The sequence below is a fragment of the Mobula hypostoma genome, chromosome 12 (genome assembly GCF_963921235.1).
Source record: "Mobula hypostoma chromosome 12, sMobHyp1.1, whole genome shotgun sequence".
Taxonomy (NCBI): Eukaryota; Metazoa; Chordata; class Chondrichthyes; order Myliobatiformes; family Myliobatidae; genus Mobula; species Mobula hypostoma.
In genome coordinates, this window is record NC_086108.1 from 2,090,763 (window position 1) to 2,224,320 (window position 133,558).

Consider the following 133,558-nt stretch of genomic DNA (forward strand, 5'->3'; position numbering starts at 1 on the left):
GGGATTTGGTCACGGATAGAGACGAGGGGTGTTGGTCACGGGTAGAGATGACGGAGAGTTGGTCACGCGTAGAGACGAGGGGAGTTGGTCACGGGTAGAGACGAGAGGGAGTTGGTCACGGGTAGAGACGAGGGGGAGTTGGTCACGGGTAGAGACGAGGGGAGTTGGTCACGGATAGAGACGAGGGGAGTTGTTCTCGGGTAGAGTCGAGGGGAGTTGTTCACGGGTAGAGATGAGGGGAGTTGTTAACGGGTAGAGACGAGGGGAGTTGGTCACGGGTAGAGACGAGGGGAGTTGGTCACGGGTAGAGATGAGGGGAGTTGGTCACGGGGAGAGACGACGGGGAGTTGGTCACGGGGAGAGACGAGGGGAGTTGGTCACAGGTAGAGACGAGGGGGACTTGGTCACGGGTAGAGAGGAGGGGGATTTGGTCACGGGTAGAGAGGAGGGGTGTTGGTCATGGGTAGAGAGGAGGGGTGTTGGTCACGGGCAGAGACAGGGGTAGTTGGTCACGGGCAGAGACGGGGGGAGTTGGTCACGGATAGAGACAGGGGGATTTGGTCACGGATAGAGACGAGGGGTGTTGGTCACGGGTAGAGACGACGGAGAGTTGGTCACGGGTAGAGACGAGGGGAGTTGGTCATGGGTAGAGATGATGGAGAGCTGGTCACGGGTAGAGACGAGGAGAGTTGGTCACGGTTAGAGACGAAGGGAGTTGGTCACGGGTAGAGACGAGGGGGAGTTGGTCACGGGTAGAGACGAGGGGAGTTGGTCACGGGTAGAGAGGAGGGGTGTTGGTCACGGGTAGAGAGGAAGGGTGTTGGTCACGGGTATAGACGGGGGGAGTTGGTCACGGGTGGAGACGGGGGGAGTTGGTCACGGGTAGAGATGGGGGGAGTTGGTCACGGATAGAGACGGTGGGTGTTGGTCACGGGTAGAGACGAGGGGAGCTGGTCACGGGTAGAGACGAGGGGAGTTGGTCACGGGTAGAGACGAGGGAGATTTGGTCACGCGTAGAGACGAGGGGAGTTGGTCCCGAGTCGAGACGATGGGAGTTGGTCACGGGTAGAGACGAGGGGAGAGTTGGTCAGTGGTAGAGACGAGGAGAGTTGGTCACGGGTAGAGACGAGGGGAGTTGGTCACAGGTAGAGACGAGGGGAGTTGGTCACGGGTAGAGACGAGGGGGAGTTGGTCATGGGTAGAGACGAGCGGGAGTTGGTCATGGGTAGAGATGATGGAGAGTTGGTCACGGGTAGAGACGAGGAGAGTTGGTCACGGGTAGAGACGAGGCGAGTTGGTCACGGGAAGAGACGAGGGGAGTTGGTCACGGGTAGAGACGAGGGGGAGTTGGTCATGGGTAGAGACGAGCGGGAGTTGGTCACGGGAAGAGACGAGGGGGACTTGGTCACGGGTAGAGAGGAGGGGGATTTGGTCACGGGTACAGAGGAGGTGTGTTGGTCACGGGTAGAGAGGAGGGGTGTTGGTCACGGGTACAGGCAGGGGGAGTTGGTCACGGGTAGAGACAGGGGGAGTTGGTCACGGATAGAGACGGGGGGATTTGGTCACGGATAGAGACGAGGGGTGTTGGTCACGGGTAGAGACGACGGAGAGTTGGTCACGGTTAGAGACGAAGGGAGTTGGTCACGGGTAGAGACGAGGGGGAGTTGGTCACGGGTAGAGACGAGGGGGAGTTGGTCACGGGTAGAGACGAGGGGAGTTGGTCACGGGTAGAGAGGAGGGGTGTTGGTCACGGGTAGAGAGGAAGGGTGTTGGTCACGGGTATAGACGGGGGAGTTGGTCACGGGTGGAGATGGGGGGAGTTGGTCACGGGTAGAGATTGGGGGAGTTGGTCACGGATAGAGACGGGGGGTGTTGGTCACGGGTAGAGACGAGGGAGAGTTGGTCACGGGTAGAGATGAGGGGAGTTGGTCACGGGCAGAAACGAGGGGAGCTGGTCACGGGTAGAGACGAGGGGAGCTGGTCACGGGTAGAGACGAGGGGAGTTGGTCACGGGTAGAGACGCGGGAGAGTTGGTCACGGATAGAGACGAGGGGAGTTGTTCTCGGGTAGAGTCGAGGGGAGTTGTTCACGGGTAAAGATGAGGGGAGTTGTTAACGGGTAGAGACGAGGGGAGCTGGTCACGGGTAGAGACGACGGGGAGTTGGTCACGGGTAGAGACGAGGGGGAGTTGGTCACGGGTAGAGACGAGGGGAGTTGGTCACGGGTAGAGAGGAGGGGTGTTGGTCACGGGTAGAGAGGAAGGGTGTTGGTCACGGGTATAGACGGGGGGAGTTGGTCACGGGTGGAGACGGGGGGAGTTGGTCACGGGTAGAGACGAGGGAGATTTGGTCACGCGTAGAGACGAGGGGAGTTGGTCACGGGTAGAGACGAGGGGGAGTTGGTCATGGGTAGAGACGAGGGGAGTTGGTCACGGGTAGAGACGAGGGGAGAGTTGGTCAGTGGTAGAGACGAGGAGAGTTGGTCACGGGTAGAGACGAGGGGAGTTGGTCACAGGTAGAGACGAGGGGAGTTGGTCACGGGTAGAGACGAGGGGGAGTTGGTCATGGGTAGAGACGAGCGGGAGTTGGTCATGGGTAGAGATGATGGAGAGTTGGTCACGGGTAGAGACGAGGAGAGTTGGTCACGGGTAGAGACGAGGCGAGTTGGTCACGGGTAGAGACGAGGGGAGTTGGTCACGGGTAGAGACGACGGGGAGTTGGTCATGGGTAGAGACGAGCGGGAGTTGGTCATGGGGAGAGATGATGGAGAGTTGGTCACGTGTAGAGACGAGGAGAGTTGGTCATGGGTAGAGACGAAGGGAGTTGGTCACGGATAGGGACGAGGGGGAGTTGGTCACGGATAGAGACGAGGAGAGTTGGTCACGGGTAAAGATGAGAGGGAGTTGGTCACGGGTAGAGACGAGGGGAGTTGGTCACGGGTAGAGACGAGGGGAGTTGGTCATGGGTAGAGATGACGGAGAGTTGGTCATGGGTAGAGACGAGGGGAGTTAGTCATGGATAGAGATGACGGAGAGTTGGTCACGGGTAGAGACGAGGGGCGTTGGTCACGGGTAGAGACGAGGGAGAGTTGGTCATTGGTAGAGACGAGGGGTGTTGGTCACGCGTAGAGACGAGGGGAGTTGGTCACGGGTAGAGACGAGTGGAGTTGGTCACGGGTAGAGACGAGTGGAGTTGGTCACGGGTAGAGACGCGGGAGAGTTGGTCACGGGTAGAGACGAGTGGCGTTCGTTACGCGTAGAGACGAGGGGAGTTGGTCACGGATAGAGACGAGGGGAGTTGTTCTCGGGTAGAGTCGAGGGGAGTTGTTCACGGGTAGAGACGAGGGGAGTTGTTAACGGGTAGAGACGAGGGGAGTTGGTCACGGGTAGAGACGAGGGGAGTTGGTCACGGGTAGAGACGAGGGGAGTTGGTCACGGGGAGAGACGACGGGGAGTTGGTCACGGGGAGAGACGAGGGGAGTTGGTCACGGGTAGAGACGAGGGGGACTTGGTCACGGGTAGAGAGGAGGGGGATTTGGTCACGGGTAGAGAGGAGGTGTGTTGGTCACGGGTAGAGAGGAGGGGTGTTGGTCACGGGTAGAGACAGGGGGAGTTGGTCACGGGTAGAGACAGGGGGAGTTGGTCACGGATAGAGACAGGGGGATTTGGTCACGGATAGAGACGAGGGGTGTTGGTCACGGGTAGAGACGATGGAGAGTTGGTTACGGGTAGAGACGAGGGGAGTTGGTCATGGGTAGAGATGATGGAGAGTTGGTCACGGGTAGAGACAAGGAGAGTTGGTCACGGTTAGAGACGAAGGGAGTTGGTCACGGGTAGAGACGAGGGGGAGTTGGTCACGGGTAGAGACGAGGGGGAGTTGGTCACGGGTAGAGAGGAGGGGTGTTGGTCACGGGTAGAGAGGAAGGGTGTTGGTCACGGGTATAGACGGGGGAGTTGGTCACGGGTGGAGACGGGGGGAGTTGGTCACGGGTAGAGATTGGGGGAGTTGGTCACGGATAGAGACGGGGGGTGTTGGTCACGGGTAGAGACGAGGGAGAGTTGGTCACGGGTAGAGATGAGGGGAGTTGGTCACGGGCAGAAACGAGGGGAGCTGGTCACGGGTAGAGACGAGGGGAGCTGGTCACGGGTAGAGACGAGGGGAGTTGGTCACGGGTAGAGACGAGGGGAGTTGGTCACGGGTAGAGACGAGGGGAGTTGGTCACGGGTAGAGACGAGGGGAGTTGGTCACGGGTAGAGACGAGGGGAGTTGGTCACGGGTAGAGACGAGGGGAGTTGGTCATGGGTAGAGACGATGGGGAGTTGGTCACGGGTAGAGAGGTGGGGTGTTGGTCACGGGTAGAGAGGAGGGGAGTTGGTCACGGGTAGAGACGAGGGGAGTTGGTCACGGGTAGAGACGGGGGGAGTTGGTCACGGATAGAGACGGGGGGATTTGGTCATGGATAGAGACGAGGGGTGTTGGTCACAGGTAGAGACGACGGAGAGTTGGTCACGGGTAGAGACGAGGGGATTTGGTCATGGGTAGAGATGATGGAGAGTTGGTCACGGGTAGAGACGAGGAGAGTTGGTCATTGGTAGAGACGAGAGGTGTTGGTCACGCGTAGAGACGAGGGGAGTTGGTCACGGGCAGATGCGAGTGCGGTTGGTCACGGGTAGAGACGAGTGGAGTTGGTCATGGGTAGAGACGCGGGAGAGTTGGTCACGGGTAGAGACGAGTGGCGTTCGTTACGCTTAGAGACGAGGGGAGTTGGTCACGGATAGAGACGAGGGGAGTTGTTCTCGGGTAGAGTCGAGGGGAGTTGTTCACGGGTAGAGATGAGGGGAGTTGTTAACGGGTAGAGACGAGGGGAGTTGGTCACGGGTAGAGACGAGGGGAGTTGGTCACGGGTAGAGACGAGGGGAGTTGGTCACGGGGAGAGACGACGGGGAGTTGGTCACGGGGAGAGACGAGGGGAGTTGGTCACGGGTAGAGACGAGGGGAGTTGGTCACGGGTAGAGACGAGGGGGAGTTGGTCACGGGTCGAGAGGAGGGGTGTTGGTCACGGGTCGAGAGGAGGGGTGTTGGTCACGGGTAGAGACGAGGGGAGTTGGTCACGGGTAGAGACGGGGGGAGTTGGTCACGGGTAGAGACGAGGGGAGTTGGTCACGGGTAGAGACGAGGGGTGTTGGTCACGGGTAGAGACGAGGGGAGTTGGTCACGGGTAGAGACGAGGGGAGTTGGTCACGGGTAGAGATGATGGAGAGTTGGTCACGGGTAGAGACGAGGAGAGTTGGTCACGGTTAGAGACGAAGGGAGTTGGTCACGGGTAGAGACGAGGGGGAGTTGGTCACGGGTAGAGACGAGGGGGAGTTGGTCACGGGTAGAGACGAGGGGAGTTGGTCACGGGTAGAGAGGAGGGGTGTTGGTCACGGGTAGAGAGGAAGGGTGTTGGTCACGGGTAGAGACGGGGGGAGTTGGTCACGGGTGGAGACGGGGGGAGTTGGTCACGGGTAGAGATGGGGGGAGTTGGTCACGGATAGAGACGGGGGGTGTTGGTCACGGGTAGAGACGAGGGAGAGTTGGTCACGGGTAGAGACGAGGGGAGTTGGTCCCGAGTCGAGACGTTGGGAGTTGGTCACGGGTAGAGACGAGGGGAGAGTTGGTCAGTGGTAGAGACGAGGAGAGTTGGTCACGGGTAGAGACGAGGGGAGTTGGTCACGGGTAGAGACGAGGGGAGTTGGTCACGGGTAGAGACGAGGGGGAGTTGGTCACGGGTAGAGACGAGGGGAGTTGGTCATGGGTAGAGATGATGGAGAGTTGGTCACGGGTAGAGACGAGGAGAGTTGGTCATGGGTAGAGACGAAGGGAGTTGGTCACGGGTAGGGACGAGGGGGAGTTGGTCACGGGTAGAGACGAGGGGAGTTGGTCACGGGTAAAGATGAGAGGGAGTTGGTCACGGGTAGAGACGAGGGGAGTTGGTCACGGGTAGAGACGAGGGGAGTTGGTCATGGGTAGAGATGACGGAGAGTTGGTCATGGGTAGAGACGAGGGGAGTTGGTCATGGGTAGAGATGACGGAGAGTTGGTCACGGGTAGAGACGAGGGGCGTTGGTCACGGGTAGAGACGAGGGAGAGTTGGTCATTGGTAGAGACGAGGGGTGTTGGTCACGCGTAGAGACGAGGGGAGTTGGTCACGGGTCGATACGAGTGTAGTTGGTCACGGGTAGAGACGAGTGGAGTTGGTCACGGGTAGAGACGCGGGAGAGTTGGTCACGGGTAGAGACGAGTGACGTTCATTACGCGTAGAGACGAGGGGAGTTGGTCACGGATAGAGACGAGGGGAGTTGTTCTCGGGTAGAGTCGAGGGGAGTTGTTCACGGGTAGAGATGAGGGGAGTTGTTAACGGGTAGAGACGAGGGGAGTTGGTCACGTGTAGAGACGAGGGGAGTTGGTCACGGGTAGAGATGAGGGGAGTTGGTCAAGGGGAGAGACGACGGTGAGTTGGTCACGGGGAGAGACGAGGGGAGTTGGTCACGGGTAGAGACGAGGGGGACTTGGTCACGGGTAGAGAGGAGGGGGATTTGGTCACGGGTAGAGAGGAGGGGTGTTGGTCACGGGTAGAGAGGAGGGGTGTTGGTCACGGGTAGAGACAGGGGGAGTTGGTCACGGGTAGAGACGAGGGAGAGTTGGTCACGGGTGGAGACGAGGGGAGTTGGTCACGGGTAGAGACGAGGGAGAGTTGGTGACGGGTAGAGACGAGGGGAGTTGGTCACGGGAAGAGAAGAGGGGAGCTGGTCACGGGTAGCGACGAGGGGAGCTGGTCACGGGTAGAGACGAGGGGAGTTGATCTCCGGTAGGGACGAGGGCAGTTGGTCACGGGTAGGGACGTGGGGAGTTGGTCACGGGTAGAGACGAGGGGAGTTGGTCACGGGGAGAGACGAGGGGAGTTGGTCCGGGTAGAGACGCGGGGGAGTTGGTCACGGGTAGAGACGAGGGAGAGTTGGTCACGGGTAGAGACGAGGGGAGTTGGTTACGCGTAGAGACGAGGGGAGTTGGTCCCGGGTAGAGACGAGGGGAGTTGGTCACGGGTAGAGACGAGGGGAGCTGGTCACGGGTAGAGACGAGCGGAGCTGGTCAAGGGTAGAGACGAGGGAGATTTGATCATTGGTCGAGACGAGGGGAGTTGGTCACGCGTAGAGACGAGGGGAGTTGGTCACGGGTAGAGACGAGGGAGAGTTGGTCACGGGTAGAGACGGGGGGAGTTGGTCACGGGTAGAGACGGGGGGAGTTGGTCACGGATAGAGACGGGGGGTGTTGGTCACGGGTAGAGACGAGGGAGAGTTGGTCACAGGTAGAGACGAGGGGAGTTGGTCACGGGTAGAGACGAGGGGAGCTGGTCACGGGTAGAGACGAGGGGAGTTGGTCACGGGTAGAGACGAGGGGAGTTGGTCACGGGTAGAGACGAGGGGAGTTGGTCACGGGTCGAGACGAGGGGGAGTTGGTCACGGGTAGAGACGAGGGGGAGTTGGTCACGGGTAGAGACGAAGGGAATTGGTCACGGGTAGAGACGAAGGGAATTGGTCACGGGTAGAGACGAGGGGGAGTTGGTCACGGGTAGAGACGAGGGGAGTTGGTCACGGGTAAAGATGAGAGGGAGTTGGTCACGGGTAGAGACGAGGGGAGTTGGTCACTGGTAGAGACGAGGGGAGTTGGTCATGGGTAGAGCTGACAGAGAGTTTTTCATGGGTAGAGACAAGGAGAGTTGGTCACGGGTAGAGATGACGGAGAGTTGGTCACGGGTAGAGACGAGGGGAGTTGGTCACGGGTAGAGTCGAGGGCAGTTGGTCACGGGTCGAGACGAGGGAGAGTTGGTCATAGGTAGAGACGAGGGGTGTTGGTCACGCGTAGAGACGAGGGGAGTTGGTCACGGGTAGAGCCGAGTGGAGTTGGTCACGGGTAGAGACGAGTGGAGTTGGTCACGGGTAGAGACGAGGGAGAGTTCGTCACGGGTAGAGACGAGTGGCGTTCGTCACGCGTAGCGACGAGGGGAGTTGGTCACGGATAGAGACGAGGGGAGTTGTTCTCGGGTAGAGTCGAGGGGAGTTGGTCACGGGGAGAGACGAGGGGAGTTGGTCACGGGTAGAGACGAGGGGAGTTGGTCACGGGTAGAGAAGAGGGGAGTTGGTCACGGGTAGAGACGAGGAGAGTTGGTCATGGGTAGAGACGAAGGGAGTTGGTCACGGGTAGGGACGAGGGGGAGTTGGTCACGGGTAGAGACGAGGGGAGTTGGTCACGGGTAAAGATGAGAGGGAGTTGGTCACGGGTAGAGACGAGGGGAGTTGGTCACGGGTAGAGACGAGGGGAGTTGGTCATGGGTAGAGATGACGGAGAGTTGGTCATGGGTAGAGACGAGGGGAGTTGGTCATGGGTAGAGATGACGGAGAGTTGGTCACGGGTAGAGACGAGGGGCGTTGGTCACGGGTAGAGACGAGGGAGAGTTGGTCATTGGTAGAGACGAGGGGTGTTGGTCACGCGTAGAGACGAGGGGAGTTGGTCACGGGTAGATACGAGTGGAGTTGGTCACGGGTAGAGACGAGTGGAGTTGGTCACGGGTAGAGACGCGGGAGAGTTGGTCACGGGTAGAGACGAGTGACGTTCATTACGCGTAGAGACGAGGGGAGTTGGTCACGGATAGAGACGAGGGGAGTTGTTCTCGGGTAGAGTCGAGGGGAGTTGTTCACGGGTAGAGATGAGGGGAGTTGTTAACGGGTAGAGACGAGGGGAGTTGGTCACGGGTAGAGACGAGGGGAGTTGGTCACGGGTAGAGACGAGGGGAGTTGGTCACGGGGAGAGACGACGGGGAGTTGGTCACGGGGAGAGACGAGGGGAGTTGGTCCGGGTAGAGACGAGGGGGAGTTGGTCACGGGTAGAGAGGAGGGGGAGTTGGTCACGGGTAGAGACGAGGGAGAGTTGGTCACGGGTAGAGAGGAGGGGTGTTGGTCACGGGTAGAGACGAGGGGGAGTTGGTCACGGGTAGAGACGAGGGGGAGTTGGTCACGGGTAGAGACGCGGGGGAGTTGGTCACGGGTAGAGACGAGGGAGAGTTGGTCACGGGTAGAGACGAGGGGAGTTGGTCACGGGTAGAGACGAGGGGAGTTGGTCACGGGTAGAGACGAGGGGAGTTGGTCACGGGTAGAGACGAGGGGGAGTGGTCACGGGTAGAGACGAGGGGAGTTGGTCACGGGTAGAGACGAGGGAGATTTGATCATTGGTCGAGACGAGGGGAGTTGGTCACGCGTAGAGACGAGGGGAGTTTGTCACGGGTAGAGACGAGGGAGAGTTGGTCACGGGTAGAGACGAGTGAAGTTAGTCACACGTGAAGATGAGGGGAGTTGGTCACGGGTAGAGACGACCGAGAGTTGGTCACGGGTAGAGACGGGGGGAGTTGGTCACGGGTAGAGACGAGGGGAGTTGGTCACGGGTAGAGACGAGGGGAGTTGGTCACGGGTAGAGACGAGGGAGAGTTGGTCACGGGTAGAGACGAGGGGGAGTTGGTCACGGGTAGAGACGAGGGGAGTTGGTCACGGGTAAAGATGAGGGGAGTTGGTCACGGGTAGAGACGAGGGGAGTTGGTCACGGGTAGAGACGAGGGGAGTTGGTCATGGGTAGAGATGACGGAGAGTTGGTCATGGGTAGAGACGAGGGGAGTTGGTCATGGGTAGAGATGACGGAGAGTTGGTCACGGGTAGAGACGAGGGGCGTTGGTCACGGGTAGAGACGAGGGAGAGTTGGTCATTGGTAGAGACGAGGGGTGTTGGTCACGCGTAGAGACGAGGGGAGTTGGTCACGGGTAGATACGAGTGGAGTTGGTCACGGGTAGAGACGAGTGGAGTTGGTCACGGGTAGAGACGCGGGAGAGTTGGTCACGGGTAGAGACGAGTGGCGTTCGTTACGCGTAGAGACGAGGGGAGTTGGTCACGGATAGAGACGAGGGGAGTTGTTCTCGGGTAGAGTCGAGGGGAGTTGTTCACGGGTAGAGACGAGGGGAGTTGTTAACGGGTAGAGACGAGGGGAGTTGGTCACGGGTAGAGACGAGGGAAAGTTCGTCACGGGTAGAGACGAGGGGAGTTGGTCACGGGTGGAGACGAGGGGAGTTGGTCACGGGTAGAGACGAGGGGAGTTGGTCACGGGTAGAGACGAGGGGGAATTGGTCACGGGTAGAGAGGCGGGGGAGTTGGTCAGGGTTTAGAGACGAGGGGAGTTATCACGGGTAGAGACGGGGGGGTGTTGGTCACGGGTAGAGACGAGGGGAGTTGGTCACGGATAGAGACGAGGGGTGTTGGTTACGGGTAGAGACGAGTGAGAGTTGGTCACGGGTAGAGACGAGGGGAGTTGGTCACGGGTAGAGATGATGGAGAGTTGGTCACGGGTAGAGACGAGGAGAGTTGGTCACGGTTAGAGACGAAGGGAGTTGGTCACGGGTAGAGACGGGGGGGAGTTGGTCACGGGTAGAGACGAGGGGGAGTTGGTCACGGGTAGAGACGAGGGGAGTTGGTCACGGGTAGAAAGGAGGGGTGTTGGTCACGGGTAGAGAGGAGGGGTGTTGGTCACGGGTAGAGACGGGGGGAGTTGGTCATGGGTGGAGACGAGGGAAGCTGGTCACGGGTAGAGACGAGGGGAGTTGGTCACGGGTAGAGACGAGGGGAGTTCGTCACGGGTAGAGACGAGGGAGATTTGGTTACGGGTAGAGACGAGGGGAGTTGGTCACGGGTAGAGACGAGGGGAGTTGGTCACTGTTAGAGACGAGGGGAGTTGGTCACTGGTAGAGAAGAGGGGGAGTTGGTCACTGGTAGAGACGAGGGGAGTTGTTCACGGGTAGAGACGAGGGGAGTTGTTAACGGGTAGAGATCAGGGGAGTTGGTCACGGGTAGAGACGAGGGAAAGTTCGTCACGGGTAGAGACGAGGGGAGTTGGTCACGGGGAGAGACGAGGGGTAGTTGGTCACGGGGAGAGACGAGGGGAGTTGGTCACGGGTAGAGACGAGGGAGAGTTGGTCACGGGTAGAGACGAGGGAGAGTTGGTCACGGGTAGAGACGAGGCGAGTTGGTCACGGGTAGAGACGACGGGGAGTTGGTCACAGGTAGAGACGAGGGAGAGTTGGTCACGGGTAGAGACGAGGGAGAGTTGGTCACGGGTGGAGACGAGGGGAGTTGGTCACGGGTAGAGACGAGGGAGAGTTGGTCACGGGTAGAGACGAGGGAGAGTTGGTCACGGGTAGAGACGAGGGGAGCTGGTCACGGGTAGAGACGAGGGGAGCTGGTCACGGGTAGCGACGAGGGGAGCTGGTCACGGGTAGCGACGAGGGGAGCTGGTCACGGGTAGAGACGAGGGGAGCTGGTCACGGGTAGAGACGAGGGGAGTTGATCTCGGGTAGGGACGAGGGGAGTTGGTCACGGGTAGGGACGTGGGGAGTTGGTCACGGGTAGAGACGAGGGGAGTTGGTCACGGTGAGAGACGAGGGGAGTTGGTCCGGGTAGAGACGAGGGGGAATTGGTCACGGGTAGAGAGGAGGGAGAGTTGGTCACGGGTAGAGACGAGGGGAGTTAGTCACGGGTAGAGACGGGGGGGTGTTGGTCACGGGTAGAGACGAGGGGAGTTGGTCACGGATAGAGACGAGGGGTGTTGTTCTCGGGTAGAGTCGAGGGGAGTTGTTCACGGGTAGAGACGAGGGGAGTTGTTAACGGGTAGAGACGAGGGGAGTTGGTCACGGGTAGAGACGAGGGAAAGTTGGTCAGGGGTAGAGACGAGGGGAGTTGGTCACGGGGAGAGACGAGGGGGAGTTGGTCACGGGGAGAGACGAGGGGAGTTGGTCACGGGTAGAGACGAGGGGAGTTGGTCACGGGTAGAGACGAGGGGAGTTGGTCACGGGTAGAGACGAGGGAGAGTTGGTCACGGGTAGAGACGAGGGAGAGTTGGTCACGGGTAGAGACGAGGCGAGTTGGTCACGGGTAGAGACGACGGGGAGTTGGTCACGGGTAGAGACGAGGGAGAGTTGGTCACGGGTAGAGACGAGGTAGAGTTGGTCACGGGTGGAGACGAGGGGAGTTGGACACGGGTAGAGACGAGGGAGAGTTGGTCACGGGTAGAGACGAGGGAGAGTTGGTCACGGGTAGAGACGAGGGGAGCTGGTCACGGGTAGAGACGAGGGGAGCTGGTCACGGGTAGAGACGAGGGGAGTTGATCTCGGGTAGGGACGAGGGGAGTTGGTCACGGGTAGGGACGTGGGGAGTTGGTCACGGGTAGAGACGAGGGGAGTTGGTCACGGTGAGAGTCGAGGGGAGTTGGTCCGGGTAGAGACGAGGGGGAATTGGTCACGGGTAGAGAGGAGGGGGAGTTGGTCACGGGTAGAGACGAGGGGAGTTGGTCACGGGTAGAGACGGGGGGGTGTTGGTCACGGGTAGAGACGAGGGGAGTTGGTCACGGATAGAAACGAGGGGTGTTGGTTACGGGTAGAGACGAGTGAGAGTTGGTCACGGGTAGAGACGAGGGGAGTTGGTCACGGGTAGAGATGATGGAGAGTTGGTCACGGGTAGAGACGAGGAGAGTTGGTCACGGTTAGAGACGAAGGGAGTTGGTCACGGGTAGAGACGAGGGGGAGTTGGTCACGGGTAGAGACGAGGGGGAGTTGGTCACGGGTAGAGACGAGGGGAGTTGGTCACGGGTAGAAAGGAGGGGTGTTGGTCACGGGTAGAGAGGAGGGGTGTTGGTCACGGGTAGAGACGGGGGGAGTTGGTCATGGGTGGAGACGAGGGAAGCTGGTCACGGGTAGAGACGAGGGGAGCTGGTCACGGGTAGAGACGAGGGGAGTTGGTCACGGGTAGAGACGAGGGAGATTTGGTTACGGGTAGAGACGAGGGGAGTTGGTCACGGGTAGAGACGAGGGGAGTTGGTCACTGTTAGAGACGAGGGGAGTTGGTCACTGTTAGAGACGAGGGGAGTTGGTCACTGGTAGAGAAGAGGGGGAGTTGGTCACTGGTAGAGACGAGGGGAGTTGGTCACGGGTAGAGACGAGGGGAGTTGGTCACGGGTAGAGACGAGGGGGAGTTGGTCATGGGTAGAGACGAGGGGGAGTTGGTCATGGGTAGAGATGATGGAGAGTTGGTCACGGGTAGAGACGAGGAGAGTTGGTCACGGGTAGAGACGAAGGGAGTTGGTCACGGGTAGAGACGAGGGGGAGTTGGTCACGGGTAGAGACGAGGGGAGTTGGTCACGGGTAAAGATGAAAGGGAGTTGGTCACGGGTAGAGACGAGGGGAGTTGGTCACGGGTAGAGACGAGGGGAGTTGGTCATGGGTAGAGATGACGGAGAGTTGGTCATGGGTAGAGACGAGGGGAGTTGGTCATGGGTAGAGATGACGGAGAGTTGGTTACGGGTAGAGACGAGGGGCGTTGGTCACGGGTAGAGACAAGGGAGAGTTGGTCATTGGTAGAGACGAGGGGTGTTGGTCATGCGTAGAGACGAGGGGAGTTATTCACGGGTAGATACGAGTGGAGTTAGTCACGGGTAGAGACGAGTGGAGTTGGTCACGGGTAGAGATGCGGGAGTGTTGGTCACGGGTAGAGACGAGTGGCGTTCGTTACGCGTAGATACGAGGGGAGTTGGTCACGGATAGAGTCGAGGGGAGTTGTTCTCGGGTAGAGTCGAGGGGAGTTGTTCACGGGTAGAGACGAGGGGAGTTGTTAACGGGTAGAGATGAAGGGAGTTGGTCACGGGTAGAGACGAGGGGAAGTTCGTCACGGGTAGAGACGAGGGGAGTTGGTCACGGGGAGAGACGAGGGGTAGTTGGTCACGGGGAGAGACGAGGGGAGTTGGTCACGGGTAGAGACGAGGGGAGTTGGTCACGGGTAGAGACGAGGGAGAGTTGGTCACGGGTAGAGACGAGGGAGAGTTGGTTACGGGTAGAGACGAGGGGAGTTGGTCACGGGTAGAGACGAGGGGGAGTTGGTCACGGGTAGAGACGAGGGGGATTTGGTCACGGGTAGAGAGGAGGGAGAGTTGGTCACGGGTAGAGATGATGGAGTGTTGGTCACGGGTATAGACGAGGGGAGTTGGTCATGGGTAGAGACGAAGGGAGTTGGTCACGGGTAGAGATGAGGGGGAGTTGGTCATGGGTAGAGATGAGGGGGAGTTGGTTACGGGTAGAGACGAGGGGAGTTGGTGACGGGTAGAGACTAGGGGAGTTGGTCACTGTTAGAGACGAGGGGAGTTGGTCACTGTTAGAGACGAGGGGAGTTGGTCACTGGTAGAGAAGAGGGGGAGTTGGTCACTGGTGGAGACGAGGGGAGTTGGTCACGGGTAGAGACGAGGGGAGTTGGTCATGGGTAGAGACGAGGGGGAGTTGGACATGGGTAGAGATGATGGAGAGTTGGTCACGGGTAGAGACGAGGAGAGTTGGTCACGGGTAGAGACGAAGGGAGTTGGTCACGGGTAGAGACGAGGGGGAGTTGGTCACGGGTAGAGACGAGGGGAGTTGGTCACGGGTAAAGATGAAAGGGAGTTGGTCACGGGTAGAGACGAGGGGAGTTGGTCACGGGTAGAGACGAGGGGAGTTGGTCATGGGTAGAGATGACGGAGAGTTGGTCATGGGTAGAGACGAGGGGAGTTGGTCATGGGTAGAGATGACGGAGAGTTGGTCACGGGTAGAGATGAGGGGCGTTGGTCACGGGTAGAGACGAGGGAGAGTTGGTCATTGGTAGAGACGAGGGGTGTTGGTCATGCGTAGAGACGAGGGGAGTTAGTCACGGGTAGATACGAGTGGAGTTAGTCACGGGTAGAGACGAGTGGAGTTGGTCACGGGTAGAGACGCGGGAGAGTTGGTCACGGGTAGAAACGAGTGGCGTTCGTTACGCGTAGAGACGAGGGGAGTTGGTCACGGATAGAGTCGAGGGGAGTTGTTCTCGGGTAGAGTCGAGGGGAGTTGTTCACGGGTAGAGACGAGGGGAGTTGTTAACGGGTAGAGACGAGGGGAGTTGGTCACGGGTAGAGACGAGGGAAAGTTCGTCACGGGTAGAGACGAGGGGAGTTGGTCACGGGGAGAGACGAGGGGTAGTTGGTCACGGGGAGAGACGAGGGGAGTTGGTCACGGGTAGAGACGAGGGGAGTTGGTCACGGGTAGAGACGAGGGAGAGTTGATCACGGGTAGAGACGAGAGAGAGTTGGTTACGGGTAGAGACGAGGGGAGTTGGTAACGGGTAGAGACGAGGGGGAGTTGGTCACGGGTAGAGACGAGGGAGAGTTGGTCACGGGTAGAGACGGGGGAGAGTTGGTCACGGGTAGAGAGGAGGGGGAGTTGGTCACGGGTAGAGAGGAGGGAGAGTTGGTCACGGGTGGAGATGATGGAGTGTTGGTCACGGGTAGAGACGAGGGGAGTTGGTCATGGGTAGAGACGAAGGGAGTTGGTCACGGGTAGAGATGAGGGGGAGTTGGTCATGGGTAGAGATGAGGGGGAGTTGGTTACGGGTAGAGACGAGGGGAGTTGCTCACGTGTAAAGATGAGAGGTAGTTGGTCACGGGTAGAGACGAGGGGAGTTGGTCACGGGTAGAGATGAGGGAGAGTTGGTCATTGGTAGAGATGAGGAGAGTTGGTCATGCGTAGAGTTGAGGGGAGTTTGTCACTGGTAGAGACAAGGGGAGTTGGTCACGGGTAGAGAAGAGGGAGAGTTGGTCACGGGTAGAGACGAGGGAGAGTTGGTCACGGGTAGAGACGGGGGGAGTTGGTCATGGGGAGAGATGACGGAGAGTTGGTCATGGGTAGAGACGAGGGGAGTGGGTCATGGGTAGAGATGAGGGAGAGTTGTTCATGGGTAGAGATGAGGGAGAGTTGGTCACTTGGTAGAGACGAGGGAGAGTTGGTCACGGGTAGAGACGAAGGGAGTTGGTCACGGGTAGAGACGAGGGGGAGTTGGTCACAGGTAGAGACGAGGGGAGTTGGTCACGGGTAAAGATGAGAGGGAGTTGGTCACGGGTAGAGATGGGTGGAGTTGTTCACGGGTAGAGACGAGGGGAATTGGTCATGGGTAGAGATCACGGAGAGTTGGTCATGGGTAGAGACAAGGGGAGTTGGTCATGGGTAGAGATGACGGAGAGTTGGTCACGGGTAGAGACTAGGGGCGTTGGTCACGGGTAGAGACGAGGGAGAGTTGGTCATTGGTAGAGACGAGGGGTGTTGGTCACGCGTAGAGACGAGGGGAGTTGGTCACGGGTAGATACGAGTGGAGTTGGTCACGGGTAGAGACGAGTGGAGTTGGTCACGGGTAGAGACGAGGGAGAGTTGGTCACGGGTAGAGACGGGGGGAGTTGCTCATGGGTAGAGATGACGGAGTGTTGGTCATGGGTAGAGATGACGGAGAGTTGGTCATGGGTAGAGACGAGGGGAGTTGGTCATGGGTAGAGATGAGGGAGAGTGGTTCATGGGTAGAGACGAGGGAGAGTTGGTCACTGGTAGAGACGAGGCAGAGTTGGTCACGGGAAGAGACGAGGGAGAGTTGGTAACGGGTAGAGACCAGGGAGAGTTGGTCATGGGTAGAGACGAGGGGTGTTGGTCACGGGTAGAGACGAGGGAGATATGTTCACGGGTTGAGGCGAGGGAGAGTTGGTCACGGGTAGAGACGAGGGAGAGTGGGTCACGGGTAGAGACGAGGGTGAGTTGTTCACGGGTAGAGACGAGGGGAGTTGGTCATGGGTAGAGACGAAGGGAGTTGGTCACGGGTAGAGATGAGGGGGAGTTGGTTACGGGTAGAGACGAGGGGAGTTGGTCACGTGTAAAGATGAGAGGTAGTTGGTCACGGGTAGAGACGAGGGGAGTTGGTCACGGGTAGAGATGAGGGGGAGTTGGTTACGGGTAGAGACGAGGGGAGTTGGTCACGTGTAAAGATGAGAGGTAGTTGGTCACGGGTAGAGACGAGGGGAGTTGGTCACGGGTAGAGAGGAGGGGAGTTGGTCCCGGGTAGAGGTGAGGGAGAGTTGGTCATTGGTAGAGATGAGGGGAGTTGGTCATGCGTAGAGATGAGGGGAGTTTGTCACGGGTAGAGACAAGGGGAGTTGGTCACGGGTAGAGAAGAGGGAGAGTTGGTCACGGGTAGAGATCAGGGAGAGTTGGTCACGGGTAGAGACGGGGGGAGTTGGTCATGGGTAGAGATGACGGAGTGTTGGTCATGGGTAGAGATGACGGAGAGTTGGTCATGGGTAGAGACGAGGGGAGTTGGTCATGGGTAGAGATGAGGGAGAGTTGTTCATGGGTAGAGACGAGGGAGAGTTGGTCACTGGTAGAGACGAGGGAGAGTTGGTCACGGGTAGAGACGAGGGAGAGTTGGTAACGGGTTGAGACGAGGGGAGTTGTTCATGGGTAGAGACGAGTGAGAGTTGTTCATGGGTAGAGACGAGGGGAGTTGTTCAAGTGTAGAGACGAGGGGAGTTGGTCACGGGTAGAGACGAGGGGAGTTGGTCACGGGTATAGACGAGGGGGAGTTGGTCATGGGTAGAGACGAGGGGGAGTTGGTCATGGGTAGCGATGATGGAGAGTTGGTCACGGGTAGAGACGAGAAGAGTTGGTCATGGGTAGAGACGAAGGGAGTTGGTCACGGGTAGAGACGAGGGGGAGTTGGTCACGGGTAGAGACGAGGGGAGTTGGTCACGGGTAAAGATGAGAGGGAGTTGGTCACGGGTAGAGACGAGGGGAGTTGGTCACGGGTAGAGACGAGGGGAGTTGGTCATGGGTAGAGATGACGGAGAGTTGGTCATGGGTAGAGACGAAGGGAGTTGGTCATGGGTAGAGATGACGGAGAGTTGGTCACGGGTAGAGACGAGGGGCGTTGGTCACGGGTAGAGACGAGGGAGAGTTGGTCATTGGTAGAGACGAGGGGTGTTGGTCACGCGTAGAGACGAGGGGAGTTGGTCACGGGTAGATACGAGTGGAGTTGGTCACGGGTAGAGACGAGTGGAGTTGGTCACGGGTAGAGACGCGGGAGTGTTGGTCACGGGTAGAGACGAGTGGCATTCGTTACGCGTAGAGACGAGGGGAGTTGGTCACGGATAGAGACGAGGGGAGTTGTTCTCGGGTAGAGTCGAGGGGAGTTGTTCACGGGTAGAGACGAGGGGAGTTGTTAACGGGTAGAGACGAGGGGAGTTGGTCACGGGTAGAGATGAGGGGAGTTGGTCACGGGGAGAGACGACGGGGAGTTGGTCACGGGGAGAGACGAGGGGAGTTGGTCACGGGTAGAGAGGAGGGGGAGTTGGTCACGGGTAGAGAGGAGGGGTGTTGGTCACGGGTAAAGAAGAGGGGTGTTGGTCACGGGTAGAGACGGGGGGAGTTGGTCACGTGTAGAGACGGGGGGAGTTGGTCACGGATAGAGACGGGGGGAGTTGGTCACGGATAGAGACGAGGGGTGTTGGTCACGGGTAGAGATGAGGAGAGTTGGTCACGGTTAGAGACGAAGGGAGTTGGTCACGGGTAGAGACGGGGGGAGTTGGTCACGGGTAGAGACGGGGGGGAGTTGGTCACGGGTAGAGACGAGGGGAGTTGGTCACGGGTAGAGAGGAGGGGTGTTGGTCACGGGTATAGAGGAGGGGTGTTGGTCACGGGTAGAGACGGGGGGAGTTGGTCACGGGTGGAGGCGGGGGGAGCTGGTCACAGGTAGAGACGGGGGGAGTTGGTCACGGATAGAGACTGGGGGTATTGGTCACGGGTAGAGACGAGGGAGAGTTGGTCACGGGTAGAGACGAGGGGAGTTGGTCACGGGCAGAGACGAGGGGAGCTGGTCACGGGTAGAGACGAGGGGAGCTGGTCACGGGTAGAGACGAGGGGAGTTGGTCACGGGTAGAGACGAGGGGAGTTGGTCACTGTTAGAGACGAGGGGAGTTGGTCACTGGTAGAGAAGACGGGGAGTTGGTCACTGGTAGAGACGAGGGGAGTTGGTCACGGGTAGAGACGAGGGGAGTTGGTCACGGGTAGAGACGAGGGGGAGTTGGTCAAGGGTAGAGACGAGGGGGAGTTGGTCACGGGTAGAGATGATGGAAAGTTGGTCACGGGTAGAGACGGGGAGAGTTGGTCATGGGTAGAGACGAAGGGAGTTTGTCACGGGTAGAGACGAGAGGGAGTTGGTCACGGGTAGAGACGAGGGGAGTTGGTCACGGGCAGAGACGAGGGGAGCTGGTCACGGGTAGAGACGAGGGGAGCTGGTCACGGGTAGAGACGAGGGGAGTTGGTCACGGGTAGAGACGAGGGAGATTTGGTCACGGGTAGAGACGAGGGGAGTTGGTCACGGGTAGAGACGAGGGGAGTTGGTCACTGTTAGAGACGAGGGGAGTTGGTCACTGGTAGAGAAGACGGGGAGTTGGTCACTGGTAGAGACGAGGGGAGTTGGTCACGGGTAGAGACGAGGGGAGTTGGTCACGGGTAGAGACGAGGGGGAGTTGGTCAAGGGTAGAGACGAGGGGGAGTTGGTCACGGGTAGAGATGATGGAGAGTTGGTCACGGGTAGAGACGGGGAGAGTTGGTCATGGGTAGAGACGAAGGGAGTTTGTCACGGGTAGAGACGAGAGGGAGTTGGTCACGGGTAGAGACGAGGGGAGTTGGTCACGGGTAAAGATGAGAGGGAGTTGGTCACGGGTAGAGACGAGGGGAGTTGGTCACGGGTAGAGACGAGGGGAGTTGGTCATGGGTAGAGATGACGGAGAGTTGGTCATGGGTAGAGACGAGGGGAGTTGGTCATGGGTAGAGATGACGGAGAGTTGGTCACGGGTAGAGACGAGGGGCGTTGGTCACGGGTAGAGACGAGGGAGAGTTGGTCATTGGTAGAGACTAGGGGTGTTGGTCACGCGTAGAGACGAGGGGAGTTGGTCACGGGTAGATACGAGTGGAGTTGGTCACGGGTAGAGACGAGTTGAGTTGGTCACGGGTAGAGACGCGGGAGAGTTGGTGACGGGTAGGGACGAGTGGCGTTCGTTACGCGTAGAGACGAGGGGAGTTGGTCACGGATAGAGACGAGGGGAGTTGTTCTCGGGTAGGGTCGAGGGGAGTTGTTCACGGGTAGAGACGAGGGGAGTTGTTAACGGGTAGAGACGAGGGGAGTTGGTCACGGGTAGAGACGAGGGAAAGTTGGTCACGGGTAGAGACGAGGGGAGTTCGTCACGGGGAGAGACGAGGGGGAGTTGGTCACGGGGAGAGACGAGGGGAGTTGGTCACGGGTAGAGACGAGGGGAGTTGGTTACGGGTAGAGACGAGGGAGAGTTGGTCACGGGTAGAGACGAGGGAGAGTTGGTCACGGGTAGAGACGAGGGGAGTTGGTCACGGGTAGAGACGAGGGGGAGTTGGTCACGGGTAGAGGCGAGGGGGAGTTGGTCACGGGTAGAGAGGAGGGAGAGTTGGTCACGGGTAGAGATGATGGAGTGTTGGTCACGGGTAGAGACGAGGGGAGTTGGTCATGGGTAGAGACGAAGGGAGTTGGTCACGGGTAGAGATGAGGGGGAGTTGGTCATGAGTAGAGATGAGATGGAGTTGGTTACGGGTAGAGACGAGGGGAGTTTGTCACGTGTAAAGATGAGAGGTAGTTGGTCACGGGTAGAGAAGAGGGGAGTTGGTCACGGGTAGAGACGAGGGGAGTTGGTCACGGGTAGAGATGAGGGAGAGTTGGTCATTGGTGGAGATGAGGGGAGTTGGTCATGCGTAGAGATGAGGGGAGTTTGTCACGGGTAGAGACAAGGGGAGTTGGTCACGGGTAGAGAAGAGGGAGAGTTGGTCACGGGTAGAGATCAGGGAGAGTTGGTCACGGGTAGAGACGCGGGGAGTGGTCATGGGTGGAGATGACGGAGTGTTGGTCATGGGTAGAGATGACGGAGAGTTGGTCATGGGTAGAGACGAGGGGAGTTGGTCATGGGTAGAGATGAGGGAGAGTTGTTCATGCGTAGAGACGAGGGAGAGTTGGTCACTGGTAGAGACGAGGGAGAGTTGGTCACGGGTAGAGACGAGGGAGAGTTGGTAACGGGTTGAGACGAGGGGAGTTGTTCATGGGTAGAGACGAGTGAGAGTTGTTCATGGGTAGAGACGAGTGAGAGTTGTTCATGGGTAGAGACGAGGGAAGTTGTTCAAGTGTAGAGACGAGGGGAGTTGGTCACGGGTAGAGACGAGGGGAGTTGGTCACGGGTATAGACGAGGGGGAGTTGGTCATGGGTAGAGACGAGGGGGAGTTGGTCATGGGTAGCGATGATGGAGAGCTGGTCACGGGTAGAGACGAGGAGAGTTGGTCATGGGTAGAGACGAAGGGAGTTGGTCATGGGTAGAGACGAGGGGGAGTTGGTCACGGGTAGAGACGAGGGGAGTTGGTCACGGGTAAAGATGAGAGGGAGTTGGTCACGGGTAGAGACGAGGGGAGTTGGTCACGGGTAGAGACGAGGGGAGTTGGTCATGGGTAGAGATGACGGAGAGTTGGTCATGGGTAGAGACGAGGGGAGTTGGTCATGGGTAGAGATGACAGAGAGTTGGTCACGGGTAGAGACGATGGGCGTTGGTCACGGGTAGAGACGAGGGAGAGTTGGTCATTGGTAGAGACGAGGGGTGTTGGTCACGCGTAGAGACGAGGGGAGTTGGTCACGGGTAGGTACGAGTGGAGTTGGTCACGGGTAGAGACGAGTGGAGTTGGTCACGGGTAGAGACGCGGGAGTGTTGGTCACGGGTAGAGACGAGTGGCATTCGTTACGCGTAGAGACGAGGGGAGTTGGTCACGGATAGAGACGAGGGGAGTTGTTCTCGGGTAGAGTTGAGGGGAGTTGTTCACGGGTAGAGACGAGGGGAGTTGTTAACGGGTAGAGACGAGGGGAGTTGGTCACGGGTAGAGATGAGGGGATTTGGTCACGGGGAGAGACGACGGGGAGTTGGTCACGGGGAGAGACGAGGGGAGTTGGTCACGGGTAGAGAGGAGGGGGAGTTGGTCACGGGTAGAGAGGAGGGGTGTTGGTCACGGGTAGAGAGGAGGGGTGTTGGTCACGGGTAGAGACGGGGGGAGTTGGTCATGTGTAGAGACGGGGGGAGTTGGTCACGGATAGAGACGGGGGGAGTTGGTCACGGATAGAGACGAGGGGTGTTGGTCACGGGTCGAGACGAGGGAGAGTTGGTCACGGGTAGAGACGAGGGGAGTTGGTCATGGGTAGAGATGATGGATAGTTGGTCACGGGTAGAGATGAGGAGAGTTGGTCACGGTTAGAGACGAAGGGAGTTGGTCACGGGTAGAGACGGGGGGAGTTGGTCACGGGTAGAGACGAGGGGGAGTTGGTCACGGGTAGAGACGAGGGGAGTTGGTCACGGGTAGAGAGGAGGGGTGTTGGTCACGGGTAGAGAGGAGGGGCGTTGGTCACGGGTAGAGACGGGGGGAGTTGGTCACGGGTGGAGGCGGGGGGAGCTGGTCACAGGTAGAGACGGGGGGAGTTGGTCACGGATAGAGACGGGGGGTATTGGTTACGGGTAGAGACGAGGGAGAGTTGGTCACCGGTAGAGACGAGGGGAGTTGGTCACGGGCAGAGACGAGGGGAGCTGGTCACGGGTAGAGACGAGGGGAGCTGGTCACGGGTAGAGACGAGGGGAGTTGGTCACGGGTAGAGACGAGGGGAGTTGGTCACTGTTAGAGACGAGGGGAGTTGGTCACTGGTAGAGAAGACGGGGAGTTGGTCACTGGTAGAGACGAGGGGAGTTGGTCACGGGTAGAGACGATGGGAGTTGGTCACGGGTAGAGACGAGGGGGAGTTGGTCATGGGTAGAGATGATGGAGAGTTGGTCACGGGTAGAGACGAGGAGAGTTGGTCACGGGTAGAGACAAAGGGAGTTGGTCACGGGTAGAGACGATAGGGAGTTGGTCACGGGTAGAGACGAGGGGAGTTGGTCACGGGTAAAGATGAGAGGGAGTTGGTCACGGGTAGAGACGAGGGGAGTTGGTCAGGGGTAGAGACGAGGGGAGTTGGTCATGGGTAGAGATGACGGAGAGTTGGTCATGGGTAGAGACGAGGGGAGTTGGTCATGGGTGGAGATGACGGAGAGTTGGTCACGGGTAGAGACGAGGGGCGTTGGTCACGGGTAGAGACGAGGGAGAGTTGGTCATTGGTAGAGACGAGGGGTGTTGGTCACGCGTAGAGACGAGGGGAGTTGGTCACGGGTAGATACGAGTGGAGTTGGTCACGGGTAGAGACGAGTGGAGTTGGTCACGGGTAGAGACGCGGGAGAGTTGGTGACGGGTAGAGACGAGTGGCGTTCGTTACGCGTAGAGACGAGGGGAGTTGGTCACGGATAGAGACGAGGGGAGTTGTTCTCGGGTAGGGTCGAGGGGAGTTGTTCATGGGTAGAGACGAGGGGAGTTGTTAACGGGTAGAGACGAGGGGAGTTGATCACGGGTAGAGACGAGGGAAAGTTGGTCACGGGTAGAGACGAGGGGAGTTGGTCACGGGGAGAGACGAGGGGGAGTTGGTCACGGGGAGAGACGAGGGGAGTTGGTCACGGGTAGAGACGAGGGGAGTTGGTTACGGGTAGAGACGAGGGAGAGTTGGTCACGGGTAGAGACGAGGGAGAGTTGGTCACGGGTAGAGACGAGGGGAGTTGGTCACGGGTAGAGACGAGGGGGAGTTGGTCACGGGTAGAGACGAGGGGGAGTTGGTCACGGGTAGAGGCGAGGGGGAGTTGGTCACGGGTAGAGATGATGGAGTGTTGGTCACGGGTAGAGACGAGGGGAGTTGGTCATGGGTAGAGATGAGGGGGAGTTGGTCATGGGTAGAGATGAGATGGAGTTGGTTACGGGTAGAGACGAGGGGAGTTTGTCACGTGTAAAGATGAGAGGTAGTTGGTCACGGGTAGAGACGAGGGGAGTTGGTCACGGGTAGAGACGAGGGGAGTTGGTCACGGGTAGAGATGAGGGAGAGTTGGTCATTGGTAGAGATGAGGGGAGTTGGTAATGCGTAGAGATGAGGGGAGTTTGTCACGGGTAGAGACAAGGGGATTTGGTCACGGGTAGAGAAGAGGGAGAGTTGGTCACGGGTAGAGACGAGGGAGAGTTGGTCACAGGTAGAGACGGGGGGAGTTGGTCATGGGTAGAGATGACGGAGTGTTGGTCATGGGTAGAGATGAAGGAGAGTTGGTCATGGGTAGAGACGAGGGGAGTTGGTCATGGGTAGAGATGAGGGAGGGTTGTTCATGGGTAGAGACGAGGGAGAGTTGGTCACTGGTAGAGACGAGGGTGAGTTGGTCACGGGTAGAGACGAGGGAGAGTTGGTAACGGGTAGAGACGAGGGAGAGTTGGTCATGGGTAGAGACGAGGGGTGTTGGTCACGGGTAGAGACGAGAGAGATGTGTTCACGGGTAGAGACGAGGGGAGCTGGTCACGGGTAGAGACGAGGGGAGTTGGTCACGGGTAGAGACGAGGGGAGTTGGTCACTGTTAGAGACGAGGGGAGTTGGTCACTGGTAGAGAAGACGGGGAATTGGTCACTGGTAGAGACGAGGGGAGTTGGTCACGGGTAGAGACGAGGGGAGTTGGTCATGGGTAGAGATGATGGAGAGTTGGTCACGGGTAGAGACGAGGAGAGTTGGTCACGGGTAGAGACGAAGGGAGTTGGTCACGGGTAGAGACGATAGGGAGTTGGTCACGGGTAGAGACGAGGGGAGTTGGTCACTGGTAGAGAAGACGGGGAGTTGGTCACTGGTAGAGACGAGGGGAGTTGGTCACGGGTAGAGACGATGGGAGTTGGTCACGGGTAGAGACGAGGGGGAGTTGGTCATGGGTAGAGATGATGGAGAGTTGGTCACGGGTAGAGACGAGGAGAGTTGGTCACGGGTAGAGACGAAGGGAGTTGGTCACGGGTAGACACGATAGGGAGTTGGTCACGGGTAGAGACGAGGGGAGTTGGTCACGGGTAAAGATGAGAGGGAGTTGGTCACGGGTAGAGACGAGGGGAGTTGGTCAGGGGTAGAGACGAGGGGAGTTGGTCATGGGTAGAGATGACGGAGAGTTGGTCATGGGTAGAGACGAGGGGAGTTGGTCATGGGTGGAGATGACGGAGAGTTGGTCACGGGTAGAGACGAGGGGCGTTGGTCACGGGTAGAGACGAGGGAGAGTTGGTCATTGGTAGAGACGAGGGGTGTTGGTCACGCGTAGAGACGAGGGGAGTTGGTCACGGGTAGATACGAGTGGAGTTGGTCACGGGTAGAGACGAGTGGAGTTGGTCACGGGTAGAGACGCGGGAGAGTTGGTGACGGGTAGAGACGAGTGGCGTTCGTTACGCGTAGAGACGAGGGGAGTTGGTCACGGATAGAGACGAGGGGAGTTGTTCTCGGGTAGGGTCGAGGGGAGTTGTTCACGGGTAGAGACGAGGGGAGTTGTTAACGGGTAGAGACGAGGGGAGTTGATCACGGGTAGAGACGAGGGAAAGTTGGTCACGGGTAGAGACGAGGGGAGTTGGTCACGGGGAGAGACGAGGGGGAGTTGGTCACGGGGAGAGACGAGGGGAGTTGGTCACGGGTAGAGACGAGGGGAGTTGGTTACGGGTAGAGACGAGGGAGAGTTGGTCACGGGTAGAGACGAGGGAGAGTTGGTCACGGGTAGAGACGAGGGGAGTTGGTCACGGGTAGAGACGAGGGGGAGTTGGTCACGGGTAGAGACGAGGGGGAGTTGGTCACGGGTAGAGGCGAGGGGGAGTTGCTCACGGGTAGAGATGATGGAGTGTTGGTCACGGGTAGAGACGAGGGGAGTTGGTCATGGGTAGAGATGAGGGGGAGTTGGTCATGGGTAGAGATGAGATGGAGTTGGTTACGGGTAGAGACGAGGGGAGTTTGTCACGTGTAAAGATGAGAGGTAGTTGGTCACGGGTAGAGACGAGGGGAGTTGGTCACGGGTAGAGACGAGGGGAGTTGGTCACGGGTAGAGATGAGGGAGAGTTGGTCATTGGTAGAGATGAGGGGAGTTGGTCATGCGTAGAGATGAGGGGAGTTTGTCACGGGTAGAGACAAGGGGATTTGGTCACGGGTAGAGAAGAGGGAGAGTTGGTCACGGGTAGAGACGAGGGAGAGTTGGTCACAGGTAGAGACGGGGGGAGTTGGTCATGGGTAGAGATGACGGAGTGTTGGTCATGGGTAGAGATGAAGGAGAGTTGGTCATGGGTAGAGACGAGGGGAGTTGGTCATGGGTAGAGATGAGGGAGGGTTGTTCATGGGTAGAGACGAGGGAGAGTTGGTCACTGGTAGAGACGAGGGTGAGTTGGTCACGGGTAGAGACGAGGGAGAGTTGGTAACGGGTAGAGACGAGGGAGAGTTGGTCATGGGTAGAGACGAGGGGTGTTGGTCACGGGTAGAGACGAGAGAGATGTGTTCACGGGTAGAGACGAGGGGAGCTGGTCACGGGTAGAGACGAGGGGAGTTGGTCACGGGTAGAGACGAGGGGAGTTGGTCACTGTTAGAGACGAGGGGAGTTGGTCACTGGTAGAGAAGACGGGGAATTGGTCACTGGTAGAGACGAGGGGAGTTGGTCACGGGTAGAGACGAGGGGAGTTGGTCATGGGTAGAGATGATGGAGAGTTGGTCACGGGTAGAGACGAGGAGAGTTGGTCACGGGTAGAGACGAAGGGAGTTGGTCACGGGTAGAGACGATAGGGAGTTGGTCACGGGTAGAGACGAGGGGAGTTGGTCACGGGTAAAGATGAGAGGGAGTTGGTCACGGGTAGAGACGAGGGGAGTTGGTCACGGGTAGAGACGAGGGGAGTTGGTCATGGGTAGAGATGACGGAGAGTTGGTCATGGGTAGAGACGAGGGGAGTTGGTCATGGGTGGAGATGACGGAGAGTTGGTCACGGGTAGAGACGAGGGGCGTTGGTCACGGGTAGAGACGAGGGAGAGTTGGTCATTGGTAGAGACGAGGGGTGTTGGTCACGCGTAGAGACGAGGGGAGTTGGTCACGGGTAGATACGAGTGGAGTTGGTCACGGGTAGAGACGAGTGGAGTTGGTCACGGGTAGAGACGCGGGAGAGTTGGTGACGGGTAGAGACGAGTGGCGTTCGTTACGCGTAGAGACGAGGGGAGTTGGTCACGGATAGAGACGAGGGGAGTTGTTCTCGGGTAGGGTCGAGGGGAGTTGTTCACGGGTAGAGACGAGGGGAGTTGTTAACGGGTAGAGACGAGGGGAGTTGGTCACGGGTAGAGACGAGGGAAAGTTGGTCACGGGTAGAGACGAGCGGAGTTGGTCACGGGGAGAGACGAGGGGAGTTGGTCACGGGTAGAGACGAGGGGAGTTGGTTACGGGTAGAGACGAGGGAGAGTTGGTCACGGGTAGAGACGAGGGAGAGTTGGTCACGGGTAGAGACGAGGGGAGTTGGTCACGGGTAGAGACGAGGGGGAGTTGGTCACGGGTAGAGGCGAGGGGGAGTTGGTCATGGGTAGAGACGAGGGGGAGTTGGTCATGGGTAGCGATGATGGAGAGTTGGTCACGGGTAGAGACGAGGAGAGTTGGTCATGGGTAGAGACGAAGGGAGTTGGTCATGGGTAGAGACGAGGGGGAGTTGGTCACGGGTAGAGACGAGGGGAGTTGGTCACGGGTAAAGATGAGAGGGAGTTGGTCACGGGTAGAGACGAGGGGAGTTGGTCACGGGTAGAGACGAGGGGAGTTGGTCATGGGTAGAGATGATGGAGAGTTGGTCACGGGTAGAGACGAGGGGAGTTGGTCACGGGTAGAGACGAGGGGGAGTTGGTCATGGGTAGCGATGATGGAGAGTTGGTCACGGGTAGAGACGAGGAGAGTTGGTCATGGGTAGAGACGAAGGGAGTTGGTCACGGGTAGAGACGAGGGGGAGTTGGTCACGGGTAGAGGCGAGGGGGAGTTGGTCATGGGTAGAGACGAGGGGGAGTTGGTCATGGGTAGCGATGATGGAGAGTTGGTCACGGGTAGAGACGAGGAGAGTTGGTCATGGGTAGAGACGAAGGGAGTTGGTCATGGGTAGAGACGAGGGGGAGTTGGTCACGGGTAGAGACGAGGGGAGTTGGTCACGGGTAAAGATGAGAGGGAGTTGGTCACGGGTAGAGACGAGGGGAGTTGGTCACGGGTAGAGACGAGGGGAGTTGGTCATGGGTAGAGATGATGGAGAGTTGGTCACGGGTAGAGACGAGGGGAGTTGGTCACGGGTAGAGACGAGGGGGAGTTGGTCATGGGTAGCGATGATGGAGAGTTGGTCACGGGTAGAGACGAGGAGAGTTGGTCATGGGTAGAGACGAAGGGAGTTGGTCATGGGTAGAGACGAGGGGGAGTTGGTCACGGGTAGAGACGAGGGGAGTTGGTCACGGGTAAAGATGAGAGGGAGTTGGTCACGGGTAGAGACGAGGGGAGTTGGTCACGGGTAGAGACGAGGGGAGTTGGTCATGGGTAGAGATGACGGAGAGTTGGTCACGGGTAGAGACGATGGGCGTTGGTCACGGGTAGAGACGAGGGAGAGTTGGTCATTGGTAGAGACGAGGGGTGTTGGTCACGCGTAGAGACGAGGGGAGTTGGTCACGGGTAGGTACGAGTGGAGTTGGTCACGGGTAGAGACGAGTGGAGTTGGTCACGGGTAGAGACGCGGGAGTGTTGGTCACGGGTAGAGACGAGTGGCATTCGTTACGCGTAGAGACGAGGGGAGTTGGTCACGGATAGAGACGAGGGGAGTTGTTCTCGGGTAGAGTCGAGGGGAGTTGTTCACGGGTAGAGACGAGGGGAGTTGTTAACGGGTAGAGACGAGGGGAGTTGGTCACGGGTAGAGATGAGGGGAGTTGGTCACGGGGAGAGACGACGGGGAGTTGGTCACGGGGAGAGACGAGGGGAGTTGGTCACGGGTAGAGAGGAGGGGGAGTTGGTCACGGGTAGAGAGGAGGGGTGTTGGTCACGGGTAAAGAGGAGGGGTGTTGGTCACGGGTAGAGACGGGGGGAGTTGGTCATGTGTAGAGACGGGGGGAGTTGGTCACGGATAGAGACGGGGGGAGTTGGTCACGGATAGAGACGAGGGGTGTTGGTCACGGGTCGAGACGAGGGAGAGTTGGTCACGGGTAGAGACGAGGGGAGTTGGTCATGGGTAGAGATGATGGATAGTTGGTCAGAGTTGGTCACGGTTAGAGACGAAGGGAGTTGGTCACGGGTAGAGACGGGGGGAGTTGGTCACGGGTAGAGACGAGGGGGAGTTGGTCACGGGTAGAGACGAGGGGAGTTGGTCACGGGTAGAGAGGAGGGGTGTTGGTCACGGGTAGAGAGGAGGGGTGTTGGTCACGGGTAGAGACGGGGGGAGTTGGTCACGGGTGGAGGCGGGGGGAGCTGGTCACAGGTAGAGACGGGGGGAGTTGGTCACGGATAGAGACGGGGGGTATTGGTTACGGGTAGAGACGAGGGAGAGTTGGTCACCGGTAGAGACGAGGGGAGTTGGTCACGGGCAGAGACGAGGGGAGCTGGTCACGGGTAGAGACGAGGGGAGCTGGTCACGGGTAGAGACGAGGGGAGTTGGTCACGGGTAGAGACGAGGGGAGTTGGTCACTGTTAGAGACGAGGGGAGTTGGTCACCTGGTAGAGAAGACGGGGAGTTGGTCACTGGTAGAGACGAGGGGAGTTGGTCACGGGTAGAGACGATGGGAGTTGGTCACGGGTAGAGACGAGGGGGAGTTGGTCATGGGTAGAGATGATGGAGAGTTGGTCACGGGTAGAGACGAGGAGAGTTGGTCATGGGTAGAGACGAAGGGAGTTGGTCACGGGTAGAGACGATAGGGAGTTGGTCACGGGTAGAGACGAGGGGAGTTGGTCACGGGTAAAGATGAGAGGGAGTTGGTCACGGGTAGAGACGAGGGGAGTTGGTCACGGGTAGAGACGAGGGGAGTTGGTCATGGGTAGAGATGACGGAGAGTTGGTCATGGGTAGAGACGAGGGGAGTTGGTCATGGGTGGAGATGACGGAGAGTTGGTCACGGGTAGAGACGAGGGGCGTTGGTCACGGGTAGAGACGAGGGAGAGTTGGTCATTGGTAGAGACGAGGGGTGTTGGTCACGCGTAGAGACGAGGGGAGTTGGTCACGGGTAGATACGAGTGGAGTTGGTCACGGGTAGAGACGAGTGGAGTTGGTCACGGGTAGAGACGCGGGAGAGTTGGTGACGGGTAGAGACGAGTGGCGTTCGTTACGCGTAGAGACGAGGGGAGTTGGTCACGGATAGAGACGAGGGGAGTTGTTCTCGGGTAGGGTCGAGGGGAGTTGTTCACGGGTAGAGACGAGGGGAGTTGTTAACGGGTAGAGACGAGGGGAGTTGATCACGGGTAGAGACGAGGGAAAGTTGGTCACGGGTAGAGACGAGGGGAGTTGGTCACGGGGAGAGACGAGGGGGAGTTGGTCACGGGGAGAGACGAGGGGAGTTGGTCACGGGTAGAGACGAGGGGAGTTGGTTACGGGTAGAGACGAGGGAGAGTTGGTCACGGGTAGAGACGAGGGAGAGTTGGTCACGGGTAGAGACGAGGGGAGTTGGTCACGGGTAGAGACGAGGGGGAGTTGGTCACGGGTAGAGGCGAGGGGGAGTTGGTCACGGGTAGAGATGATGGAGTGTTGGTCACGGGTAGAGACGAGGGGAGTTGGTCATGGGTAGAGATGAGGGGGAGTTGGTCATGGGTAGAGATGAGATGGAGTTGGTTACGGGTAGAGACGAGGGGAGTTTGTCACGTGTAAAGATGAGAGGTAGTTGGTCACGGGTAGAGACGAGGGGAGTTGGTCACGGGTAGAGACGAGGGGAGTTGGTCACGGGTAGAGATGAGGGAGAGTTGGTCATTGGTAGAGATGAGGGGAGTTGGTAATGCGTAGAGATGAGGGGAGTTTGTCACGGGTAGAGACAAGGGGATTTGGTCACGGGTAGAGAAGAGGGAGAGTTGGTCACGGGTAGAGACGAGGGAGAGTTGGTCACAGGTAGAGACGGGGGGAGTTGGTCATGGGTAGAGATGACGGAGTGTTGGTCATGGGTAGAGATGAAGGAGAGTTGGTCATGGGTAGAGACGAGGGGAGTTGGTCATGGGTAGAGATGAGGGAGGGTTGTTCATGGGTAGAGACGAGGGAGAGTTGGTCACTGGTAGAGACGAGGGTGAGTTGGTCACGGGTAGAGACGAGGGAGAGTTGGTAACGGGTAGAGACGAGGGAGAGTTGGTCATGGGTAGAGACGAGGGGTGTTGGTCACGGGTAGAGACGAGAGAGATGTGTTCACGGGTAGAGACGAGGGGAGCTGGTCACGGGTAGAGACGAGGGGAGTTGGTCACGGGTAGAGACGAGGGGAGTTGGTCACTGTTAGAGACGAGGAGAGTTGGTCACTGGTAGAGAAGACGGGGAGTTGGTCACTGGTAGAGACGAGGGGAGTTGGTCACGGGTAGAGACGAGGGGAGTTGGTCATGGGTAGAGATGATGGAGAGTTGGTCACGGGTAGAGACGAGGAGAGTTGGTCATGGGTAGAGACGAAGGGAGTTGGTCACGGGTAGAGACGATAGGGAGTTGGTCACGGGTAGAGACGAGGGGAGTTGGTCACGGGTAAAGATGAGAGGGAGTTGGTCACGGGTAGAGACGAGGGGAGTTGGTCACGGGTAGAGACGAGGGGAGTTGGTCATGGGTAGAGATGACGGAGAGTTGGTCATGGGTAGAGACGAGGGGAGTTGGTCATGGGTGGAGATGACGGAGAGTTGGTCACGGGTAGAGACTAGGGGCGTTGGTCACGGGTAGAGACGAGGGAGAGTTGGTCATTGGTAGAGACGAGGGGTGTTGGTCACGCGTAGAGACGAGGGGAGTTGGTCACGGGTAGATACGAGTGGAGTTGGTCACGGGTAGAGACGAGTGGAGTTGGTCACGGGTAGAGACGCGGGAGAGTTGGTGACGGGTAGAGACGAGTGGCGTTCGTTACGCGTAGAGACGAGGGGAGTTGGTCACGGATAGAGACGAGGGGAGTTGTTCTCGGGTAGGGTCGAGGGGAGTTGTTCACGGGTAGAGACGAGGGGAGTTGTTAACGGGTAGAGACGAGGGGAGTTGGTCACGGGTAGAGACGAGGGAAAGTTGGTCACGGGTAGAGACGAGCGGAGTTGGTCACGGGGAGAGACGAGGGGGAGTTGGTCACGGGGAGAGACGAGGGGAGTTGGTCACGGGTAGAGACGAGGGGAGTTGGTTACGGGTAGAGACGAGGGAGAGTTGGTCACGGGTAGAGACGAGGGAGAGTTGGTCACGGGTAGAGACGAGGGGAGTTGGTCACGGGTAGAGACGAGGGGGAGTTGGTCACGGGTAGAGGCGAGGGGGAGTTGGTCACGGGTAGAGAGGAGGGAGAGTTGGTCACGGGTAGAGATGATGGAGTGTTGGTCACGGGTAGAGACGAGGGGAGTTGGTCATGGGTAGAGATGAGGGGGAGTTGGTCATGGGTAGAGATGAGATGGAGTTGGTTACGGGTAGAGACGAGGGGAGTTTGTCACGTGTAAAGATGAGAGGTAGTTGGTCACGGGTAGAGACGAGGGGAGTTGGTCACGGGTAGAGACGAGGGGAGTTGGTCACGGGTAGAGATGAGGGAGAGTTGGTCATTGGTAGAGATGAGGGGAGTTGGTAATGCGTAGAGATGAGGGGAGTTTGTCACGGGTAGAGACAAGGGGATTTGGTCACGGGTAGAGAAGAGGGAGAGTTGGTCACGGGTAGAGACGAGGGAGAGTTGGTCACAGGTAGAGACGGGGGGAGTTGGTCATGGGTAGAGATGACGGAGTGTTGGTCATGGGTAGAGATGAAGGAGAGTTGGTCATGGGTAGAGACGAGGGGAGTTGGTCATGGGTAGAGATGAGGGAGGGTTGTTCATGGGTAGAGACGAGGGAGAGTTGGTCACTGGTAGAGACGAGGGTGAGTTGGTCACGGGTAGAGACGAGGGAGAGTTGGTAACGGGTAGAGACGAGGGAGAGTTGGTCATGGGTAGAGACGAGGGGTGTTGGTCACGGGTAGAGACGAGAGAGATGTGTTCACGGGTAGAGGCGAGGGAGAGTTGGTCACGGGTAGAGACGAGGGAGAGTGGGTCATGGGTAGAGACGAGGGTGAGTTGTTAACGGGTAGAGACGAGGGGAGTTGGTCACCGGTAGAGACGAGGGAAAGTTGGTCACGGGTAGAGACGAGGGGAGTTGGTCACGGGGAGAGACGAGGGGGAGTTGGTCACGGGGAGAGACGAGGGGAGTTGGTTACGGGTAGAGACGAGGGAGAGTTGGTCACGGGTAGAGACGAGGGAGAGTTGGTCACGGGTAGAGACGAGGGGAGTTGGTCACGGGTAGAGACGAGGGGGAGTTGGTGACGTGTAGAGGCGAGGTGGAGTTGGTCACGGGTAGAGAGGAGGGAGAGTTGGTCACGGGTAGAGATGATGGAGTGTTGGTCACGGGTAGAGACGAAGGGATTTGGTCATGGGTAGAGACGAAGGGAGTTGGTTACGGGTAGAGATGAGGGGGAGTTGGTCATGGGTAGAGATGAGGGGGAGTTGGTTACGGGTAGAGACGAGGGGAGTTGGTCACGGGTAGAGACGAGGGGAGTTGGTCACGGGTAGAGATGAGGGAGAGTTGGTCATTGGTAGAGATGAGGGGAGTTGGTCATGCGTAGAGATGAGGGGAGTTTGTCACGGGTAGAGACAAGGGGATTTGGTCACGGGTAGAGAAGAGGGAGAGTTGGTCACGGGTAGAGACGAGGGAGAGTTGGTCACAGGTAGAGACGGGGGGAGTTGGTCATGGGTAGAGATGACGGAGTGTTGGTCATGGGTAGAGATGACGGAGAGTTGGTCATGGGTAGAGACGAGGGGAGTTGGTCATGGGTAGAGATGAGGGAGAGTTGTTCATGGGTAGAGACGAGGGAGAGTTGGTCACTGGTAGAGACGAGGGTGAGTTGGTCACGGGTAGAGACGAGGGAGAGTTGGTAACGGGTAGAGACGAGGGAGAGTTGGTCATGGGTAGAGACGAGGGGTGTTGGTCACGGGTAGAGACGAGAGAGATTTGTTCACGGGTAGAGGCGAGGGAGAGTTGGTCACGGGTAGAGACGAGGGAGAGTGGGTCATGGGTAGAGACGAGGGTGAGTTGTTCACGGGTAGAGACGAGGGGAGTTGGTCATGGGTAGAGACGAAGGGAGTTGGTCATGGGTAGAGATGAGGGGAGTTTGTCACGGGTAGAGACAAGGGGAGTTGGTCACGGGTAGAGAAGAGGGAGAGTTGGTCACGGGTAGAGACGAGGGAGAGTTGGTCACGGGTAGAGACGGGGGGAGTTGGTCACGGGTAGAAACGGGGGGAGTTGGTCACGGGTAAAGACGGGGGGTGTTGGTCACGGGTAGAGACAAGGGAGAGTTGGTCACGGGTAGAGGCGAGGGAGAGTTGGTCACGGGTAGAGACAAGGGAGAGTGGGTCACGGGTAGAGACGAGGGTGAGTTTTTCACGGGTAGAGACGAGGGGAGTTGGTCACGGGTAGAGACGAGGGGAGCTGGTCACGGGCAGAGACAAGGGGGATTTGTTCACGGGTAGAGACGAGGGGTGCTGGTCACGGGTAGAGACGAGGGGAGTTGGTCACGGGTAGAGACGAGGGAGAGTTGGTCATGGGTAGAGACGAGGAGAGTTGGTTATGGGTCTGGACAAAGGGAGCTGGTCATGGGTAGAGACGAGGGAGAGTTGTAATGGGTAGAGACGAGGGAGAGTTGTTCATGTGGCTTTACAGTCGGGTGATGTTCATGGATCCTTGTGGATAGTTTTCTCCCAGTTTGGCAGATCAGAATCAGGTTTATAATCACCGGCATGTGACATGAAATTTGTTAACTTAGCAGCAGTTCAATGCAATACATAATCTGGCAGTGAGAGCAAAAAAATTGTAACAAATAAAATAAAAGATAATAATAAACAAGTGAATCAATTACATATATTGAACAGACTTTTTTTAATGTGGAAAAAGAGCAATATTGTATATTAAAAAAGTGAGGTAGTGTCCAAAGCTTCAATGTCCATTTAGGAATCGGAAGGCAGTGGGGAAGAAGCTGTTCCTGAATCACTGAGTGTGTGCCTTCAGGCTTCTGTACCTCCCACCTGATTTTGACAGTGAGAAAAGGGCATGTCCCTGGGGGTTGGAGGTCTTTAATAATGGACGCTGCCTTTCTGAGACAGTGCTCTCTAAAGATGTCCTGGGTAGTTTGTAGGCTGGTGCCCAAGATGGAGCTGACTAGAATTACAACCTTCTGCAGCTTCTTTCAGTCCTGTGCAGTAGCCCCTCCATACCAGACAGTGAAGCAGCCTGTCAGAATGCTCTCCACAGTACAACTATAGAAGTTTCTGAGTGTATTTGTCGACATGCCGAATCTCTTCAAACTCCTAATAAAGTACAGCCACTGTCTTGCCTTCTTTATGACTACATCAATATGTTGAGACCAGGTTAGATCCTCAGAGATCTTGACACCCAGGAACTTGAATCTGCTCACTCTCTCCACTTCTGATCCCTCTATGAGGATTGGTATGTGCTCCTTCATCTTACCCTTCCTGAAGTCCACAATCAGCTCTTTCGTCTTACTGACGTTGAGTGCCAGGTTGTTGCTACGACACCACTCCACTAGTTGGCATATCTCACTCCTGTACGCCCTCTCGTCACCACCTGAGATTCTACCAACAATGGTTATATCCTCAACAAATTTGTGGATGGTGTTTGAGCTATGCCTAGCCACACAGTCATGTGTATACAGAGAGTAGAGCAGTGGGCTAAGCACACACCCCTGAGGTGCACCAGTGTTGATCGTCAGCGAGGAGGATATGTTATCACCAATCCACACAGATTGTGGTCTTCCGGTTAGAAAGTCTGGGATCCAATTGCCGAGGGAGGTACAGAGGCCCAGGTTCTGCAGCTTCTCAATCAGGATTGTGGGAATGATGGTATTAAATGCTGAGCTGTAGTCGATGAACAGCATCCTGACGTAGGTGTTGTGTTGTCCAGGTGGTCTGAAGCCGTGTGGAGAGCCATTGCGATCAATAAATATTTGCTACAGTCCCCACACTCGATTTTGTAATTCTTTATTTTTTCCAGTAAAGGCTGACAAGAAAATGTATTTCAAAGTAGTATATGGTACTGTATACATCCTTTACCAGTTTGGGTCCCCTCTGCCATGAGATATCTGAACGCACATTGAACCCATGAACAATACTTTATTATTTTTTAATTTCCTATTTCGCACTGCTTATTTAATGTAAGTACTGCATATATTACATAATTCATGTTTTTTTCTTATTATATATTGCATCGCTTTGCTGCCCGTAAAGACATCAAATTTCACCATCATATGCTGGTGAGATTAAACCTGAGCAACATACATCAAAGTTGCTGGTGAACGCAGCAGGCCAGGCAGCATCTATAGGAAGAGGCGCAGTCGACGTTTCAGGCCGAGACCCTTCGTCAGGACTAACTGAAGGAAGAGTGAGTAAGGGATTTGAAAGCTGGAAGGGGAGGGGGAGATGCAAAATGATAGGAGAAGACAGGAGGGGGAGGGATGGAGCCGAGAGCTGGACAGGTGATAGGCAAAAGGGGATACGAGAGGATCATGGGACAGGAGGTCCGGGAAGAAAGACAGGGGGGGGGGTGACCCAGAGGATGGGCAAGAGGTATATTCAGAGGGACAGAGGGAGAAAAAGGAGAGTGAGAGAAAGAATGTGTGCATAAAAATGAGTAACAGATGGGGTACGAGGGGGAGGTGGGGCCTAGCGGAAGTTAGAGAAGTCAATGTTCATGCCATCAGGTTGGAGGCTACCCAGACGGAATATAAGGTGTTGTTCCTCCAACCTGAGTGTGGCTTCATCTTTACAGTAGAGGAGGCCGTGGATAGATATGTCAGAATGGGAATGGGATGTGGAATTAAAATGTGTGGCCACTGGGAGATCCTGCTTTCTCTGGCGGACAGAGCGTAGATGTTCAGCAAAGCGGTCTCCCAGTCTGCGTCGGGTCTCACCAATATATAAAAGGCCACATCGGGAGCACCGGACGCAGTATATCACCCCAGTCGACTCACAGGTGAAGTGATGCCTCACCTGGAAGGACTGTTTGGGGCCCTGAATGGTGGTAAGGGAGGAAGTGTAAGGGCATGTGTAGCACTTGTTCCGCTTACACGGATAAGTGCCAGGAGGGAGATCAGTGGGGAGGGATGGGGGGGACGAATGGACAAGGGAGTTGTGTAGGGAGCGATCCCTGCGGAATGCAGAGAGAGGGGGGGAGGGAAAGATGTGCTTAGTGGTGGGATCCCATTGGAGGTGGCGGAAGTTACGGAGAATAATATGTTGGACCCGGAGGCTGGTGGGGTGGTAGGTGAGGACCAGGGGAACCCTATTCCTAGTGGGGTGGCGGGAGGATAGAGTGAGAGCAGATGTACGTGAAATGGGGGAGATGCGTTTAAGAGCAGAGTTGATAGTGGAGGAAGGGAAGCCCCTTTCTTTAAAAAATGAAGACATCTCCCTCGTCCTAGAATGAAAAGCCTCATCCTGAGAGCAGATGCGGCGGAGACGGAGGAATTGCGAGAAGGGGATGGCGTTTTTGCAAGAGACAGGGTGAGAAGAGGAATAGTCCAGATAGCTGTGAGAGTCAGTAGGCTTATAGTAGATTAAACCTGATTCTGGATGGACATTTTGTGGACTACAATAACCATAAGGCACTACGCAGACTCATGCGCAGCAGGAGCATCCCGCAGACCGAGGAGCACGCCGTAGCAAGCCGCACGTTGATTGGTCGGGGCCTGACTGAGGGGGATTCCCGTCGGCCAGGAGGGTAAACAAGGCGCCGGCCATCTTCATTTGAGGGGCTGAGTCGGGGGGAGGAGGCGCCGCCGCTTTCTTCGCCCTTTCCTGGCGAAACGGAGGAAATAATGGGTGCTCCACCTCACCGATCCGGTTAGATGAGTTGGAAAAGCGGTGCTGGTCCGACTGTCGAAGCCGACATGGAGATGCTGGTCAACGAGGAGCCGCGGCGGCCGAAGCCGGACCCGGGCAAAACGGCTGTGGCTCCGTGGGGCGGCGAGGCCGAGGCCGACGACTGCTACGACAGCGGCATTAGCTCGCTGAGCGAGATGCCGAGCCGCCACTTCGACCCGTTGGACGAGGCCAAGGCGGCAGGCGAACCCGAGTCGCAGCCCGACGTGTGGCCGAGCAGCGAGCGGAGGCTGGAGGGCGGCGTCGGCCACATCATCCGCGGCCTGGAGCGGGTGGAGCTCCAGGATAGCGAGAAGAGCAGCGTAATCTGGATGCTGGGCTATTGCAACGAGGACCTGGACTCGTGAGTATGCACGTTCGTGCTCGGGGGACACGCTCACGCGTGTGCCGGGGGGGTGCTCGGTCACACGTATGCGCGTTCGTTCTCGGGCTCCCGCTAGTGCCCCGGTACGCGTGCGCTCTTGGGCACACTCACTCATGCACGTTTACCAACCTGTGCTCACAAACGCGTGCACAGCTGAGCTCTGGCTCATGCACAAGCACACCAGTGCTCGAGCGCCTGCTCACACGCACTTGCACACGTATAACTTCAATGTGTGCAATTACATGCATTGCACACAAATGTGTATGCTTGTACATCTGTACACATGCATTTGTTCGCTTGCACCTGAGTAAACCTGTAGCTACACACATTTGCTAGCTTGTGTGCACACTGTAAATACTGTTTTCCCCGGATATCCTGGATCTGTGTTCCAATAATTTGGAATGCTTTAGCATCTCTCGGCCATTGGCATCCGCGCCTTCAGCTGACTTGGCCACATTCCCTTCATAAAGCTCAACCTCTTTCCTCAAAGATTGCTCAAAATACCGACTTCAAGGGTTTCTTGGCCAGGGTTTCATATTTCCTTGTGAGTGCCTTGGTAAAGTACCCCTCTGTAGTGTTGGAGTTGTTTTGTCAAAATGTCCGTTTTTTGAATTGTGGATGTTTCTGCACAGTGCATAAGTTGAGACACACAGAATGCTAGAGGTTCAAGTGTGTGAGTTTGCGCTCTCTTTCCCCATAGATGCTGTCTTTTCCACAATTTTGATAAAGAAAATGTTTAGTTTATTGTTGCAGTTGTAAACTTGGTACTTACAACAGAGTTGTGTTTACACGTATGTTGACTTGAACTTTAATGCTAGTGTCACTAGAGTGGGTTTTGAAGGCTTTGAAGAGGTATGACTTGCATAAAAGTGAGTATTGGTGTTGTTGACTGAACAAGCAGACATTTCTGATGGCGCACCTGTTATCAGAGGAAGCAGGGGTTTTGCAGTTTTAACAGGCTAAGGGAAGATTTTAATTGAGATATTTGTGTCTTGGCAGAGAAATAGAAGGAAAGATCTATTTGCTGTAGAAACAAATTTACAACTAATGGACATAGGCTTGCTGTAACCTATAACAGAAGTTCCCAACCTGGAGTGCACAGATCTCTTGCTCAGTGGTCGAGGTCCATGGCATTTAAGAGTTTGGGAATCCCTGACCTAGGGGAGTACGGGGAGTTCAGGGTTTTTTCCACTTAACAATATAGTGTTTGATCTGGAACTCTATGGATTTATTACACAATAGAAGGAAACCATTCGGCCCATCTGAGCAATCCCTTCCTACCTGCAACCTCCATCCCTACCCCTTTCAGGAAGGTCTTGAAGCCCTGTGTTTTTTTTCCAACATTGACGATCCAGTCACTGCTCACCTGTCATTTTGCACCCCTCATCAGTACCCCAGTTTGTCTCAACCTCCTTTCTCACCACTCCCCCATCTCTTTATGCTAGATTTCTCGACACTTTCTTTCCGTCCATGTGTGCTTCTCCATCTGAGAAATCCTATCAGTTCCAGTACCCCTTTAGCCCTGCTCTTTATTCACACACTTTTATCCTTTGCCTTTGCCAGAGAATAACACTGGACAACAACTTTTTTTGAACATGCTGCTGCCTCAGAAAAGTTTTGTTGTTTACAATAGACCCCTTGAGGCTGAATATGAATATCATTTCAGACTACTTGTATCACATGGGAATGTGGTGAAACAAGAAATTTATGTTTATTGAATAAAATCTGTTTAATTGCATGACAGTGCTGATGCTTTACAATAGTTGAACTCAATGTTTCATTGATGATTTTCATTTATACTCAGTATCAGAGGCTTTTCATTTAAGTGTCCAACAATAATCAGCCGGCATTGATGGATTCCAGTTGCCCTGATACCGTTTCTCCATGACTGTAATGTACTGGTGAAACCTCTCACCGTGCTCGTCACTGACAGCGCCAAGATTTGCAGGGAAGAAGTCTAAATGGGAATGCAGAAAATAAGTCTTTTGTGACATGGTTTTGTATGATTGAAGCATGTTGTCAACCAGCTGCATGTAGGTTGATGCTCTGTAGATGCCAAGAAAACTTTCAACAACATCCCTGAATGCCTTCAATTCAGCTTTTTCCAGTCCCACGAGAAGTTGTTGGGATTGCCTGTCGTTGATGACCTGTTTGATTTGCGGACCGACAAGTGTGCCTTCCTTAACCTGAGCATCAGTTATTCTGACTTGAATTAAGAGATATAGACGATTTAAAAAGACGCATGATAGGGAAATTTTATGTAATTGTCATGATCAGCAGACCAAAATGCTTGGCGTATTGTCCCAGAAGCATTCAGGAAGCAGAATCTTTGTTGTTCAGTGAACACAGTGACATTTCTTTGGGATATTGGAGGAAATCGGGGGACCCACCAGGTCATAAGGAGAATATGTGAACTTTACACAGAGATCGCTGGAGGCTAGGACTGGACCAAGTTCCCTGAAACACTGAAGGGGTGCCACTAACTGCTGCATGATTCTCTGTCTCCCCTTCCCCCCCTTAACAAATTTATCAAAAACATAGAAGAGTACAGCACAGGAGCAGGCCCTTCGGCCCATAATGTTGTGCCAAACCAGCTAGAAAATAAATCAAAAACCGCCCAAAAAGCTAATCCCTCCTACCTACACCATGTCCGTATCCCTCCATCTTCCTCACGTTCTTGTGCCTATCCAAGCATATCTTAAAAGCCTCTAATGTATTTGCCTCTACCACCAGACCAGGCAACACATTCCAGGCATCCATCACTGAGTAAACAAACTTGCTCCACTCATCCCCTTTGAACCTTTAATGCATGCCCGCTGAGGATGTTCTACGAGTCTGTGGGGGCCAGTGCTATCATGTTGCTGTTGTGTGCTGGGGCAGCAGGCTGAGGGGAGCAGACACCAACAAAATCAACAAACTCATTCGTAAGGCCAGTGATGTTGTGGGGATGGAACTGGACTCTCTGACGGTGGTGTCTGAAAAGAGGATGCTGTCTAAGTTGCATGCCATCTTGGACAATGTCTCCCATCCACTACATAATGTACTGGGTGGGCACAGGAGTACATTCAGCCAGAGACTCATTCCTCCGAGATGCAGCACGGAGCGTCATAGGAAGTCAGTCCTGCCTGTGGCCATCAAACTTTACAACTCCTCCCTTGGAGGGTCAGACACCCTGTGCCGATAGGCTGGTCCTGGACTTATTTCATAATTTACTGGCATAACCTACATATTACTATTTAACTATTTATAGTTCTATTACTATTTATTATTTATGGTGCAACTGTAATGAAAACCAATTTCCCCCTGGGATCAATAAAGTATGACTATGACTATTAGTCATTTCTCTTTAAAATCCACGTTGACTCTGCCGATCCAATTATTGTTACTTCTTCCTTAACAATAAGTTGCAGCATTTTCCCTAGTACTGATGTCAAGATAACTGATCTTTAGCTCCCTGTTTCCCCCCTTCTTTCTGGAATGGTGGGGTCACATTTACCATATTGGAGTCTCAAATCTTTAGAGAATAATAATGAATGCGTCTATTGCCACCTCCTTCAAAGCTGCTTGCTAGGTCCAGGGAAAGTGGTATTAATCAGTTCTTCTGATTCTATTAATTTTTCATTACTGATTTCTTTGTGTCTTGTCATTTATTCTAGACCTTCACTGCTTCAAAAAGATCTGCTTAATGTTGTAACCTCTTGGGCTTTATGGTTCCTTTTGATGTTTGCACTTGTAAGCAGCTGTCTGGTTCATTTTTACATTAAACAAAGTATTATGCTATACAACAATCTCAATTATAGGGTACATTGATAGGTATATATGTATCTACTTCCTACCCCTAATCACACATCTTTGGAATGTGGGAGGACAGCCATGCGATCATGGGGAGAATGTACTAACTCCTTGCAGACCACGATGGGGATCAAACCCAGGTCATCGATTCTTGCCGCTGTATAGTAATTGCGTAAACTGCAATGCCATGATTCTACCAGTTAAACTTCATGCCACTCAGCATTCACTCCAACTTTACCCGGGTGTAATCATGGGACAATTTACAATGACCAATTAACCTACCCACCAACCAGTACATCTTTGGACTGTGGGAGGAAACCCACAGGGTCATGGGGAGAATGTACAAACTCCTTACAGACGGTGGTTGAATTTGAACCCAGGTCACAGCTATGTAAAGTGTTATGCCTCTACGCCACCCCACAGTTTTATTAACATGATTATTACCAGTACAAGAATAGGCTTTTGGCCTGTCGTGTCAGATAATAATTCTTTGGAAGATCTAGTCTAGCTATTTCCTCAAAACTGTTGGGAAGAAACAAAATCCTGTAATTCTGCCATTTTAATATAAGACCTTAAGACATATGAGCAGAATTAGGCCATCTGGCCATCAAGTCTGTTCTGCCATTCAATCATGGCTGAGCCTTTTGCTTAAATCTCCTCAACCCCAGTTCCCGGCTTTCTCCCTGTAATCTTGATACCATGTGCAGTCAAGAACCTATCAATCTCTGTCTTAAATACAGCCAACGATCTGGCCTCCATGGCTGCATGTGACAACAAATTCCACAAATTCACCACCCTTTGGCTAAAGAAATTTCTCTGCATCTCTGTTTTGAAAGGGTGCCACTCTATCCTGAGGCTGTACCCTCTTGTCCTGGACTCCCCCACCATGGGAAGCATCCTTGCCATATCTACTCTGTCTAGGCCTTTCAACATTTGAAAGGTTTCAATGAGATCCCCCTCTCCCCCACCATCCTTCTGAATTCTAGAGAGACAGACTCAGAGAAATCAAATGTTCCTTGTATGATAACCCTTTCATTCCTGGAATCATCCTTGTGAACCTCCTCTGGACCGTCTCCAATGACAGCACATCTTTTCTAAGATGAGGGGCCCAAAACTGTTCACAATACTCAAAGTGAGGCCTCACCAGTACCTTATAAAGCCTCAGCATCACATCCTTGCTTTTGTATTCTGGACTTGAAATGAATGCTAACGTGACATTTGCCTTCCTCAACCCCAATCATAGAAAGGGTGCAGGGGAGATTTACAAGGTTGTTGCCTGGATGGGGAGCAGGCCTTATGAGACTAGGTTGAGTGAACTTGGCCCTTTCTCCTTGGAGCGATGGAGGATGAGAGGTGACCTGATAGAGGTCTACAAGTTAATGAGAGGCATTGATCATGTGGTTAGTCAGAGGCTTTTCCCCAGGGCTGAAATGGCTAGCATGAGAGGGCATAGTTTTAAGGTGCTTGGAAGTAGGTACAGAGGAGATGTCAGGGGTCAGTTTTTTTTTACGCAGAGAGTGGTGAGTGCATGGAATGGGCTGCCAACGGCAGTGGTGGAGGCGGAAACGATAGGGTCTTTTAAGAGACTCCTGGATGGCTACGTGGAGCTTAGAAAAATAGAGGGCTATGGGTAAAGCCTAGTTAGTTTTAAGGTTGGGACGTGTTTGGCACAGCTTTATGGGCTGAAAGGCCTGTATTGTGCTGTATATTTTCTATGTTTCTATGACTCAAGCTGCAAGTTAACTTTCAGGGTGTTCTGCACAAGGACACCAATGTCCTCTGCATCTCAGATTCCTGGATCTTCTTCCCAAAAATAGTCCACACATTTATTTCTACTACTAAAGTGCATGACCATGCTTTTTCCAACATCATATTTCATTTGCCACTTTCTTGCCCATTCTCCTAATCTGCCTAAGTCCTTGTGCATCCTACGTCTTTCCTCAACACTACCTGCCCCTCCGCCAATCTTTGTATCATTGCAAACTTGACAACAAAGCCACCTATTCCATCATCTAAATCATTGATATACAGCATAAAAAGAAGTGACCCCAACACTGACCCCTGTGGAACACCACTGGTCACTGGCAACCAACCAGAAAAGGATCCTTTTATTCCCACTCGCTGCCTCCTACAAATCAGCCAATGCTCTAACCATGTTAGTAACTTTCCTGTAATACCATGGGCTCTTAACTTGGTAAGCAGCCTCATGTGTAGCACCTTGTCAAAGGCCTACTGAAAGTCCAAATACACAATGTCCTTCATCTATCCTACTTGTAATCTCCTCAAAGAATTCCAACAGGTTTGTCAGGTAGGATTTTCCCTGAAGGAAGCCATGCTGACTTTGTACTACCTTGTCCAGTGTCACCAAGTACTCCATCACCTCATCCTTAACAATTGACTCTAACCACTGAGGTCAGGCTAACTGGTCTATAATTTCCTTTCTGCTGCCTTCCTCCTTTCTTAAAGAGTGGAGTAACATCTGGAATATCTGGTTACTGATCTGTTTGTCAAAAAAATGGAGCATATTCAAAAAAACTAAAAGCATTTCAAGACACATCTTGGCTCTCTACTTAACTTTTACTCTGAGGATTTCAATCCCAACTTAGTCTTCATATCTTGATTAATCCCTCACCTGGAACAAAGCCTTTCTGATACATGATGTCCAGCATTAAGTAAAATAATATTTCAACCGAAGCTTGACAGGATTGAAATGAGTTGCAGAGAGTTGTAAACTCAGTTAACTCCATCATCTTCGTAGTATCCAGGACATCTTCAAGGAGCAGTTCCTCAAAATGATGTTGTCCCTTTTCATTGCTAACATCAGGGAGGGGGTTCAGGAGTCTGAAAGTACACACTCAATGAATCAGGAACAGCTTCTTCCTGCCTGCCTTCTGAGTTCTGAATGGCCATTGAACCCATGAACACTACCCCACTACTTAGTGAACAATATACATACATACACTCTTCACATTTTTTTCTATTATTATGTATTGCATTGTACTGCTTCAGCAAAGAACAAATTTCAGGACATGCAGATGATATTAGACCTGATTCTGATCCAAACGAATAATAAAGGCTTTGGAGGATGTCTTTGCATTTTACACTATGCACACAGATAAATGCATGACCGACCCACAAGGGTCCTTGGTCCTCCATAGAGCTCACGTAGACAAAGTCCCACAGGTAGCGGAGAGTAAAGGATTGATAGAGTGTTAGAGTTGTCCTGTCCAGTGATTCCATCTGTTGTTGTCACACTGCTTGTATGTGTTTAGAGTTTAATACGGTTTTCCTTGCAAAGGGAACGCAAGAGACAGTAAGATTAGACAAGAACAACTTTTAAAATTTTAATCGAGCGTGGAGTAGTCCATTTGAGCCATGCTGTCCAGCAATTCCTTGATTTAATCCCAGCCTAATCACGGGACATTTTACAGTGACCAATTATCCTACCAACTGGTGTGTCTTTGGACTGTGGGAGGAAACTGGAGCACCCGGCGGAAACCCACGCAGTCATGGGGAGAACATACGAACTCCTTATAGGCAGCAGCAGGAATTGAACCTGGGTCGCCTGTACTGTGAAGTGCTGTGCTGACTGCTTAACTTCCGTGTCACCCCACAGTATGTCATGTATTGGGTGCAAAATGTTTTTCTCCCAGCTGCAGCTCTGAGGAAATAAACCTATAACGTTCACTCATCCTGTCAGTATATTTTTAGAAACCCAGAAAGTCCCTTGTTGTAATCACCTGTGGTACACATCACATTGTACCAGTGCGCCACAACTACAATGGGCATTCAGTTCATGATGCCGAAACGTCAGCCAGCATCCAGTTGCTGAGAGCTCAGACAGCCTTTTATTTGTCAGTTGTAATTCTTATATGCTGTTTACTAGTTCATATTTAAAACAGACAGTCAAAATGATTGTCCCCTTTTTGAAATTATCCCACATCCCAATGTCACAGCAACTTGGATTTCTTTAAGAAGGGCCTCGGCCTGAAATGTCGACTTTTTTTTCATTTTTTCATTTCCTGACCTGCTAAGTTCCTCCAGTATTTTGTGTGTGTGTGTGTGTTGCTTCTTTAACTGGCAGCAGTTTATAGGTTAAATTTGCTGTTGATTGACCTGGCATTGAGAGTTTTGCACCTTGAAATTTGGTGAAGGTAAAATGTGGAAGGGTGGAGAAACCTTTGTCAAAGTAGGTGTAAGGCGGCTCCTTCCCTCCGCCAGCCTACAGACCACCCTAGGGCAAGTTGTCGCACCTGCTTAGTGCCCTCCACCCCCGATCAGGGTCACGTGAATCCATGGGAGCAGCTGGTGGATGGTCGTACGAGCAGCCAGTGCACATCACAAGTGCTGGTTATGTGACCGCTGATGCCAGGCAGACCATCGCTGAAGAGTATTGATAATGGCTGGGGTCACCCATCTTGTAAGTACACTGCCCAGAAGAAGGCAGTGACAAACCACTTGTGTGGAAAAATTGACTAAGAACACTCATGATCATGAATACAGAAAAGAATAAGAACAGCAGTGTGAAGTGGGTCTTCCCCTCTTCTCAGATTAGAGACAGATGGAAGACCATGACTGGGGAAATGGAAAGCTCATACTGGCTTTGGCTTTGAAGGAGGCCCAAAGAAAATATCTCGACACGCAGTTGGACAATATTGTAGCTTCTCAGCCTCGTGTTGCCTTGTGCAGTCTGTGCAGCAGACACAGGCCAGTCAGTATGAGGCCCCTAGGTCAATCAATGCTCAGGTTCCACACGGTAGGCTTATTCAGAAAGTTAGAAGGCATGGGATCCAGGGAAGTTTGGCCAGGTGGATTCAGAATTGGCTTGCCTGCAGAAGGCAGAGGGTGGTAGTGGAGGGAGTACATTCAGATTGGAGGGTTGTGACTAGTGGTGCCCCACAAAGATCTGTTCTGGGACCTCTACTTTTCGTGATTTTTATTAACGACCTGGATGTGGGGCTAGAAAGGCGGGTTGGCAAGTTTGCAGACGACACAAAGGTTGGTGGTGTTATAGATAGTGTAGAGGATTGTCAAAGATTGCAGAGAGACATTGATAGGATGCAGAAGTGGGCTGAGAAGTGGCAGATGGAGTTCAACCCGGAGAAGTGTGAGGTGGTACACTTTGGAAGGACAAACTCCAAGGCAGAGTACAAAGTAAATGGCAGGTTACTTGGTAGTGTGGAGGAGCAGAGGGATCTGGGGGTACATGTCCACAGATCGCTGAAAGTTGCCTCACAGGTGGATAGGGTAGTTAAGAAAGCTTATGGGGTGTTAGCTTTCATAAGTCGAGGGATAGAGTTTAAGAGTCGTGATGTAATGATGCAGCTCTATAAAACTCTGGTTAGGTCTCACTTGGAGTACTGTGTCCAGTTCTGGTCACCTCACCATAGGAAGGATGTGGAAGCATTGGAAAGGGTACAGAGGAGATTTACCAGGATGCTGCCTGGTGTAGAAAGTATGCATTATGATCAGAGATTAAGGGAGCTAGGGTTTTACTCTTTGGAGAGAAGGAGGATGAGAGGAGACATGATAGAGGTGTACAAGATAATAAGAGGAATAGATAGAGTAGATAGCCAGCGCCTCTTCCCCAGGGCACCACTGCTCAATACAAGAGGACATGGCTTTAAGGTAAGGGGTGGGAAGTTCAAGGGGGATATTAGAGGAAGGTTTTTTACTCAGAGAGTGGTTGGTGCGTGGAATGCACTGCCTGTGTCAGTGGTGGAGGCAGATACACTAGTGAAGTTTAAGTGACTACTAGACAGGTATATGGAGGAATCTAAGGTGGGGGCTTATATGGGAGGCAGGGTTTGAGGGTGGGCACAACATTGTGGGCCGAAGGGCCTGTACTGTGCTGTACTATTCTATGTTCTATGTTCAACATGCATCATGAAAAGGAATCCACTGGGCACTTGCCTCTCATAAACTTTGCTCGTCTCTTTCCGCTGCCTTCCCTACACCCCGTCAACCTATTTTTGTTTCTTGCAAGATAAGCAATTGAAAATATTGGGTTTTTGCTGGTGTCTATTGATTCCCACTGAGAATGGTGGACTTGTCCTCCTGACTTTCTGCCTGTTAACGCTGCTGCATTTAGGGCAGAAATGAAGGTCCTCCTTCTTTGTCAGTGTATCGTGTCATTAACTTCTCCTCATAGTTTTCACTACTGTCAGTCATGTAAGTCTCAGGTGGAGGCTCAGGAATACTGTCATATTTAGATTCTTCATTGCTGTTTCCATAACAATTTAGTTTGACCAGTCAGGGTTGTTAGCCCTGAGCTGAATGTCCAAACCTGGAGGATAGACGGACTACTCTTAGTTTAGCCTCTACCTTTTGATCTGTTTGGCATGCGTGACCTTATCAAGAGCCAAAGCTTAAAACCCTGAACTCAGCCAGCCACCATAGCTCTCTGAATCATTGGGGCACACAAGCCTCCAAACCAGGACAAGGTTGAGTCCTCCTAGAGGTTATCCTCCTGAAGAAAAGGCAAATTGAATTGAATTGACTTTAGTTCTTGCATCTTCACATACTTGAGGAGTAAAAATCTTTATGTTAAGTCTCCAGCTAAATGTGCAATGTGCAATCATAGTAATTTAATAGAACAGTCAGTGTAATCCAGAGTACACACAAGTCAGCGTGAGTTCATCAGTCTGATGGCCTGGTGGAAGAAGCTGTCCCGGAGTCTGTTGGTCCTGGCTTTTATGCTGCGGTACAGCTTCCCTGCAGTAGCAGCTGGTATACAACATTGCTGATTTGGAGGAGATCCCAGAACATTGGTGGAGCAGTATCTAAGCTAGGTGCCAGTCCAATCAAAAGGAAATTTGGGTGGAAGAAATAATAGAGAATCTTGGTGTGCATTGTGATACTTCTGGTTAACTGGAAAGTGATAAGGGTCCTTAAATTACAAGTACTCAGAAAATTAATGAAGTGTTGGGAAATTCCAGGAGTAATGTTGGGTCCTGTACAGCTATTGAAATAAACAAGTCAAACATTTCCATCTACTTCACCAAATAATCCCTTTAGAGTCCTATTGTTGTATTCCTCTTGTTTACCTATGTAATCTTGTCCCATTATCTCCTGAACAGCAGTCATCAAAGATCTTCTGTTCCCATCATTGGGAGCGTTCCCATCATTGGGAGCATTCCCTTTAGCTGTTTATCTCAAGAGGTCTCAATTTTGCCTTTCGACCTTTAAGACTTGGCTTTAAAATCCAACTCTTTATGAAGCCTCAAGTCATTGCCCAGCGCATCGTCACTTTTTTTGTTAATGTTTCTGTGAAGGACTCAGGGTGTTTTGCTTTAAAGTGACACATGAGATAAGCTGCTTTCAGAGCTGGTTTGTAGATCAACTGTAATGCTTGGGCTGAAAGCAAGCTGGATATGCTTTTGAGGAGGTGTTCCCAGAATCCATAACATGTCCTTAACACTGATATATCAAATAGGTCTGAGGTGGTGCCTCTATGGTTCAATGAAAGCTTATGGAATGCTTGCTTTTGTTAGTTAAGGCATTGAGTTCAAAAGTCAAATGATTCAGTTTAATATCAGGGAATGTATACAGTATACACCTGAAATTCTTACTTTTTGCAGAAATCCATGAAACAAAAAAACCCAAAGAATGAGTGACAGAAACGTTAGAACCCCTGAGCCCCTCTTCTCCCCCGCCCCCACTCCTCCAGAGGTTATGTTGCAACTTTGTAAAACTGGTAAGGCTTCATCTGGAGTATTGCATACTGTTCTGGTTGCCACACTACGGAAAGATGTTAAGGCTTTGGAGAAGGTGCCGAAGACATTTACTAATACGCTGCCTAGCTCAGAGGGCACAGGTTGGATAAACTTGGGTTGGTTTATCTGTAGCGCCGGAGGCTGAGGGAAGATCTGATTGAGGTTTATAAGATTATGAGAAGTATAGATGGTGGACAGAGATGATCTTTTTCCCAGGGTAGAAATGTCTAATATTAGTGGACACGCTTTGAAGGTGAGAGGGGGTAGGTTCAAGGGGGATGTATGGGGTAAGTTTTTTTACACAGTGGTTGGTGCCTGGAATGATGGTAGAGACAAATACTTTAGGGGCTTTTAAGAGATGTTGGGATTGGCACATGAATATGAGGAAGATGGAGAAATATAGACATTGTGTAGGTTGGAGGGATTAGTTTTGAGGGATTTTGATTTACTTTTTAGCTGGTTCACCACAACATTGTGGGCTGAAGGGCCTGTTCCTGTGTTGTACTCTTCTGTGTTGGATAGTCTAGTTTCTATTTAGCACAATCGATGTCACTTAAAAGATTAGCACCAAATATGTCTAGTGTTCTGTGATTGAAACAGGACCAGGAGGTATTGGGGCTAGAGATACAGGAGACATCCATTTATGTTGGCTACAGTCTACTGGTATTGTGAATCTTCAGGTTTGACCTCTTGTGCTGTGCTTATCTTGCAGAATTCATTCAGAATTCTGAATCAGAATCTCATTCAGAATTCTTCGAACATGTAATTACCCACTTCAAGGCTGAATTGCCCAGTTCTCTTGTTCTCATTGAACGTGCTATGTCTTAGGCTCATATCTATACAGTATATAGCTAGGGGGTCTAAGACTTTTCCACAGTGCTGTAGTGATTTTATGCATTGCACTTACTGCTACCACAAAAAAAAACAAGTTTCATGATGTGTGAGTGATGATAAACCTGATTCTGATATGGCTCTCTATTGTAGACTGAGAGTAGGAAGAGGGGAATCATGGTTGGGAAAAGGGGAAGGGAGAGGGGAGTAAGTGGGAAGCACCAGGGAGACATTCTGTAATGATCAATAAACCAATTATTTGGAATCAAGTGATCTTGCCTGATGTCTCAGGGCTGGGTGTGCCTGCACCTATGTCATCCCCTAGCCCCAGCATTTCTCTACTACCTGTCCAGCACGTGTTGGGCACGTGGCCAAGTGGTTAAGGCGTTAGTCTAGTTATCGCAAGATCGCTGGTTCGAGCCTTAGCTGTGGCAGCGTGTTTGTGTCCTTGAGCAAGGCACTTAACCACACATTGCTCTAGTCTGTGCGAGGAGTGGTGCCCCACAGACTTCCAATCTGCGCCTTGTAAGGCACGAAAATGCCCGACACAGGCCTCTCATGGTCTGAGTCAACGTTCCCTCCCTGTCCAACACCCCTCCCCCCATTGTGCACCAGCATTGCCATTCCAACATCCTTTGCTCCCGCCAGATTTGCAGACTTGCTCTCTGCTTCAAGTTGACACATGCAGTACTGTGGAAAAGTCTCATTATTTAGGGCACCCTAATTATTTATTTATGCATGTACACACACACACACACACACACACACACACACACTGTTTTGGCCTGAGAATATTCATCAGGATTGGAGTCCCATCCTGACTATTTACAACTTTCCATGAAGTTGTCACATCTTTCAGGCTTTATCCAACTCCATATCATGCTGGTACTCCTTCCAATGGAAATCTGTTCAAATCCCTTAAACATTTAACGTTTTGTGTTGAGAACCTTCATCAGGATGGGACTCCACTTCTGATGAATGTTCTCGGCCCAAAATGTTGAGTCTTCGAAATGTTGGCTAAGCACATTGATGAAGGTAGAGCCGTAGATGTAGTGTATGTGGATTTTAGCAAGGCATTTGATAAGGTACCCCATGCAAGGCTTATTGAAAAAGTAAGGAGGCACGGGATCCAAGGGGACATTGCTTTGTGGATCTAGAACTGACTTGCCCACAGAAGACAAAGAGTGGTTGTAGACGGGTCATATTCTGCATGGAGGTTGGTGACCAGTGGTGTGCCTCAGGGATCTGTTCTGGGACCCCTACTCTTTGTGATTTTTATAAATGACCTGGATGAGGAAGTGCAGGGATGGGTTAGTAAATTTGCTGATGACACAAAGGTTGGGGGTGTTGTGGATAGTATGGAGGGCTGGCAGAGGTTACAACGGGACATTGATAGGATCCAAAACTGGGCTGAGAAGTGGCAGATGGAGTTCAACCCAGATATTGTGAGGTGGTTCATTTTGTTAGGTCAAGTATGATGGCAGAATATAGTATTAATGGTAAGACTCTTGGCAGTGTGGAGGATCAGAGGGATCTTGGGGTCCGAGTCCATAGGACACTCAAAGCTGCAGCGCAAGTTGACTCTGTGGTTAAGAAGGCAGATGGTCCATTGGCCTTCAATCATTGGATTGAGTTTAAGAGATGAGAGGTAATGTTGCAGCTATATAGGACCCTGGTCAGACCCCACTTGGAGTACTGTGCTCGATTCTGGTCGCCTCACTACAGGAAGGATGTGGAAACCATAGAAAGGGTGCAGAGGAGATGTACAAGGATGTTGCCTGGATTGAGGAGCATGTCTTATGAGAATAGGTTGAGTGAACTTGGCCTTTTCTCCTTGGAGCAATGGATAATGAGAGGCATTAATCGTGTGGATAGTCAGAGGCTTTTCCCTAGGGCTGAAATGGTTAGCAGGAGAGGGCATACCTTTAAGGTGCTTGGAAGTAGGTACAGAGGAGATGTCAGGGCTAAGTTTTTTTTTACAGAGAGTGGTGAGTGTGGGGAGTGGGCTGCTGGCAGCGGAGACGGAAACAATAGGGTCTTTTAAGAGACTCCTGGATGGCTACATGGAGCTTAGAAAAATAAGGGCTATGGGTAAAGCCTAGGTAGTTGTAAGGTAGGGACATGTTTGGCACAGCTTTGTGGGCCGAAGGGCCAGTATTGTGCTGTAGTTTTTCTATGTTTCATTCCCCTCATAGAAACTGTATGACTTGTTGAGTTTTCTAGCATTTTGTCTGTTGCTCAAGATTATCAGCATCTGCAGAATCTCACGTGTTTATCAAGTCCCTTAATTCTGTCTTCTCTTCCTTTACTTTTCAGAATAGGTGTCCTTGTGAATTATTGTGCTAAGTTGTCTGTCATGGGCCCCTGTGCAAATAGAAGTTGTTGCTAAGGGTGTGATAGCAAATACGGCTTTTGACTGTTGACTGCACAGACTGCTGACTTAAAGTACTTCTTTTAAATGCATTGAAGGACTGGAGTTAACCTTTATACAGCTTCTAATAACACACATAAAAGTTGTTGGTGAACACAGCAGGCCAGGCAGCATCTTTAGGAAGAGGTACAGTCGACGTTTTGGGCCGAGACCCTTCATCAGGACCACAGGTTTCATCCACCATCCGTAGAGCATTCCTATGAAACAGTTTGTAAGCCGGAATGTCGTAAAGTGAAGAAGCAATTACCAGTTATTTATATGGGAAAATTTTGTGAGCGTTTGCAGACGCAAAAATAACCTACCAAATCATGCCAAATAACACATAAAACCTAAAATAACAGTAACATATAGTAAAAGCAGGAATGATATGATAAATACACAGCCTACATAAAGTAGAAATACTTTCCCACAATCATTGCCGGCACTGTTCTCCGTAGCGAAAATCTCACGCAAGCGCTCTTGGCAGGAAACGTCACGCAAGCGCTGTTGGCAAAAACACTCCCTCCAGTAACCTTTAAGCTATAAAGCTGCCAAATCATACCAAATAATATGTAAAAATACATAGCCTATATAAAGTAGAAATGATGTATGTACAGTGTAGTATCACTTACGGGAATCGGGAAGACAGCACCGAGCACACTAATGATGGTGTGGTAGGCTGAGTCATCGGAATTTGGGTGGTGCAGTGGCCCCCACCCTCTGGGCCACCGACGGATACCGATCCGCAAAGCATGCAGGGGTACAGTGGTATCTGGGAGGCACACAGCACATCTTTAAGAAAAAAGCCGAACGCAATCCCCTCTGATCTGGGCTGACAATTATGTGCTGGGCGGCAGCTAATTAATTAGCATGTTCATTTCGGCTTTTTTCATAAAGATGTGCTGTGTGCCTCCCGGCAATTGCTGCATTCTCCGCGAATTGGTAACTGTCCGCAGCCTGGGGTTGGGGTGGTGGGACACTGAGATGAGGTGTCATCTCATCTTCATCTGTTTCCATTAGGGCAGACAGCTCATCTTCTCCTGTGACTGCCTGCCTTGATGTTGAAGGTTGAGGTTCGTCGTCTGCTGTGGCTGATATGCAAGGCTTGCTTGACTGCTGAGCCTCGTGCATTTTTCTATCGTACAGTTCTTTGTAAGCACTCAAACCATCCTGCAAATATCCCCTAAACCGACGTACCCTTTCAAAATTAAAGTTGTACTTTATCATTACAGCGAAAATCTCACGCATTTGCTTCACGTTCCGTTCCTGGATGACTTCACTTTCGCTACTGAATTCGGTTTCGATTGTTATCCTTTCCTCTTCCAAATGCCTCAAATCTTCATCTATCAGTTCTTGGTCATGGGATGCCAAAACCTCTTCAACATCATCTTCATCAGCTTCCACAAGCCAAACTCACTTTGTCCTTACTTCATGCACCATGATCGAAATGCTTAATTATGTCTAGTTTTACGCTAAGTGTAACACCCTTACGAGCTCTTCTAGGCTTTTCCGATACCTTAGAACTCATCTTGCTAATGGATGCTCATAGGCATGTGTTTAAGCAATGCCGGCTAGAAAGCCGTTCCGAATCCCGGGGAGAGCGGCTGCTCGGGGCACGCTGCCTTATATCGTGCGCTGCTTTTTTATCGCGAGCTGCTTTTTTCACGCGCTGCCTTTCTTCGTAACAATGAAAACACCTTCTGTTAGCGAAAACAGGTAACTAATGTAGGTCTTTCATAACAGTGAGGTTTTGTAAAGCGAACGTTCGAAAAGCAGGGGACACCTGTAACTGAAAGAAGAGCTAGTAAGAGATTTGAAAGTGGGAGGGGGAGGGGAAGATCCAAAATGATGGGAGAAGACAGGAGGGGGAGGGATGGAGCCAAGAGCTGGACAGTTGATTGGCAAAAGGGATATGAGAGGATCATGGGACAGGAGGCCTAGGGAGAAAGAAAGGGGGAGGGGGGAAGCCCAGAGGATGGGCAATAACGGATGGGGTATGAGGGGGAGGTGGGGCATTAATGGAAGTTAGAGAAGTCAATGTTCATGCCATCAGGTTGGAGGCTACCCAGACGGAATATGAGATATTGTTCCTCCAACCTGAGTGTGGCTTCATCTTTACAGTAGAGGAGGCCGTGGATTGACATATCAGAATGGGATTGGGACGTGGAATTAAAATGCGTGGACACTGGGAGATCCTGCTTTCTCTGGGCCCCCTCCCCCTCCCACTTTCAAATCTCTTACTGGCTCTTTCAGTTAGTCCTGACGAAGGGTCTCGGCCTGAAACTTCGACTGTACCTCTTCCTAGAGATGCTGTCTGGCCTGCTGCGTTCACCAGCAACTTTTATGTGTGTTGCTTGAAATTCCAGCATCTGCAGATTTCCTCGTGTTTACAGCTTCTAATTATGGTATTAAGTCCCTGTGATTGATCCAGATAGAGACAAAAGACTGTAGCTCAGGGTTTCCCAGTCTGGGATCCACAGACCCCTCTGTTAATGGTAGGGGCCCATGGTAACCCCTGCTGCAAATGGGCCTCTTTCTCCTCCCCCCCCCTGACATAACTGAAATGCTTTTACCTTAAGTGGAGATTTCTAAGAGCATTGAGTAAATCTGATTCAAAAGCGATTAAATACCAGCTTCATTCTCAAGAGGCGTCTGCCCTACTTTATTCTGCTGCCGTAGTTTCCAAATCAGTCATGTTATTCACCAGATGTCTAAGAAGAGGAGTTCAGAAACTTGAATATGAATCCGTACTTTCTTTTTCTTCACATGAGTTTTACAGCATTTAATTTGCTTGATTGCTGCCCTGCTTTAACAGCAATGTGCATAAATTGACTCTGTTCTAGTTTGTGCTTTTTGATTTGGCGACTTTTTCTGGAGGGAGCTGGACTGACAATTCCATCTGACTTCAAGGCGAGTGGTCCTAGGCTCGAATCTGGCTGGCTGCTTGCATGCTTTCCATCCATACTGAGTTGAACACCAAGTGAGCAACTCAGAATTGTGTAAAAAAAAACAACAAACACTAAAGAAGTGGCAAGATTTCCACCCAATTAACAAGTTGCTGAGAGGAACAATCTGTTAGTTTGGTGCAGAAATCCTAGTAATGAACTATCTACTAGAGTTGAGCTCTGTCTCTCTCACCACCATCTTCTTTCTCACTTTTCACTGTGTATAAGGTGTCTGGAACTAGGGGAGCAGTTTTTAGCTTCTCTCTTGGGCACATTCTGCCTATATCTAATCTGTTCTCTGCTTCTCTCTCACTGGCTCTTTCTACTATTCTTCCCACCCCTCCCCGCCCATCCTTGATCTCTTGCTGTCTCGCACACTATCCACACTAAGCTATATTTACTTGCCACCGCTGCTGTTCAGGGCAGCAATGAAGGTACTCCATCTCTGTTGGTGTTCAGGGCTTCCTTCATCATGTCAGTAGCCTCCTTGGTTTTCACTGCTGTCAGTCATACAAGTTCTTGGTGGAGTCTCAGGAATACCGTCACACTCAGATGTAGAAGACTGCTTCATTGCTGTTTCCAGAACAGTGTTGTTTGATCAGTCAGGGCTGCTAGCCCTGAGCTGAACCCCCGAACCTGTAGAACCAGTGGACCACGCAGTCTGTCCTCTAACTTTGACCAGTTTGGCATGGGTGACCTTACCAAGAACCAGAGTGTAAAGCCCTGACGCGAGCCGACATAGCTGTCCAGGTTATTGAGGTACGCAAGCCTCCAAACCCTATGACAAGGTTGTGGTCCTCTGGAGAAGAGCTGTATTTAACCATTCTCAAACTGTGGCCACCTAAGGATGGTCAGCTAATGTCTGGAATTTTGTTTTAAAAGGATACTGCACCTGACCATAATTCATGAAGAAGATTGCCTGCTGGAGCGCCTTCTCTACTATATCAAGGGTACGGATTTTCTCAACCTGCAAAACAACATGAAGCAGGTACTGAGAGTGCGGACGGAAATAATTACTTTGGTTTTGTGTCATTCAGAGATTTACTTAGAACTTTCCTTGTCGCCAGCACATCAGTTGTTTTTCTCAATGAAAGTACAAACTCTGCTTCCATTTCCCATGCAATAGTTTCAAAAAAAAACCTCCCTCCTTCCTTCCCACACTCCTCATCTCTTTCAGACGGCATTGCATTTGGCAGTGATCCTTGAGCGACCAGATTTTATAAAGAAGTTGACAGCTGCTGGAGCGAGCCTCTTGCTGCAAGAGAAGGATGGGAACACTGCCTTACACCTCGCTTGCAAGGAGATGGCACTTGCCTGTGTCCAGGCACTCCTGTTTCACCATTCCAGTGACCTACATTATTCCAGTTTGGTGGACCCTTCAGAGTTCAAACAGCAGCTGCATTTCTATAACTACCAAGGTAAAGGCTCTGAGATTTAATGTTTACTTTCAAAAATTTCTGACTAGGTTTGGTTACCAGGCGGGAAAACTTTGGTGTCTGAAGAGGTTCTAATTTCTAATTAAATTCAACCTTAACAGTGGTGTTTTCACTTGTTGGTTCATCGTTTAAAGACAAAATCTGTAGGTCGCCACTGTCCTTCCCACACCGCAGGGTGAGGTGGTTGCTTTAGGGCATGTTGATGACTGTGCATTTAACTCGTAGAGAGGAACCCAAACCTCTTACCAGATCTCTGTTTATTTTCTGATCCTCGGGGTTCTTCCAGGAGTCAGGACTGATGAGCAGTCTTAATTCCAAGATTTCAGTTTATTTTAGAGTACAAACAAGCCTACAAATACTGAACAAACTAAATAAAAAGCTGAGAAACAATACTAAGAGGAGTATGGATGTGAAGAAAAAAACAGTAAAGAAAGAAAAGATGGCGCTTCTGAAAAATCTGTTGCTTTTATAGGTAACCCTCTCACCAGGCTTGTATACCAACTTGGCTCGTTAGCCAGCTCTGCTAACAGCCACATGACTCTGCAGCAAGAAGACCATCTTTGATAAACAAGATGCATCTAGGGTCGGTATGATTAGGGGTTCAACCAAACAGGAACGTTGTGATGTTCCGATTAAAGCACCTCGATTTGAGCGAATGCTGTGTAAATGCTGCCCATACACAATTGTCAGTCAGCCAGAAATAACAGATAATGCACAGCAAAAAATTACAAAGAAAGTGTATTTACAGATTTCAACATTATCAAACAGTAGGAAAAAGAAAAGAAAAAAATAATATAAGGGCCCGTTACAATTAAACCAGTCCAATGTGTACAGTTTGTTCGATGCCTTTCTGGTATTGACCCTTCCTCCTTGGAGCCATTCATCTTCACAAACCATTTGTAACTGGGACTCTGCTTCCCAAGGCATTCTGCAGCACTTTTGCTCCTGTCCTCTCCACAACTCCCACCAAAAAAAGTCCCCGCAAACCAGACTACTGTCCCTCACAGAAATCTCTCTCTGTCCCACTCTCTCTAGAACTTACTCCCAATTCCACCATCCTGATTGGCTGACACAACATTCCTAATTTGAGCAGTAGGGTTTTGGCCGAAACGAAAACATTCTATCAGCAGGACACGCAGTGTTTGCAGAAACTTCTAAAATGAAATACCTACAACATAGCAGTTGAAATCTTAACCAGGGCATTACATATAAATAAGATAAAGATTCCTTAGATAGAGATAAGCTAGTTAATAGACTACATAATTAAAACAGCTGCATCACTTGGGTAATGTGCTAATACTTAGCCGATGAAAAATGAGGAGGGTGATAAACTGTTAGTTTAGCTGCTATACGGCTTTCTGCCAGTGAGTGTGAAAAATACACAAAGTAGTCTAAAAAGTACAAACCTTAAAAAGTATTATTTTTAAAATAAATTGTGGTTTCCAACACAATTGGATTAGGTAAGATTACCTTTATTTGTCACATATATATTGAAGCATACAGTGAAATGCATTGTGTCAATAGGCAATATAGTACATCTTTATGCTGGGGCAGTTTGCAAGTATTGTCATATGTCTTGCGCCAGTATTACATGTCTACAGCTTACAGCCCTGACCTGGCATGTGGGAGGAAACTGGAGCACCTGGTCACAGGGAGAATGCACAAATTCCTTGTAGACAGAGTGGCAAGAATTGAAGCTGGGTTGCTGGCTGTAATAGTGTCACACTAACTGCTGTGTTACCTTGCAAACAATATTTATAAACTGCTATATAGGACGATTCTTCAATTACTGCTAGAGTTGCATAGTATAAAGCAATTATCCACCTCCTTCAAGCCACAGATTCTACTGCTTTGATTAAATAGCTCACACACACAAATTTCAGACCATCTTGTCCTTAGTCACTCTCACTCTTGGAGTAGATATTCATCAAAAGTCAAGTTACCCCAATGACCTATTTCTCAAAGTTGCAAACAATACCAGACATTGTCCAAATGGCTTAATTCTGCTCCACCCAACTCAACCCCATTCTCTTGCCTTCTGCCTGTAACTTTTGATGCCCTTATTTATCAAGAACTTATCAACCTCTGCTTTAAATATCACCAAGGACTTTCCCTCCACAACCATCTGCGGCAGTGAATTCCACAGATACACCACCCTCTGCCTAAAGAAGTTACTCCTCATACGCAAAGTTTCATTTCCGAGCTTATTGTCTGTTACGTTGCTTGTGTTTAGGGCAGCGATGAAGTTTATTTAAATTGCTATTTCGGTAACAGTTTTGTTTTGACAATCAGGGTTGTTGTCCCTGAGCTGAACCCCCAAACCTGAAGGACTAGTAGACACTCTGGGGTCTACCCTTTGATCTGGTTTGGGCTGGTTGACCAAGAACCAAAGCACAAGGCCCTTACACAGCCAGCATTGCTCGCCAGGTCATTGAGACACAGAAGCCTCCAAACCCTACGACAAGGTGGAGGTCCTCTTAGGGCATTTCCAAATTGAATTATGTTAATTAACTCAGCACCTGGACTGAATTAGATCCTGCAGACCTTGCCGCTGTCTGTAATTTGTTTGTACGTTCTCCCTTTGACTACATGATTTCCTCCGTTTGCTCTGGTTTTCTTCCACAGTCCAAAGAAATTGTCCTGTGACCAGGCTAGGATTAAATTTGAGGTTGCTTGAAGGGTCTTCTCCGCACTGTGTTCAACGTGGGCGGCATGGTAGTGTGGTTAGCACAATGCTTTACAGTACAAATGTCCCAAATTCAATGAAGAGTTTGTATGTTTTCTTCGTGACTATGTGTGTTTCCTCCGGGTGCTCCGGTTTCCTCCCACATCCCAAAGATTCATTCTAAATTGTCCTGTGATTAGGCTGGGGTTAAATCAGGGGTTCGTGGGCGACATGGCATGAAGGGCCAGAAGGACCTATACTGCAGTGTATCACAAATCACAATAAGGGTCGAGGTGTGACCTGATAGATGTATGACTATGATAGGGTAAATCTCTATCTCCCCACCCCCCATGCCACTGGTAGGGATATCATCCGTTAGTCTTGTGAGACCATGGATCTGCGCCTGGAAAGTCTTCACTCTCCAGGGCGCAGGCCTGGGCAAGGTTGTATGGAAGACAAGCAGCTGCCCATGCTGCAAGTCTCCCCTCTCCACGATACCGATATTGCCCAAGGGAAGGGCATTAGGACCCATACAGCTTGGCACCAGTGTCGTTGCGGAGCAATGTGTGATTAAGTTCCTTGCTCAAGGACACAAAAAGCATATCAAGGATATCAAAAAACAAGAAATAAATAGGAACATTGGTGAATGGTAAAGTGTTTGGGGTTCCTCTTTATCAGATCTCCAGTGCGTATCATTGGATATCAACGGAGAGAATGGTTTGCAACCCTTGGGAACATTCACACCTAACCTCAGGACATCACCCTGTTAGGAAGTGGTGCCTCCAGGAATGCTGAAGAACATTGAACTGAAAAGGAAAAGGTGATGTGTGCAAGAACCAGATAGAAATCAAAGGAAAAGCATGTGATAAATGTAATGAGGGGAACAGGTCGTCTGCTGATTGGCACCAAATGGCTTATTGCTGATGTCTGTTCCTTGCATTTTAATGTTTCTCCCTTTTCCCTCAGGTTTAACGCCCCTCCACTTGGCAGTAATACTTAATGATGTTAAGATAGTGGAGTATCTTCTGCAGTTTGAACAGGACGTTAATGCAAAGGCAAGTTCTCTAAAAAATCTCTGAAACAGTTTAAGATGCAAGGCACTGCAGGGTCAATGGGGGTGGGGAGGATGATCAAATAATCTTTATTGCTTTTGCTGTAGTCTGAGGGGGAGGGGACTGGCCCATTTTTTTTTGAATGATTTTGTCTTTTATCTAGTTTTCTCCCCTCCCACAGGTCCCCTTGCTCAGCTGTGAGTGTGGGTGTGCTGTTCACTGCAGTCTCACTGCGGTGTCCCGTGAGCAGACTGCAGAGTGCAAGTCTGGACCAGAACGTGTCCCCCTCTGAGACTAACTAAAGGCTCTGTATGCCACCTTCAGACAGGCATTAGATATCCCATCTCATTTCACAAAGAAGAGCACAGGTGTCCATGCTTTGGGCAGTGTTCCTTGCAATTGCAATGGATATTCATGTTCTGCCAAATTGGATCTTCTGACCTCAGAGCTGTTTGCCTTCAGAGTCAAAGTAAAGTTTATTATCAGAATACTTGTATGTCACTACATACCACCTGAGATTTGTTTTCTTGTGGGCTTACTCAGCAAATCTACAGAATAGTAACTGTAACAGGATCAATGAAAGATCAACCAGAATGTAGAGGGCAATCTGTTCAAGTGCAAATATAAATAAATAGCAATAAATAACGAGAATATGAAATAACAGGATAAAAAACTCCTTAAAGTGAAATCATTGGTGTGGGATTCAGGGTAATTAACAGTTCTCAGTAGCTGTTACCGCTAGCAGAATATTTAATAGATTTTTTTTCTTTGTGCTTTGTTCCTATACCCCATCCTGAGCTTAATTCCTGGAAATGCCCAAAAAGTAGCAGCAGTACTTGTTCAAATATGCCTCCTAATGGTCATTAAGGTAGTCCAGAAACCATTAGTTATTCTCCGATGTTTAGGATTTTCAACGCACAAAATATCAACTGTTTCTGGCTATAGGAGCACCACGCTAAAGTATTGGTTTGCAAGATGCTATTACAGCTCGGGGCAACAGAGTTCAATTGCAGTGTTGGACATTCTCTCCATGGTTGTGTGGGTTTCCTCCCACAGTCCTAAAGACCTACTAGTGGTGCAGTTAGCCATTGGTCAGTATGACGTTGTGGGCATCACTGAGTCGTGGCTGAAAGAAGGTCATAGTTGGGAGCTTATACTTTGCATGGAAAGGACAGGCAAGAAGGTGTAGGTGGTGGTATGGCTCTGTTGGTAAGGAGATAATGCTGAGGCTTTATAAGACACTAGTCACAGAGTATTGTCAGCAGTTTTTGGGGCCCCATATCTCAGAATGGATGTGTTGCCATTGGAGAGAGTTCAAAGGAAGTTTATGAGGATGATTGCAGGAATGATGGGGTTAACATATGAGGAGTGTTTGGCAGCTTTAGACCTGTACTCACTGGAATTTAGTAAAAAACGCAGGGGAGGGGCGGGGTATCTGACTAAAACCTGAATATTGAAAGGACTAGATAAAGTGGGTGTGGAGAGGATGTTTCCTTTGGTGGAGGTGCTCCGATCTAGAGGACACAGCCTCAAAATTGAGGGGCAATCCTTAGAACAGAGATAAGGAGGAAATTTTAGACAGAGAGTAGTGAATCTGTGGAATGGTCTGTCACAGACAGCTGTGGAGGCCAGAACCATGGATATATTTAAAGCAAAAATTGTTTGCTGATTGGTCAGGACATCAAAGGTTATGGCGAGATGGCAGGCTGAGTAGGATCAGGGATCAGCCACAATGGAATAGCGGGGCAGACTCGATAGGCTGAATGGCCTAATTCTGCTCCTGCGTCTTATGGTCTTGTACTTAGTAGGTTAATTGGTCATTGTGAATTGTCCTGTGCTTAGGCGAGTTGCTGAGCAGCACGGCGTGTCGGGCTGGAAGGGCCTGATCTGTGCTGTATCTCTAATTAAGTGACAGTTAGGATGACTTGTTGCTTCCCTGTGTCACTCTGTTTTTGGGGTGTGGAGCATGAACAGAAATGATCATCTTACTGATGAAATTAAAGGTTCAAAGGTTCATTTTATTATCAAAGTATGTATGTAGAATACAACTCTGAGATTCGTCTTCTCCAGATACTGAAAAACCATGGAGTCATTGAAAGAAAAGACAACCCCCTCCCCCATCACACAAAAGGGGAAAAAGAAACAAAAACTATCAAACCCCAACCCGCCCCCCACAAGCTCCTCCCTCGCACAAAAATTACCAGATTATCTACCCGGAAAACAGTGCTAGAACATCAAACCCCCAACCCCTCCCCTGCAAAATAAACCAGTGACAATAACATGAAGTCAGAAGGTGTATTTTTTTTGTAAAGGGAAACCTATGGGATATTTAAACTTCAATTTCTGTCTGTAGGAGAAATGTGCAGGTCGGACTGCATTACATTTGGGAGTAGAAAAGCAGAATCCTCACATCGTCAGACTCTTACTAAAGAGGGGAGCAGATGTTCATGCCCAGATGTACAATGGCTACACACCAATTTGTCTGGCGGTGTTCTTGCCCGATTCTGGAATAACCCAAATGCTCAGAGACTATGGCTCTTCAGAACCAATTACAGATGATGAGTCAGACGAAGATGAAGGAATAGATGAAGATGGTGTGGTACGTAAAACTGTTTAATTGAACTCCAAATACTTGTGGGTGGGTACAACTCAACTGTGATATTAGAAGAGAGTTTCTGTACTTGAAGAGTTTCAAGGAGGAAGAATGTTTCCACATTAGATGGAAATTTTCGAGGTGCAGTTGAGCAGTCTGCAATGGAGTTTTTTTTCCTTTCCGTCTGCAACTGAGGCACAGTTTGATGGTCCCCTGTACTTCCTTAATTGCAGTGCTGTTAATGTGTCCCCAATCTGCACCCTCTGCAATTGGGACAAGCTGATTGCTCATGCACTAATTAGGAGACGTAAATGTAGCTTTTTTTCTTAACTCTTAAGAGCTACTTGTTTACACTTGACACCACAAACAGAGCCAGAGTTTGAGCTCCCTTGCCTACTTGGCATATCGCACGCTGAAGTAGACCAATTGGCTTACGACACCTCTGCCAACTGTTTCAAAGTGTTCCACTCCCTGATTCTTTCGCCTTAGCTTTGTGAATTTTTCCTTTATATTAATATTTTTGGTTTTCCTTTGCATTTTTTTGAGGAATAGAGAGCATGTTGGTAGGGTTAGTATTTTGCTCTGGGTGTCGGATGTGGGAATCCTGGGAATCTTCCAATCTCCCAGATGGCCACATCTGCGCCAGGTGTACCGAGATGCAGCTGCTGAGAGACTGTGTTAGGGATCTGGAACTGCGGTTCAATGACCTACAGCTTATTAGCGAGAGTGAACAGGAGATAGCGAGGAGCTACAGGGAGTTAGTCACTGCAAGGCTGCGGGAGTTAGATAAGTGGGTGATGGTCAGGGAAGCGAAGGGAAGAGCTCAGATAGTAGAGAGCACCACATGTTGGTACCAGTGACATAGGTAGAAAAAGGGAGGAAGTCCTGAAGAGAGAATTCAGGGAGTTACGTAGGAATTTGAAAAGCAGGACCTCTGGGATAGTAATCTCAGGATTGCTGCCTGTGCCACGTGCTAATGAATGCAAGGATAGCACGATCAGGCATATTAATGTGTGTGGCTGAGAGACTGGTGTAGGGGCAGGGCTTCAGTTTCCTGGATCATTGGGCCCTCTGCTGGGGGAGGTATGACCCAAAAAGGACGGGTTACACCTGAAAGGGGTCCAATATCCTAGCTGGTACATTAGGGAGGGTTTAAACTAATTTGGCAGGGGGATGGGAAGCAGAGTGATAGGGTTGAGGAAGGGAAAAGCAGAAATAAATCAAAGCATGCAACAGAGATTATAGAAAGAACAGGCAGGAGATGAGGCTTAATCACAGCCAGTGGAATGAGTAACAGGCAATAGAGGCGTGGTGCAGTTAAAACAGAAAGTAACAAATACTGGACTGAAAGTGTTATATTCGAATGCACACAGCATCAGGAATAAAATGGACGATCTTGAAATTCAGCTACAGATCGGCAAGTATGAAGTTCTGGCCTTCTCTGAAACTTAGCTAAAGGATGGCTGCCATTGGGAGCTGAACGTCCAAAGATATACAGTGTATTGGAAAGATAGGTTAGTAGGCAGAGGGGGTGGTGTAAAAGAAATAATATTAAATCGTTAGAAAGAGATGACATTGGATTAGAAGGTGGAAGGTCTCTATGGGTTGAGTTAAGAAATGGCAAGGGTAAAAGGACCCTAATGGCAGTTGTATACAGGCCTCCAAACAGCAGTCGAGATGTGGATTACAAATTACAACAGAAGATAGAAAAGGTGTATTGGAAAGGCAATGTCATGATAATCATTGGGGATTTTAACATGAAAGTGGATTGGAAAACCAGGTCAGTACTGAACCTCAAGAGAGAGTGTTTGTAGAATGTCAAAGAAGAGACTAAAAGCTTTTTTAAGTATATAAAGGGTAAAGAGAGTTGAGGGTAGATAGAGGACCAATACAAAATGACGTTGGAGATATTGTAATAGGAGATACAGAGATGACAGAGGAACTGAATGCGTATTTTGCATCAGTCTTCACAGTGGAAGACGTCTGCAGTATACCAGACATTCAGAAGTGTCAGGGAAGTGAAATTTTTGCAGTGAGAATTAATGACTGTGAAGGTGTTCAGGAAGCTTAATGGTCTGAGGGTGGATAAATCTCCTGGACCTGATGGAATGCACCCTCGGGTTCTGAAGGAAGTAGCTGGAGAGACTGCGGAGGCACTAACAATGATCTTTCAAGAATCAATAGATTCTGACATTGTACCAGATGACTAGAAAATTGCAAATGTTATTCCCCTATTTAAGAAGGGTGGGAGGCAGCAGAAAGGAAACTATAGCCTGACATCAGTGGTTGGGAAGTTGTTGGAATCGATTGTTAAGATGACATTACGGAGTACCTGGAGGCACATGACAAGATAGGCCAAAGCCAGCATGGTTTCCGGAAAGGAAAATCCTGCCTGACAAACCTACTGCAATTCTTTGAGGCAATTACAAGCAGGGTAGACAAAGGAGATGCAGTAGATGTGGTGTACTTGGATTTTCATAGCCCTTTGACAAGGTGCCACACATGAGGCTGCTTTGCAAGATAAGAGCCCATGGAATTACAGGGAAGTTACTAGCATGGGTGGAGCATTGGCTGGTCGGCAGAAAACGGAGAGTGGGAATAAAGGGATCCTATTCTAGCTGGCTGCCGGTTACCAGTGGAGTTCCACTGGGGTTGCTGTTGGGACCGCTGCTTTTTATGATGTTTTGGACTACGGTATTAATGGATTTGTGGTTAAATTTGCAGATGATACAAAGATAGGTGGAGGAGTGGGTAGTGTTGAGGAAACAGAGAGACTTAGATAGTTTAGGGGAATGGGCAAAGAGGTGGCAAATGAAATACAATGTTGGAAAGTGTATAGTCATGCACTTTGATGGAAGAAATAAACAGGCAGACTATAGATGGGAAGACAATTCAAAATGCAGAGATGCAAAGGTATCCGGGGGTCCTTGTGCAGGATACCCTAAAAGTTAACTTCCAGGTTGAGTCAATTGTGAAGAAGGTGAATGCAATGTTGGCATTCATTTCTAGAAGTATAGAATATATGAGCAGGGATGTGATGATGAAGCTCTGTAAGGCACTCGTGAGAGCACACTTGGAGTATTGGGTGCAGTTTTGGGCTCCTTATTTTAGAAAGAATATATTTACATTGGAGAGGGTTCAGAGAAGATTTACAAGAATGATTCCAGGAATGAGACGGTTACCGTATGAGGAACGTCTGGCAGCTCTTGGGCTGTATTCCCCGGAGATCAGGAAAATGAGGGGGGATCTCATAGAAACATTCTGAATGTTAAAAGACCTGAACAGTTTCAATATGGCAAAGTTATTTCCCATGGTAGGGGAATCCAGGACAAGAGTTAACAATGATGTTGCCTGAATTGGGGAGCATGCCTTATTAGAACAGGTTGAGTGAACTCGGCCTTTTCTGCTTGGAGCGATGGAGGATGAGAGGTGATCTGATAGAGGTGTACAAGATGATGAGAGGCATTGATCGTGTGGATAATCAGAGGCTTTTTCCCAGGTCTGAAATGGTTGCCACTAGAGGACACAGGTTTAAGGTGCTGGGGAGTAGGTACAGAGGAGATCAGGGGTAAGTTTTTTACTCAGAGTGGTGAGTGCGTGGAATGGGCTGCAGGGAACGGTGGTGGAGGCGGATATGATGGGGTCTTTTAAGAGACTTTTAAATAGGTACATGGCGCTTAGAAAAATAGAGGGCTGTAGGTAAGCCTAGTAATTTCTAAGGTAGGGATGTGTTCGGCACAACTTTGTGGACTGAAGGGCCTGTATTGTGTTGTAGGTTTTCTATGTTCTAAGAGGGCACAATTTCAGGATTGAAGGACGTCCATTTAGAACTGAGATGCAGAGAAGTTACTTTAGTCAGAGGGTGGTAAATCTGTGGAATTTGTTGCCTTGAGGGGCTTTGGAGGCCAGGTCATTAGGTATATTTAAGGGAGAGATTGATAGGTTCTTGATTAGCCAGGGCATCAAAGGGTATGGGGTGAAGGCAAGGTTGTGGGTATGACTGGAAGAATTGGATTTGCCCATGATTGAATGGCGGAGCAGACTCGGAAGGGCTGAATGGCCTACTTCTGCTCCTATATCTTATAGTCTTAATATACATGGCATTTACTTTAACTGATTTATATAGTCCTGTATTAAAATTGTTACAGTTATGTTCAGAGAAACGGCAGATAGTGTTTAGCCCAGATAAATGTGAGGTGTTGCACCTTGGTAGGGCAGGTGCAAGGAGACAGTACCCTGTTAAGTGTTGCTGAGCAGAGAGATACTGAGGTCCAAGGCCATAGCTCATTGAAAGTGGCTACACTGATTGATAAGGTCGTTAAGAATGCTTATGGAATGCTTGCTTTTATTGGTGGAGGCATTGAGTTCAAAATGAGGTTATGGTGCAAATTTATAAAACTTGGTACGGCCACATCTAGAGAATTGCATACAGTTCTGGTGATCCCACTACAGGAAGGATGTTGAGGCTTTGGAGAGGGTGCAGATGAGATTTACTGGGATGCTGCCTGGTTTAGAGGGCATGTGGTATCACGAGAAGCTTGATAAACTTGGACAACAACAGGAATTCTGCAGATGCTGGAAATTCAAGCAACACACATCAAAGTTGCTGGTGAACGCAGCAGGCCAGGCAGCATCTCTAGGAAGAGGTGCAGTCGACGTTTCAGGCCAAGACCCTTCGTCAGGACTAACTGAAGGAGGAGTGAGTAAAGGATTTGAAAGTTGGAGGGGGAGATCCAAAATGATAGGAGAAGACAGGAGGGGGAGGGATGGAGCCAAGAGCTGGACAGGTGATTGGCAAAAGGGATACGAGAGGATACTGCGTCCGGTGCTCCCGATGTGGCCATTTATATATTGGCGAGACCCGACGCAGACTGGGAGACCGCTTTGCTGAACACCTACGCTCTGTCCGCCAGAGAAAGCAGGATCTCCCAGTGGCCACACATTTTAATTCCACATCCCATTCCCATTCTGACATGTCTATCCACGGCCTCCTCTACTGTAAAGATGAAGCCACACTCAGGTTGGAGGAGCAACACCTTATATTCCGTCTGGGTAGCCTCCAACCTGATGGCATGAACATCGACTTCTCTAACTTCCGCTAATGCCCCACCACCCCCTCGTACCCCATCTGTTACTTATTTTTATACACACATTCTTTCTCTCACTCTCCTTTTTCTCCCTCTGTCCCTTTGAATATACCCCTTGCCCATCCTCTGGGTCCCCCCCCCCCCATCTTTCTTCCCGGACCTCCTGTCCCATGATCCTCTTGTATCCCTTTTGCCTATCACCTGTCCAGCTCTTGGCTCCATCCCTCCCCCTCCTGTCTTCTCGTATCTGGCCTGCCTGCTGCGTTCACCAGCAACTTTGATAAACTTGGGTTGCTTTTCTCTGGAGTACTGGAGGCTGAGGGGAGATCTGATGTTTACAAGGTTATGAGAGGCATAGATAGAGTGGGCAGAGAGAGTATCTGTTTCTCAGGGATGAAATGTCTAATACCAGAGGGCATGCATTGAAGGTGAGAGGGAGTAGGTTCAAAGGGGATGTGAAGAGCAAGTTTTTCCACTTGGAGTCATGGATCCCTGGAATGCACTGCCTGGTATGGTGATAGAAGCTAATAAGAGGCTTTGAAGAGATGTTTGGGTAGGAAGATGGAGGGATATGGATATGGTGTAGGTAGTAGGGATTAGTGTTTGGTGGTTTTTAATTTGGTTTTTAGCTGGTTTGGTATAACATTGAGGACCAAGTGGCCTGTTCCTGTGCTGTACTGTTCTATGTTCTAACTTGCCTCTTGCTCTTGCAATGAATTCCAGGTGGTGTTTGTCAAAAACAGACCCTCTGGTTATGTGTCTGGTTCAGTGTGTCCTTTGGTGACTGACTCTCCTGAAAGTAAGCCAAGCTGCAAAGTTCTGTAGTCCAGCGGTGCCGAGGAGGTTCACCGTGTTGATTCCAGAGATGAGGGGGTGAGACCGTGAGGAGAGATCGAGTCCCCTGGAACTGTACTCACTGGAATTCAGAAGAATGAGAGGAGATCTTACAGAAACATATAAAATTAAGAAAGGGATAGATAAGTTAGAGGCAGAAGAGTTGTTTCCACCGGTAGGTGAGACAGATCCTCAAGATTCGGGGGAGTAAATTTAAGATGGAGATGAGGAGGAACTGCTTTTCCCAAAGAGTGGTGAATCTGTGGAATTCTCTGTCCAGTCAAGCAGTGGAGGCTAGCTCGGTAAATATATTTAAGGCACGGTTAGATAGATCTTTGCATAGTGGGGGAATTAGGAGTTATGGGGAAAAGGCAGGTAGGTGGAGACAAGTCCGTGGTCTTACTGAATGGTGAAACAGGCTCAATGGGCCAGATGGCTTGTCTCTGCTCCTATTTCTTATGCTCTAATATTACTAGACTTGCACCAGTCACCCTTTGCTGTGAAGTTTGCTGATCGACTTTGCTTTCAGAAATGTTTTCATTTTAAAATTCTTAACTCTTACTAACAAATGCTTCTTGATTGTCTTCATTCAGTGGCCAGTATTGGGACTGCTACTTTTCACATTGTTTGTCAGTGATTTAGATGGTGGAATTGATGGCTTTGTGGTAAAGTTTGCAGATGATATGAAGATAGGTGGAGGGGTAGGTGGTGCTGAGGAAGCAATGTGATTGCAGCAGGACTTAGACAGATTGAAAGAATGGGCAAAAAAGTGGCAGATGAAGTATAGTGTTGGGAAATGTATGATAATGTATTTTGGTAAAAGGAGCAATAGTACCGACTGTCATATAAATGTGGAGAAATTTCAAACATCAGAGGTGCAAAGGGACTTGGGAGTCCTCATGGAAGACTTACCAGAAGGTTGATTCACAGGTTGAGTCTGTGGTAAAGAAGACAAACACAACATTGGCATTTATTTCAAGAGGAATAGAATATAAAAACAAGGAGGTGATGCTGAAGCTTTATAAGACACTAGTTAGGCTGTATTGTCAACAGTTTTGGCCCCCTTGTCTCAGACAGGATGTATTATCGTTGGAGAGAGTCCAGAGGAGATTCACGAGCATGTTTCAGGGAATGAAGGGTTTAACATAAGAGTGTTTGGCAACTTTGGGCCTATACTTAATGGAATTTAGAAGGAATCGTGGTGCTCTCATTGAAACCTACCGAATGCTGAAAGGACTAGATAAGGTGGATATGGAGAGGATGTTCCTTCTGGTGGGGGTTTCCAAAACTGAGGGGGTAACAAATGGCAGAGTGAAGTTGATGGGCTGATTGGCCTAATTCTGCTCGTATATCTTATGGTCTTCATTATTTTAATTTTCTATGACCCTATACTTCCCCCAGATCTCCAGTTGTAGTCCATACCCGTGATTTTCCTGGTTATGCTCTTTCAGCTGGCTAATCCTATTTAGATTTTCCTTCAGGTGAATCTCAATTTACTTTTTTTTTGCTAATATCTGATAGTCATAGAAAGGTACAGCACAGAAACAGGCCCTTTGGCCCATCTAGTCCGCATCAAACTATTTAAACTACCAAGTTCCATCAACCTGTACTAATATGGCTTCAAATAAGATTCATGGCATGGTAGCATTGTGGTTAGCACAACACTTTACAGTACAAGCGACACAGGTTCAATTCCCTCCGCTACCTGTAAGGAGTTGGTATGTTCTCCCCGTGACCGCGTAGGTTTCCTCTGGGTGCTACAGTTTCCTCCCATAGTCCAAAGACGTACAGTTGGTAGATTAATTGGTCTCTGTAAATTGTCCCATGATTAGGCTAAGATTGGGTGGCATGGCTCAAAGGGCCAGAAGGGCCTATTCCAAGCTGCATCCCAATAAATAAATAAGTACATTTTTGCTTAAAATTACTCTATTTAAGCATCTTGGAACATTTTTCCACAATAGAGGATCTCTATCTGAACTTAAGTTCCTCCATCAAAATTCTCCTTAACTTGAAACACCAGTTTCATTTTGGTGTCTTCAACTACAAGTTTGTCGAAGCATGCAATCATCTGGTTAGGGTTCAAAGGGGCAATTCAAATTTAATGCCTTGCTTGTATACTACAGTATGTATCTTACCATGGGATGTAACCTCAACCAGCTTTTAATGGTGAAAATTCAACTGGTGGGACGACAAAAAAAGTGAATTCCATTAGCCACCATGGAATAAGAAGTTAAAAAAGGCTATAATCAGTTAATTGAGAGAGATTGCAGGAGGTGATGCTAATTAGTAATAAGTAGAAGGGTGCAATGAAATGGAACATGTTAACTTGTTAATGAGGATATGTATACATATCATTCACTTTTGTATTTAAAAAAAAAGCTAGTGAGGAAAGTCTTAAAGGGTGTATCTTTGTTGGTGTTAACATTTTCCTGTTTATTACTTGCATACTGTCCATTACGCCACTGGTGTTTAAGGCAGCAATGATGGTTTTCTTCATTGCTGTTTCCTTAACAATTTTTTTCCTACCAGTCGAGGTTGTTAGCTCTGAGTTGAACCTGGTGGACCAATGGACTACTCTTAGTCTGGCCTCTACCCTTTGACCTGTTTGGCATGGGTGACCCTACCAAGGGCCAAAGCATAAAGCCCTGACTCCAGCCAACATAGCTCCCTGGGTCATTGAGGCACACAAGCCTCCAAACCCTACGACAAGGTTGTAGTCCTCCCGGAGACCTGTTGTGTTAACTTTGCTCCAAATGCTGCAAGGAGGATTCGTTCCAATACTGAAGGTGAGGGGACTTAGCCTCAACTGTTATACATCCTCACTTTATCCCTCTGAGGAAGCCAGACACTGTTCCAGTGTAAGCATTTACTGAATGATTTGGGAACCTGGGCGGCTGTTGACCTAGTTGTTCTTCCTCTTGGGCCCTTAGCTCCCAGTGGCACGTAAGCCATTGTCCAAAGTCAATAGTTAGTATGTTTGGAGTTCACCAATATTTCTGCCATCCATTGTATACAGCTTCACCAGCTCCCTGTTTGCCAGCCTAACCCATTCCACCTCTCACGACGGCGGACATAGGTTTGGACTTTGGCCTTGTTCGCTTCGTGCTTAGGGTGCTGGTTATGTGTTGCTCTGCCATTCAGAGCCGGCAAACCCCAGATTTTGTTTCAGTAAATGCTGATGCAGTGCTCTTGGCTAGGATGACCAAATAGTTCCCTCAGAGTGAATCACCCTGAGATCCAGCAACATCCCGCTAAAAAGAGTGTACACACGGCTGGTGAGAAAATTAGCTTGAGCTTGAACTTGTGCAGTCAGATGGATGAATGTTGCTCATCTCCAAGCAAGAATGGTCTTTAGAGAGTACTATAACACTGAGTGAGTCAGCAGTTAACCTTTATGGCAGGGGTTCTCAACCTACGGTCCACGGATCCTACAGCTAATGGGGAAGGTTGGGAGCCCCAGTCTATGGGTAATTTGCATTTCATCCCAAAAACTGGATGTGGCCATTACTTCAACTGCTGATGGGTCTCTATCACAGCTGGGGCTGCAGGGAACAATAATGACGACATGGTAGCATAGTGGTTAGCACAAAGCTTTACAGTACGGGCGACCTGGGTTCATTTCCACCTGCTGCCTGTAAAGAGTCTGTATGTTCTCATGATCACATGGGTTTCTTCCCACAGTCCAAAGATATACCGGTTGGTAGGTTAATTAGTCACTGTAAATTGTACTGTGCTTAGTTGTAGGATTAAATGGGCGGATTATGGGACATGGTTCAAGGGGCCGGAAGGGCCTGTTCTGCACTGCATCTCAATCAATCAATAAAGAAACAAGGAAAGAATTTTTTAAATTATATAATTACTCTGGAGGACAGGGAAAGATATTTCAGATACTTACCAGACTTCATTGTGGCATTTGACCTGATACTGTCAAGGTGTTGCCTCATGATATCAGCTGCTTAGTATCTAATTTGACACATTTTTAATCTGGTCTCTCTCTCCTTCCCTCTCACCCACCCACCACACCCCCCCTTAAACTGTGAGGATTTTGTGATGATTATGCCCTTCAAGTTCTGTACCCCACTGCTGAAATTCCTGCTTCATGCATTTCTTTGAAGCTGAGTTATGACCCTACTTCAGTAATGAGAATGAAATTACACATGGGCTATCTGACTACATTTTACATAACTGCTCTGCTGTCATGCATAACACTTGTCAGCTTGGTTAGGTTGAAGCCGGTCACGTTTTAGTTCAGTGTGTTTACTTGCTACGATTAGCTCCTCATCTGCAACTGTTGGGATGAAGAACTGTGAAAATGACCCTTTTAAAAAAAAAACCCGTGCAACAGCATGCACTCGAGACCATTATGCACACATTTAGCACATGCAAGCCAGAGAACTGACCAAGATGTTAGCGTATATCAAGCAGTTGCTAGGCACTTATAATCTGTCAGGAGTTTATAGTTCCTCTTTCTGTTCAACAGCAAATCTTGTTGACAAATCATTAAAATTAGTTGATTGTCTCAACAGTTTCTTCCACGTTTACAATCAGCTGGTGGTGTTATTCTGGCAAGCCAATAAAAATCTGAGGGAAGCATTGTAAGCATCTGCAGTAGTTGTTGAGTTGGCCATAGGTCGAAGAAGGCTTTTGGAATGCGTGCTTTTATTAGTCGAGGCATTGAGTTCAAAAGTCAGGAGGTTATGTTGCAACTTTATAGAACTCTGGTTAGGCCACATCTGGAGTACTGCGTACAGTTCTGGTGCCTCACTATAGGAATGATGATGAGACTTTGGAGAAGGTGCAGAAGAAGTTTACAAGAATGCAGCTTGGCTATCACAAGAGGCAGGATAAACTTGGGTTGTTTTCTCTGGAGCGGTGGAGGTTGAGGAGAGATCTGAGAGTTTTGTAAGACAATGAGAGGCATAGATAGAGTGAACAAGGGAGTATCTGTTTCTCAGGGTTCAAATGTCTAGTACCAGAGAGCATGCATTGAAGGTGAGGATGGGGGGTGGGTAGGTTCAAGACAATAACATATAGGAGCAGAATTAGGCCATTTGGTCCATTGAGTCTCCTCCACCATTTTATCATGGCTGATCCAGTTTTCCTCTTAGCCCCAATCTCCTGTCTTAGACCATAAGACTATATGTCTAGGAGCAGAATTAGGCCATTCAGCCCATTTCATCATGGCTGACCCTGGATCCCATTCAGCCCCATACATCTGCCTTCACACCATATTCTTTGAAGCCCAGACTGGTCAGGAATATTATCAACTTCCTCTTTGAATATATCCACAGATTTAGCCACCACCTCAGTCCGTGGCAGAGCATTCCAAAGATTCACCGCACTTTGGCTAAAAAAATAAAAATTCCTCTTTACTTCTGTTCTGAAAGGTGACCCTGAGTTTTGAAGCTGTGCCCTCTAGTTCTGGATTCCCCCTCTCCACATGCACCTTGTCTAGTCCTTTCACCATTCGGTATGTTTCAGTGAGATCCCCACATATTCTTTTAAAGTCCAGTGAGTACAGGCCCAAAGGTGCCAGATACTCCTCATATGTTAACTTCTTTATTTCTGGAATCATCCCTGTGAGCCTCCCCTGGGATCAAAGCTATTGACGATGCTCCTCATATGCCTGTGCCTTCTCCCCATATCCCTCATACCTTGACCTGTCAAGAAGCTATCAATCTCTGCCTTAAATATGCATAAAGACTTTGCCTCCACAGCTGCCTGTGGTAAAGAATTTCACAGATTCACCACTCCTTGGCTAAAGAAATTCCTCATCTCTATTCTAAAAGGATGCCCCTCTATTCTGAAGCTGTGTCTCTCCCATCATAGGAAACACCCTCAACACATTGACTCTATCGAAGCTTTTCACCATTTGATAGGTTTCAATGAGCTCATTTTTCTGAAGTCCAGTGAATATAGGCCCAGAGCCATCAAATGCTCTTCATATGAGAAGCCATTTCAATCCTGGAATCATTTTCATGAACCTCCTTTGAATCTTCTCCAGTTTCAGCACATCTTTTTTGAGATAAAGGGCCCAGAACTGCTCTCAGTGCTCCCAAGTGAGGCCTCACCAGTGCTTTATTACATCCTGGCTGCTATGTTCTAATCCTCTTGAAATGAATCAACACACACAAAATGCTGAAGGAATTCAGAAGGCCAGGCAGCATCTATGGAAGAGTATAGTCGAAGTTTCGGACTGAGCCCCAAAGAGTCCTGCCAAAGGGTCTTGGCCTGAATTGTCGACTGTGCTCTTTTCCATAGACACTGCCTAGCCTGCTGAGTTCCTCCAGCAGTTTGTGTGTGTTGCTTGGATTTCCAGCATTTGTAGATTTGCTTTTTAAGATGAATGCTAACATTGCATTTGCCTTTCTCACCACACTCAATCGGCAAATTAACATAGAACATAGAAAACTACAGCACGCTACAGACCCTCAGCCCACAATGTTGTGCCAACCTACTCTAGAAACTGCCTGGAATTTCCCTACTACATAGCCCTCTATTTTTCTCAGCTCCACGTACCTGTCTAAGAGGCTCTTTAAGGATCCTATTGTATCCGCTTACACCACTGCCGCCGGCAGTGCATTCCACACATCCACCACTCTCTGTGTGGGAAAAACTTACCCCTGACATCCCCTGGGTACCTATTTCCAAGTGCCTTAAAACTATGCCCTCTCATGTTAGCCATTTCAGCCCTGTGAAAAAGCCTCTGACTATCCACCTGATCAATGCCTCTCATCATCTTATACACTTCTATCATGTCACCTCTCATCCTCCGTCGCTCCAAGGAGAAAAGGCCAAGTTCACTCAACCTATTCTCATAAGGTATGCCCTCCAATCCAGGCAACATCCTTGTATATCTCCTCTGCACTTTCTCTATAGCATCCACATCCTTCCTGTCGTGAGGTGACCAGAACTGAACACAGTCTCCAAGTGGGGTCTGACCAAGGTCTTGTTTAGCTGTAATATTAACTCATGGCTCTTGACCGCAATCCCATGGTTGATGAAGGCCAACACACCATACTCCTCCTTAGCAACATTGTCGACATACACAGCAGCTTTGAGTGTCCAATGTACATGGACCCCAAGATCTCTCAGATCCTTCACACTACCAAGAGTTTTACCATTAATATTATATTCTGTCTTCAAATTTGACCTACCAAAATGAACCACTTCACACTTAATCTGGGTTGAAGTCCATCTGCCACTTTTTTTTTAATATACAAAATATCTTTATTACAAATTCAGTGCTATATGTACAAACCAGTGACTAACACAATTACTAGACTACAAATAGACAATACACATTAAACTAAAATGTTTCCATCTCTGTCAATGATGGTAATAGCCCCCCCGCCCCCAAGCAGAGCCCAACGGTCCTGGAACGCCTCTATGGTCACCGTGGACAGTGCGTGTTCCTTCTCAATATTTACCCGAGTACAAACGTACCCCCTGAACATTGCTAGGCAGTCTGCCCGGGCAGATCCTCCCGCCACCCGTTTTAAAGACCTACAGATGGCTGATTTCGCCAGTCACAGGAGCAAGCTGACAAGGACATCCTCAACCCTCCATGCCGCCCTCCTTACTGGATGCCCCACATCCTCATCCCTCCATGCCGCCCTCCTTACTGGATGCCCCACATCCTCATCCCTCCATGCCCCCCTCCTTACTGGATGCCCCACATCCTCATCCTTCCATGCCCCCCTCCTTACTGGATGCCCCACATCCTCATCCCTCCATGCCCCCCTCCTTACTGGATGCCCCACATCCTCATCCCTCCATACTGGATGACTGTATATAAATAGGGCGGGGCTAAAATGCAACCAGAAGGCGAGAAGCAGTCCACGCACTTAGGCAAAAAGGGGCTGCAGCCTCACACACTCCATGTACATGTGGTACACGGTCTCCTCCAGCCCGCAGAAGTGATATTCGGCTGGGAGATCCGTGTACAAAGTAAAGAACTTATTGCAAGGCTCCACCCTATGCAGCAGCCTCCACCCCAGATCCCCCAGATGCATGGGAAGAACCCCCTCATAAAGGAACTTTCATTGGGGACCTCCCTTACCTCCAGATGGAAAGACACACCGACTGCCATGGCATGTCGGGACGGTAGACAAGGGCTAGGCTGCGGAGCAGCAGCCCATACCTCCGACTTGCATTCCCTGAATGGGATTGTGGGTGCCCAAGAGAGATGGTTCAAGTTGTGTGGACCCAGCTCTCGGATAAGATTGCGTGGCCTGGGTCCGACTAGCAGCTCAGCCTGTGTTGTTCCACAGACCTGAGCTGCACCGACATCCATTGAGGCAGGGCAAGGGTCATAGAAACATAGAAAACCTACAACACAATACAGGCCTTTTGGTCCTCAAAGCTGTACTGTACATGTCCTTACCTTAGAAATTACCTAGGTTGCCCATAGCCTACTATTTTTCTGCGCTCCAGGAGTCTCCTAAAAGACCCTACCCTATACGCCTTCACCACTGTTGCCGGCAACCCATTTCACGCACTCACCACTCTCTGCGTTTTTAAAAAAAGAACAACTTACCCCTGATGTCTCCTTTGTACCTACTTCCAAGAACCTTAGAACTGTGTCCTCTTGTGTTAGCCATTTCAGCCCTGGGGAAAAAACCTCTGACTATCGACAATATCAATGCCTCTCATCATCTTGTACCTCTGTCAGGTCACCTCTCATCCTCAGTCACTCCAAGGAGAAAAGACTGAGTTCACTTAACATATTCTCATAAGACATGCTCCCCAAACCAGGCAGCATCATTGTAAATCTCCTCTGCACCCTTTCTATGGTTTCCACATCCTTCCTGTAGTGAGGCAACCAGAACTGAGCAGAGTACTCCAAGTGGGGTCTGACCAGGGTCCTATATAGCTGCAACATTACCTCTCGGCTCCTAAATTCAATTCCATGATTGATGAAGGCCAATACACCGTATGCCTTCTTAACCACAGAGTTAACCTGTGCAGCAGCTTTGAATGTCCTATGGACTCGGATCCCAAGCTCCTTCTGATCCTCCATACTGCCAAGAGTCTTACCATTAATGCTATATTATGCCATCATATTTGACCTACCAAAATGAACCACGTCTCACTTCTCTGGGTTGAACTCCATCTGCCACTTCTCAGCCCAGTTTTGCATCCTATCAATGTCCCACTATAACCTCTGACAGCCCTGCACACTATCCACAGCACCCCCAACCTTTGTGTCATAAGCAAATTTACTAACCTATTCCTCCACTTCTTTATCCAATTCATTTATAAAAATCACGAAGAGCAAGGGTCCCAGAACAGATCTCTGAGGCACACCACTGGTCACCGACCTCCATGCAGGATATGTCCTGTCTACAACCACTCTTTGTGGATCCAGAACTGGCTTGCCCACAGAAGACAAAGCAATGGCCCCTTGTATCCCATGCCTCCTTACTTTCTCAGTAATCCTTGCATGGGGTACGTTGTCAATGCCTTGCTGAAATCCATATACACTGCATCTACTGCTCTACCTTCATCAATGTGTTTAGTCACATCCTCAAAAAATTCAATCGGGCTCGTAAGACACAATCTGCCTTTGACAAAGCCATGCTGACTATTCCTAGTCATATTATGCCTCTCCAAATGTTCATAAATCCTGCCTCTCAGGATCTTCTCCATCAACTTACCAACCACTGAAGTAAGACTCACTGGTGTATAATTTCCTGGGCTATCTCTACTCCCTTTCTTGAATAAGGGAACTACTTCCACAACCCTCCAATCCTCCAGAACCTCTCCCGTCCCCAATGATGATGTAAAGATCATCACCAGAGGCTAGCAATCTCCTCCCTCGCCTCCCACAGTGGCCTGGGGTACATCTCATCCAGTCCCGGCGACTTATCCAACTTGATCTTTTCCAAAAGCTCCAGCACATCCTCTTTCTTAATATCTACATGCTCAAGCTTTTCAATCCGCTGTAAGTTATCCCTACAATCGCCAAGATCCTTCTCCATAGTGAATACTGAAGCAAGGTATTCATTAAGTACCTCTGCTATCTCCTCTTGTTCCATACACATTTTTCCACTGTCACACTTGATTGGTCCTATTCTCTCATGTCTTATCCTCTTGTTCTTCAAATACTTGTAGAATGCCTTGGGGTTTTCCTTAATTTAATCCTGTCCTCCACGGCCTTCTCATGGCCCCTTCTGGCTCTCCTAATTTCATCCTTAAGCTCCTTCCTGCTAGCCTTAGAGATCTAGCAGATTATATCATTACCTGGTTTTTTTGAACCTTTTATAAGCTCTTCTTTTGACTAGATTTACAACAGTCTTTGTACACCACGGTTCCTATACCCTGCCATCCTTTCCCTGTCTCATTGGAACGTACCTATGCAGAACTCCACGCAAATATCCCCTGAACATTTGCCACATTTCTTCTGTGCATTTCCCTGAGAACATATGTTCCCAATTTATGCTTCCAAGTTCCTGCCTGATATCCTCATACTTCCCCTAACTTCAATTAAATGCTTTCCTAACTTGTCTGTTCCTATCCCTCTCCAATGCTGTGGTAAAGGAATTAGAATTGTGATCACTATCTCCAAAATGCTCTCCCACTGAGAGATCTGGCACCTGACCAGGTTCATTTCCCAATACCAGATCAAGTACAGCCTCTCCTCTTGTAGGCTTATCTACATATTAGACCATAACACAAAGGAGCAGAAGTCAGCCATGCGGCCCATCGAGTCTGCTCCGCCATTTTATCATGAGCTGATCCATTCTCCCATTTAGTCCCACTCCCCCGCCTTCTCACCATAACCTTTGATGCCCTGGCTACTCAGATACCTATCAATCTCTGCCTTAAATACACCCATTGACTTGGCCTCCACTGCTGTCCGTGGCAACAAATTCCATAGATTCACCACCCTCTGACTAAAAAAATTTCTTTGCATTTCTGTTCTGAATGGGCACCCTTCAATCCTTAAGTCATGCCCTCTCGTACTAGACTCCCCCATCATGGGAAACAACTTTGCCACATCCAGTCTGTCCATGCCTTTCAACATTCGAAATGTTTCTATGAGGTCTCCCCTCATTCTTCTAAACTCCAAGGAATACAGTCCAAGAGCAGACAAACGTTCCTCATATGTTAACCCTCTCATTCCCAGAATCATTCTACTGAACCTTCTCTGTACCCTCTCCAACGTCAGCACATCCCTTCTTAAATAAGAAGACCAAAACTGCCCACAGTACTCCAAGTGAGATCTCACCAGCGCCTTATAGAGCCTCAACATCACATCCCTGCTCCTATACTCTATTCCTCTAGAAATGAATGCCAACATTGCATTCGCCACCTTCACTACCGACTCAACCTGGAGGTTAACCTTAAGGGTATCCTGTACGAGGACTCCCAAGTCCCGTTGCATCTCAGAACTTTGAATTCTTTCCCCATTTAAATAATAGTCTGCCTGTTTATTTCTTCTGCCAAAGTGCATAACCATACACTTTCCAACATTGTATTTCATTTGCCACTTCTTTGCCCATTCTTCCAATCTATCCAAGTCTCTCTGCAAACTCTCCGTTTCCTCAGCACTGCCGGCCCCTCCACCTATCTTCGTATCGTCAGCAATCTTAGCCACAAAGCCATCTATTCCATAATCCAAATTGTTGATATACAATGTAAAAAGAAGTGGCCCCAACACGGACCCCTGCAGAACACCACTGGTAACTGGCAGCCAACCAGAATAGGATCCCTTTATTCCCACTCTCTGTTTCCTGCCAATCAGCCAATGCTCTATCCACGTATGTAACTTCGCCGTAATTCCATGGGCTCTTATCTTGTTAAGTAGCCTAATGTGTGGCACCTTGTCAAAGGCCTTCTGAAAATCCAAACTTACAACATCCACTGCATCTTCCTCGTCTAGCCTACTTGTAATTTCCTCAAAAAATTGTAATAGGTTTGTCAGGCAGGATTTTCCTTTAAGGAATCCATACTGAGTTCTGCCTATCTTGTCATATGCCTCCAGGTACTCTGTAACCTCATCCTTGACAATGGACTCCAACAACTTCCCAACCTTCGACGTCAAGCTAACAGGTCTATAATTTCCTTTTTGCTTCCTTGCCCCCTTCTTAAATAGTGGAGTGACATTTGCAATCTTCCAGTCCTCCGGAACCATGCCAGAATCTATCGACTTTTGAAAGATCATCGCTATTGCCTCCGCAATCTCCATAGCTACTTCCTTCAGAACACGAGGGTGCATTCCATCTGGTCCAGGAGATTTATCTACCTTTAGACTATTCAGCTTCCTGAGTACTTTCTGTGTCGTAATTGTGACTGTGCACACTTCTCTTCCCTGCCACCCTTGAGTGTCCAATATACTGCTGATGTTTTCCTCAGTGAAGACTGATGCAAAATACTCATTCAGTTCCTCCGCCATCTCCTTACAATTTCTCCAGCATCATCTTCTATCGGTCCTATATCTACTCTCACCTGTCTTTTACTTTTTATATACTTGAAAAAGCTTTTAGTATCCTCTTTGATATTATTTGCCAGCTTCCTTTCATAGTTCATCTTTTCCCTCTCAATGACTTTCTTAGTTTCCTTTTGTAAGGTTTTAAAAACTTTCCAATCCTCTGTCTTCCCACTAATTTTTGCTTCCTTGTATGCCCTCTCCTTTGCTTTAACTTTGGCTTTGACTTCTCTTGTCAACCACGGTTACATCCTTTTTCCATTCGAAAATTTCTTCTCTTTTGGAATATACCTGTCTTGCACCTTCCTCACTTCTCGCATAAACTCCAGCCACTGCTGCTCTGCTGTCTTTCCCGCCAGTGTCCCTTTCCAGTCAACTTTGGCCAGTTCCTCTCTCATGCCACTGTAATTTCCTTTACTCCACTGAAATACCGACACATCAGATTTCGGCTTCTCTTTTTCAAATTTCACAGTGAACTCAATCATGTTATGATCACTGCCTCCTGAGGGTTCCTTCACCGTAATCTCTCTAGTCGCCTCCGGTTCATTACACAATACCTAATCCAGTACAGCCGATCCCCTGGGGCTCAACAACAAGCTGTTCTAAAAAGCCATCTCGCAGGCATTCTACAAATTCTCTCTCTTGAGATCCAGTGCCGACCTGATTTTCCCAATCCACTCGCATGTTAAAATCCCCCACAATTATCATAACACTGCCCTTCTGACAAGCCTTTTCTATTTCCTGTAGTAATTTGTAGTCCACATCCCTACAGCTGTTTGGAGGCCTATAAATAACTGCCATCAGGGTCCTTTTACCCCGCGATTTCTTAGCTCAACCCATAAAGATTCTGCACCTTCAGATCCTATACTACTTCTTTCTAATGATTTAATATCATTTCTTACCAATAAAGCCACGCCTCCCCCTCTGCCTACCTTCCTATCCTTCCGATACACCGTGTATCCTTGGACGTTCGGCTCCCAGAGACATGCATCCTTTAGCCACATCTCAGTGATGGCCACAGTATCATACCTGCCAATCTGTAGCTGTATGACAAGATCATCCACCTTATTCCTTATGCTGCGTGCATTTAAGTATAACACCTTAAGACCAGTATTTGGTACTTTTCGCTTTGATTCCACTGCAACTTAATGGCACTGCAACTCATCCCAATGGCTACAAATTTGCCCCATCACCTACCTGTCTTTCCTGACATCTTTACTGCTCACTGTCTTGGATTTATTTCTGTTTTCCCCTTCCTCCGCTCTTATCATTCCGGTTCCCACCCCCCTGCCAAATTAGTTTAAATCCTCCCTAACAGCTCTATTAAACTTTCCCGCCAGGATATTGGTCCCCTTCGGGTTCAGGTGTAACCTGTCCATTTTGAACAGGTCATACTTCCCCCAGAAGAGATCCCAATTATCTAAGAATCTGAAGCCCTGCCCCCTACACCAGTCTCTCAGCCATGCATTCATCTGCCTGATCCTACTATTCTTGCCCTCGCTAGCACGTGGCACAGGTAGCAATCCCGAGATTACTACCCTGGAGGTCCTGCTTCTCAGCTTCCTTCCTAACTCCCAGAAATCTCTCTTCAGGACCTCCTCCTTTGTCCTATCTATGTCATTGGTACCAACATGTACCTCTGGCTGTTCTCCTTCCCACTTCAGGATATCGTGGATGTGATCAGAAACATCACGGACCCTGGCACCTGGGAGGCAAACTACCATCTGTGCTTTCTTGTGTCCATGTAATTGCCTGTCTGACCCCTTAACTGTAGAGTCCCCTATCACTGCTGCCAACCTCTTCCTTTCCCTACCCTTCTGAGCCACAGGGCCAGACTCTGTGCCAGAGGCGCGACCACTGTTGCTTCCCCCAGGTAGGCTGTCTCTCCTCCCTACCCTCCCCAAACAGTACTCAAGCAGGAGTACTTATTGTTAAGGGGACAGCCACAGGGGTGCTCTCTAGCATCTGATTCCTGCCCTTCCCTCTCCTGACTGTTACCCAGTTATCTGTCTCCCCAGACCCCGGTGTGACTACCTGCCTATAGCTCCTCTCTATCACCTCCTCACTCTCCCTGACCAGATGAAGGTCATCGAGCTGCATCTCCAGTTCCCTAACCCGGTCCCTGAGGAGCTGTAGCTTGATGTACCTGGCAGAGATGTGGCTGTCCGGGAGGCTGGGAGTCTCCTGCACTTCCCACATCTGACACCCAGTACAGAACACTGGCCTCACAGACATACTTCCTGTCTGTATTCTACACAGACAACCTACCTGTCCTCGACTCGTTAATGCTGAAGCCCCATTGAGCCAAAGACTTGCTACTGTCTCTCCCTCTACTCTAGCGCCCGCTCTGTAAAGCTGTCTCCTTTTAAACTCTTCTCGCTGTTCTCACTGGCTGACATCCACGCACTTGTGCAGTCGTGCCCTGATCAAACCAGAAGAGGGGATTCCTGGCCTGAGGCAACCATGTTCCAGACTCTCAGTAGGTCCTGATAGAAACCGGGCAGACTTTGCAAAGTAGCACAGCTGACACCCGCAGGTGGCAGCCGCATGTCTTTGTAAAGACAGCAGCCCCTCCGGAGAAAGAATGTTGCCAACACGTGCCACTTGGGAGGGCGCTCAGCGTACAAGAATCTCTGCAGGGTCCTGAGGTGGCGAGCTGCCAGTCGCATACATACACACACCAGTGACTGTCTGCCCTCTCCCACTGGGAGACTCAAGACTGCTGCGGAGATCCAGTGTTTCCTGTTACCCCAGAAGAAGTCCACTAATTTCCTCTGCATTCTCACTACAAAGGGGGCAGGTGGTGCCAAGGTGACCATCTGGTATCACAACATGGAGACCACCAGCTGGTTTATGACCACCACCCTGTCTCGATAGGAAAGCACCCTGAGAAGGCTTGACCAGCGCCACATCCGGGCCATGACTTTCATCTCCAGATCCTGCCAGTTTGCCAACCAGGTTTCCTCAGAATGATTCGGATAGACTCCCAGATAGAGGAGATGCTTGGTGTTCCACTCAAAAGCTCTCATCTCCGGCAGGTCTCAGCTCAGTTCTGCATCCTGTCGCTGTCTTGCTGTAACCTTTGACAACCCTCCAGTCTATCCACAACACCCCCAACCTTTGTTTCATCAGCAAACTTACTAACCCACGCCTCTACTTCTTCAGAAACACGAGGAAGTCTGCACATGCTGGAATTTCAAGCATCACACATAAAAGTTGCTGGTGAACGCAGCAGGCCAGGCAGCATCTCTAGGAAGAGGTACAGTTGTCCTCCAACTTTCACCCTGCCCTCAAGTTTACCTGGTCCATTTCCGACACCTCCCTCCCCTTTCTAGATCTTTCTGTCTCTATCTCTGGAGACAGCTTATCTACTGATGTCTACTATAAGCCTACTGACTCTCTCAGCTATCTGGACTATTCCTCTTCTCACCCTGTCTCTTGCAAAAATGCTATCCCCTTCTCGCAATTCCTCTGTCTCCGCCGCATCTGCTCTCAGGATGAGGCTTTTCATTCCAGGACGAGGGAGATGTCCTCCTTTTTTAAAGAAAGGGGCTTCCCTTCCTCCAGCATCAACTCTGCTCTCAAACGCATCTCCCCCATTTCACGCACGTCTGCTCTCACTCCATCCTCCTGCCACCCCACTAGGAATAGGGTTCCTCTTGTCCTCACCTACCATCCCACCAGCCTCCGGGTCCAACATATAATTCTCCGTAACTTCTGCCACCTCCAACGGGATCCCACCACTAAGCACATCTTTCCCTCCCCTCCCCCCCCGCTTTCCGCAGGGATCGCTCCCTTCGTGACTCCCTTGTCCTTTCGTCCCGTCCCCGTCCCCCACCAATCTCCCTCCTGGCACTTATCCTTGTAAGTGGAACAAGTGCTAAACATGCCCTTACACTTCCTCCCTTACCACCATTCAGGGCCCCAGACAGTCCTTCCAGGTGAGGCAACACTTCACCTGTGAGTCAGCTGGAGTGATATACTGCGTCCGGTGCTCCCGATGTGGCCTTCTATATATTGGCGAGACCCGACACAGACTGGGAGATCATTTCGCTGAACACCTACGCTATGTCCGCCAGAGAGAGCAGGATCTTCCAGTGGCCACACATTTTAATTCCACGTCCCATTCCCATTCTGATACGTCTATCCACGGCCTCCTCTACTGTAAAGATGAAGCCACATTCGGTTTGGAGGAACAACACCTTATATTCCGTCTGGGTAGCCTCCAATCCTGAGGGCATGAACATTGAATTCTCAAACTTCTGCTAATGCCCCACCTCCCCCTCGTACCCCATCCATTATTTATTTATATACACGCATTCTTTTTCTCTCTCTCCTTTTTCTCCCTCTGTCCCCCTCACTATACCCCTTGCCCATCCTCTGGGTTTTCCCCCCTCCCCCTTTTCCCTCTCCCTGGGCCTCCTGTCCCATGATCCTCTCAAAGCCCTTTTGCCAATCACCTGTCCAGCTCTTGGCTCCATCCCTCCCCCTCCTGTCTTCTCCTATCATTTTGGATCTCCCCCTCCCCCTCCCCCTCCCACTTTCAAATCTCTTACTAATTCTTCCTTCAGTTAGTCCTGACAAAGGGTCTCGGCCCGAAACGTCGACTGTACCTCTTCCTAGAGATGCTGCCTGGCCTGCTGCGTTCACCAGCAACTTTGATGTGTGTTGCTTCTACTTCTTCATCCAGGTCATTTATAAAAATCACTAAGAGGATGGGTTCCAGAACAGATCCCTGCAGAACACCACTGGTCACTGTCCTCCATGCAGAATATGAACCATCTGCAGCCACCCTTTGCCTTCTGTGGACAAACCAATTCTGGATCCACAAAGCAAGGCCTCCTTGGATCCCATGCCTTACTTTCTGAATGAGCCTTGCATGGGGTTCCTTATCAAATTCCGTACTAAAATCCATATGCACTACATCCAGTGGTCCTACCTTCATCAATGTGTTTTGTTACATCCTCAAAGAATTCAGTCAGGCTTGTAAGGTAAGACCTGTCCTTGACAAAGCCATGCTGACTATCCCTAATCAGATTGTGTCTCTCCAAATGCTCACATATCCTGCCTCTCAGGATCGTCAACAACTTGCCCACCACTGAAGTAAGACTCACTGGTCTATAATTTCCTGGGTTATCTCTACTCCCTTTCTTGAACAAGGGAACAATATTTGCAACCCTCCAATCCTCCGATACGTCTCTGTCCCTGTTGATGACACAAAGATCATGGCTAGAAGCTCAGCAATCTCATCCCTCACTTCCCACAGTAGTCTGGGGTATATCTCATTGGGTCCCGATGACTTATCTCACTTAATGCTTTTCAAAAGCTCCAGCACATCCCCTTTATGCCTACATGCTCAAGCATTTCAGTCTGCTGTAAGTCATCCCCACAATTGCCAGGTTCCTTTTCCCTGGTGAATACTGAAGTATTCATTGAGTACCTGAGCCACCTCCTCCGGCTCCATGCACACATTTCCACTATCGCACCTGATTGGTCCTATAGTTGTAGAATGCCTTCCGTGATCCTCCTCTCCAAGGCCTTCTCATGGCCCCCTGGCTCTCCTAATTCCATTTTTAAGCTCCTTCCTAGCAACCTTGTGTAAGTTTTTTTTTCTTCTTCTTGACTAGATTTTCTACATCCTTTGTACATTGTGGTTCTTTAACCCTACCATCCTTTCCCTGCCTCAATGGAATATACCTATCCAGAACTCCATGCAAATGTCCCCGAACTTTTGCCATATTTCTGCCATGCATTTCCCTGAGAACATCTCCCAATTTATGCTTCAATCCTGCCTAATAGCATCACATTTCCCCCTACACCAATTAAGTGTTTTCCCAAATTGTCTGCTCCTATCCCTCTCCAGCGCTATGGTGAAGGAGATAGAGTTGTGTTCACTACATCCAAAATGCTCTCCCACCAAGAGATCAGACACCTGACCAGGTTCATTTCCCAACACCAGATCAAGTACAGCTTCTCCTGTAGTTGTCTTATCTACATATTGCGTCAGGAGAGCTTCCTAGGGAATCCTGCACAAGGTCTCCCAAGTCCCTTTGCACCTCAGTTTTTTTTTGTGTTTTTTTAGAAAATAGTCTACCCTTTCTTCTACTAAGTGCATAACCATTCACTTCAGACCCTGTCCAAGTCCATCTGTAGCCTCGCTACTTCCTCAAAACTACCTCACCCTTCACCTGTCTTCGTATTGTTTGCAAACTTTACAACAAAGCCATCAATTCCATCATCCAAATAATGACATATAATATAAAAAGAATCGGTCCCAACACAGACCCCTGTGGAATAGCACTAGTCATCAGCAGCCAGCCAGAAAAGGCCCCTTTTATACCCACACTTTGCCTCCTGCCAATCAGCCTCTGCTTTGTCCATGCTGGAATCTTCCTTGTATTACCATGGGCTCATAGTTTGTTAAGCACCTTGTCAAAGGCCTTCTGAAAATCCAAGTATACAACATCATTCAGTTCTCCTTTGTCTAACTTGCTTGATATTTCTTCAAAGAATTTCAACAAATTTGTCAGGCAATATTTTCCCTTGAGAAAACCATGCTGACTACAGTCTATTTTATCATGCGCCACCAAGTACCCTGAAACCTCATCTTTAATAATCGACTCCAACATCTTCCCAACTACTGAGATCAGACTAACTGCCCTATAGTTTTCTACCTTCTGCCGCTCTCCCTTCTTGAAGAGTGATGTGATATCAAGGGTGATGGGTAAGTTTTTTACTCAGTGGTGGATGCCTGGTATGGTGCTGGAGGCAAACACATTAGAGGCTTTTAAGGGACGTTTGGATAGGCACACGGATAAAAGGAAGATGATGAAGGGTCATGGTGTAGGTAGGAGAATTTAGTGTTTGGGTGTTTTTGATTTGCTTTTGAGCTGGTTCAGTACAACATTGTGGGCCAAATGGCCTGTCCTCTTCTATGTTCTAACAAAGTACCAACTTTGAGCAACCACAAAGGTCTAATGGGCAGGTCAGCAAACTCTCCCTGTGTACAGTGGGTGATTAGCACGTGGCGCCCTTGTGCTGAGCATTACATTAGGAAGGACCAAAACTTCCCTCGGGCAAACCTTATAGATGACGCTGAACGAGTAACATTAAAAGTTATGGACAGCGATTGAACTGAGTGCTGCAAATGTAGAGGTTTTGTAAAATACATTTGTTACGAGGAAGCAGATTCACAGATTTGAAAAGTGAGACAGAAGACACTGATTACGAATAAGCACATTAATCATTATGTATTGACATACAGTACAGAGTAGGCCTGGTTGGCCCTTCGAGTCACACCACCCAGACCAATTTAACCCCAGCCTAATTATGAGACAATTTAGAGTAATTAACCTACCAAACTCTGGACTGTGTGAGGAAACCAGAGCACCTGGAGAAAACGCATGTAGTCACGGAGAGTGTACAAGCTCCTTACAGGCAGTGGCGGGAATTGAACCTGGACCGCCTGTACTATAAAACGTTGTGCTGACCATGCCACCCCAATTTATTTACAGACAGGTAAACATTTTGCCAGACATCTAAGTCACCCTGAGTTGCACAAGTTTAGGATACCTAAGCATTCAGTAACACCTCAAACTCAACAGCTACCTCATTGTCTCCTCACATTACACAACTACAAAACCAAACATTCAATAAACAGATACTTTGCTAAGAGTGCATCTGGAGCACAATTTCCCAATGACAAGTGCCTGGAGACAGAGGAAGACCCCTGAGGTGCCTGAAACCGGACGTGGGTGCTGTGGCACACAAGGTAACCAATGGGAAAGAGCTGCTGCACACTTCAAACGGGCCAGTCGATGACCGGCATGATGGAAGCGGCTTTCCACCGACAAGTAAACTAACCCCTCATGTTACAAAATTTTCCAAATGTTCTGTTCTATTAATTTTTTTTTGTCTTTTTGCTTTTAGGGAGAGTATGATGACTTTGTGGTGCACGGATATTAATGGAAGATCAGAAAACCCTGCAGTGTCATATTTAAAGATTAAAACTAGCATTAAAGTGGTTCAGCCCGACTGCTGTGAAGAACCTTTAGTCCCTTTTTAATTGTTGTGTAACTTTTGCATTGAAGCAATATCTTGCATTTGGAGTAGTTTTTATATCCTTGTGTTTGCAAGTATGGATATGTGGTTTGAATGTATCTGGCTGTTTTCCTTTGAAAAGGATGATAGCAAAATGTCAAGCAGTTGATGCAGAGAACAGACTGCGGAGATTGGCAGCATGGAGATGTGTTCTGAGGTGAAAGGCAGACTTGGGCAAGCAGACCTTAGTCTTGATTGCATAACCTGAATGATGGGGGAATGGAGTTACATGGATGGGTTTGGGGTTGCAGTGAAGCAGAGAGGCTGTATGTGAGAAGGAAGGGTAAAGTTGATGTTTTTAAAATGTGCTGCTGCTCCCAGTGTTTTGCTCAGTGGCGTTACCACCTTTCAGTCGAGGCTTCATCAACAGCGTTCTCAGCCGGAGCAACAGAAGTGAATCTGACACCAAGTTTTGAAGAAGTGACCCTGTATTTCTGCTTTGCCACACCTGCCTCCTTGGCGCCAAATGAAGAACAGTTTGTGTATGTGGACTTGTGCAAACTTGTCAATTTTGTTACTGTGTGAATGCTGACTGAGTTTTCTTTTTGCTACAGGAACTTCCCAGCAATAGTTTACCAAACGTGCAGGAAATTAGAGTCAGCATTTAAGAATTTAGGATACAATGTGTTTGAATGTGCTGTAGCAGCTTCTGTAACTCAGTGCGATTGGATTCCTCCCTCTTGGTCAGATAAAGATAATAGAGTCTTGTATGTCACTGCATATTTAGAGACTACTGATAGACGTAGAATCAGCTCATTCACAATGTTTAGGGAAAGCATTTACAACTCAGTAATTGAAAATACTCTCATTTTTCCTTTTACCTTTCCCTTGGCTGGAATATGCAAGCATATGTTATGAGGTTAACATAGTCTTCGTTAGTTCAGGACAAGGAAGAAACTGAATTTTAAAAAAATTGTAAATCAAAAATGAGTTTCCTCATTTCATAAAAATAGAAAGTCCATACATTAAGACATATATAATTTTTGATATTTAAAGAAGTCTTATAGCCTAAATAGTTTGGCTGCCTTAGTTACATTGGTGTGTTTGGTGAGACTCCTTTTGAAAGCCCGGAACTGTAAGGGGTGGGCGATGTCCTGGCTGCTGCTTCCCCCTGCCCTTCCCTTGGACGTTTCACATGTTGTAAACACTTCCCTTTTGACGAGCTGCAATTAGTGACAGTTATGTCCTTGAACACTGTTCATTCTTTGCCCTTCATCGAAGGCTTGAGTTTGGGGTTATCCCTTTTAATAACCATAGGCTGTGATTTAGAAATCCCTCCTAAAGCTAGTCTGTTACTGCTAAGAGTGTTATCATGAAAACGTGTTTAAAAAGATAAGTTTCCAGTCAGATCTTTTTTATTTGCCTCCAGTCTGGAGTGAGAAGCGATCAGAAGGTCAAAATGCAAGCCTGTTTCACCATTCAGTGAGGTCAAAATTGACCCTTAGCTACCTATGCCCGTCTCTATAAGTCTGCAGACTCAAATTTGCAATTAAGAATTGACGCCTAACATCATTCATCCTTTGCTAAAACAGTTCCAAACTCTCAGTGCCCTGTGCACTGAGGATTATATTCTAACCTCAATCCAAAAGCTTGTTTCTAATTTTGAGATGATCTCCAAGTAGGAAACTGGAGATCAGATAATGCCTCAGAAGAGAGACTTCAGGTCAGTGACTTTGAGGCAGTATCTGATGCTGTGTAATCTGTTCTTGATAGAGGACTGTGCAGAAGTCTTTGGGGTGTGTGTGTATATATGCACATTGTGTGTGTGTGTGTGTGTATACACACACATACATACACACGCACACACTCTTCTACAAATTGGTCTAAATTTATTACAATTATTAAACACAAAATAATTACATAATTACTCACCCCCTGCAGGTCAGTATTTAGTAGAAGCACCTTTGGCAGCAATTGTAGCCTTGAATCTGTGTGGATAGGTCTCTATCAGCTTTGTGCATCTGGACACTGCTATTTTTTCCCCATTCTTCTCCACAGGAGCATAGAAAACCTACTGCTCGAGCTCTCAGATTGGTTGGGGATCATGAGTGAACAGCCCTTTTCAAGTCCAGCCACAAATTCTCAATTGGATTGAGGTCAGGACACTGACCTGGCCATTCCAGGGCATTAACTTTTTTGTTTTAAAGCCATTCCTATGTAACTTTGGCATAATGTTTGGGGTCATTGTCTTGCTGGAAAACAAATCTCCCAAGGTGACTGCATCAGGTTTTCCTCCAGGATTTCCCTGTATTTTACTGCATTCATTTTACCCTCTACCCTCACAAGCCTTCCAGGGCCTGCTGCAGAGAAGCATCCTTACAGAATGATGCAGCCATTATGGTAGGGATGGTGTGTTTCTGATGAGGTGTGGTATTTACGCTAAATGTAGCATATAGTCTGATGGCCAAAATGCTCAATTTTGGTTTCATCAGATCATAGAGCCGCTTTCCAGTTGACTTCAGAATCTCCCACATGACTTCTGGCAAACTTTAGCCGAGATTTCATGTGAGTTTTTTTCAACAGTGGCTTTCTCTTTGCCACTCTCCCATAAAGCTGTGACTGGTGAAGCACCCAGGCAACAGTTGTTGTATGTGCAGTCTCTCCCATCTCAGCCACTGAAGCTTGTAACTCCTCCAGAGCTGTCATGGCTCTCCCTCATTAGTCCCCTTGCATGGTCATTGGGTTTTTGAGGGTGGTCTGTTCTCAGCAGGTTTACAGCTGTGCCATATTCATTCCATTTGTTGATAATTCACTTAACTGCACTCAAGGAATATTCAGTGACTTGGAAATTTTTTCATATCCATCTCCTGACTTGTGCTTTCCAATAACCTTTTTGTGGAGTTGCTTGGGAATGTTCTTTTGTCATCTTGGTGTAGTTTTTGCCAGGATACTGACTCACCAGCAGTTGGACCTTCCAGATACAGGTGTATTTTTACTACAATCGAAACACCTGGACTGCACACAGGTTTATATATAGTTAGGACACTTTAATCCAATTGGCTGCATCAGTGATGATTCAGTTTGTCATATTAAAGAGGGTGAATACTTGCACAATCAATTATTTTGTATTTTATATTTGTAATTAATTTTGATCACTTTGTAGTGATCTGTTTTTACTTTGACGTAAAATACTTTTTCTGTGTAGAAAAAAAAGCGCCAAATTAAATCCTCTGTGATTCAGTGTTGTAAAACAATAAAACATGACAACTTCCAAGGGGGTTGAAACTTAAATCCAATCACTCCATTACTGGAAATTCCAAGACAATATCCTGGTTTGTGTAGTGTCTCCCCTTAACATTAAGGATCCTAGTTTCATTCCTGAACTTCCACCAGGACAAACATGTCATACTGAAGATAAGAAGCGATTCTTCCATTGCTTTTATCTCCTGTACACCAAAGCCTCTACCTTGCTCTCATCTAAGCATAATTGCTAAGAGCATTTCTATTGGATTTAGTCATTTTAGCCTGTAATGAAGTTTAGCATATCCTCTGGCAAAAGTTGGAAGCGAAGATTCAGCTGACTGATGTGCCCCAGCTTAAGCTTCAGACTGAAAGTAGTTATTAGGTGTGTGGGGGGGGGGGGGCGCGGTGGAAACACAATTCACATTCCCAGTAGAACAAATAAGATCCAACCGGTTCAGCAGCTTTACTTGTAGAATTCACTGGAACCTAAGTGGAGTCATGCCAAGATAGTGATGTACACATTTGATCACACAATAGCATGTACTTTTCTTCCAAATTTACTGAGTAATTTTTCATTATGCATTTCTTTCTGGATTTGAGATACATATGCGGAACGGAACCGTGCTTATAAACGTCACTGGTAGTTGCAAATTCTGACCTGTGGGATATGCTGAAGTATGTCAACATTTTCTTTTAGTCGATGTGAGTAGTTTTACTAGTGACTTGTCTTTAAAGAGACTACAAAGTTGGGGTAATTTTGTTCCTGTTTTGTAGTTTTATTTCATAGTTTACCCCGTTTGCATGTGCACAGAATGTTCCATTCAGTGAAGCTGATCCACAAGTGTGGTGAGAGCACATTTTGCCTAATGTTGTTGAGGTTGAGTAGTGTTTGGTGTACAGCCATGCCTTTGTGTTAGGAGTTTGACTTGTACTTTAATTGTGTCTTATTTCCCAGCTTCACTGTAACCACACACCAGGACTGAACTAGTGTGTTGCTTGCCTTAGAGACAGATGTAACCACTTAGGATATTGAGCACTTTTTTTTAAAAGAACTGACAAATAAATGTTGCAAATATTGTGAGCTGTCTTAGTACTGTTGAGTACAGTCTTTGGTTTCAAGGTTGTTGTCATTCGTCAATACACTTGTTACTTCAGATCTGACACAGCGTTTAAAACATTGCATGAAGAATGCATAAAACAATAAATATAAATACATATTGATTTTATGTGCATAAAGTGACACTAGGGACAGGAGTATCTTTTCATAAGGTGACTGAATAAAGTGTAGTGGAGAGTGTCAGCCTGCTATACTTGTGGGTTCAAGCCTCACCTACACCTCATCAACCACTCGCCTGCTTTGAAAGAGCGTAGCAGCGGGTTTGCCAGTCTGGAAGTATTTTTTTTACATTATGTGCTCCTGTTGTTCAGAAAATGAACATCTGATGCCATATTGAGGGAGTGCTGTGGGTAAACAAAGGCAATAACCAAGCCTCTACTCGATATAAAGTCCCATGTCAGACAGGTTCACCTGAAGTCCTCAACTAGCCTGTGTTCAATATTATATTTCTGTTACTGCACATAAACCTCCTGTGTTTTTCTCGGCGCCTGACGTGCAATAAATCTTCTGAGACTCTGCCCAGGAGTTAGTCCAGCAAACTTTGTTGCTGGTGACTTCAACCATGCTAATCTGGTTTCTCTGAGCACTTTCTTGCAGACCACCCCCTGATTAAATGTGCCAAACCAGCTCAAAGGGAGATGAAGTCCTGGCCAGAAGAAGCAACCTTAGTGTAACAGGACTGTTTTGAAAACACAGATGGGAACGTGTTCAGGGAGGTGACTACCTGTGACCATCAGAATCAGATTTAATATCACTGGCATACGTCATGAAATTTGTTAACTCTGCAGCAGTACAATGCAATAAATGTTAAATATAGAGGAAAATAATTGCAATAAATATATGTATATTAAATAGTTAAAATAAGTGCAAAAACAAATAAATAAAAAATAGTGAGGTAGTGTTCATGGGTTCAATGTCCATTTAGAAATCAGGCGGTAGAGGGGAAGAAGCTGTTCCTGAAACATTGAGTGCCTTTGGGATTCTGTACCTCCTGCTGGTACCGCTGAGAAGAGGGCAGGGCCTGGGTGATGAGGGTCCTTAATGATGGACGCCACCTTCCTGAAACATCACTCCCTGAAGATGTCTTGACCGCTATGGAGGCGAGTACCCATGATGGAGCTGACTAATTTTACAATTCTCTGCAACTTAGTTTGATCCTGTGCTGGAACACCCCCCTCTCCCTCTCTCCCCCACCTCATACCAGATGGTGATGTAGCCAGTCAGACAGCTGTCCACAGTACAGTTTCCAAGTGTCAAACTAAATCTCAAACTGGTAATGAAATATAGTCGTTTGTTGCATTCTTTGTAGCGTCACGTGAACATTGTTGAATAACATTAACATCAATCATCTGTGACTGACAACATGGAGACATGCACAGAAGACATTACTGTTATTAAGCACACCTTTGTCAAGGTATAACAGAAGTCATGGCTGATATTAGAGGTACAGGCAAGGGTAAGAGGTCGCGATGCTCCCTTCTTTATTCCCATGCTAGTGCTGGAGAAGCTGTACAGGAGCTTGACATCGCCATCAGCGACTCAAAGCCACTCACCCTGACGCTGTCTTCATTGCTGCTGGTGACTTCAGTCGTGCCAATTTAAAAACAGATCAGCTGAAATTCTACCAGCATATCATCTTTGCAATCAGAAGAGACAGTATATTAGAAATAAGACAAAGTATGCAGATGCTGAAAATCCAAGCAACACACACAAAATGCTGGAGGAACTCAGCAGGCCAGGCACCATCTAGGTGAAAGAGTACAACTGATGTTTTGGGCCAAAGCCCTGGTTTATACGAACGTTTGTGGATCCTATCGGGCTGCACGCTGCCCTCACCCCAGATTCTCAGGCTGCATATCCATTTTGCTAATCCCAGGGTACAGACCACCGGTTAAACAAATCAAGCAGCTGTTTACAATATACGTTAATGATTTTGATGAAGGGATTAAAAGTAACTTTAGCAAATTTGCAGATGACACAAAGCTGGGTGGCAGTGTGAAATGTGAGGAGGGTGTTATGAGAATGCAGAGTGACTTGGACAAGTTAGGTGAGTTGGCAGATGCAGTTTAATGTGGATAAATGTGAGGTTATCCATTTTGGTGGTAAGAACAGGAAGGCAGATTATTATCTAAATGGAGTCAAGTTAGGAAAAGGGGAAGCACAACGAGATCTAGGTGTTCTTGTACATCAGTCACTGAAAGCAAGCATGCAAGTACAGCAGGCAGTGAAGAAAGCTAATGGCATGCTGGCCTTCATATCAAGGGGAATTGAGTATAAGAGCAAAGAGGTCCTTCTGCAGTTGTACAGGGCCCTGGTGAGACCACACCTGGAGTACTGTGTTCAGTTTTGGTCTCCAAATTTGAGGAAGGACATTCTTGCTATTGAGGGAGTGCAGCGTAGGTTCACAAAGTTAATTCCCGGGATGGCGGGACTGTCATATGTTGAAAGATTGGAGCGACTGGGCTTGTATACACTGGAATTAGAAGGCTGAGAGGGGATCTTATTGAAACATATAAGATTATTAAGGGATTGGACTTGCTGGAGGCAGGAAGCATGTTCCTGCTAATGGGTGAGTCCAGAACCAGTGGCCACAGTTTAAGAATATGGGGTAGGCCATTTAGAACGGAGTTGAGGAAAAACTTTTTCACCCAGAGACTGGTGGATATATGGAATGCTCTGCCCCAGAAGGCTGTGGAGGCCAAGTCTCTGGATGTTTTCAAGAAAGAGATGGATAGAGCTCTTAAAGATAGCAGAATCAAAGGTTATGTGGATAAGGCAGGAACTGGACACTGATTGTGGATGATCAGCCATGATCACAGTGAATGGCGGTGCTGGCTCGAAGGGCCAAATGGCGTACTCCTGCCCCTATTGTAAAGCCAGTTTACAGGGAGATCAGGACCTGGCCAGAAGGTGCCACCTCAGCACTGCAGGACTGCTTCAAAAGTACTGACAGGAGCATATTCAGGGAGGTGGCTATCTACAAATGTCACGTCAACATTGATGAATATGCAGGATTGGTAAATGGATGCCTAGAAAAATGCATTGAGGATTAAATCATGATTGAACACTACACTGACTCTGACTCTTAATACAGGAACCCCTCAGGGCTGTGTACTAAGTCCCCTCCTTTACTCCCTGTATACCCATGACTGTGTCGCCACCCACAGCTCCAATCTGCTAATTAAATTTGCTGATGACACTACATTGATTGGCCTAAATCTCAAACAATAACAAGGTGGCCTACAGAGAAGTCATCTCTCTGACACAGTGGTGTCAAGTAAATAACCTCTCCCTCAATGTCGCAAAAACAAAGGAGCTGGTTGTGGATTACAGGAGGAATGGAGATGGGCTAACCCCTATTGACATCAATGGACCTGGGGTTGAGAGGGTGAACAGCTTTAAATTCCTCGGTATCCACATCACCGAAGACCTCGCGTGGTCTGTACCAGCTGTGTGGTGAAAAAGGCACAACTGGGCCTCTTTCACCTCAGACGGTTGAGAAAGTTTGGTATGGGCCCCCAAATCCTTCCTACAGGAGCACAATTGAGAGCATCCTGACTGGCTGCATCACTACCTGGTATGGAAACTGTACCCCCCTCAATCGCAGGACTCTGCAGAGAGTGGTGCGGACAGCCCAGCGCATCTGTAGATGTGAACTTCCCACTATTCAGGACGTTACAAGGACAGGTGTGTAAAAAGGGCCCAGAGGATCATTGGGGACCCAAGCCATCCCAACCATAATCTATTTCCAGCTGTTACCATCCGGGAAATGGTACCGCAGCATGAAAGCCAGGACCAACAGGCTCCGGGACAGCTTCTTCCACCAGACATCAGACTGATGAACTCACGCTGACTTGGGTGTACTCTATATTACATTGACTGTTCTATTTATTATAAATTATTATAAATTACTATGATTGCACATTGCACTTTTAGATGGAGATGTAACGTGAAGATTTTTACTCATGTATGTGAAGGATGTAAGAAATAAAGTCAATTCAATTCAATTCACTACAAGCACAAACCAGAAATCATAGCTGACTGGAGAGTTTCACGTACTGCTTAGGGATTGGGACATTGCCTTCAGATCGGGAGGACAGGATGTCTCTAAGGTCAGTAAGAGCTGCAATCTCCTGTGCCATTGGGAAGGCAAAGCACAAGTATGCACAGAAAATTCACAGACACCTCTGTGACACCTCTAGCCTCAAGCCTGAAGACTCCAGCCTCCAGCCTCCTGCCTCCTGCCTCCTGCCAAACCTCGCCTCTATCTTCAAGCCTGAAGACTCCAGCCTCGTCCTGCCTGCCAGCCAAGTCACGTCCTTGCCTAGTTCTGGGGTCCGAGCCAGAGGCAAGACCCAGGTACTGGATCCTTGTCCAGTCTCTGGCTCGGAGTCCTAGCCCGAGCTCCTCGCTGTCTTGTCCAGTCCTGTTCTGAGTTCCCGGTTTTCGTGTCCATGTCCTTGCCCTCACCCCGTATCCTGTCCTGTCCTGTCCCTAGTACTTCAGTGTCTGTGTCTTGCACTTGGGTCCATTCCCAGCCACCACCGTATGACATCACCGGGTCTCCCTCACCCCTCACCCTCATTTGTGACATTTACCCAGAGAGTTGCAGATGTAGGGCCATTGTTGAGGATCCACACCACCCATCCCACAATCTCTTTGACCCACTACCATCAGGAAGGAGGTACAGGAGCATCAGGACTTGGACAACCAGACTGAGCAACAGCTTCTTCCCTCAGGCTGTGATACTAATGAATACCCTGCCACCACTGAGGCCTCGTCACTAGGACAGCTAGCTGCTTACTGTTTACCAGTGCTGAATGTGTTTTGAAATGTATTTTATTAATTTATTTGTGGTAATATTTTGTTTTATGTGCTTTGTGTGATATATGTTTTTTTGAGGGCACTGTGGTCCAGAGGAACATTGCTTCATTTGGTTCAGATGACAATAAACTACAGCTTCTGATTGGAGGCTAAGACAACTCTCAAGTCAGCAAGAGCTGTGCTTTCTGGTACTACCAGGAATGCAAAACAGAATTATTCAGCGAATATACAGAGACACCAGAGACATCAGGCACATGTGGCAGGGCACCCAGACCATAGCAAACTACAAGGTCACCCTGTGTATCAACGACAGTGACACTTCTCTTTCTGGTAGGCTGATTGTCTTTTACTCTTGTTTTGATGCACAGAATGGTGTACCACGGACGAAGGCTCCTCTCCCCCCCCCCCCCCACTCCCAAACAGCAGGCACTGTCTGGCTGCAGTTGATGCAAAGAAGACCCTAGTCATGGTCAACCCAGGTAAACTTGTGGGGCCTGATATCATACCTGGCCACACACTGAGGGACTGTGCAGCCTAGTTAACTGAGGTTTTAAAAGCCATCTCCACCATCTCTCTGGAACAGTCCACTGTCCCCACAGGCTTCAAGGTGGCCACTGTCATTCTGCTGCCCAAGAAGGCGATGGTAACTTCGTCCAGTGGTACTGACCTCAACAACAATGAAGTGCTTTGAGCGGCTGGTTATAGATGACATTAAATCCAGTCTTCCTGCTACACAGGACCTTTTTTGTTTCTCTTTTCCCGCAGATAGGTGCACTAATGATAGCTTCTGCTCTCCACTCCATCCTGAACCACCTGGAAAATGGTGCCTCATATGCCAGCTTTATCGACCTCAGCTCAGTGATTAATACAATCATCCCTCAGAAGCTGGTGGGTAAACTGTTCTTGTTGGGTCTGAACACCTCTCTCTGTAACTGGATTCCAGCCTTGTTGACAGAAAGGCCGCAGTGAATTGTGTTGGCAGAAACATCTCCAGCTCCATCACACTGAGCACCAACACTTGCGCCCCCCCCCCCCCAACCCAGGCTGGGTTCTCAATCCACTTTTGTTCACACTGCACAGCTAGATCCAATTCAAACCGAATTATCAAGTTTGCTGATGGCACAACAGCGGTTGGCCTCATCAGCAACAACTAGACGTCATGCAGATAGGAGGTACAGGGGCCAGTGGAGTGGTGTGAGCGTAACATGGACAAGACCAAAGAGTTGATTGTGGACTTTAGGAAAGTACTGGCTGACCACTCCTCATGGCTCCACCGTGGAGAGCATGTACATAAAAATGATCTCACCTGGTATCTCAATATAAACCTCTTTGGTCAAGAAAGCACAGCAGCATCTTCACTTTCTGAGGAGATTGCGGTGAGTGAAGGTCCCCCCCCCCTTCTATTTTAACCAGTTTTTACAGGAGCACCATCGAGAGTGTCCTGACCAGCTGCATCATCGTTTGGTACAGGATCTGCAACATCTGACCATAATCCCTACAAAGGATTGCTAGGACTGCTGAGAATCATCAGGGTCTCTCTTCCACCCACTGGAGGTATTTATCTGGAGCGCTGTGTATTCAGAGTCCTTAGCATTGGCAATGATCCCTCCAATCTGTCCAACAGTAGCAGGCGGGGGTACCATAGCATTAGGACAAGAATTGTTTGAATGGGAAGTAGCTTCTTCCCTGAGGTTGTGAGACTACTGAGCTCTCTGTAACCACCCAGGTTTCATCACGTATGAAACACCAGTAGTGTTATACTATTGAACTTGTGTCATAAATGCACCTTATTATTTGTTAATTTATTTGTGGTAATATTATTCTGTATTATGAATGTGAGTTTAACATACTGTGTTGTGCACCTTGGACTGGAGGAACGCTGTTTCATTTGGCTGTACTGTATACATGTGTACAATTGAATGACAATAAACTGAACTTTTGGATCCCTTGCAAAGATGTGGAAGTGTTTACAGGGAAGTATTGCATTTTTCTTAGTACTTGGCCTCATCAGGAAATTATCAGTTGTTCACTTGTGTTCAAGATTATGGGACTTCCCATGATTGTGCAGCACAGGCTAAATATCATCATAAGAGTGTGTGTGGGTAGACAATAACAATTGTTTTATCAGTACACTTGATCTTTATCATTAAATTTATTGCGTTAATGGAATCCATTGATTGTTGGACTCAGAAGGTGCAAACCTGTAATCCTTCAGACTTACTAAGTATATTAAAGGTGAGGGTAATACTTCTGAACTATAGGGGAATTGAGACCTTGCCAAGTTGTCATCATTACACACGTGAGCCTCCTGAAGATCCTCTGTATTTTCTGGCCAAGAAAGATCTCCAACCATGCCCTACTCCTTCAGTGTCACAAAGGACATGGCCACAATCATCATGAGGAAACGTTAGAGACGAATTGGATATGTGATGAGAAGAGAAGCCAACTCCATCATCAAGACAGCACTTCACTGGACCCTTGGAGGGCGGAGGGAATGCAGGAGACCAAAGACAGCTTAGCAGCGTACAGTAGAGTCAGAAATGAGGACCCTGAACCACACCTGGAGCACAGTAGAGATGGCCAAGGACAGAGAGAGAGGGAGGATCTTCATTGCTCCCCAAACCAGCGGTGTAACAGGTAGTAAACCTAACCTATACGGGAACTGAAGGTTACTGAGGTGGAATTGGAGCTCAGGATCAAATTCAGATAGGCTATGATCTTCTTCTGGCAGAGCAAGCTTGATGGCTGGCCCAAGCCTGATGCAAACTTACAAAGAAACATTGCATTTAATGGGATCCTCAATCAGAAATATTTTGGCTGATTTCACTCACTCAAGTTAAGTTTTCTTCCTCTTTCACATACAAATTGCCCTCCTATACACTGACACTTTTTTCTGATTAATGTCAAGATGTGGCAGTTCATGACTTGGGCAAGTTTCCTATAGTGATTTCAAAGATGTAGAATCAGGTAGGATCAAAGGTAACAGCAGAACAATTCTATTGTTACAATGTATCTACAATGCTTCCTTTGCATTACATATAGTTGTCAAACACCTCCTTTTTCACACCCACACTCCAGACACCCAAAATTAATGTTAATCTCCACCGACACACTCTCTGCATTCCTTTATATGCAGACATCAAGTGAATGGGTGTTTCCTGGTTTGTAATCAATCACAATCTTCAGCTCCAGGGAGGCTTTTGTTCAGAGCTGCATTTTAAATTCAGTCTACTATCCACATTCAAATCTGAAGATTGGCTGCTGATGAAATTAATATTTGCTATATACCCTAACTCTAGAATACACCCTAACACACCTCAAGGTTAGATGTGTTGTGCATTCAGAGATCCCCTTCTGCAAACCGCTGTTGTCCCAGGTTATTTGAATTATTGTCACCTTCCTGTCAGTTTGAACCAGTCTGGCCATTCTTCTCTGACCTCTCATTAACAAGGTATTTTCACCCACTGAGTTTTCATTTTTGTATTTTGTACCATTCTCTGTAAACTCTAGAGACTATTGTGCATAAAAGTCCCAGCAGTTTCTGAGATAATCAAACCACCCAGTCTGACTCCATGAATCATTCTTTAGTCAAAGTCACTTCGATCACATTTCTTCCCTATGCTGTTGTTTGGTTTGAACAACAACTGAACCTCTTGACCATGTCTGCGTTCTGTTATACATTGAGTTGCTGCCACATGATTGGCTGATTATATATTTGCATTAACAAGCAGGTGTACCTAATAAAGTGGCCACCAAGTGTACACGATCCCATGAGGACATACGACTCATTGTATAATTTCCGCAGTGTTACTGATCACCCCAAAGGCACATTGAAACTGTTCCTAAGTTTGGGGGTAGGTTGCTTACATGGGATTGGATATCCTACCTGATTCTACGTCTTTGAAATCATGATAGGAAACTTGTCCAAGTCACAGACTGCCACATGTTCACGTTAATCAGAAAAGGTGTCAGTGTATAGGAGGGTAATTTGTATGCAAAAGAGAAAGAAAACTTGAGTGAGTCAGCTTAGCCAAAGTGTTTCCGATTGAGGATCCCATTGAATGCAATGTTTCTTCGTAAGTCTGCATCAGGCTTGGACCGGCCATCAAGTCTGCTCTGCCAGAAGAAGATCATAGCCTATCTGAATTTGGTCTCGAGCTCCATTTTCACCTCAGTAACCCTCAGTTCCCCTATATAAAAATGTCATGTAACATTGGGTTAAGCAAGCCTCTTCTTACAAGAGTGTCTCAATATGATGCCTGTTGCTCGGTTTTATTGAATAAAACACTTCTATATCCACTAGCTTCAGGGTCTCTGGTGACTTGGTTCATGTCGCAACAGACTGGACGGGCTGCAGCAGCAGAAGACCGCACTTGGGTTCCACTCCTGTACCCAATCAAATGGTCACAGAGTCTCTTCAACACAAAAGAGTATTTTAGTTCCTGATTCTGGAGATAATCATTTCAAAGGTTCAGGTACTGCTTGTTCTAAGTCATGCTTGTGTTAACTCATTCCCACCAGCAGTAGACACAGAAGATTCTGCAGATACTGGAAATTTTGAGCACACACACAAAGTGCTGGAGGAGCTCAGCAAACCAGGAGGAAGTGAACAGTCAGCATTACGGGCCAAGACCCTTCAGGACTGAAAGGGCAGAAGACAGAATAAAAAGGAGGGGGAGGGAAGGAGCATAAGTTGGCAGATAATAGGTGAGTTCAGGCGAAAGGGAAGGGGGAGATGAGGGCGGGGCAGGAGGAGCAAAAGCTTGATGGGGGTCACAGGAAAGGGAAAGGATTACCAGAGTTAGAGAAATAGATGTTGATGCCTTCAGGCTGGAGAAACCCCAGGTGAAATATGAGGTGTTGCTCCGCCAAGGTGAGGGTGGCCTCAGTGAAGCAGCGGCGGTGGTTGTGTCAGTGTAGGATTGGATTGTGGAAGTGAAATGGGTTGACATCAGGAGATCATAGTGTTTGTGATGGACAGAGTGAAGACGTTCACAGTGATGACCTAATTTCATTGTTGTCGAGGACTCTGCACTGGGAGCACTGGATGTAGTAAATGCCAACAACACACCTGCTGCTGAAGCACTGCCTCGCGTGGATGGACCTGGTGACCTGCCCATCACTTTCCTCTGGTCCTGGGTCATACAGGTCAAATTATTAGATGGTAATTGAGACAAACGAGGTAAGACAATAACAATACTGAATAAAGTGTAACAGTTACAGAGGAAGTGCCGTGCAGGTAGACAGTAAAGCACAAGTCATGATTGTCCAGGAGTCTGATAGCAATGGGATAGAAGCTGCCCATCAGCCTTGTTACAACAGCACAGGGAACATGAACAACTAGAAATCAGAAGTAGTTCTCAGACCAGAATGGCAACTGCTTATTCACTTCCACAGATGGCGTCTGACCTGCTCTGACCATAGTCTCTGCCTGACCTGCCGAGTTCCTCCAGCATTCTTTGTGTGTGTTGTATCAGAAGGAATTCAGCTGCTCAGTTCATATCGTGGTAGGTATCAAAGTCTTGGATGTGCAACAAACATACTGATTTCCATCCCTTTTGGTAAGTTTTAGAATTTGCCGTCATGCCTGAATTGCATTGCAACTGATGAGAAGTTTGGAATTTCCAGTCTGCAGTTTCGTAACAGTAACTTGGCTGAACTTGCTGATTACTCAACTCCCGAAAAGAAATCGAGAATTCCAAGTCATTAATAATTCTAGTTGTTAGTCAGTTTGGTGACCATTTTGTGTCGCACAATATACTGTTACACGTAACAGGGCAAATTCATGCCGACTCCTGCAATGAAAGGCTTGCAACCAGTAGCAAAAGCACCAAATCTAAAGCTGAGAGATTACTTGCAGTAGTCACACGTTTTCCTCCTTGTTTAAACCAGAACTATGAATGGAATTTATAATGCCGGAAAAAAACATTGTGATAAATCACTGATCGAATGTAGACATTGTAAGTGCAGAATAGTTATTTTCTAGTATATCTTCCTTGTAGTTTAACTTTCCTGTGCTTAATTGTGAATTTTTGATCATCACTTAGATGTATTGAGTGGCCATGTTATTTGGTACTTCCTAATGAAGTGGCCACTGAGTGTATGTTCATGGTCTTTTGCTGCTGTAGCCCATCCACTTCAAGGTTTGAGGTGTTGTGCGTTCAGAGATGCTCTTTTGTAACATGTGGTTATTTAAGTTACTGTCACCGTCCTGTCAGCTTGAACCAGTCTGGCCATTCTCCTCTGACCTCTCTCATTAACAAGGTGTTTTCGCCCACAGAACTGTCACTCACTGGGTGTTTTTTTTTTGTTTCTCGCACTGTTCTCTGTAAATTCTAGAGACTGTTGTGTGTCAAAATCCCGGGAGATCAGCAGTTTCTGAGGTATTCAAATCACCCCATCTGACACCGACAATCATTTCACGGTCAAAGTCACTTAGATCACATTTCTTCCCCCATTCTGATGTTTGTCTGAACAACAACTGAACCTCTTGACCATGTCTGCATGCTTTTATGCACTGAGTTGCTGCCACATGACTGGCTGATTAGACATTCACATTAGCAAGCAAGTGCACCTAATAAAGTGGCCACTGAGTGTACGGATAATTCAGTAAATTTTCAGTAATTGTACTTTGGTTAATTCTTTCTTTTGGAAGCTTCCTAGTTTTCCTACTGCAGGTTATTTTGTAGGTTAATCGTTATCACTAGAATGTTGTTCTCTTTTTCGTGTGAAACAACCATCACTTCTCCTTTTTGTTTTTTCTTTGTTTGTTCTTTGTTCTAATGAAACCAAGACTCTAGTTTTTTATGCTGGTCTGTGCTGAAGTGACATCAGCACCAGACTTCGAGGCAAGTAGGTCTGGGTTTGAAACTAGTTGGCTTCTTGCACACTTTCCATCCATGTTGGGTTGTGTGTTGAGCAAGCAATCCAGCCTTGTAAAAAAGCAGACAAAATGGTAAAGAAATAGCGAGCTTGCTGTCTGGTGCACCACAAGACACGGAGAGGAATAGTAATCAAGTTTTGTGCCTTATTCTTGACTTCTGAAGGACCTCAGGATCAATATCACCAGATCTGCCAACATCCTGCAGGGAGGGATGATTGACTAAACAGCTTGGATAAGCACTGGCAAATGATACTGGACAAATGGGCTGCCGTGGAAGCATAGTAGATAAGGTAATGCTCTACCACGCTAGCTGTAAGATTGGGGTTCGATTCCTACTCAATCTTACAGCTGGAGCTGGAGAGTATTACCCTACCTACCCTTCCTAATTTTATATACCTCCATCCGGGGAATAGAGTCCGAACCTGTTCAGCCTCTATCTGTATCTCAGGTGCTCAAGTCCCAGTAACTTGCTTTCAAATTTCCTCTGTATTCTTTCAATCTCATTGATATCTGTCCTGTAGGTAGGTGACCAGAAGTGCACACAACACAAGTTGTAGAAGGCATTGGTAAGGTCTAATTGTATGTTTTGAAGTAGATATTTAACCTTCGGTGGGCACGTGGCCAAGTGGTTAAGGCATTCAACTAGTGATCTGAAGGTCGTGAGTTCGAGCCCCAGCCAAGGCAGCGTGTTGTGTCCTTGAGCAAGGCACTTAATCACACATTGCTCTGCGACGACATTGGTGCCAAGCTGTATGGGTCCTAATGCCCTTCCCTTGGACAACATTGGTGTCGTGGAGAGGGGAGACTTGCAGCATGGGCAACTGCCCGTCTTCCATACAACCTTGCCCAGGCCTGCGCCCTGGAGAGTGAAGACTTTCCAGGCACAGATCCATGGTCTCGTAAGACTAAGAGATACCTTTATTTAACCTTCAATGGGGCATCTTAGTTGGTCTGAAGGGCCTGCTTCCACGACTCTGGAGCAAGGGTTCCAGACCTGGGGTCCACGGACCCTTGCTTAATGGTATTGGTCCATGGCATCAAAAAGGTTGGGAACCCTGGCCTAGAGAACTAACCATTCATAGAACGTTACAGCATAGTACAGGCCCTTCGGCCCACAATGTTGTACTGACCTTTAAACTTACTCCAAGATCAATCTAATCTTTCTCTCCCGCATAGCCCTCTATTTTTCTTTCACCCATGTGCCTATTTAACCAGAGGGTGGTGGATCTGTGGAATTCGTTGCCACAGATGGCTGTAAAGGCCAAGTTATTGTGTATATTTAAGATAGAGGTTGGTAGAGTCTTGATTAGTCAAGGCGTGAAGGGATATGGGGCTGAGAAGGAAATGGATGAGCCATCATGAAATGGCAGAGCAGACTCGATGGGTCAAATGGCCTAGTTCAACTACATCTTAGAGTCTAGCTAAGAGTTTCTGTAATGTATCTGTCTCTACCACCATTCCTGGCAGGGAGCTCCATTCCCCGTGTAAAGAACTTAGCCCTGCATTCCCCCATTATACTTTCCTCCAATCATCTTAAAATTGTGCATTAACCATTTCTGTCCTGCAAAAAAAGTCTCTGGCTATCCACTTTATCTATGCCATTACTTGGGAAACTAAGGAATTCTTGAAATCCTCTACCCAGGGGGAAAATATTCATGAATGATTACACTGGACACAATTTTTTTAGGAAGTATTGCTTCCTAGGAAATGTTTTGTAATTATGATAGACCACTTGAAGCTGAACGCAAATATAACTCAGCCTACTTGTATCATGCAGGATTTTGGAGAAACAAGAAATTAACTTTTATTGAATATAATACGTTTAATTGCGTAACGGTGCTGATGCTTTGCAACAGTTCAACTCAGCTAAAAATGTTTTGTTGATGATTTTCATTTGTACTCAGTGTCTGAGTCTTGCTTAAGTGTCCAACAATAATCAGCCAGCATTGATGGATTCCAGTTGCCCTGATACCGTTTCTCCATGACCACAATGTCCTGGTGAAACCTTTCACCATGCTCGTCACAGATAGTGCCAAGATTTGCAGGGAAAAAGTCTAAATGGGAATTCAGAGAATGAATCTTTTTGACATGTTGCACTTCGTGGTTTTGTATGCTTTTAACATGTTGTCAACCAGCTGCATGTAGTTTGGTGCTCTGTAGTTGCCAAGAAAATTTTCAACAGCATCCTTAAATGCCTTCCATGTGATTTTCTCCGGTCCCACTAGAAGTTCTTTGAACTGCCTGTCATTGATGACCTGTTTGATTTGTGGACCAACAAAAATTCCTTCCTTAATCTTGGCATCAGTTATTCTGGGAAACATCTGTCTCAAATATCAAAACCCTTCACAGATATCTTTCTGCCTGAAGACAGCAGATTCCATCCTTGCAGTCTTGAACCTGGTGATTCTGCTTTTGCCTTTGACAAACCCTACTCTCTGACCAGGTCATTTAACTCAGACCGAGTTAGCAGATGAGGCTCACTCTACACAAAGGTTCAATCTGTGTCAGTATCAGAGTTGTTTTCCATTCCTGGCTCGTGCCTCATGGTATCTTTGCCTCCTCTACACCCCATGTGTATGGAGGCTTCTGTACTGGAAGACCATTGTTATGCGGTGCAGGACTCATGTCTGAAGGGAGATTAGGGAATTCAATAGATTTCTTATTTTTAGCAGAGAAATCAGACACACTAGTCTGACAGAAGTCGCAGCTTGTCACATGATCCATCTGCTCTCACCATATCATCGGGACGGCGAGTGGCATTGATGACTTCCGAGTTCCTCTGAGCCAAGCTCTAAGATTGAGAGCGCGTGTTGTGTCCAGGTTTTGTCTTGGTTGCCAATCTTACACCCAAAGTAAGACTCACGGGCTCTTTTAATAAGGAGGATCATGCTCTTTCTTCAGATTTAAATGTATACTCACCACAAGTGTGACAGAATGTCTTGCAGCTGTTGCAACAGTGGCGACACATTTTGCTATAACAAATACTTGTGGTATTAGCCATTTCAACCCTGGGACACAGATACTCCCTGTCTGCTCTATACCTCATAATCTTGTAAACCTCTATCAAATCTCCCCTCAGTCTCTGCGGCTCCAGAGAAAACAGCCCAAGTTTATCCAGCCTCTCGTGATAGCACACGTCCTCTAAACCAGGCAGCATCCTGGTAAACCTCATCTGGACTTGTAAAATTCAATTGCATTTCTTTTTCTCTATGAATGCTTGTAAGAAGATGAATCTTAAAGTAGTATATAGTAACATTAACATATGTTGATAATAACTTTACATTGAACTTTGAACTTGAATGTTGACAACACCTATTGCCCTGTCCTTATGAATGCTGTTGGTCACTTCCTCAAAGCACTCAGTCAAATTTGTGAGACATGATTTCCCATGCACAAAGCCTGGTCACTATCCCTAATCAGCCCTTGCCTTTCTAAATGCTGGATAATCATGTCTCTCAGAATACCCCCCATCAATTTTCCCACCACTGGTCTGAGGCTCATCGGCCTGTGGTACCCTGGCTTGTCCTTGCAGCCTTTCTTAAATTAGCCGCCCTCCAGTCTTTTGTACCTCACACGCTGGTAATGATACAAAGACCCCTGCAAATTCTCTCCTTGCTCACTACATTTGGTCAGGCCCTGGGAAATTCCCCACCTCTGATATATTAATCATGGTATGAAAAACAGCAGCAACCTATTTTGATAGCTTAATTCACTGATATTGAGGGGGTAGAAACTTAACACAGCCATGAAATGAATTAAAATGGAAAGCTGAAGGTGAAACACTGTGTTTCTCATCAGCAACATTAGATTAAATTCCATTAGATTAGATTCAACTTTATTCTCATTGTGCTGGGTACAGATACAAAGGCAATGAAATGCATTTAGTATCTGACCAGAAATGCCAAGAATAGTGTTATTTACAAAATAACTGCAAATAAGATTAGTCAAGAGGAGTCCATGTTTAACAAACGGCTACCTTAAAAAGATGTGCATTACATTTGTGGAAGGAGAGCTTATATTGAAGGAAGCTTTTGGGGAAAATCTCTTGGGGATGTTCAGAGTGGCCTCGGTCTGTTGAATGATTCCAAGTGTCTCTCCCTTAAGTGCAGAGGGCCTGGGTAGAATTGCTTCTGTAACACCAATGTATTCTCTCACAGCTTGGTTTCCCCCACTGATGAGGATCCCAGCTGGAAACTTGGGTGTGGGTGTGTAAATGGGAGGCATATCACACTGCAGTGGAGTGCATCACTGCCAGCACCAGCCTTCGTGTCCTCTTATCATATTGTGACTCCCCCGAAGCCGCTCACATTCAGGAAACAGGACACTGGTGCCCGTCCCATCCCCTGCGGCTAATGGCAATGTTGCAACTGTTCATCCCCAGCCCTGCCCTGGAGATTCCAGCCCTTGTGGATCCATTTCCTTTCAGAAGAATCAAACTCTTTTTATTTCTTTGAACATATTTGTTATAAACAAGATAGGGTAAGAATTGTCCGGAATTATCCAATCATATACCAAAGAGTCTGTTTGATTCCTGATTGGTTGAGGAGAGATGGGCTGTCACGTGAGTAGAGGGGTTAAGTACCCAGTGATAGGAGCAAGGAGTGGGACTTTGGAAGTCATGTGACAAACGCATCCTGCCAGAAACTGGTGCTCAGCTGTCTTTTTTTATTAATCTTTTTATTGATTTAAAAGGAACATAAATACAAACAAGAGGAGAATTATCTCAAATATACATATCAATAGCAATACAAACAGAAATTGAAATAGACATTATCAAAATCATAGTGTTAAGCTAGTATGAAATATATAATAAAAAAGAAAACAGCTAATTCTCCTTTTGTCAGTTCATGAAAAGGAAAGAAAAAACTTTGAAATTTAAATGAAAAAAAAACCCACTACACTATACAAATAAAAAAGAAAAAAAGGGACTGGGCAGTCCATTCTGAGGATACGACCAAAAAAAAACTTTCTGATCAAATCTAAAACTTCGAAAAAAAAATTTGAAGAGTAATAAATCAAATCAAATGAAAATATTAATAAAAGGTCACCAGATTTGCTCAAATTTAAAGGATGTATCAAATGTCCAACTTCGTATTTTCTCTAAACTTAAACAGGACATAATGGAGGAGAGCCAATAAAAGACCGTAGGTGGATCAGAATCCTTCCACTTCAGTAAAATGGTTCTCCTAGACAATAAAGTTGAAAAGGCTATCATACGTTGAGCAGAAACAGGAATATTTCCTGGTTTCGATGGGGTAATTCCAAATATTGCCGTAAGCAAATTAGGTTGTAGGTCCAGATCCAAGACTTTTGATAATGTTTTAAAAACATCTCTCCAAAAATTGTCTAGCTTTATACAAGACCAAAACATATGAGTTAAAGTGGCCACCTCAGTATCACATCTGTCACAAATAGGATTGATATTGGGGAAAATACGTGCTAGTTTATCCTTTGATATATGGGCCCGATGCACTACCTTGAACTGTATCAAGGAATGACAGGCAAACATAGATGAGTTATTAACCAAGTGAAAAATTTTACTCCACTTTTTATCTGAAAATGACTCTTGAACTTCCAGTTCCCAAGCACGTTTAATTTTATCGTTAGATATCATTTGTAAATTCAATATCCGTTTATAAATTATAGCTATCAACCCTTTTTGAAGTGGTTTAAGCTGAAAAAGATCATCTGTCATATTAGGTGGATAAGCAGAAGGGTAATTTGGAGGCAAACCACGTAAAAAATTCCTAATTTGGAAATATCTAAAGAAATGTACATTAGGGAAACCATATTTATCCACTGACTGAGAAAAAGACATTAAACAGTCCCCTAAAAACAGATCTGAAAAAGTTGTTATTCCCCTGGTTTTCCAAATTAAAAAGGTCTTATCCAAAATTGATGGTTTAAAAAAATAATTAAAATGGATTGGCAAAAGGGATACAAGGCTAGAATCTATGGCCTCCTCTACTGTCAAGATGAAGCCACACTCAGGTTGGAGGCAACAGCTTATATTCCGTCTGGGTAGCCTCCAACCTGATGGCATGAACATCGACTTCTCTAACTTCCATTAATGCTCCACCACTCCTTCGTACCCCATCCGTTATTAATTAATTTATTATTATTATAAATTTTTTTTCTCTCTCTTTTTTCTCCCTCTGTTCCTCTCACTATACTCCTTGCCCATCCTCTGGGCTTCCCTCCCCCTCCACCTTTCTTTCTCCCTAGGCCTCCCGTCCCATGATCCTCTCCCTTCTCTAGCCATGTATCCCTTTTGTCAGTCAACTTTCCAGCTCCTAGCTCTATCCCTCCCCCTCCTGTCTCTCCTATCATTTTGGATCTCCCCCTCCCCCTCCCACTTTCAAATCTCTTACTCTCTCTTCTTTCAGTTAGTCCTGACGAAGGTTCTCGGCCCGAAACGTCGAGTGTACCTCTTCCGAGAGATAGAAACATAGAAACATAGAAAATAGGCGCAGGAGTAGGCCATTCAGCCCTTCGAGCCTGCACCGCCATTTATTATGATCATGGCTGATCATCCAACTCAGAACCCCGCCCCAGCCTTCCCTCCATACCCCCGATCCCCGTAGCCACAAGGGCCATATCTAACTCCCTCATAAATATGGCCAATGAACTGGCCTCAACTGTTTCCTGTGGCAGAGAATTCCACAGATTCACCACTCTCTGTGTGAAGAAGTTTTTCCTAATCTCGGTCCTAAAAGGCTTCCCTTTTATCCTCAAACTGTGACCCCTTGTTCTGGACTTCCCCAACATTGGGAACAATCTTCCTGCATCTAGCCTGTCCAATCCCTTTAGGATCTTATACGTTTCAATCAGATCCCCCCTCAATCTTCTAAATTCCAACGAGTACAAGCATTGTTCATCCAGTCTTTCTTCATATGAAAGTTCTGCCATCCCAGGAATCAATCTGGTGAACTTTCTTTGTACTCCCTCTATGGCAAGGATATCTTTCCTCAGATTAGGTGACCAAAACTGCACACAATACTCCAGATGTGGTCTCACCAAGGCCTTGTATAACTGCAGTAGTACCTCCCTGCTCCTGTACTCGAATCCTCTCGCTATAAATGCCAGCATACCATTCGCCTTTTTCACCGCCTGCTGTACCTGCATGCCCACTTTCAATGACTGGTGTATAATGACACCCAGGTCTCGTTGCACCTCCCCTTTTCCTAATCGGCCACCATTCAGATAGTAATCTGTTTTCCTATTTTTGCCACCAAAGTGGATAACTTCACATTTATCCACATTAAATTGCATCTGCCATGAATTTTCCCACTCACCCAACCTATCCAAGTCACTCTGCATCCTCTTAGCATCCTCCTCACTGCTAACACTGCCACCCAGCTTTGTGTCATCCGCAAACTTGGAGATGCTGCATTTAATTCCCTCATCCAAGTCATTAATATATATTGTAAACAACTGGGGTCCCAGCACTGAGCCTTGCGGTACCCCACTAGTCACCGCCTGCCATTCTGAAAAGGTCCTGTTTATTCCCACTCTTTGCTTCCTGTCTGCTAACCAATTCTCCACCCACACCAATACCTTACCCCCAATACCGTGTGCTTTAAGTTTGCACACTAATCTCCTGTGTGGGACCTTGTCAAAAGCCTTTTGAAAATCCAAATATACCACATCCACTGGTTCTCCCCTATCCACTCTACTAGTTACATCCTCAAAAAATTCTATGAGATTCGTCAGATATGATTTTCCTTTCACAAATCCATGCTGACTTTGTCCGATCATTTCACCGCTTTCCAAATGTGCTGTTATCACATCTTTGATAACTGACTCCAGCAGTTTCCCCACCACCGACGTTAGGCTAACCGGTCTATAATTCCCCGGTTTCTCTCTCCCTCCTTTTTTAAAAAGTGGGGCTACATTAGCCACCCTCCAATCCTCAGGAACTAGTCCAGAATCTAACGAGTTTTGAAAAATTATCGCTAATGCATCCACTATTTCTTGGGCTACTTCCTTAAGCACTCTAGGATGCAGACCATCTGGCCCTGGGGATTTATCTGCCTTCAATCCCTTCAATTTACCTAACACCACTTCCCTACTAACATGTATTTCGCTCAGTTCCTCCATCTCACTGGACCCTCTGTCCCCTACTATTTCTGGAAGATTATTTATGCCCTCCTTAGTGAAGACAGAACTAAAGTAATTATTCAATTGGTCTGCCATGTCCTTGCTCCCCATAATCAATTCACCTGTTTCTGTCTGCAGGGGACCTACATTTGTCTTTACCAGTCTTTTCCTTTTTACATATCTATAAAAGCTTTTACAGTCAGATACTGCCTGGCCTGCTGCGTTCACCACCAACTTTGATGTGTGTTGCATTCAGATAAATCTTTTTCTTTTTTAGGAATTAGTGAGATTGATGCTTCATAAAAAGTTTTCGGGAGATTCCCAGAGGATATAGAATCAGTGAAAATTTGACATAAATAATGTGTAGGTATTTCAGTGAAAGTCTTATAAAATTTCACTGTATATCCATCCAGTCTCAGAGCCTTACCTGGTTGGGAAGAGGATATAGCCCTTGCTATTTCCTCTTGTTTAATAGGTGCATCTAATGTGTTCATATCTTGGATAGAAATTTTAGGTATATTCAATTTTTGAAAAAATCTATTCATAAAAGTAATATTATCTGAAAATTCAGATTTATAAAGATTAGAGTATAAATCCATAAATACCTTATTAATTTCGTAAGGATCTGCCGTTTCGGTTCTACCAGGTCTTCAAATTTTCAGGATCTGTCTTCTAGCCATATTTGCTTTTAACTGACCAGCTAATAATTTGCCTGACCTGTCCCCATGTAAATAAAATTGGCTTTTGGATTTGAGAAGTTGCTGCTCAGTGGGAAAAGTCAAAAGCAAATCATGTTGTGCTTGGAGTTCCACCCTTTCCTTATAGAGAACTTCACTAAGTATTACTGAATAAACTTTGTCTATTTCTTTAATCCTATTAGTAATCATTAAAAGTTCCACCTTAGTTTTCCTTCTTAAACCTACTGAGTATGAAATTATCTGTCCCCTAAGGAAAGATTTCATCGTGTCCCAAATAACTAAATTTGACACTCCCTCAGTTGTATTTAATTCAAAAAATAGAGAAATTTGCTCTTTCATAATACTTACAAAGGTTGAATCTTGCAGCAATGTAGCATTAAATCTCCACTGAGGTGTCTTCAGTATATTATCAGAAAACTTCAAAGTTAATTTCATAGGTGCGTGATCCGACAATGCAATGACATCATACGCTCAATCAGCAACAGAGGGCACCAAACGCGTGTCCAACAAAAAATAATCAATTCTTGAGTATTTATGGTATACATGTGAAAAAAAAGAAAACTCCGTATCTTTAGAGTACATAAATCTCCAAATTTCGACCACACCGTATTCTAATAAAAAAGAATTAATACAAGTCACAGCTTTATTAGAAAGTGATGGATTGGTGGACAATCTGTCAATCGACGGATTAAGACAGCAGTTAAAGTCACTACCCATAATCAACTTATATTCATTTAATTTCGGCAGCACAGAAAATAACTTCTTAAAAAATTCAGGGCTATCTATATTAGGTGTATAAACACATACAAAAGCCACCTTTTGACCACATAACAAACCAGTAACAATTAAATATCTTCCAATTAAATCAGTAACAGTATTAAAATGAACAAAAGGGATTTTAGAATTAATAAAAAGATACCCCTCTTATTTTATTTACAGATAAAGAATGAAATAAGGGTCCTTTCCAAAATAAAAAAAACGATTTTCATCCTGCCTACGGATGTGTGTCTCCTGCGCAAAAATAATATCTGCATGAAGTGTTTTTAATTTCTTAAAAATCTTTCTGCGCTTAATAGGTTGGTTCATACCATTCAGATTCAAGATATTATATTAATTTTATCAAAATCCATAGTTAAAATTTAATTTAAAATTTTTATAAAGTAAGCTAATGCGCAGGCGCTAACTAAATTCGAAGAAAAAAACAAAGCATGACTCGATCAAAAGAAAAACAAGATAATTAACAAAAAAAAAAGCCTCACAGGACTGCCCAGTCAAAAAAAAACTAATCTAATAGACCCACCCTCTTCTCCCAAAAGCCCAAAAACTGTCCAATAGCAGACGAAATGCTGCTCTAATGACCCTTGACCTCGTCTCCAGTTAGCAGCCCTTGCTTACAAAGTAATACGTTGCCACCACCAAAAAGACATAACAAAAGGTACATAAATAACAAATTCCAAATATTTTCTTATTATGTCTAACAGTAGTTAACACCGAACTAGCGACGGCCATCTTAAAATACGTAACCATGTATTCAAAAAAGATAAATCCAACCAACTAATAAACTACAACTAATGTTAAAGACTTACAAATCAATGAAAGAATAAGTAATTATATATATATAAAATCCAAAACTATATTAGCTATTAAAGCAAACAACAACGGACCTGAGTAAATCAACCAAGTCCATGTCTGGGCATGCATGAAACATAGAGCGGACTTTCATCAAAGCCACTACAAACCGCTCCCAGCTAAGAATTAACTATTCAAATTGCTTACGAAATGGGCTTAAACTCCTTTATAAATTTCCAACCGTCTTCTGGGGAGTCAATCCATTTTGAATGAGAATTAGGTGGAGTAATTATCAGACGAGCTGGATAATGCAGAGAGGGACAACAGTTAATCTTATAGAGTTCAGCCATGATTTCCCAATATTTAATTCTTTCAGCATAAATCTCTGGGGTAAAATCTTCAACTATACGAATCTTTGCTCAGTCATAAATTAGCTTATCCCTTTTCTTTGCATCCTGAAGAATAGCTTCTTTGGTTGTAAAATAATGCAGACATACTATAAAAGGATGAGGTTTCATTCGGCTGAAGGCTTGGGACGTCGAATTCGGTGAGCTCTGTCCAGTAGCGGACAGGCTTCAAGAATCTCACTAAAAAGTGAATATAACATGTTCGAAAGGAACTTTAATGGCTCACCGGTTTCCGTTTTTTCAGACAAACCCAGTAATTATAAATTCATCCTGCGACTTCTGCTTTCCAGATCGATCGTTTTCTTCTTAATTCTTGATAACTCTGAAGTAACCTCATTAATTTTCTCTTCCATAGAAGATGACTTCAATTTTTGTTCTTTAATAGTTTGACTCGTTGACTCCTGTTCTCTTTCAATTCTATGAGTGCTCTGTTTAAGCATCTGATATTGACCTTCCAGTTTCTTCAAAGATTCCTGAACAGCAAAAATAGTTTTTTCAAGCTTTTCATTAGCGTTTGTCAGCTTATTGATTTTGGTGATCTTAGCATCTATAGCTTCTATTAAAGAGAGCATTCTTTCTGAAGTAGAGACTTGCTCTGATTGCTTTGTTTGTTCAGCTTCGGGAAGAGTTTTGCCACCTCTTAATTCAATTCCAGATTGAGTATCGGCCATTGTAATTGAATCGTAAATCCTTCAGCAAAAGTAATAAATCTTCAAACTTCAAACAAATCTAACAGTTGTAAAAGACAGAGCTGCGACAAACACGCCTTACTCCACGAGCTGCCGAGGGGAGACGGTGCTCAGCTGTCAGAGATGAGCTGGTGCCATTCTCCCTTCTCCCAGCAACTCATCAACAGGGGCCCAGAGAACACTTCCAACAGTGCCACAAGAACTGCAGAAAGATAAATTCTGCCAGATATCTTACCAAAACCATTTAAATAACTCTGTGGATAATCCTGTGCACATGTTCACTTTAAAAGGCTGCTCATGTTACTTGTCCAGAGGAAGTAATCGATGGAAAATGACCAAACTGCCACCGATCTTCCCCCTCACCACCACTTACTGCTTCACGACAAGTGATAAAAATGTACATCTTTATTAATTAATCCAGGAAGATTGTCCTTTTTGAATTCTTGGCGTTATAAGGCTCTGGCATCTGCATGGCACATTGCGATGGCAAACAACGGCCATCTTTTCCAGTGGGTCTTTAAAGACCTAGTGGCCCTGGGACAATTGGGATTCCTTGTTGGCCGGTGGGACCTGGTGGGCCGATTTTACCATATCCTGGAAGCCCAGGTGGACCTGCGAGGGAAAGACAAAAGATTGTACACTCTTATTGATTAATTCAAATTGGCACCACGAACTAGAGGAACAGTAATCCATAAACCACTGGTGATATCAGAGAGCAGAAGGCTGGAGGCAGCCAGTAATGGAGAGGGCTAATGCCCCACTAGCAGGCACATTTTCACAAACACAAAATACTCTGCAGATGCTGGGGTCAAAGCAACACTCACAACACGCTGGAGGAACTCAGCAGGTTAGGCAGCATCTGTGGAAACGATGAGTCAACGTTTCGGGCCGGAACCCTTCGTCAGGACTGTAGAGGGAAGGGGGCAGAGGCCCTATAAAGAAGGTGGGGGGAGGGTGGGAAGGAGAAGGCTGGTAGGTTCCAGGTGAAAAACCAGTAATTTGAGAGACAAAGGGGTGGGGGAGGGGAAGCAGGGAGGTGATAAGCAGGAAAGATGAAGAAGGAATAGGGGAAAACGCTATACCTCTTCCCACCCTGCCACATGCAAAAATGCCATTCCCTATTCCCAGTTCCTCCGTCTCCGCCGCATCTGCTCCCAGGATGAAGCTTTCTGTTCCAGGACATCTCAAATGTCCTCTTTCTTTAAGGATCGTGGTTTCCCTTCTACCGTCATCAATGATGCCCTCACCCGCATCTCCTTCATTTCCCGCACTTCGGCCCTCACCCCATCCTCCCACCACCACAACAGGGACAGAGTTCCCCTTGTCCTCACCTACCACCCCACTAGCCTCCGGATCCAGCACATTATCCTCCGCAACCTCTGCCACCTTCAACAGGACCCCACCACTAAGCACATCTTTCCCTCTCCACCCCTCTCTGCTTTCCGCAGGGATCGGTCCCTTCGCGACTCCCTGGTCCACACGTCCCTCCCCACGGATCTCCCACCTGGCACTTATCCCTGTAAGCGCAAGTGCTACACCTGTCCCTACACCTCCTCTCTTGCCACCATTCAGGGCCCCAAACAGTCCTTCCAGGTGAGGCAACACTTCACTTGTGAGTCTGTTGGGGTCATCTATTGCATCCGGTGCTCCCGGTGCGGCCTCCTCTACATCGGTGAAACCCGATGCAGATTGGGGGACCGCTTCATCGAGCACCTCCGCTCCATCCGTCAATACAGACAGGATCTCCCAGTAGCCACCCACTTCAACTCTGCTTCCCACTCCCATTCAGATATGTCTATACATGGCCTCCTCTACTGCCATGATGAGGCTAAACTCAGGTTGGAGGAGCAACACCTCATATACAGTCTAGGTAGTCTCCAGCCCCTTGGTATGAACATAGAATTCTCCAACTTCCGGTTATTCCCTCCTCCTCCCTTCCTCTATCCCTATTTCACTCTGCCCCCTCCCCCAGCTGCCTATCACCTCCCTCATGGTTCCGCCTCCATCTACTACCCATTGTGTTTTCCCCTATTCCTTCTTCACCTTTCCTGCCTATCACCTCCCTGCCTCCCCTCCCCCACCCCTTTATCTTTCCCCTTACTGGTTTTTCACCTGGAACCTACCAGCCTTCTCCTTCCCACCCTCCCCCCACCTTCTTTATAGGGCCTCTGCCCCCTCCCTCTACAGTCCTGACGAAGGGTTCCGGCCCGAAACGTTGACTGTTCGTTTCCACGGATGCTGCCCGACCTGCTGAGTTCCTCCAGCGTGTTGTGAGAGAGGCACATTTTCACACTGTGTGGGGATGCCCACCCAGCAGAGGCTGACTGCTTCTGAGATATGAGGTGCTAGGGGTGGGAGATATGGAGTTTCAGGGTCAAACAATCTGGTATTATTCATGAAGGCCTGCTCCAGGGAGTAGGAATGCACTGCCAGGGGAATTGTGGAGGCAGATTTCAGGGAGCAGGCTAAGTAAAAGAAACAATAGTGTGGGCTATCATCTTAATGAGGAGAGGGTTCAATTACGGGTTGAGTCTGTGGTAAAGAAGGCAAATGCAATGAAATTTCAACGGGGGATAGAATATATAAGCAAGGAGATAATGCTAACCCTTTATGAGATACTAGTCAGGTCGCACTTGGAGTATTGTCAACAATTTTGGGCCCCATATCTCAGAAAGCGTGCGTTGTCATTGGAGACAGTCCACAGGAGGTTCACCAGGATAATTCTGAGAATGAAGGGGTTAGCACATAAGGAGGTTTTGGCAGCTTTGGCCCTGTACTCAGGGCATCAAAGGATGAAGGTAGAGCAGTAGATGCAGTGTATATGGATTTCAGCAAGGCATTTGACAAGGTACCCCATGCAAGGCTTATTGAGAAAGTAAGGAGGCATGGGATCCAAGGGGTCATTGCTTTGTGGATCCAGAACTGGCTTGCCCACAGAAAGCAAAGAGTGGTTGTAGATGGGTCATATTCTGCATGGAGGTCGGTGACCAATGGTGTGCCTCAGGGATCTGTTCTGAGACCCCTTTTCTTCATGATTTTTATAAATGACCTGGATGAGGAAGTGGAGGGATGGGTTAGTAAATTTGCTGATGACACAAAGGTTGGGGGTGTTGTGGATAGTGTGGAGGGCTGTCAGAGGTTACAGTGGGACATTGATAGGATGCAAAACCGGGCTGAGAAGTGGCAGATAGAGTTCAAACCAGATAAGTGTGAGGTGGTTCATTTTGTAGGTCAAATATGATGGCAGAATATAGTATTAATGGTAAGACTCTTGGCAGTGTGGAGGATCAGAGGGATCTTGGGGTCCTAGTCCATAGGACACTCAAAGCTGCTGTGCAGGTTGACTCTATGGTTAAGAAGGCATACGGTGCATTGGCCTTCATCAATCGTGGGATTGAGTTTAACAGCCGAGAGGTAATGTTACAGCTATATAGGACCCTGGTCAGACCCCACTTGGAGTACTGTGCTCATTTCTGGTCGCCTCACTACAGGAAGGACGTGGAAACCATAGAAAGGGTGCAGAGGAGATTTACAAGGATGTTGGCTGGATTGGGGAGCATGCCTTATGAGAATAGGTTGAGTGAACTCGGCCTTTTCTCCTTGGAGCGACAGAGAATGAGAGGTGACCTGATTGAGGTGTGTAAGATGATGAGAGGCACTGATAGTGTGGATAGTCAGAGGCTTTGTCCCAGGGCTGAAATGGCTAAGACAAAAGGGCACAGGTTTAATGTGCTTGAAAGTAGGTACAGAGGAGATGTCAGGGGTAAGTTTTTTTACACAGAGAGTGGTGAGTGTGTGGAATGGGCTGCCGGTGACGATGGTGGAGGCGGATACAATAGGGTCTTTCAAGAGACTCCTGGGTAGGTACAGGGAGCTTAGAAAAATAGAGGGCTATGGGTAACCCTAGGTAATTTCTAAGTAAGTAGATGTTTGGCACAGCATTGTGGGCTGAAGGGCCTGTATTGTGCTGTAGGTTTTCTATGGGTCTATGGACCCAACATCCTTCTTGTAGTGAGGCAACCAGAACTGTGTGCGATTCTCCAGATGCGGCATCCTACCAGTCTAAGCCTGCCTGGACAAGACAGAAAACAGTTCAGCTTACATTGTGGGCAACATTTCAATTGGCTTGAATTATGAATTGAAATAAAAAATATAGGTGAATTTTAAGAAACAGTGTGTGATGGGGAAATTTCATGGTGATTTTCTTGCTCAGCAGCCCAGAATCCATATGATACACCCAAAAGTATTCAGGAAGCAAAATCTTTGTTGTCCAGTGATAATGGATATGTCAGTGGGTTAGTTTTGTAAATGATTTCTTGGAATAGCGGAGGAGGCAGGATGAACTGATTGTGGTTTCTATGTTCCTCAGCACCTGCGCTGAAGGTTGAATGATGAATCCAGAAATTAGTAGGCAGCTCCATACCAGTAAGTGAATAACCAGCAGTTTCTTAAACTTCTGGATGTTCAGCGAGGGTGGTGTCTGGCAAGTTACTGGAGTCCAAACACTGATAATACTGCAGGAGCCCAGGACTATTCAGTACTGGAGTTGGGATGTTATGTTGTTGTATAAGAGGCCTAATCTTAGGTATTGTGTACAGGTCTGGCCACTTACCTATAGGAAAGACACCAGTAAGATTGAAAGATCCAGAAAAAATTTCAGAATCGGGTTTAATATCACTGGCATATGTTGTGAAATTTGTTGTCTTTGTGGCAACAGTATTATGCAATGTATAATAACAGAAAACAACTGTGAATCACAGTATGTATTTATATTAAATAGTTGAATTTAGTTCAAAAATGGAAATTAATAAAAACTAGTGAGGCAGTGTTCATGGGTTCAATGTCAGAGGGGAAGAAGCTGTTCCTGAATCGCTGAGTGTGTGACGTCAGGCTCCTGTCCCTCCTCCCTGAGGGTAACAGTGAGAACAAAGCACGTTGCTGGGAACCGAGGATCTGAGTTCGAGGAAATTCTGAAGAGGTTTGGACTTTATTCCCTGCAGCACAGGAGAATGAGGGGAGATTTGATAGAGGAATGCAAAGCGATGAGGGATAGCGATAGGACATATGTAAGCAGGCTTTTCCCGGTGAGGTTGGGTAAGACCTGAGCTTGAGTTCACATTTTTGATTAGGGGTGAAAGGTGAAATATTTCAGGGGAACTTTTTTTACTCAAAGTGTGGAATGAGTTGTCAGTGGAAGTGCTGGATGAAAGGTCTGATTTCAATACTTAGGAGGAAGTTGGATAAGTATACGGATGGGAGGTCAATAGCCCTGATGCAGTCGATGGGACTAGGCTGAGCTACGGGTCATTATGGACTAGCTGGGCTGTAGTACTCCAGGGCTACCCTAATCTCCTCACTCCTGAGTAACAATCCCTTCTGCATTCCCACTCCGCCTGAGGTGCTGAGGCTAATGTTTACAGCGCGTCCCTCCCTGACAGAGCTGTACTGGTTCTGTGATGTGCAGAGCCTGGCCTGTTGTGTGTGTGTGTGTGTGTGATTGCAAGGCTCATTCATGCAAGAACCTAGAAGAGGAAGTTTCAGACCATTACATGCTTCACTGATGCAAGAGGCATTTCCTGATGTACGTGCCCTTTCACCTCTGGGACTTTCTGCAGTAAGCAAGTCTGAATGGTTGTCAAAATGGATTCAGAGTCCCTGAATTAAATAATTGCAGACAATGACTCCTCTTGTTGGTTATTTGTTGCCATGCTTCTATCACTTTTCCCATTGTCCCTTCCCAGTTAACCCTTTCTTCTCTCTACCTTCTCTCCTTCCTGTCCCTGCCTCTATCCCTCCTTACACCTCCTGTATTCTTCCATTGAGATCGTCAGTGTGCAGACAGTGGCCCCAAGAACCTGTATGACTTAATGAAACGTCATCAGCCCAGAAATGTTCAACCCCTCACAAGTGTCAACTGAAAATGCATTCTCAGCATTTCTTGGTATTAACTGCTAACTTGGCAGCTCACAACCCTTCTAGGCTTGCTTATACACACACTCACAGATATATATATATATATATATGAGGATGAGGAGGAATTCGGAATGGAATGATAATTTACTCTTTAGATATCAAAATACATATATATCACAATATACAACCCTGAGATTTATTTTCCTGTGGGCATACTCAGCAAATCTATAGAATAGTAACTATAACAGGATCAATGAAAGATCAAGCAGAGTGCAGAAGACAACAAACTGTGCAAATGCAAATATAAATAAATAGCAATAAATAATGAGAAAGTGAGATAATGAGATAAAGAGAGATCATTGGTTGTGGGAACATCTCAATGGATGGGCAAGTGAATGTGGTTATCCCCATTTGTTCAAGAGGCTGATGGTTGAGGGGTAGTAACTATTCCTGAACCTGGTGGTGTGAGTCCTGAGGCTCTTGTACCTTCTACTGATGAAGAAAACAGTACTGCCTGGGTGGTGGGGATCTCTGATGACGGATGCTGCTTCCTATGACAGTGTTTCATGTAGATGTGCCCAGTAGTTGGAGAGCTTTACCTGTGGTGGACTGTTCCAAACCCACTCCCGTTTGTAGGATCACACACAAAGTGCTGAGGGACTCAGCAGGGCAGGCTGCATCAACAGGAAACTGTCGAGGTTTCAGGCCAGGATTTTCTGTTCAAGGGCACTGGTGTTTCCATGCCAGGCTGTGATGCTCTCCACTACACATTTATAAAAGTATGTCAAAGATTTAGATGCCATGCGGAATCTCCACAGACTCCTGAGGAAGTATAGGTGCTGCAATAACTGCACTGGCGTGTTGGATATCAGAACTGATCCACTGAAACATGCCTTCTTTGTAATGTGAAGCTGATCATGTGATAGGAAACTCGTGTTGGTAAAAAAAATTGTGTTTGTTTATTCATTTCACTGAAACATGCTCTTCAGCCCATCACATCAAATCTATCCCTTCTAGTTGTCCTTGGTTCATAGTCTTCTAATCCTTGTCAAATCAAATGAGCATCTACATAGTTGGTAAATGTTAGGAATATTTGCTTTCAGCATCCATTCAACCAGTTCATTCCTGATTTTCATTACCCTCTGGGTGAAAACATTCTTCCTCAAGTCCCTTCTGAACTTCTTGTTCGTTTGTCATGGGCTGTGTCACATGATGAGGGAGGTCATGGGCTTTCCATGACCACGATTGTTCTGGGAAATTTTTTCTACTGGGTTGGTTTGCCATTTCCTTCTTCTGGGCAGTGTCTTTACAAGTCAGGTGACCTCCCCCCCCGCCCCCCAAAGCATTATCAATACTCTTGAGGAATTTAAGCTGCTGGCCCTCCCCACCCCTGATCCTCCAGTGTGCACTGGCTCATAGGCTTCTCGATTCCTCCTCCTGGAGTCAAAAATCAGCTCCTAGGTCTTGCTGACATTGAGTAACATGTTGTTGTTGTGGCACCACTCGGCCAGATTTTCAGTTCTCCTCCCATATGTACAGGCGAGTGGTATTAGACCAAGGGAATGAAGAATGAAGACCAGGGCCAGTCCAGAGTGGCAGGTAGAACTGAGGCTTGTAACCTCAGATAGGCAATCACCCTACTCCCTAAAAAAGCCACTTCAAACTTGACCCTATATTATCTTCCAATAAATCTTAAGTGATCAAATCATTGTCTTAAGACAATAAGACCATAAGATATAGGAGCATAAGCAGCCCTTCGAATCTGCTCCACCATTCAATCATGGGCTGATCCAATTCTTCCAGTTATCCCCACTCCCCTGCCTTCTCCCCATACCCTTTGATGCCCTGGCTAATCAAGAACCTATCTATCTCTGCCTTAAGTACACTCAATGACTCGGCCTCCACAGCCGCTCGTGGCAACAAATCCCACAAATTTACCACCCTCTGACTAAAGTAATTTCATAGAAACATAGAAACATAGAAACATAGAAAATAGGTGCAGGAGTAGGCCATTCGGCCCTTCGAGCCTGCACCACCATTTATTATGATCATGGCTGATCATCCAACTCAGAACCCCGCCCCAGCCTTCCCTCCATACCCACTGAACCCTGTAGCCACAAGGGCCATATCTAACTCCCTCTTAAATATAGCCAATGAACTGGCCTCAACTGTTTCCTGTGGCAGAGAATTCCACAGATTCACCACTCTCTGTGTGAAGAAGTTTTTCCTAATCTCGGTCCTAAAAGGCTTCCCCTCTATCCTCAAACTGTGACCCCTCGTTCTGGACTTCCCCAACATCGGGAACAATCTTCCTGCATCTAGCCTGTCCAATCCCTTTAGGATCTTATACGTTTCAATCAGATCCCCCCTCAATCTTCTAAATTCCAACGAGTACTATTAGTTCATCCAGTCTTTCTTCATATGAAAGTCCTGCCATCCCAGGAATCAATCTGGTGAACCTTCGTTGTACTCCCTCTATGGCAAAGATGTCTTTCCACAGATTAGGGGACCAAAACTGCACACAATACTCCAGGTGTGGTCTCACCAAGGCCTTGTACAACTGCAGTAGTACCTCCCTGCTCCTGTACTCGAATCCTCTCGCTATAAATGCCAGCATACCATTTGCCTTTTTCACCGCCTGCTGTACCTGCATGCCCACTTTCAATGACTGGTGTATAATGACACCCAGGTCTCGTTGCACCTCCCCTTTTCCTAATCGGCCACCATTCAGATAATAATCTGTTTTCCTATTTTTGCCACCAAAGTGGATAACTTCACATTTATCTACATTAAATTGCATCTGCCATGAGTTTGCCCACTCACCCAACCTATCCAAGTCACCCTGCATCCTCTTAGCATCCTCCTCACTGCTAACACTGCCACCCAGCTTCGTGTCATCCGCAAACTTGGAGATGCTGCATTTAATTCCCTCATCCAAGTCATTAATATATATTGTAAACAACTGGGGTCCCAGCACTGAGCCTTGCGGTACCCCACTAGTCACTGCCTGCCATTCTGAAAAGGTCCCGTTTATTCCCACTCTTTGCTTCCTGTCTGCTAACCAATTCTCCACCCACACCAATACCTTACCCCCAATACCATGTGCTTTAAGTTTGCACACTAATCTCCTGTGTGGGACCTTGTCAAACGCCTTCTGAAAATCCAATACACCACATCTACTACATCTCCTTTGTCTACCCTGCTTGTAATTTCCTCAAAAAATTGCAGTAGGTTTGTCAGGCAGGATTTTCCTTTCAGGAAACCATGCTGGCTTTGGCCTGTCTTGTCATGTGCTTTCAGGTACTCTGAAAACAAGCGATTCCAACAACTTCCCAACCACTGATGTCAGGTTAACAGGTCTATAGTTTTCTTTCTGCTGCCTCCCACCCTTAAATAGCAGAGTAACATTTGCAATTTTCCAGTCATCTATCTATCGATTCTTGAAAGATCATCGTTAATGCCTCCGCAGTCTCTCCAGCTACTTCCTTCAGAACCTGAGGGTGCATTTCATCAGGTCCAGGAGATTTATCCACCCTCACACCATTAAGCTTCCTGAGCACCTTCTCAGTTTTTTTTTTCATTGCACATACTTCACTTCCCCGATGCTCTTGGATGTCTGGTATACTGCAGATGTCTTCCACTGTGAAGACTGATGCAAAATATGCATTCAGTTCCTCTGCCATCTCTGCTTCTCTCATTACAATAACTCCAGTGTCATTTTATATTGGTCCTATATCTACCCTCAACTCTCTTTTACCCTTTATATACTTAAAAAAGCTTTTAGTGTCTTCTTTGATATTAGTCTCCAGCTTCCTTTCATAATTCATCTTTTCCTTCCTAATGACCTCCTTAGTTTCCTTCTGGAAGCTTTTAAAACCTTCCCAATCCTCTATCTTTGCACTCGCTTTGGCTTCTTGGTATGTCCTCTCTTCTGCTTTTACTTTGGCTCTGACCTCACTTGTCGCCATGGTAGTGTCCTTCTTGTATTCGAAAATTACTTCTTATTTGGAATATATGTCTTGCACTTCCCTCATTTTTCACAGAAACTCCAGCTATTGCTGCTCTGCTGTCCTTCCTGCTTGTGTCCCTTTCAAGTCAACTTTGGCCAGTTCCCCTCTCATGTCATTGTAATTTCCTTTATTCCACTGAAATCCCGACACATTGGAATTTAGTTTCTCCTTCTTAAATTTCCAAGTGAACTCAATCATATTGTGATCACAGTTCCCTAAGGGTTTCTTAACCATAAACTCTCTGAACACCTCTGGATCATTGCACAACACCCAATCCATGCACAGCTGATCCCCTAGTGGGCTCAACAACAAGCTGTTCTAAAAAGTCATCCCTTAGACATTCTACAAATTCTCTCTCTTGAGGTTCAGAGCTAGCTTGGTTTTCCAATCCACTTTCATGTTAAAATCCTCAATGATTATCATGACATTGCCCTTCTGACATGCCTTTTCCATCTCCTGCTGTAATTTGTACTCCACATCCCGGCTGCTGTTTGGAGGCCTGTATACAACTGCTATTAGCACCCTTTTACCCTTGCCATTTCTTAACTCACCCCATAGAGACTCTACACCTTCCATAGAGACTCTACACCTTCTGCTGCTATGTCATCTCTTTCCAAGGATTTAATATTATTTCTTATACACAGGGCCACACCGCCCCTCTGCCTACTAACCTGTCTTCTCCGAATGAAGTGGATGTGGATGTGGATGTGGATATGGAGAGGATGTTTCCTTTGGTGGGAGAGTTTAGGACCAGAGAGCACAGCCTCAGGATAGAGGGACGTCCATTTAGAACAGAGATGAGCAAGAGTTTCTTCAGCCAGGGAGTGATGAATCTGTGGAATTCGTTGCCACAGGTGGCTGTGGAGGCCGAGGTTGTTGGATTCTTGATTAGTCAGGGCATGAAGGGATATGGGGAGAAGGCAACTGACTGGAGCTGAGAGGGAAATGGATTAACCATGGTGAAATGGCGGAGCAGACTCGATGGGCCAAATAGCCGAATTCTTATGGTCTTAGGTTTGCTGTGAACATTCTTAGACATGTTTCCTAATTACGAAGCTGACGCATTTCAGTGGGTGTGAAATGCCCTGAGATTGAACTGTCCTCTGTATCCTTTAAGAGTGAGAGCCCAAGGGAATGTGTGCCCAAGCTGACAGGCAGTCCCTGGTCTCCATTAACTCCTGGAAGAAGAGTGAATGTTTAGCATTTCCTGTTTAAACAGAAACACTAATCAGCCCCGAGCCATTTTCCCCTAAAATAAAATGCAATTGAAACGAAAAGCGCTGGCATTCAATAGTTACTCTCAACTGCGGGTAGGAAGTGAGACAGTCAGTGGTATAGTCATCCAGAGGTCTGGACAACTACTTCACAGAACCTGTGGACTTGAATTTAATGAAATAAAATGTGTGTGTTGCTCTGTGAGTGTTCTCGATGTAGCTACTAAGAAGGCACGACAGTGGCTAAACTTCATTAGGTGTTTGAGGAGGTTTGATATGTCACCTAAAACAGTCACAAGTTTCTAAAGATGGACCATGGAGAACATTCTAAATGACTGCATCACCGACTGGCATGGTGGGGGGTGGTTACTAACAGTAATGAAATAAGCTCCAGAGAGTTATAAGACCATAGACTGTAAAACATAGGAGCAGAATTAGGCCGTCTGGCCCATCCAGTCTTCTCCACCATTCAATCATGGCTGATCCTGTTTTCTATCTCTTCCTCAATCCCAGTTCCTGGCCTTTCCCCCGTAAGCTTTGAAGCCATGTGCAATCAAGAACCTATCAATCTCTGCCTTATATACACACAATGGCCTGGCCTCCACAGCTGCACGTAGCAATGAATTCCACAAATTCACCACCCTCTGTCTGAAGAAATTTCTCCGCATCTCTGTTTTGAAAGGGTGCCCCTCTATCCTGAGGCTGTGCCCTCTTATCCTAGAGTCTCCCACCATGGGAAACATCCTTTCCATATCTACTCTGTCTAGGCCTTTCAACATTCCAAAGGTTTCAATGAGATTCCTCCCTCATCCTTCTAAATTCCAACGAGTACAGACCCAGAGCCATCAAACATTCCTTGTATGATAACCCTTTCATTCCCAGAATCATCCTTGTAACCTCCTCTGGACCCTCTCCAATGCCAGCACATCTTTTCTAAGATGAGGGGCCCAAAACTGTTCACAATACTCAAGGTGAGGCCTCACCAGTACCTTATAAAGCCTCAGCATCACATCCTTGCTTTTGTATTCTAAACCTCTTGAAATGAATGCTAACATGGTATTTACCTTCCTCACCACTGACTCAACCTGCAAGTTAACCTTCAGGGTGTTCTGCACAAGGACTCCCAAGTCCCTCAGCATCTCAGATTCCTGGATTTTCTCCCCGTTTAGAAAATAGTCTGCACATTTATTTCCACTACTAAAGTGCACGACCATGCATTTTCCAACATTGTATTTCTTTTGCCACTTTCTTGCCCATTCTCCTAATCTAAGTCTTTCTGCATCCTACCTGCTTCCTCAGCACTAACTGCCCCTCCACCAATCTTCGTATCATCTGCAAACTTGGCGACAAAGCCATCTATTCCATCATCTAAATCATTGATATACAGCATAAAAAAGAAGTGGTCCCAACACTGACCCCTGTGGAACACCACTAGTCACTGGCAGCCAACCAGAAAAGGATCCTTTTATTCCTATTCACTGCCTCCTACCAATCAGCCAATGCTCTAACCATGTTAGTAATTTTCCTGTAAAACCATGGGCTCTTAACTTGGTAAGCAGCCTCATGTGTGGCACCTTTATTGATTCTCAACCCTGGGAAAAAGGACCGAGAGCACCTCATGATCCAGCAAGGAACCTTCTAGTCTCCTAGCACATGCCCTCTTCTCATTGTCACCATCAGGGAGGAGGTACAGGAGCCAGAAGACACGAACTCAATGATTCAGGAACAGCTTCTTCCCCTCCGCCATCCGATTTCTGAATGGACATTGAACCCATGAACACCACCTCACTATTTGATATTTCTGTTTTTGCACCACTTATTTAACTTTAGATTTTTAAAAATATGTATAGCTCCTCTCATTCAGTTTTTATTACTCTGCGTAGCATTGTATTGCTGCCGCCTAACAGATTTCACGACATATGACAACAATATTAAACCTGATCGTGTGTGTATTTGGGGTGGGGGGCGGTGTGAGTGTATGTGTGTGTACTCAAAACCAACAATGTCCCTGGCTATTGACCCCCCGTCCCCCCCATTAGATGATCAGTTATGCACACACAACCTGCACAGGGCAAGGAGAGGCTGTAAAGTCATCCAACAGGAAAACAGTCCCTTCCAATTAGCATGGCCATCTGAGCGAGCTCTATCTGACCATAACCCTCTAAACCAGGGGTTCCCAACCTTTATTATGTCGTGGACCAAAACCATTACACAAGGAGTTGGGAACCCCCGTTGTAAACCTTTCCCTTCCTCTATCTGTCCAAATTTCCTTTAAGCATTGTCATTGTGTCTGCATCATACACTGCCCCGAGCAGCTTGTTCTGTCCCTCAGGTTCCTATATAACCTCTCTCCCCTCATCTTCAACCTATGCCCTCCAGTTACTGATTCTCAAACCTGGGAAAAAGGACTGAGAGCCCCTCACGATCTGGCAAGGGACCCAGACAGGCCCTCTTCTCATTGCTACCATCAGGAGCTTGAAGGCGCCCACTCAGTGATTCAGGAACAGCTTCCTTGGGTGGTCGGGTGGAGTTACGCCTCCACCAAAGGAGGTGTAAGGAACTCCACTCCTCCGCTAGCCTGCAGGTCACCTTCGGGCAAGGTGTAGCACCTGCTCAGCCCCCACCTCGCTGATCAGGGTCAGGTGAAGCCACGGGATCAGGTGGTGGATGGTCGTACGAGCAACCGGTGCAGATCACAAGTCCTGGTTGTGTGACCACTGACACCAGGCAGACAATCTCTGAAGAGTATTGATAATGACTGGGGTCACCCATCTTGTAAAGGTACTGCCCAGAAAAAGGCAATGGAAACCAGTTCTGTAGAAAAATTTGCCAAGAACAATCATGGGCATGGAAAGACCATGGTCACCCATGTTATACAACATGGCACATAATGAACAGATGATATCACTTATTGTAATTTATAGCGTATCTTATATATTATACTGTACTCCTGCCTATTGTAATCTATAGCATATCTTACATATTATGCTGTACCACTGCCTATTGTAATCTATAGCATATCTTATATATTATACTGTACCACTGCTCATTGTAATTTATATATTATACTGTACTACTGCTGCCAAACAGAAAATTTCATGACATGTCACTGATAACAAACCTGATTGTGATTCATTTCTTCACTGGAAGGACATGGTTTAAGATGGTGTCGATGATGCCCAGTGACTGCTAATCGGCAGCAAACAAAACAAAGAAAACAATTGATATTTTATTAATGACACTTTTTCTGGTAAAATTTATGGTAACCGATCACTGCAAACATGAAGTATCGAGGGTTGAAGTGAGTGGAGGCTAGGCTGGGTCAGGGGTGGAAGCAGGTGGTGCGAGGTGAAGTCGAGGCAGGTGGAGGTGAGGAAGAGTCAAGGTCCATTCACCTGAACGGAGAGCGAGGTTCGATCGATCCGAGTGCCAGGTCGATATGAAAAGGCCTGGTACTGGCTGGGTGGGATGTGGTGACGGGGTCTAGACCCAGGGCGTGTCGAAGTGACAGGGCCCAGGTTAGAGCGAGGGATGACCTGATGTTTAGATAATTTAAACGCTGAGCCATATTGGAAAAGCAGGGTGTTGAGACCAGAAGCGAGGGTCGGGCTGCTCTATGACAATTGCTGCTCCCCACTGAGCTGAGGGTGAGGGTGAGGGTGAGGGTGAGGGTGAGGGTGAGGGTGTGGGTGAGGGTGAGGGTGAGGGTGAGGGTGAGTGTGAGGGTGAGGGTGAGGGTGAGGGTGTGGGTGAGGGTGAGGGTGAGGGTGAGTGTGAGTGTGAGGGTGAGGGTGAGTGTGAGTGTGAGGGTGAGGGTGAGGGTGAGTGTGAGGGTGAGGGTGTGGGTGAGGGTGAGGGTGAGGGTGAGGGTGTGGGTGAGGGTGAGGGTGAGGGTGTGGGTGAGTGTGAGGGTGAGTGTGAGTGTGAGGGTGAGGGTGAGGGTGGGGGTGAGGGTGAGTGTGAGGGTGAGGGTGTGGGTGAGGGTGAGGGTGAGGGTGTGGGTGAGGGTGAGGGTGAGTGTGGGGGTGAGGGTGAGGGTGAGGGTGAGGGTGTGGGTGAGTGTGAGGGTGAGGGTGAGTGTGAGGGTGAGGGTGAGGGTGTGGGTGAGTGTGAGGGTGAGGGTGAGGGTGAGGGTGAGTGTGAGGGTGAGGGTGAGTGTGAGGGTGAGGGTGAGGGTGAGGGTGTGGGTGAGTGTGAGGGTGAGTGTGAGTGTGAGGGTGAGGGTGAGGGTGGGGGTGAGGGTGAGTGTGAGGGTGAGGGTGGGGGTGAGGGTGTGGGTGAGGGTGAGGGTGAGGGTGTGGGTGAGGGTGAGGGTGAGTGTGGGGGTGAGGGTGAGGGTGAGGGTGAGGGTGAGGGTGTGGGTGAGTGTGAGGGTGAGGGTGAGTGTGAGGGTGAGGGTGAGGGTGAGGGTGAGGGTGAGGGTGAGTGTGAGGGTGAGGGTGAGTGTGAGGGTGAGTGTGAGGGTGAGAGTGAGTGTGAGGGTGAGGGTGAGGGTGAGGGTGGGGGTGAGTGTGAGGGTGAGGGTGAGGGTGTGGGTGAGTGTGAGGGTGAGGGTGAGGGTGAGGGTGAGGGTGAGGGTGAGGGTGAGGGTGTGGGTGAGTGTGAGGGTGAGTGTGAGTGTGAGGGTGAGGGTGAGGGTGGGGGTGAGGGTGAGTGTGAGGGTGAGGGTGGGGGTGAGGGTGTGGGTGAGGGTGAGGGTGAGGGTGTGGGTGAGGGTG

The 133,558-nt window shown here is 48.2% G+C and overlaps 1 protein-coding gene across 1 annotated transcript; it reads left to right on the forward strand.

Moving 5' to 3' along the window:
- Positions 1 to 37,767: 37,767 nt before the first annotated feature.
- On the forward strand, positions 37,768 to 93,833 carry LOC134354562 (NF-kappa-B inhibitor beta-like). Its single transcript, XM_063063486.1, has 6 exons — positions 37,768 to 38,319; positions 56,916 to 57,021; positions 57,211 to 57,451; positions 61,101 to 61,189; positions 63,540 to 63,785; positions 90,063 to 93,833. The coding sequence occupies exons 1-6, from the start codon at positions 37,943 to 37,945 to the stop codon at positions 90,096 to 90,098; spliced, it is 1,095 nt and encodes a 364-aa protein (XP_062919556.1). The 5' UTR covers positions 37,768 to 37,942; the 3' UTR covers positions 90,099 to 93,833.
- Positions 93,834 to 133,558: the final 39,725 nt, after the last annotated feature.

Bases quoted from the DNA above. Each gene is read 5' to 3' on its own strand.
- LOC134354562 (XM_063063486.1), top strand. From the start codon at position 37,943: ATGAGTTGGAAAAGCGGTGCTGGTCCGACTGTCGAAGCCGACATGGAG. The intron at 57,022-57,210 runs GTACTGAGAGTG...CATCTCTTTCAG, and splicing joins TGCAAAACAACATGAAGCAG to ACGGCATTGCATTTGGCAGT. The intron at 61,190-63,539 runs GCAAGTTCTCTA...TTCTGTCTGTAG, and splicing joins AACAGGACGTTAATGCAAAG to GAGAAATGTGCAGGTCGGAC.